This window comes from Ambystoma mexicanum, chromosome 5q, assembly GCF_040938575.1.
Source record: "Ambystoma mexicanum isolate Mex_15411 chromosome 5q, UKY_AmexF1_1, whole genome shotgun sequence".
In the NCBI taxonomy this organism is placed as follows: Eukaryota; Metazoa; Chordata; class Amphibia; order Caudata; family Ambystomatidae; genus Ambystoma; species Ambystoma mexicanum.
Genome location: NC_090933.1, coordinates 1039051022 through 1039195200, shown reverse-complemented (window position 1 = coordinate 1039195200; position 144179 = coordinate 1039051022). Strand labels below are relative to the sequence as shown.

The 144179-nt window shown below is 45.6% G+C and overlaps 1 long non-coding RNA gene across 1 annotated transcript; it reads right to left on the bottom strand.

Annotated features, from left to right (window-relative positions):
• Window positions 1-42758: 42758 nt before the first annotated feature.
• On the bottom strand, window positions 42759-113623 carry LOC138498673 (uncharacterized). Its single transcript, XR_011278824.1, has 3 exons — window positions 113333-113623; window positions 42982-43036; window positions 42759-42877 (listed from the first exon to the last, which is right to left on the bottom strand). It is a non-coding gene; the product is annotated as an uncharacterized lncRNA (long non-coding RNA).
• Between the last annotated feature and the right edge of the window lie 30556 nt (window positions 113624-144179).

Genomic DNA, 144179 nt, shown 5'->3' with positions numbered 1-144179 from the left:
TGAGAGAGGAAGATGTAGAGTGGGTTTCACTTGGGTAGTGAGCAGACTTTTTCTTGCTCTGAAACGATAGCCTCAAAAGCACTTGGAAGTCTCTCCCCCCTCCACAGTACTGCGTCGCAGTACATACACACAACTGTGACCCTCGAAAGGCAAGGGTCATCAGCATTGCATATGGCCTGTGAGGCAGCTTGAGGAATACGCTGTCCCACAGGAGTGTTCCTTGTGGTGACAGGATCAGAAACAGAGGATGAAGTAGAGGAAGTCAACCTGCTACGCTCCTCGCAAGGTACAACCTTGCAAATGGCCCCCAAGTGGAATGACCTTAGGTGTCGCTTCATGGTAGTTGTCCCAAAGCTGTAAGAACCAAGCCTCCCGCGACTGAGTACCATTTTGCACTCATTGCAAGTGACTTGGTTTGCACGCACCTTAGGACCATTACCACAAATGGAAAATAACCACCACACCCAAGACTCACGTCGAGTGCTGATAGTAGGGACTTCCACTACCTCATTCTCATCATCCTCTTCTTCCTCCTGTGCATCCTCACTCCTGTTCCCCTCTTCAGGCCCTTGGGGAGGTGGTGGTGTTGGAGGGGGTGGGGGTGGTGCTGAGGCAGATGCAGCACCAGTTGGCAGTAGTGGAACCAAGGATGCCATTAAGATTGTGATGGAAATCTGCAAATTTGCAGGAAAATTTGCTGTGCTCTGTAGGATAGCCAGAAACACAATGAGAATGAGCTCTAGGCTGTGGTCTTTTATAGGGGTGCTTGTTCGCAGCCCGCAGACAGCCGTGCTGTCCGCAGACAGATCGAACACCAAAAAAAGGTTCAAAAAGTCCCAAAAAGTATGTAGAAAGTCTGGATTATTGTCTGGGACTTGTGGTATGGTGATGTATTATTGAAAAATACTGTGGATTGCCTGAAAAGGTTGTTTAAAATTGTTCACGGACACAAACAGTGTCCCCAATCAGAACACATGCTCAGCGTGGGTGCGGTCACATGATGGCTTCGCAAACACGTCTGCGAAGGGAGCTGTTGTCCTCAGGACACCAAATGCACTGAAACTATTTTGCGCATGCGCGTTGGTGTTCTACGGACACTGTTCGGGTCCTGGAGTGATTAAAAGTGCATCACAAGTGAAACGAACAGTTACGAACAGGTGTTTGTTCTTAGAACAGTTTCAACTTGTCTGTGAACAATACGGACAGGCATAGCATTCTCAGGACACCCCCATTTTGTTTATTTACGAACATTCCAGAACACATAATATGTTCTTAGAACAGTTTCAACTTGCCTGCGAACATTACGAACAGGCTTAGCGTCCTCAGGACACTTCCATTTTGTTTCTTTACGAACATTTTAGGACACAGTTTGTGTTCTTAGAACAATTTCAACATGCTTACGAACAATACGGACAGCGTCCTCAGGACACCCCAATTTTGTCCATTGACAAACATTTCAGGAGACAGCTTGTGTTCTTATAACAGTTCAACTTGCTTGTGAACAATACGGACAGGCATATCGTCCTCAGGACACCCCCATTTTGTTTATTTACGAACATTTCAGGAAACCGCGTGTGTTCTTAGAACAGTTTCAACTTACATCAAAAACAAAAGAACCAGTCCACCAGCCCCTACACGCACCTCCATTGCCACTAATCCTGACCTCCTAGCCTCAGCGAAGGTAAATCGTCCTGAACCACAAGGTGACCCTTATCAGAAACAGAGGAGACCCAACCACCTTAGTCCAAGATTTGTCAAAGACACAACTACAACTCCTACTTTATCAGGATCCCGTATTAATGCTAGGTCCCTTATAGCACACAATACTGAAATAGCTGATTTATTGGCTATGGACAACTTAGATATCCTTGCTGTTTCTGAAACCTGGCTCCATGATGCATCTGGCCCTTCCCTCATGACTGCCATACCGGACAATTACAATATCCTAACAGTCGACCGGCCCAACACTAGAGGAGACGGCCTGGCCATCATAACAAAAACGCAGCTAGCTGCTAGACTTACCCCACACCCAGCAATCACATCATGCAAACTTCTCTCAGCTAAAATACCGATCTCCAACAATAGCACACTAACAATACTCCTAGTGTACAGACCTCCGGGCCCACTAGGCAACTTTGAGGAAGACCTATCCAGTCTCCTCACTAATAGCATTAAAGACTCCACCCAGCTCCTCTTACTAGGTGACTTTAACCTGGGCTTTAACGAAGTTGAGGACAAACAAGCCCAATCTATCCATTCCATTTTAGTCAATCATGACATTATCCAAAAAGTCCTAGCTCCTACACACATAAAAGGACGCACACTAGACTGGATAGCCAACCATAACTGTGACATCACCATCTCTAGTATTTTACCTCAAATATGGACGGACCACTATCTTATATGCTTTACAGCCAGCATAGAGCCTCCCAAACCCAACAAGAATAAAATAGTACCCCCCAAGCCAACCAGAAGCAAAAAAGAAATCACGGCTGAAAAACTTCTCCCACTACTCCTACCAGCTCTCACTGCCAGTTCCAGTGAATCCAACCCTAGCGAGTTAGTTGAGCCATTTAACAATTCTATGGCCAAAGCTCTGGACTTGATTGCCCCTATCAAATTCCATAAAAGTAAACGTGAAGCTCACCTTAACTCATGGTTCACCCCCCAACTCAAAGAAATGCGCATGCAAAAATGTAAACTCCAAGCTATCTGGAGGCACACCCCTTCTTCTGACAATAATACCACACTTGCCAACTTTGCCAAAAGCTACAAGAAGGAAATAATTCAAACTAAAGAAGATTCATTCAATGAAAGAATCAGTAAAGCCAACTCGAACTCCAAAGAACTCTTCACTATTCTCTGGAAATTGGAAACCCCATTTCCCCTACAGACAATGTCCCCAAGGACAAACTTTGGTGCACCAGCATCCAAAATGCCCTAGCAAATAAAATCACAACCCTTCAATCTAAAATTGCTAAGAAAAAAGCCTCCTTGGGCCCTAGTGGAACTCATACCACCCCACTGAAAGAGATACCCAGCACTTCAACCCAAAGCAATTGTAAACCCTTCAGGTTTACGAACATCTCTATACTGGAAACTGAAAAGGTTATTCTATCCCTTAAACCATCGAACTGCCAAGGCGACAGTTGCCCTGTGCAAATCATCAAGGATGCAGCCAGAGATTTAGCACCCTTCATCTCGAAACTAATCAACGCCTCCTTCAATATGATTACTGTACCCACAAACTTTAAAGAATCTTGGGTACTGCCCCTACTCAAAAAACAGACACTTGACCCAGCAATCCCCACCAACTACAGGCCCATTTCTACGGTCCCATTTCTCCTTAGATCCCATCGATAGAGTAGCCTACCTCCAGATCCAAAACTATCTGGAGTCACACCAGCTATTAGGTTCACGGCAATCTTGCTTCAGACCACTTCACGGTACTGAAACGGCCCTAAACGACCTCAAGACACAAATCGACGAGTTGAAGGATAAAGGTAGAACAGCTATGCTCCTCCTCCTTGACCTATCAGCGGCCTTCGACCTGGTGGATCATGCAGTATTACCACTTAGCGTCTGCCGCCCATTTCTCAAGTGAAGCTATTGCATGGGTACAATCCTTCCTAGCTAACCGTACGATGAGAGTGTTCTCCCCTGTGGCTGCAGTGGACCCAATCCATATCACTTGTGGTGTCCCACAAGGCTCATGTGTCTCCCCAACAATGTTTAATATCTTTACTAAGCCACTCTTCGACAAACTTGACAGATTAGGGGTAACCTATATTAATTATGCAGACGATACGCAGATTCTCATACCACTATCAGGCAACTTTGGCGAAGACACAGCTCTAGTAAATAAAATGTACCTCCTCATTCAGGCATGGATGGCCTCCCACGGCCTCTGCCTAAACGACGACAAAACTGAGATACTGATCTTGGGTTCCGACTCCACCCTAAAAAAACTTAGCGACAATTATCGCAATTTCAACATAGATGGTAACACAATCAAGGTGGCAACCGAGGTAAAAACATTAGGCGTTTACCTTGATTCCACTCTATCTCTCAAAAAACAAGTTAATACCTTGGCATCTTCTACAGCGTACACCTGTAAATTAATCAGGACCTGTAGACCTTACCTCTCCAAAACTAACTGCATCACGCTAGCTAACGAATTAGTAATGTCGAAGCTGGACTATTGTAATGCCCTCTATGCAGGAGCTAATAAAACTATCACAAATAAAATGCAAATCCTTCAAAATAACGCACTTAGAGCAGCCCTCAACATACCCCGTAGAGTACATATTTCCAACATCAGGAAAGACCACCACTGGCTAAAAATCAGCGACAGAGTCCTTCTCAAGACACTATCTCTCACACACAAAGGGCTCAACAACACAGCACCCCCCATACATCTCGGCCAGATTGACCAGAAAATCGTCCAGCCACCACACCACAGCTACTAACCACTTCCTGCTAGAAACCCCTAGATTTAGACGATCCAAAGCGGGCAGAGCAAGCTTCCTAGTTAGAGCTGCCCAGGCCTGGAATGCATTGCCCACTGCATCGAGAGCAAACTTATCCTATCCCAGCTTTAGAAGCAAGGTAAAAAACTGGCTCCGGTCTAACGACAACTAATTTTCGCAGTACCTAACTGTCGTGATACTCCCGAAATCCGGTTCTAAGACTTTTTTGCCTTTACCTTCTACCTCTCGGTATAGATGTACCCTTAACATTGTAACATGCTAGCTCTCATCTCAACTGCTTGTATTGACCTGTATGCACTGTACTCAGTATGTATGTAACCTAAGTTTAAGTAACATTGTACCTGCTGCGCCCGGCTACCCCTGGGTTTTTTGCGCATTATCAAATAATAAACATACATACATACATACATACATACATACATACATACATACATACTAGCGAACAATACGGACAGGTATAGTGTCCTCAGGACACTCCCATTTTGTTTATTTACGAACATCCCAGGACACATAATATGTTCTAAGAACACTTTCATCTTGCCAGCGAACAATATGGACAGCGTCGTCAGGACACCCACATTTCGTCCATTGACGAACATTTCAGGAGACAGCTTGAGTTCTTAGAACAGTTTCAACTTGCCTGCGAACAATACAGACAGGCATAGCGTCCTCAGGACACCCCCATTTTGTTTATTTACGAACATTTCAGGACACTGCATGTGTTCTTAGAGCAGTTTCAACTTGCTAGCGAACAGTACGGACAGGTATAGTGTTCTTCGGACACCTCCATTTTCGTTTCTTCACGGACATTCCGGGCACCCGCGCTGTCCGCGGACACCTAAATTGAATAAAAATGAATTAGAACACAATATAAAAATTTTACTTTATTTTACATGTTTGTTAAATTTATGACAGAGAAGGTGAGACAGAAACTGAAACAATAACAGGAGAATTAGGGGTTTCAACAGGATTTATATGAGGTGAAGAAGGGATGGAAATCTCATCAAAACGTTTTGGTTCATGCAGAGGGTTTGGGGATAATTGACTGGGATATGGTGAGGGGGGACAGGTACATGTGGGACAATGGTATGTAGTTTTTTGTTTGATACAATCCTCTACAAAGATTTTTAAATTATTAAAATTTGCCAACAGTAGGTCCATTTTTTCTTCTATGTTGTGAAGAGTCTTATCCACTACAGCTTTTTCTGCAGTACTTTCAATTTTGGTATGCTCTGTACAAAATATATATATATATATATATATATATATATATATATATATATATATATATATATATATGTGTTAAATGTATATAAAATAATATTAATTAATTGGTTTATATAATAAAGTGTTTACCATTAGATTCACTATCTTCTGACATTTCCTCACGTGGGAAATAGACATTTCTGTGAGAAAAAAAACATAATATCAATGTTTTTTGTATCTAATACAGAAAGTTTACAAATATATGAGTAAAATGTAGTAAACTTACTATTTCAGGTAAGGTTGTTCTGAGTGGTCTGTAGATCTGATGTTGTTTTTGGTTGTGGAGTTTCTGTGAGGTAATCATGTTGGAAGCTTATCTTTCTTCTTTTGGTATATTCCATTTTAGAAAATATTGTATTTAAATGAGTTAGTGTGTTACATATATGGGTTACACTTCTTATGTATTACTACATATAATGTGTATGTGTGCTGGTTTGTGAATTTGTAAAATGTTCATATGTTATGATATAACAATTAAACATACCCCCCCCAGAGTTTTTGGGTAGTGGTGCTGTTGTCCGAACATGTCCGCAGACATTAAAAGAGTTTGCGGACATCAAATTCAGTAGAGGGGGTTCAGTATGTTCCATATTACATGTACATAAAGTCAGAGTTATTATTGTTAAGTTGTGCTACTAAAAACCTATGAAATTCAGTGAAAAAACTTTGTTAAAGGGACGTTATGGTTAAGTTGCGCTACTAAAAACCTATGAAATTCAGTGAAAACCCTTTGTTAAAGGGACGTTATGGTTAGGGTCTGCTACTAAATGACATCACTGATGACATCACATGTGTTTACTTTTCATGAAATCTGTGTACAAGGGATTCTTATTATAATGTTGAGAAAAAACTGTCCAGGATCATTGGAATAAACATCATGTGCTAATTAGTGCATTAAGCAATGCATTGATGTAAATAGCATTCTATTATGAAGTTCTATCCAGTATACTAAGCTACTCATGCAGAAACATAGGCATTGTGTGCAGCATACATGATAAAGGTACAATATTCATAATGTTGATATGTTGCATAATGAAATGATAACTGTTTTCTTATTAGAGTTTTGCGTACTGTGAAATATGTAATAAGTAGTTAATAAAACCCTAGTATTACATAATTGCATTATTACAAACAAAACACAAAGACACAATAACACATACAAATATGGGTATGTACAGGGAAAGTGAATTAAGCAAAAAAGCAGAAGTAGTAGGAGAAACAATTCATAACCTAACTGATTATCTTTATGCAAATAAATGATTGCTCTGTTTAAAAAATGCAATTTACCCTATGTATATGTATCACATGATGTGAATGGACCATAAGGAAAGTAGTGTGAGTCCAATATATACAAATATGAGCATATACAGGGAAAGTACAGTAATAAAAAAACAACAGACTATCAGAAAGTGCTGATAGTTCTACTGATTATCTACATGCACAGAAAGGATTGCTGTCTTTCAAGCTTGTGTCTTCCCCTATGTATATGTTTCATATGATATGACTGGACTGTAAGATAATTACTGTAAGAACATACTTGAAGGATAAGTCTACAAATATAGTACTTTTACAATTTTTAGTTCCTGACTGTTACTGAAGAAAACCATGTGGCCTAGATGTGTCAGTGAAGGAAAAAAGAGGGAGACAGACATGTGATGTCATCAGTGATGTCATCAATGACATTTGTGATGTCATCTTTGATGTCGTGGGTGTTAGTCTTAGCAGTACACGGTGGCGGCACGAGTTATGGTTGCTTAGCTTACCATAACTGGCGAATTTCAGGGGGTTTTCGGTTTTACTTGGAACCATATTGTCATTTGTCATGTCATCTTTGATATCCTGGGTGTTAGTCTTAGCAGTGCACGGTGCCATAACGTCCCATAACGTCCCTTTAACAAAGTTTTTTCATTTAATTTCATAGGGTTTTTATTAGTGCAACTTAACCATAACGTCCCCTAAACAAAATGTTTTCATTGAATTTCATAGGTTTTTATTAGTGCAACTTAACCATAACATCTATGAACACCGGACTTCATTGCAGACCTTCTGGACAGTGCCACATGACCATATGCTGGCGCGTGGCATGATGACGTGTCCGAGAACCCGTCCACACTTCACGATAAGATCCGTGCTTCACGGACAGTTCGGAACTGCATTTTCTACTGATCTAGGAACTTTCAACTTCAGAATGTCCCTTGCACAGCTCCAACACCTATTCCTACTCATCCATTAACAATCTAGTACACAGTACATACTTTTAGCAAAACTGCTATTTATCCTAAAATGGAATCAGTTAATGCCATAACACAAACGCAACATTTTCCCCTGTCCACCTGACACTCCATATTAGTATTTGGTGCCTGTTCCGTCATTTCCCTCCCCACGTTTCGTTCTAAGCTCCCCTGCCAAAAAAAAAAATGCATCCAAAAACAATGGCCCTCATTACGACCCTGGCGGAATTCGGAAAACGATGGCGGAAATGCAATACCGCCATCGAATAGCGCTCGGTGCGACTATGACCCGTCACCGCAAAGTACGAAGCCATTAGCGACACCGTAGTGAACGCCAACGCTAACTGCACCAAGCACGCGCGCGCGCGCCATGCCAAACCGTAAACACCACCATGGCGCAAGGGTACGCCAATTCCGACCCTAGCGGACATGTACCTAACGCCATCAAGCATGGCGGAATGTACCATTCCGCCATGGTGAGAAGTACGGCATCGCGAATCAACCGTAAACGGCCCCACTGAGTGCCTGTACACCGCTCCCTGCCCACAAAGTACAACTCCCCGTAGGTGCAATGAAGTCACAATGCAACCAGTGAAATGTACAAGTCACCCATGCATGCCAACGAACAAAAGAAACACAAGAGGGGCCAATGGGAGCTGCAGGGCACAGATGGCACGAATACAGAAGCCAATCCAATGGACATGACCACAGTCCCCCCCCCCCGAAACGCACGCAAACACAGGCACCTGTGACCAGCAACATTCCGAAAATCACATCATTCCACCAGTCCACCTGGCTGACCGGCATCTGTTACACAAAACCCAATCCCCCGCCCCTGAGCATGACAACATTCAAACAGTCATATTGGCAGCCCCCATCCCTGACCTCACTGGGCTTCGTAGGCAAACGCGCCCAGTACAGTACCACGCAACTAAACTCCAAAGCTGGAACCCAATGCAGATCTCCTCACAATACATCGCTCCCCAAATAGGAATATGCCACATCACTTGCAAAGAAGAACGCTACACGGGCCAAATCAGAATAGAAATTTAATGCACAACAAAATCACCAAGCCCATACAGCCATTAGGCCATGAACTCCAAAACACATTTCACCATTGTGGGCTGCATCCGCAAGAAATGACCAGCCACTACTTGTGTGACGCCCTGTTCCATCATGGTACACAGAGCCACATTCACGTACGAAAAGGCAACATGGAAGCGCACAGAACCGCAGGGCCGTCCCAATGGGGAGGCACTAGTCCAGCTGAAAGGCCGAAATGTTGCTCCGAGCCACCAGTACTGCGTAAGGGCATGTGGCCCATTGGCGATCGTCCCATAAGATCGTAATGCTGCTCCACTGATTAACACGAAGCAGCAGGTGTCGGGAGTAAAAGCCATCTGCAGGAGTGGCATACAGATGGCAGTGGCAAAAGGGGAGGAGATACCTGTCAACCAAAAGAAAAGAAAAAGAATAGAATGGCCATCAGAACTACATTCGAACAACTCACTTCAATGATCACACTAAATCCACAGCCATATGCATGCTAGCCCACTCCAAAGGATCATCACCACCCAAAAACCACTTGCGACTCATAACTATCTATATCGAGGTGTAAACACCATCACAAACGAGTGTACCTGTGCATGCGTCTGTCAAAACAGAATCCATCAGATGGGATTGGTAACGTGCATGGACACAAGTGTCTGAGGGCGCGTCGAGACAGGGAGGGCTCAACAAGGCCAGATAGACGATGGTCCCACTATGGCAGCCCTGCATCACATAGCGCAGGGGAGGCGGATAGATTCCAAGAAGCCCTGTACATGGCAAACTCTGTATCAAATCACCTGCCCATGCATCCATTCATCATTCCCTCATCCCGGGATTAAAACGCCTGAATATTTACTCACATAACATTAGAAATATCCATTGAGTCTGTGCGTTATGCAGCCTGCAAAATCCACAGTGCCCCAGCCCGTAATTCCAGTGTAGTGAAGTAACATGTATTTGGGAACGTCCGGCCTCATCGCCCACGTCGCTATTGCGCATCCCAAACCATTCATATCAATCATTGCATCCTCGCCATGGCCCCTGTCTCAAGGACATTGAACAATAGAACGTTATATTTGCAGTCAGACCTGTGGGCATTTCCTCGCCGCTAGCTGAAAACTGAAAGCGCCGCCCTTCGAATTCCTCATTTGCAACATCACGTCGAAGAGGCATCTGTGGCCGTTTGAAATCACTAATTAATCCATCTAGTGCGGCTGTGTGTGAAAATGGCAACTGCCTTCACCCACAAATGGGACGCCCCGCCCGTCGTTGCAACTCGGTACAGTGATGCATGAGGGCCCACCGTTACTCGAGTACTACGTACCACTGACCCTTCACAAGTCTGTTCGCGACTGCACAGATAGTATGTGAAACAATGGGACCACAGCAGAATGAACATATCAACCAATGTTACACGGCCATCGGGTACAAATACATGATTGCAATAGCAAGATGCCATTCCTCGAATTGCAGCGTTGTGTGCGGGACGTGCTCGGCCAAAGGGGAGAGCAGTTTGCACAGGTGGAATGAATCACCACAGGTGGAGGCCATACAGCCTGAAAACACATAAATTGCACACCCAGTCTCCTCCCACAACCACACCGAAATGCTACCGGCAGGACTCGCGATGTTGGCCCTGGGGGACCTGATAGCACTGCAAGTACTCCAACTCCAAGAAGAAGACGAACACCAACTACAACCGGCCGCACGGAGGAGACGCAGGAGGAGGAGGAGGCCAAGGCAGGGCCAGCAAGGGCCGCCAGCACAGCCACTACCACCACGCAGGCAGCCCGCAATCCCACACCTCCGAGCACATCCGTTCAACCTCACTGATGAGCAGATCCACACCCTCTACCGTCTGGACCGGGACACCATAGCCGCCATTGTGGACATGACACAGGCTGACCTTGTCAGCATGATAGATAGCCCAACCGCCATCCCACCCCTACTGAAGGTGGTGTCTGTACTCCACTTCCTGGCCACAGGCACCTACCAGCACACAGTCGGACAGTTGCATGGCATTTCTCAGCCACTGTTCTCACGGACACTATTGCAAGTGCTCGATGCCCTCCTGCAGCACGCAGACGACTACATCTCTCTACCACGCTCGGAGCAGGAAATTACCAACACAAAAGTGGGATTCCATGCACTTGCCGGCATACCGGGTTGCATTGGTGCCATCGACTGCACCCATGTGGAATTGGTCGTCCCACATGCCATGGAGGCCCAGTACCGCAACCGAAAACAATTTCATTCCCTGAATGTACAAATGGTGTGTGACTCCAACAGGATCATTACACATTGTTGTGCCCGATTCCCTGGATCAACCCATGATTCTATGGTCTTGAGGAACTCTACAATACCACGCTACATGGAGCGACACGCAGGGAACAGATCCTGGCTACTCGGTGAGTCTCATTACATGCATGATAATGTGGGGTATGTGATTCGGCAATGACCTGGCAGGAAGGGGGGGGGGTGTGCGTACGTAGCAATGGCATTCCACATCATACGTTTATCGTCCACATACAGGTGATGCTGGATATCCACTGAAGAGATGGCTCCTCACACCAGTCCGGAACCCACGGGACCAGCATGAGGAGGACTACAACCATGCCCACTCACGTACCCGTGTAGTCATTGAACAGGCATTCGGCCTACTGAAGGGTCGTTTCCGCTGCCTCAGCAGGTCTGGCGGGGCACTCCTGTACCGCCATGAGAAGGTTGCAAAGATGGTGATGGCATGTGTCATGCTCCACAACATGTGCGTACGTAGAAATGTGCCCATGCCCCCTGACGCAGAACTGCAAGCACCTGATGATGGTCATGATGAGGGTGGGGATGTGGCAGCACCTCAAGGAGTCTGCGAGGCACCGGAGGGCCGTGACATTCGTCAGCATCTCATTGATGCATGCTTCTAGCACTCACGCCTGGTGGCTGATACATGGACACGGGACTCGTGGCACTGTGTGTGTCTGGGACATGCACAATATGGACTGTATGCCTATGATGGCCTAGTACACAAAGATCAATGTCCACACATCTCATTGGTTGATCGTGCACTGTTTATGGCATATGTGATATCATGTTGTACACCCTATCGACCCGCCACCCAAGTGAGCCCAACACACCCCCTCCACCCTCCTACCTCCCCCCCGAACACCAGTGTCCAAAGATGCTCATTGTCAGTGGGCAGTCGCTATTGCAAGCCCCCTCTGCGGGTATCAGGGGCACCCCTGCCTGTGGAGCGCAGGTTCCTCCCAGATCTACGTTGGGGGCTGCCCTGGACGGAACTTGCAACGGATGATGTCTCGGCCTGCTCACGTCCATGCATGTCCCTAAGGGTTTGCGAGAGCTCAGTGAGCACACGGCGCACTGCGGCAAGTTCGGCACATACGTCCTTGGACGTCGCATGCAGTTCCCCCCTCAGGCTCTCGGTGCTTCTCTCCATTTGTGCCCTTAGTGTCTCTGTACCTCTCTCCATTTCTGCCCTAAGTGTCTCAGTTGATGTTTCTATGTCTGCCTTAGTGCCCCCACATTCATCGGCATGGTCCTTGAGGAGCGTGGCCAGTTGCTGCTGTTGCACGATTAACTGGTCGAGGGACTGTTGCCTCTGCTGGGCCATGGCCATTTGCGGGGGTGTCACAGAGGGGCTGTTGACCTCATGTTGCCTTGCCACAGGGCTTGTGGGGGATGGCCAGTCGTCGTCTTGTGGGTGCCCCTGCGTGGTATCCTCATGTTGTACGGGATGGGACAGACAGGGGGATTGGGACAGGTCATGGATGGATCTGACTTCGACATCCCCGTCTTCTGTGTCGGAGCATGCTGCCATCAATGGGGTGTCACCTATGGTGCTGCTGCCACCAGAGGCAGTGCCTTCTGTGGCATCCGTTGGGGGGACCTGTGGTGGTGGTGGTGTGGGCATGCTGGCTGCTGGGGTGCCTGTTGATGTTCCCTCCTCTGTGCTGCCACCTGATTTGTGCTGCTGCCGTGTCTTGATGCGTGCAGCTGAGGTGGAGGGTCTTTGGCCGTTGGTCTTGGCCCACTTTGCAGGTGTGCTGGTAGGGGTGTCCTGATGCTCGTCGTTTGGATCGGACCCTGTGGTGGAGTAAAGGAGGGCGAGGGTTATTGATGGGTCTGTGGGAATTGGAATGGCATTGTATCACATGCATTGGGGTGGTACCTGAGGGTGATTTGGGTCGGGGCCTTGGAGGTGCTTTCATTTGTGTGTGGAGTGAGGGTGCAGTTGTTTGGCAGCCTGCAGTTAGGGTGTGCCTGCTGCACGTGTAGTGCGTGTTTTAGGGGTTTTTAATTAATTATGTATTTATTGTGGGTTTTAACGTGCGCTATCAGGCCGATGTGTGTGGACGTTCTCCTGGACATGTGTTTCTGTTGCACTATGTGGACACATGGTACTTCACATGGATGGACTTTGTGGATTTGGCATTGTTTTATCTGGCCCACCTACCTGAATCTTCGGATGTCTGCACTCCTTTCTCCATCCCTCCGACTCCCTCTATGCTCTCCATTCCGATGGTGGAGGCACAGATTTCTTCCCAGGGGGTCAACTTGATGGGTGATTCAGGACCTCCCCCGGTGGCTGTGGCAATGTTGCGGTTGGCAGAGAGTATGCTGCGGACGCGTATCCGCAGGTCGTCCCATCGCTTTCGGCATTGCTGTGGGTTGCGGGGTGCGGTCCCCACCGCACTTACCCGCTGTGCCACCAGAGCCCATATGGCCTTCTTGTTTGCAAGTGCCGTCCTGGTCATTTGCGTGGAGAAGACGACGGCAGCATTCTCCTGGAGGGTCTCTGTTAGCACGGTGAGTTCCTCACGGGAGAAGTGGACCTGCCGCTTGCGGTCGCACGCTTTCTTCGCTACTTTTCCCATTTTTCTTGGTTTCGCTAGGGTGGATGACGGGTTGGGGTGTGTCTCAGGGTAGTGTTTTTGGTGGTTGTGTGGTTTTAGTGGTTTTATAGGTGTACGGCGGGATGTTTCCCGTTCCGGGCCCATGTTTTTACTTCCGTTTCCGTATATTTACGGTCACCGTACTTTCCGGTAGGCGCACACTGCGGTGTCCGCTGTGATGGGTGGCGGTATTGCACCTAGGGCGCCGTACGGCGGCGGTGTGGGCCGTTTTGGGGTCATTTCCGCCATCGCGGACTTTGCACTTCCGCCATGCCGTGGTGCTCGTGCCCGATGGGTCGGAATGGGCCGCACTTTGCTCCTTCGTGCAATGGCGGAAACGCTATTTACGCTGTGGCGGTCCGGTCAGTCACTTTCCGCCAGGGTCGTAATGAGGGCCAATAAAAGAAATTTTCCTTTAGGAACCACCTTTCACAGTTAAAAAATAGAACTAAAAAAAAAAAACTTATGGACTCCAACTACTTTATATTTCTCTGTAAAGTGCATAGACTCAATATGATTTTCCAACATTTCCATTTGCATTTTGTGTTATGCTAATGGCAATATTGTGGCGTTTATCCCCCGTTCCAGCGATGGAACAGTGGACACCGGCCTGGCATCCCAAGTTGTCAGCCCAACCGAAGCGAGGGTGGATAACGAGGTCTCTGGACCATTATCCCCCCCATTCCAGCCCCTGTAATGGGGGATGAAGGCCATTAGCACCCTAGGTTCCCAAAGCAGGAACCCAGGGTTCTAAAAAAAGGATTTTTCATCCTAGACTGGGACGCCTCTGGCATCCCGGTGTAGGAAGTAAAATCCTTTTCCAAGATGGCCACCATGGAAAGGGAAGGCGGGGTTCCATACAGGGCCCCTCTTTGCTTTCCATGGCAGCCTGCAGAAGGCAAAAAGAGAACTCTACAACCATATTACCACAACCACATTTTTCTTCCTTTTAAAATCTATCCCAATTTCAAGTAACTTTACCACAAAGCCAGTCCTAGGTGGACATGGCCACTTTAACCCCATGTTTTGTCCGTTGTGGTCATGGCCAGTAGCCAGATTGTCCAGATCATGACCTTATTCCATGACCTGGACAATCTGGCCACTGCTCATGGCCACAGGCTACACCTCAGTCACCAAAGGCATATCACAATTTTATTTTGCCTACATTATGGCACTTGTCAAAAATAAAACATGGCACATTTGCAAAAGCATGCTTTCAGGTCGTACTCAATGCTCCTTACACAAGTTTGCTGGAAATCCACCCATGTTTTATGTTTTCAAAAGTGTCAAATGTTGCACATACAATCATCATATAACCTAGCCCCCACTTGACAAAATCCATTCAGACTTTACGAAAACATTTATATCTAGATCTATGATCCTATTGCAAACCTTTGTGTAGATTAGTCAAATGGCACCACATTTATAAGCCTTTACAATATTTTGGGGCCCCCCCTTTAATTCTGCCCCCTCTTGACAAAATCCCACCAAACTTTGCAAAAGCATTTATATCTAGATCTATTATCAGTTTGCCAAATTAAGTGTAGATTCGTCAAATGGCACCTCTTTCATAACCTTTACATTATTTTGGGACCCCCACCTCTAATTGTGCCCCCTTTTGACAAAATCCCACCAAACTTCGCAAACCCATTTATATCTATTTGTATTATCTGTTTGCCAAATTAAGTGTATATTTGTCAAATGGCACCTCATTTAAAAGCCTTCACATTATATTGGGACCCCCCTCTAATTTTGCCCCCTCTTGACAGAATCCCACCAAACTCTGCAGACTCATCCAGGATCAAGTCAAGAATATAATTGCAAAATTACCTGCAGTTCCATTAAGTGGCACCAAAGTTATAAGCCATCAAAGAACTGCTTTTCACCAAATCAGTAATGCAGAGGTGTCCGCGAACTTCCATAGGACTGATCAGGAACATCCGGACTGTTTGTGGCCTTTCACTGTGAAAAACACCCGTTTTTTTGCTTCTTGTAGCCATATTCCATCCCATTCTCATCACCCCTCACCTCCCCAGAGATATTTGATAAGTTTGACAAGTGCGATGTTGTGTTTTTTAATCGGTTTTTACTGTGATGTCCGCGGACACCGGCCAATGTCCGCGAATCCAAGATGGCGGGTGTTTCCAAAAATTTGACGCACCTCACGCTTCACGCCAACCAATCAGTGAACACGTTGGTTATCCGCGGACATGATGCAAGTCCTCGGTGTCCTGTCCGCGGAGCGAACAGGGAAGTGTGTCCGTGGAGTGGACATAGATATCACTCATTTTTTTACCTTACGTTCTGGTCATTTAAAAAAAACTACTGGATGGATTTACACCAAATTAACAAAAGCACACTTCTGGGACCAAGCTGCCACTCCTGATGCAAATTTGGTTAAAATCCATCCAGCGGTTTGGACTTTAGGCGTGAGCAAAGTTTTTTCCCATTATGTCAATGGGAAAAAAAAAAATTGGGACCCTCCTATAACTTTGCCCCTCCTGGACCAAACCTCACCAAACTTTGCAGAAACATTCTCTTTTAGCAAAGTTTGATGAGGATTCGTCCAGGGGGAGTGAAGTTATAAGCCACCCAAAAAGTACTTTTCCTATGGGATTAGCAACTTAACCATAACTACATGGCCGCTACCGCAATGTCATCAATGACATTTGTGATGTCATCTTTGATGTCCTGGGTGTTAGTTTTAGCAGCGCACGGAGGTGGCGCAAGTTATGATTGCTTAGCATACCATAACTGGTGAATTTCAGTTTTTTTTGGTTTTACTTGGAACCATAATGTCCCTTTAACAAAGTTTTTTACTGAATTTCATAGGTTTTCTAGAAGCACAACTTAACCATAACGTCCCTTTAACAACGTTTTTTTACTGAATTTCATAGGTTTTTAATAGCACAACTTAACCATAACCTCCCTTTACCAAAGTTTTTCTTACTGAATATAGATATACATAGTGTGAATTTGATAGATGTTTACTAGGATCCCCTTACTTTATATACATGTAACATAGAATATACTGAACCCCCTGCTAGTTATTTTGATGTCCCAGGACTGTGCGTATGTTCCTTGGATGGACGCGGACAACATCAACACTACCCAAAAACTCAGGGGGTATCTTAGATTGTTCTATCATGCCATATAAACACTGAACAAGTTCAAAAAGCAGCACATGAACACATTATATGTAATAATAAATATGAAGTGCAACCTATATATGTAACAAAAGAACCGTCCATTTAAATAGCATATGTACTAAAATGGAATATACCAAAACCAAAAAGATATGCCTCCAACATAATTACCTCACAGAAATTGCACAGCAAGAAGCAAAAGCAAACCTACACAACAGTAAGAACAAAACTTACCAGAAACTAGTAAATAAACTTATTTTTTCTTATATATTTCTAAACTTTCTGTACTAGGTACACTAAAAGTAATATATATATTTTTTTAAACAGAAATGTCCCGTACTTTGGAAAGGCTTGAAGAAAATTTCCCACGTGATGAAATGAGTGAATACAGTGATACTAATGGTAGACACTTCTCTATATAAGCCAATTACTAACCTTACTTTATGTATACTTAACACACTTTTTTAACAGACCATACAAACAGTGAAAATAATATAGCAAAAGAGACATTAGAAAATGCTCTGCAGCGAACGGAACATAAAATGGATATGCTAATGAAAAATGTCAATCTTTTAAAACATTTTGTGGAGGGCCACATAAAAGAAAAAATGAAATATCATTGTCCCACATGTACTTGTTCCATCGCTCAATGTCCCAATCAACTATCCCCAAACCCTCACCACAAAGAAAAATGTCATGATGAGACTTCCATCCCTTCATCCCCTCCCATTCATCCTCTCCAAATCCCCAACTCCCCTGTATTTGTGTCAGTTTCTGCTTCCCCCTTTCTTTCATAAATGTAATATTTGTATATGATAAAAAAATATTATGTGTTTTTTTATTCAGCACTCTGTGTCTTTTTTAAAAAAAAAGGCAGTTATGGTGTCCGCGGACAGCGCTTGTCCGGGATGTCCGTAATTGACCAAAATGGAGGTGTACTAAGGACACTTTGCCTGTCCGCAATCAAATGGAACTGTTCTTAGAACACAAATGATGTCCGGAATGTTCGCAATTAACCACAATGGAGGTGTCCTAAGAACACTATGCCTGTCCATACTGTCCACAATCAAAATGGAACTGTTCTCGGAACACACTTGCTGTTCGGCATGTCCGCAATTAACCAAAATGGAGGTGTCCTAAGAACACTATGTTTGTCCGTACTGTCCGCAATCAAAATGGAACGGTTCTTAGAACACAAACGATGTCCGGAATGTTTGTAATTAACCACAATGAAGGTGTCCTAAGAACACTATGCCTGTCCATACTGTCCACAATCAAAATGGAACTGTTCTCGGAACACACTCGCTGTTCGGCATGTCCGCAATTAACCAAAATGGAGGTGTCCTAAGAACACTATGTTTGTCCGTACTGTCCGCAATCAAAATGGAACGGTTCTTAGAACACAAACGATGTCCGGAATGTTTGCAATTAACCACAATGAAGGTGTCCTAAGAACACTATGCCTGTCCATACTGTCCACAATCAAAATGGAACTGTTCTCACAACACACTCGCTGTCCGGGATGTCCCAAAATGGGGGTGTTCTAAGGACACAATACCTGTTCGTACTATTCGTAATTAAAATGGGAGTGTCCACACTGTCCGTAGAACATCTACGCACATGCACACCACACCCATAGGTCCTACGAATATCGCGCCTGTCCGTAACTGTCTGTCACACGTGTGTCACACTTTTAATTAGTTTGAGGACCCGAACACTGTCTGTAGAACACCCGTGCGCATGCACACAACAGTCCCTGCACATTTGGTGTCCTGCAGACAGCTGTCCCATTTACTAACGTGTCTGCGACGTCATCATATGACCGCACCCACGCTGAGCGTGTGTCCTTATTTGCGGACACTGTCCGGGTCCCCGAACATTTTAAAAGTACTGTTTTGGACAATCCAAAGTATTTTACAGTAAACGTTCACCATTGCACCTGTCCCAGACAATGTCCCTAGCAATCTGCATACTTTTTGGATGTTTTTGAGCTTTTTTTTGTGTTCCAAGTGTCCGTGGCAGCGTGGGTGTTCGCGGAGTGCGCACCAGCACCCCTATAAAAGGCCACACCTTAGAATTGCTCCTCATTGTGCTTCTGGCTACCTGACAGAGCATTGCTTCAGACCTGCATTGACTGCATTGCTGGTGACTTTTGCCTGCTGTCCTTCAGATGGCAGCCATGGCTGCTTCAGCTGCATCAGCACCCCCACCCCCTCTACCACCACTACCTCCCCAAGGGCCTGCAGAGGGGAACAGGCGTGAGGATGCAGAGGAGACTAATGAAGAGGATGAAGAGGATGAGGTAGTGAAAGTCCCTACTACCAGCACACGCCGTGAGTCTTGGCTGTGGCGGTTGTTTACCACTCTTGATGGAGTGCCAAAAGCTTGCACGAATAAGGTCACCTGCAATCAGTGCCACATGGTGCTGAGTCGTGCAAGGCCTGGTTCGTACAGCTTTGATACGACATCATTGAAGTGAAACCTAAGGTCGTTCCACGGTGGGGCTATTCGCAAGGTTGCACCTTGTGATAAACCTACTAGGTTGAGTTCCTCTACAACATCCTTTTGGGGTGCTGCCCTATCAGAACCATTGCACTTTTCTATGGGAAGAAGTGGTGGCTCTGAAAAGAGCCTTTTGGTGGTGTTTTTTTGTGTTTCAAAAACTTCAAATGTTTAAGACCTACTGCAAAATGTATTAAGATAATTACAAAAAAGGTTGCAATGCATTTTGTATGTTTTGCAGAAAAATCTGATTGCCAGCATAAGTAAGATGTACTTCATCTCTACGAAAAATATATGTGCTACAAAACATAATATTTTCATTGTGAAAAGTGGACATGCCAACATCTTTCAGAAAGGCACAAACAGCCTTATTGACATTGTGCCTCGCTTTTTATCCGTTTGTGGACCAAATGAAGAGGAATGCAGCCACATTTGTCTCTGCGCAATACTAGAAAAAAATTAATTGGGAATTTGGAAACATGCCCATGACCTTCCCAAGTCCTTCTTTCATTGCAAATTGCAAAGAAATTACAGACACATGTCCTACACTGTTCCATCCACATTGAATAATAATTATATCTGGATGACGCTGTGTCACCAAAGTAGCACAGATATGTACCACATCCAGCCACTTCATTCCACGCACTCCCATGCCAGTGCACTTCCACATGAGGGAATCCAAGATGTGCAGCCACTTCACAGCGTTCGGCATGCACCTCCAAATAATGTATCCATGAGTCTCCCAAAATCCAGATAATCTGTTTTCTGAGTCACACAGCCATAGCTATCTGTTCTTCTCTCAAGGAAAAGACTTTCTGACAAACTCTCTCCTTACACAACACACCCAGTAAACCTTATTGACCAATCCCTCGCCCTGCTCATTCTCATTTGCATGCCTCTCAACCTCCAAATCCCTGTATGTAATATGCGCTGTCGGCGGACAACCGCCATGTCCGCAGACATATCGAAAAATCTGAGCGTGATGAATTTAAATTTAAATAATGTACCCCATTTCCCTTTGAGGTTGGCTCTGAAAACATTTTTGGGATTTTTTTTGCAGATGCTTGAGAGATACCTGTTATTTTGTATTTTTATTCTTATTTTACTCATAAAATCTTCACATAAGCTTCCCCAAAGCAACCCTTATGTTCCAAAACAGCATGTCATTTCCCATAAAAGATAAAGAAATGCCATCTTTAAAATAAACAGCATTACCAGAATCAATGTTCTCATTATTACAAAAGAACATACCAGCTCTAAGCGTGAAAGTAAACATGCCTCGATTGAATGCACACCCAGCAATATTTTGCTGAGGACAAAAAACAGAACTATTGTCCCATATTGCTCTAGGTACTAAACCAGAAAAAATAACTTTGGCATTTGGAAGCACTTTCATTACTGCTTGAACCAAGTGTTCCAAATATGCCAACAAAGTAGGGGCACTGACATAGCCCAAATGCAAAGCACCACAGTGCAAAACTACCACATGGGGAGTGTTCATCCTGCCCATATCTTCACAAACTTGTACAATTTCCTGAACATTGCAATCAGGCACAGTGCTCCACACCACCTCCACTCTTTTAGCATCAAAATTGTTTGCCACATTCCTCCATCCAAACCATGCACAAACATATCTCCAACCACCAACATCCTGACTTTCTCCACCTCTGCCATCTTCACTACACAGAGCCTCTTTCAACACAAATCCACAATCTCAACTCCTGATTGGCTAATGCCTAGAGTCCCCTTTCCATGCTGGATTTGCTGGAAAACCCCTGATGTGGGATGCCCTGCCTGCGGACAGCCGCAGTGTCCGTGGAGCGTGTAACTCTTAGACAGCCCTTCTACCTTTTACACTTCACTCTCTGTGCCATTCCCTCATTGGATACAGCTAAACAGTCAAACAACCATCCACCAATCACATCCAAGACCTCTACAACTAACTCCATCATCATAGTTCAGCACTTCAAATGTACTGTTGATCACTCTGTGTACAAGTCTCATGTCATTGGAAAGCACCTACTACAGAAACTAATTTACAAGTCTCCAAGATTTCTACTTGCAGCAGCATGCATATCCACATGCATGAATACAAACTACATGTATGCATATTTTCTGCACAGTACATGTACAACTCTTATAAATGCATATAAACAGGGTAACTGCCACTTAACCTGTATAACCTATAAAATTAACTTACTGTAATTTTTCCCATCTGCTATAATCAACTGTCACTTGCAAACCTGTCTGCTATCTAAATTCTTTTTTTACACACACAGCTATCTAAAAAAGTGTAATTTAATATTAAAAGATGGGAGAAATAACAGTATAATTGTAGAAAAACAGTAGTGTATTATAAAATTACAAACAGCCAGGATGAGATCATGCATCTTTATCCACTCACACAGAATGACACTATCATTAGAAAAGCTCCCAGCTGAAATAATACCACTGCCTCTACATCACATTCTTCTACTTTATTACCCACACCTTCAGAAATGCATGCATTGCATGCTTTTCTATACAGTTTCTGCCATTTACCATATAATAATAGCAAAATAAGTATATGATTATTTCTTCTATCTCCTAACATCCAATAACACAGCCTTAAGAAACCAAGTTTCATACGCTTAGTATTATACTCATTTGCAAAGCATGTTCAACTAACAGATTGTAAGTAAAATATAAAGGCTGAACATAGTCAAAGGAAACTGAATGCACACACTATGTTCAGTTATCAAACAATAATACTACTACAAAAACTTAAAAATCAATGTCTAAATTAACAACAGTGCTAAAAACACACAAAATTACTAACTTCTTTCTTTTACAATTGCAGTGAAGGCCACTCTCCTGAAAAGCAGCAGCATCTCAAGTAGAAACAAGTCAGAAGAAACCTGCTCATTCCATACAAAAAAGTCAGTACAATGCTACCATAATGTTCCAACTGTTACTCAAACACACTGTGAGGTTGATTCATGGAATTTGTGCACCGGAAAAACGGCGATTTGTCCGCCATTCTGCCCACAAATCCCCATTTGTTAAACAGGGATTTGCGGGCAGAATGGCACACAAATCCCCGTTTTTGGGTGCACAAATTCTATGAATCAGCCCCTAGAATGTTAATATTGGAGAACAAAGAACTGTTTTAATTCTATACCATTAGATTTAGTATTAGTGCTTCTCCTCACCACTAGCTTACTTTGTGTTGTCATCTGAACCCCAGTATAGTAACACACAAATACAAGAATAGCCTTCCCAACTAGTTGTAGCTGCCCATTGCACAATCATACACGTTCACATACAGCCTTGCCATTATACTCAGACACTCATGCACACAGCACACATACATTGCACAACAGCCCAACCCATACCTTCTTTTTTCCAACAGACCCCAAAGAATGTCTACCAAAAAGCAAGTCCATAGAAAGCAACGCAGAAGTAGAGCAAATCAAAATAAAAGTGTCAAAAATAAGCACCCATCTCTAGCAGAATTTGTACAAAAAATTCAAACAACATCTAATACAGTCATTAAGCGAAACAAAACAGTACAGAAAATATGCCTCCTCTTTCAAAATGTAAAATGAAACAGAAAGTGATTAACAAGAATTCAGCTATCACTACTGCTAACACTGCTCCTATAAATCTTGATGTAGTGGCAAATAACCATACCAAAAAAAAAGTATTTTACAAAAAATGTTCTGCCACAGAGTCATTTGGAATCTTATAAAAACAGGAGAGAAATCATGCACAACCCTCAAAACCTACCATAGAAAATTAATCTTAGAAGCTCTCATAGACAGTGTAATCCTTCTCAAAAGGAAGTTATTTATTTTAGTGTTAAACAGAATGAAAGCACTAACAAAATTAACTACTAAACTACAAAAAAGACTTCTCAATAAACGGAGGTTCAACAAAAATAACGTCCTAAATATCTGTGGAGGTGGATGGAGTCACACCATGAGCACAGAACCATATTTTATTGAAGAAGCATACAAACAAAAGCAAACAAACACAATTGCCATACATAGCAGTAGACTAGGGTATGAAAAACTTAATAATACCATAATGGAACAAGACATGCTGGTTACAAAAATATCCCCAGAAAACTCAGTATCAGCTCTCCATCCGACTGAACCAAAATGTCCAATGTACAAATGGGAGTGCACGTCAATGTGTAACATTGACAAACAATCTTCCAAATCTTTACACCAGTTCCTCAATCAGTATGTGAAAGGCAAAGACAAATTCAAAATGAAACTACTACAAAATATGGATACCTGACCAGTGCACAAATACACAGGACTTCAAGGACATTCATTAGCCTGCTTTTCAGGACCTATTTCCAAAAGCACCTTCCATCATATCAAAATGATATCAACACATCATTCAACTATAAGAAATCTATTCCATAAACTGTACTATGCTAAAAGTCCTGCTTTAGCACCAGGCAATTTAAATTACAATCTTTTACATGGTACAGCCAAAGACCTACTCAAAGAAATAGAGCATATAAAGAGAAAATATTTTGGAAGTGAAAGCCACTTACAAAATGCAATAGCTTTACAACAGACTAGGAAAAATTGTACAAATGGCAACCTTCTACTACACACATACAAAAAAGAAATACTAAAATTTAAAAGTACATCCGCTGAAGTACCAAACCATGTGTGTGTGTGTTGCTGCAGAACTTTTTATAAATGTAGCACAAAAACTGTAGACATAACATACAAAATAGAAGACAATGAAGATTGCAAATGGTTTGAATTAGCTCTCTACCTTATAGTAGAAAACAAATATGAAATAACTGATCCCTTAATACTTTGCAGTTACTGCACTGCAAAACTTGACCACAACCAAACACCTTCACGTGCTACCACAAATAACTTGGAATTATTCCCACTACCAAAACTCCTGCAACAACTCAATTTATATGAGAGCATCATAATTCAAACAGTGCACCCATTTCAAGCAATAATACGCCTTCAAACAAAAACAGCAAAATTACCTCCCTCTTAATTAGTGAAAGGCATCTGTGGCAAAGTAGTTTATTTACCATTAGATCTCAAAGAAAATGTACACACTCTGTGAGTGCAACGTCCAATAGATCAATCTTTAATTGTCTTAGTAAATGGTGTACCTACAAAAGACAAAAACATTTGGCAACAACTCGTGGACTTATATAAAGTTAGACAAGCCTTGCAATATCTAAAAGACAATAATGAATACTACAAAGAAATTAATATTGAAGAAAACCTGAGGGAAACCACTAAAATAATTTAAGTGTCACCAGAAACTGATCAATTTCAACTTCTAGATCCTGCTACAGTGTCCAATATTTTAGACCATTATACAATTCATCCATTACACTCTAAATACACCATAGATGATGCACGAGAAACGTACCAAATGCGACAAACCAAAGGATCACCAATCAGCATATGGGAAAAAAGTATAGAAGCACGTGCCTTTCCTTTACACTTTCCTACTGGAAAAGAGGACGGTATGATGAAAGACCCACTCAGGTAACAGCATCAAAATACTGCTTGTTACGAATGTATTCTGAAGATCCCAGATTTTGACAAAATGTGGAATACATATTCCAACTACTCTTTGAAATTGAACTAGCAACTCTATGCTATGGAGTTGCACACATATTGAAATCAGGTACCCATTTTCAAAATATGTCAGCTACGCAATTACTACAAAAAGTGCAAGAAAAAGATGAGGTTCTACAATCAAGCATTACAAATCTGTTAGCAAACATGCGTGGTACAAAAGAATACTAGTTCCGACGTCACAGAGATGTACTTTGTATGATAAGAAACCTTGGCCCACCCACTTGGTTTGTTACATTAAGTTCTACAGAATATGCATGGGGAGATTTACATAATTTCCTATGCATATCAAACAAAAACAAAACAAACATAGATATACTAACACCTGGAGAACTCTGCTCTCTAGATCCTGTTAATGTTTCAAGAAATTTCGATCATCGCTTCATTGCTATGCTACACTTTATTTGTAATAAAACTGTTCCTCCCCTCGGAGAAGTGCAACACTTCTTTTGGAGAAAAGAATACCAAGCCAGAGGAGCACCACATATACAAATGCTTTTATGGATTAAAGATGCTCCTAAATTTGGTCAAGACAGTGATGCCACTGTTTTACAGTTTATCAAAAAAATGTCACTTGTGAAATTCCTTCACAAACCACAAATAGTGACCTTCATGCACACATTTGCAATTTCAAAGACACCAATGTGGGAATTATTGTTGTTGCAAATACAAAAACAAAGTGAAATACTACACCAAATGCCACTTTGGTTTCCCTAGACCAGTTACAGTAACAGGTCAAGTAAACAACTTCATGTCTTCAGTTAGACATAGTTTTAAAGGTAAATCACCTAATAACACATATTACATAAAAAGAACAGAAGAAGCACAATATATCAAGTATTACAATGCAATCATTGCCCTCTTATGCAATGCAAACATAGATGTGCAGTACATTGCAGACAATTCCACTGCAGTTGCACAATATGTTACAGCCTACTTAACCAAAGCAGAAAAAACAGTGCTTCAAGACCTCTGGGATGACGTATCATCTGACAAAACACTGTCACAGAAATTGTACATCGTAGGCATAAAAATGCTCTCTCATAGAGAATGTGGATGCTATGAAGCTGGAGACAGTTTTACCAGTACTGCTTTGTATGGGAAATATGAAAATATAGTATGGCTAAGTCTTGGTCCTGCTAAATGTAGAAAAATAGTTCTCAAATCATACAAGGACATAGAAACAATAGCCATAAATGATCCCAACAGCAAAGACATTTTGAAAAACAATTTACTGGACACATACTATCCAAACAGGAGTACCACTTTGGAAACCATGTGTCTATACCACATAGCCCAAAACTTCACATACAAAAATAATATAAAACCAGATGAAAAGAAAGGTAGATACAGAGTGACAAATTGTGAAGGCAGCTTAGTGAAACTTACCAAACAAATCTTAATTAATCATATCAAATTGTCATTAAAAACTCCTCAACATAAAGAACTATATTACATGTCCTTTCTACAACTTTTTAAACCATGGAGAAAAGAAGAAGAGTTACTAGATATCTATGAATCATATGAAGACGCTTTCAAAGCAAATGAAAGCACTATAACAGATGTAAACTTTACACAGTACAAAACAATGTTGCACAATGAACAGCAACACAAATAAGAACTCCAGGCCCAACTAGATGAGTACCCTCCCAACAGTAGTCAACCTTCTGTAACAGGAAGCCAAGAACCACTGGGACAGCCACTAATAGCAAATGAGGCACAATTAGCTATGACAGAAGTAGAAAACACCATGTGTCACTATGAAGAAGATACAGAAGACCTCACTGTACTGAAATCAAAACTGAACAATGAGCAGAGTACCATTTTCCAAGAAGTAACAAACGAAATTGAACATGGTGTACAACATGAAAATACAAGGTGTACCTGCCAAAACTACAAACCTATACTGCTATACGTCAGTGGTCAAGCTGGTTCAGGAAAAACATTCTTAATCAAAATCATCAGCAAGGTCCTTCAATAATTGACAAACAACAAACTTCCAGCTGTTGTAACTGCCCCCACAGGTTTAGCGGCCTACAACATAGGCGGATTACTACTCCTTCCAGTAGAACACCAAAAGAAATTTGATTATTACAAACTTTCTATAGAAGCTGCAATGGAACAATGCAGAGTTTTGAAACAAATACAAATGCTACTAACAGATGAAGTGAGCATGGTCTCCAACCTAATGTTGGCTTTGTTTCACCTCAGATTACAAGAAGTACTCAAAACAGACTACGAAAAGATCTTTGGAGGGAAACACACTATTGTTTTTGGAGATCTTCAATTGACACCAGTGAAATGTGAACCTATTTTTAAAACCTGAGGGCACAAACTCTGCCATAAAACAGTTGGCAGCACAGGAAGTGCCAACCTTTGGCAACATTTCCAATACAGAGAATTAACAGAAAACATGCACCAGTCTGCAGACATCACATACGCCAACATTTTAAAAAGTATTAGATTTGGTGTCTCAAGAAGCACAATCAATTTTAAAAACCCAGCACATCCGTGCACTCTATGGCCGTAACTCATGTGCTACTGATGTCATGGAAAAATGAGCACACAAAAATGTCAATAGTATGTCCCTGATGCCAACTCTTGCAAGCTGTTCAAAATTCAATGAAACAATGTTGAAAAAAGAAATACGACCAATAATTGAAATTTGCTCCACAGACAAACTGGGCATACATGGTTTGACACTACCCATGTGTCAACAAGCCACAACAAGACTAACTACCTTAGAAAACTCTATCTCCAACACAGCTGGTTTGGAAAAAATATTAAAATTATCTTTAAACTGTAGAGTAATGCTTAAATGTAACCTTTATGTGGAACAAGGACTAGTTAATGGAGCACTTGGTACAGTTGTTGGCTTTCAAACATACCCACGTGACAACAACATTCAGTTTGTCAATATTCTCTTTGACAAACTATCAGAAGTTAAAAGGACAGGCCGCTCAACAGCCCACTTCCTTCTTTTCAAAGCATGCATGTACGCAGAGAACAATTTTCTCTAACTCTAGCATACGCAGTCACCATTCACAAATCACAAGGTCTTACCCTAGATGAAGCATTGATAGCTATTGGGAACACAGTCTTTAAAGAAGACATCAGCTATGTACCACTATCACGCTTACATACACTTGACGGTCTATTTCTAAACAACTTTGATGCAAGTAAGGTAAATGCTGATATTCATTCTAGAATACAATAGACTACGTTCACTGTACACCCCCATCTAAAAACCTATCCTGTTCCACAAAAAGCAAAACGTTGTAAAAGAAAACTACTTCAAACAGAAACAAAACAGGATCTCACTGCAAATTCTCCAAAGAGAGTAAAATAAGCTAATACTTCATCAATTAGTACAACCAAAGAAGAATTTACTGCTCAAAGTAACTCAAGTACTTCTTCAAAGAAGCAACACACACTCCGAAAAAATGACTTGGACACAAAACTATCAGGTCCATTCAAATTTTCAAATATAACTGGTGTAAATTGCTATGCAAATGTAGCAATACATATTCTATTCCAATTGCCATCAATTATTGACAACATTTACTTACACAATACAGACCAATTGTGTTTACAAATGTTAGTCTTTCATAGAAATGCAACCAACAATCCCGACAACACCTACAGTGTTCATGGAATAATACAAGAATTGGACTACTGTGCTGGAATGGTCAAATTCACTTTAAACTCACAAGAAGATCCACAAGAATTTCTAGTGTACTTACTACAAGTACTGAAAAACAAAAACATACCTTTAAATGAAATCGTTCAGATTTCATACATGTGGAAACATACATGCACACTCTGCAACCATGCGGCACAGCAACAAATCCCTAATGAACGCTTCGTGTATGTATCAATGCCTAACTGTGAATCCATTCAATTTCAGCAACTTGTGCAAAATACAAATCATGGCAGATTATGTACTACCTGCAATTCAGATAATCGATCCACATTGCAAATACAGACACATAGTAAATACGTAATACTAATGCTTTTACGTTACAATGCAGATGGTACCAAACACAACTGCAAGCTGACTGGATTCACACAATGTCCAGTATCACTTGGTAAAATAACCTTCACAACAATAGGTATAATCTACCACGCAGGAGCCACAACCAATGCAGGTCACTACACTGCACATATAAAAAAGAATTGGGGATGGTTTGAATGTAATGATAGTACCATTACTCTAAAGCAGAGATTACCAGCATATCTTATAAACGCTTATTTAATATTCTTAAAACCAAAGTTTAATAACTAATCTGTGCATAAACATTAACATCCGGAATGGCGACCCTAGTGGTAATCAACATTGCAAGGGAACACCTACTGCACAAATTGTTTGTCAGGGTGAATGGGTAGAGCAGGATGAGAAAGTCTGGCTGCAGGAAATCAAACAACAAGTCACTGCCACAGAATTAGATACAGGGCAGGACCAGGGTCCATTACAGCAGGCACTTAGTGAATTGTATATGGCCCCAAAAGTAAAAGAAGAGCAATGTAAAATTGCCAAAATAGCAGCTTACCTGTACCTCCACATTGGAGTAATACAGGAAAAATATGTCGAAAGCCTAGATCTGGCAAAGAGGCAATTACAATTCCTGGAGAAAACCCAAACTGATCTGGACTCTGCAGAGCAAAGGGTACAAAAGAGCCAAGAATCAGAGAGAGAGACCAGACAGTACCTGACAAAATTAAAGGAAGATCTGGATCTCCTGAAGCAAGAGAAGGCAGAGCAAGATACCAACATACTGACACTGCAAAAAGAGTGTCAAGAAAGGTTGGATTCTCTACAACAGAGCCAACAAAAGCTGGAGCAGCAAATAAATTATAATAGAGCCTACGCAGGGCAGATGGTTGCCCTAGAAAATCAGATTGATGAACTAAAGGAGGAAAATAATAAATTAATAGTGAATGATCTCCGCACTCAAACAGATTTTGATGAGGAGCGCCAGAAATGACATGCCATTAGGAAACAAAGGGACGACCTGGATGAGCAGAGGGGAACTCTATTTCAAGAGAGGGATGACCTAGGCCAGGAAGTCAGCCAATTAAATACCAAGCTAGAAGAAAATCACCTTGCCCTTCAGGGACTGGGTAAACACAAAATGGACTATGAAAAGCTGTTAGAGCATACCAGGAGGGTGGAAGAAGCTCTGGCAAACAATAATCAGGCCAGTAAGAACCAAACTCAGGAGGTGAGTCTTCTGCAGCAAAGATTGGCCCAATACTCCCAATGCAGGCAGGAAGCACAGAGAGACAATGAGGCTCTCTGTGAAAAGAATGACAGGCTCCATAGACAAATAGCCATGAAGGAACAACTCATAGAGACCAGTAAGGCCTTAATAGAGGAACAAAAGGGTCAGATTCTTGCAGGTTATCAGGCAGTAGGGGCTGAAAGAGATGAGGTCAGATGGGACAGGGTAACCCCTGAACATAACCTCAGGAACCTTGGCATCAGGGACTTTAATCCCTTCAATTCCATGGACTCTGCCACCCCCATGTCCACTGGCTTATATGAACCAAGGGCCACGGGATGGTAGACTTCAACACAATGGGAAATATGGGGCTAATAGGTCAGCGCCTCCCAAAAATGGATGGGCGGGAATCTATGTACTGGTTCCCAAATACTAGGGCCATCTTCTCTGATCAGGGAGACTCCAGTGAGGGGAGAATCAGAGAACTGGATCCTCAGAAATATCACATACCTAGGGATCAGTCAGTGAAATTCAGTGGGGACTTCCATGAGACTAGGCCCACTAAGAGCATACTAAGCTAGGACAGTGGAGGGGGGAGGGTACTCAACCAATCCTGGGAGCAATGAAGAGTTAGAAGACTCTTCTGAGCGCCACAGGTCCAAAGAGACTAGGCCCCCACATTCTGCCAGCCATTCCCAAGCTTGCAGAATCCGGGAGAGTCTCGAAGATCAGACAGCCACCTCTGGTAGCAGTGCCTCTGAGTCAGAGGATGAGTGGACCAGGCTGACCAGGACTAAAAAGGCTAACAAAGTTAAGAGAGCTTTACTCAAGGATCCCCTGAAGCAGATAAAAGCTATTAGGAGTGGCATCAAGCCCTTCCACAAAAATGCCAAATATTCGGTTTGGGAGTACCTTGAATTGTTTGAACAGACGATAGAGACTTTCCAACTGAAGGACAGCCAAAGCTGTATTCAGTATGTAAAGTGGACATTTTCACCTGAGTATTCCAGCTTCTTTGTGGGGCTGGAGGATCAAAACCATTCCAGGTGGTCCACCTATAGGGCGGCCATCCTGAAACATTTTTATATTCATAGAAACCCTCAAGAGGCCCGCAAGGCTGCCTACATCCTACAATGTGGGGAAGACCAGGCCCCACAACAATTTGTCCAGGAATTGTAATGCGCTTTTGTGCAGACCACTAGAAGGGTGCGCACTGACAGTAAGGAATTAATGAACACCTTATTTCATGCTCTCCTCAAATACATTATGACCCAGCTAGTGAGGGACTTTCAAAAGAAAAGATCACTAGACTGGATCATTGAACAAGCAACACGCATCTATGAAGTGCAGGAGCCACTAGAAAGTTAAGATATTAGCAAAAGCCCCAAACCAACACCCCTGCTGCTGCCAAGGTGGCAGAGGTGAAGGTTGCCCCCATTTTAGATCTGGAGATGGGGGGGGTCTAAAAACCTTCCCGCACAGAATCCGACCAACCCCAGACCCAGAAGGCCCTTGGGCCAATCCCAAACAGTGAGTCAGGGAGGTAACCCCACAAATGAGACCCCTAACTCCCCGGACTACATCAGCCCATGCTACAAGGGCAACAGACCAATCCTGGGCTATGTGTGGACTCCCCCAGGCCAAGGGGGGGGAATCCAACCAGACAGCTGGAAAACCAGGAAACTTATCTCCTCACTTTCCTCAGGAGGGTAGTAATCCCCAAATGCCAGACCAAATTTTTTTCCCCGGTACCTGCCAAACTTCAACCCCCAAAACAACCCATCCTTCTTTGCCCAATTGCCTGAGCCCAGACAGCCCAATCTGGGAGAGGGGAGGCCAAGGGTGGAGGGGTACCCAAACTATCCTAACCAGGGGTATTATGTATGTGAGAAGGGATAGTTACCCTTTCCGGGATCAACCCAGGGTAGACCAGAGGACCCCGTACCAGCCAGAGCGGGTGTCCCAACTGGAGCGCCAGGTCCAGAACATGGCACCGGATCTGGGTCGCATGCTGAGGGCTCAACAGAACCCTCAAATGAGCATGGCGGCCCAGAACTCCTCAAATCCAGGGTCTGGTGCTCCAGAACAATGATGGGGGAAGAACCCTGACAACCCACTGGTTTCCAGGGAGGAGGCACAAGGGGAAGGGGGGTGTAAAGCCTTAGAGGAAGTTTCCTTCCCCACTTGTGAAAAGCCCCTGGAAACCAAGGAACCAGAACCAAAATCTCCTGCCCCCGAAATTCTGCAACCCAAGGAACAGAGGTGGGTAGGAGAAATAAAGAGCCTAAAAAGGCCCATTTTGTGGAAGAAGTGCAAATCTTCCAGTTTGAAGGATAGGGGTCCTCAGAGGATTCTAGGAAAATGATCTTCTCCTTCAGGGATGGGAGAACCCCTTCCACAGAAAAATGGGTCCCAAAGGATCCCAATCCAGACTGAATAGATGTGGGGACCGAGTTAAAACCGCCCATCATCAAACCCCAGAATGGCCAGCACGAAAATCCCCTTGTTCAAACCCATTCTGGTGACTACGTCCAAAAGGGGGGGAGCAGCCAGAATCAGAAACAGGGGAGTCCAAAACTTCCCCCATATCTAGCTGTCACCTTTTTCTTACAGGTTCCCAAGATCCCAAACAGAATCCTGCCCAAATCACCTCTCTGTCAGTATCCAAAGCAAAGAAATTAACCCACCAATTAGCCAAAAATGTGCCTTATCTTTGCCCCCTTGAGGAAAAGGAGGGAAGATTTTATGCCCCGGTCCAAATACAGGGGCAGTGTACAATGTTGGCACTGGATCCCAAGCCACCCTTCTGTCAAAAATGGGCCTTTGATCAGCTGAATTCGGGAAGAGGAGAGAAATACCAAATTCCTCTGACCCCTCTTCCTGGACAACTTCAGAACTTCGATGAGAAGGAAATTCCTGTCGAGGGGACTGCGGATTTAGACATTAAAATTGGGCGACACAAGGTGAAGCACCCGGTCATAGTTGTGACTCCAGAGGGCACACCATGCTTACTAGGGAATGATATCCTGTGTAGATTGTCTCCCCTCATAGATTGTGTAAACAAGGTCCCCTCGACCCAGACTAACGACCAATAAATTGAAACAGAGTGTCAACCATGTTAGTTTAAATGGCACATGCCACATGGTTGAACAAAAACCTGACCAAATTGAATTTAATTTCTTGAATAACCAAATCCCAGACGTGACAGTAATTGCAGTAGGACAAAAAACTGGTGATGGGGAGTCCTCCCTATTTCTGAAAATCAACCTTCCTTCCAGTCTAAGGTGGCATTCCACACTGGAAGGAAACGCTCTGAAATTCTATACCAATTCACAATCAGAAAATCCCATTCCTATAGTCCAAAAAGATGAGAAATCAGCTCAAAGCTTGGCTGATATTCAGAACATTGGAGAGCAGTTGTTCATCCCTATTCAGTTAAATGAGGGGAAGGACTCTGTTCTCGCCTCAGTATGTGTGAACAATGGTAAGAGTTTCATCAGCGAGGCCATGTTCCGCAAACTCCCAAAAGATCCAGCCATTCCCACATTTAAACTGTTAGACAAATGGGAAATGGACCTGGAAACACGCAATTCCAAACATCTCCTGCCCAGCAGTTGTATGCTCAAAATCTCCATAGGCAACAAGAGCATAGTCCATAATTGTTGGGTCGTGCGAGATGTCCCTGCTGCATTTTATTTATTTATTTATATTTTATCTCAAACGCTTTGTCATTAGTTTGGACCTAACAAACTTCAAATCTTGGTTCCGATTAGCGGGCAATCCCATGGACTTTGATGACCCAGAGAAAGCATTTCCATCAGCTCAACTGCTGCCATATGCAGTTGAAATTCAGATTGGAGAGGAAGTCACCATCCCAGCACGGACCCGATAATTCTCACTGGAAGTAAAAATTAAGAGATGACAGAAACTGAAAAGTCCTGACGCCTATGTCGATCTCAATGCTCATTTCCAACAGCAAGGCTTGTGGGTAAACCCAACACCACTAATCAACATAGAACACAACACCATTCCAATAGAGGTGGATAACAGCGACCTAAAGAGTATCACTCTGGGCGCAGGCACCATTATTCGAATGGTGGTTGAGGACCAACATTTTTCCATAGATTTAGGTAACAAACTGTTAGGACCAATTCCAAAGAACTGTTTTGACAGTTATAGCGACGATGACACAACACAAGACAGGATTGTCACATGGCATGGGGGGAATTTCCTGGTGTACTCTTCCTGCCCTTATGGTAAGGAAGATGTGACCTGTAACTTCAGGAGGGATGAGGTGATCTATCAAGTCCACCAAGACGGCCTTCCCCACCTGAAACCATTAGTCCAAGTCAGTACTCTGACCAGGGACTTCTCCACCCAGCTGGAGGAGGCCGCTGAGATAGCCAAACCGGAAGTCTTTCCAGGCTTCAGGCAGATGGTTGAAGAGAGAATCAACCTAGCTGATGCCTGCGACACTCTGGAGCAAAAGCAAAAATTTAAACAAGTTTTCTTAGATTTTCAAGATCTTTTTGCAGTGGACTCATATGACTGGTCGCTCCGACATCCACACAACAACAATTCCCACGGACCCTGGAATGACTCCAGTGTTTGTGAAGCAATATCGCTTGTCTCTCGCATCAATGGCGTCCCTTACTGAAATAATTAAGAACCTTGAGTCCTGTGGGGTAATTCGTTCATTCCACAGCACCTTCAACCATGCGGTGCTGGGGATTTTGAAAAAAAACGGCCAGTGGAGACTCTGTGCTTACGTAAGGGAGCTCAAGAAACGGGTCTACATTTCCAGATGGCCTCTTCCCTACATTGACCAATGGCTGGCCCAGATCCAGGGGTCACAGGTATTCACTGCCATTGACCTGACCAATGGGTACTGGACTGTGCCTGTCAGTAGGGAGGCCCAATACAAGCTGGCCTTTACCTTCAGGGGAAAGCAGTACACTTAGACCCGGACTCCCTTCGGATACATCAACTCCGGCAATGAATTTAACATCTTTCTACATAAGGCCATGCCCGACTTGGGTGAAAGGGGTAACCTGGCCTATGTAGACGATATTCTAGCCAAAAGCTCAACTGTGGAGGAATACATAGCGGAGATCTGTTATTCTCCTGACACAGTTGAGGGCTGCCCGAGCAAAACTCTCTTTCCAAAAGGCACAGTGGTGCAGAACCCGTGTCAATTATTTGGGGCATGAGATTACTCCTGAGTAGAAGCCCTCCAGAAAATAAAAGACCCCACAACTATGCGGGAACTAAGGAGCCTCCTTGTACTAACTAATTATAGTAGAATGTTCATTGAGGATTATGCAGAGATCACAAGACCCCTGATCCATCTTTTGTAGGGGGGGTCAAGTGGGAGTGGGGCCCAGAACAAGCCAAGGCAGTAAGACAACTCAAAAGAAGCCTCTCACAAGTGCCTTGCCTAGCTTACCCTGTCAAAAACAAGGACAGGGTCAATAAAATCATCTCCTATGCGAGTAAGAAAGGTGAGTAATTCCTGAATTACTTCCTGGTTTCTGCCAATGCAAGGCTTTCCTGTGGAGGTCAGATATGGCCAAAACAAGAAGAGTCCCCTCGCGCAAGGTCTGGCTGACTTGCATGATTGTGCCAAAGAAAACTGTCTCGAAGACGAAAGTCTTAAAATCAAGGACAACATGGAGACATACCTTAATTCCCCACACAAAGTCTATGAAGAAGACAAGTGTGAGGGAATGCCCACTGTCTACATGGATGGGTGCTCTTACCATGTTGACAACAATGGGGAAAAGGAACTTGTGACCGGCGTCGGGAACGCATGGGTGAATGATGCCCTAGAACCCTCCGCTGGGTACAAGATTGGTCCCCGAAGTAGTCAAGTGGCAGAGTTGATGGCTGTGTATCAAGCCATCCTCACTGCTGTCCAACATCAACTCCACGAACTGGTCATAATCACTGATTCGGATTATGTATGAACGGGTTTGTGGAACACCTGGTTAACTGGAAAACCAGAGGCATGCTATGTTCTAATAATAAACCCTTAAAACATGGAAAATTAATACAAAATATTGATGATCTGGTCACCTCGAATGGGTTGACCATCTACTTGAAAAAGATCAATGGTCATTCTAAAGTAGAGGGACCAGACAAAACTGGAAATGACCTAGCTGATCAGCTGGCCAAAACTGGAGCCATCCAAGGGGATCTACTTGAGATCGAGTCCATGTTGGGGGAAATCCAGGTCACTACTATCACTAGGTCTGAGACAAATGCTCACAATGAACTCTCAACTGCATAATGGAGTAAGGAGACACCAGATGCTGATTTGATTACGGCTCAAAAAGGGGATCCAATAATTGATACGTTTTATCAACACATTGAGGACCCTGACAACTTTCCCCTGACGAATACCGATTTCATTGGGAAGGAGGACCCCAGAGTGTTGATGAAATGTCCAAATATGTTCCGAATCCTAGACGGTTTGTTGGTGAGGAAATCCATAGCTAGCCATGACCAGTGGATGCTCCCTACCTCATTCCGAAGCCTGATGCTATGTCACGCCCATGATGCAGCCACAGCCGGTCATCGGGGGTTTCATATAACACTAGAAATCTTGTGAGAGGTTGCAGACTGGCCACACATGGGGCAGGACCATGACCAATACTTGAATGGGTGTCTTGTGTGTGCACAATTTCAGCCAACATCACTCACACACCGTGCTCCCCTCTAAAAGAGGGGGTTGACACTGCCTTGGTCAGATTTACAAGTTGATTTTATCAGGCCCATGATTCGCTCCTCTAGGGGGAACAAGTACATGTTGACCATAACATGCTTGTTCACTAAATGTGTGGAATGTCTCCTGGCCCCAAATTGCAAGGCAGAAACAGCAGCTGCCCTGATGATCAATCACATCTTCTCGCTTTTTGAACTACCCCAAAGGATTGAGTCAGACCGAAGTAGTCACTTCACTAGCGAAGTGATGACAAAGATGTGGGAGATACTTGGGGTCAAAGGGAAACTACACATTGCCTACCGGCCATCCTCTAGTGGTGGATTTGAGAGATACAACAAAACTATTGTGAGCATATTAAAAAAGTTTGGGGCAGATTCTGGGCCAAGTTGGGACATTCGACTACCCCTTGTCCTGATGGCCATCAGATCTACCCCTTCTTCTCAACAAACATTTCTCCATTTGAGCTGATGACTGGACGAAGGATGGTGCTACCCCAGCATCTGCTCTACAGAACACAAGAGCAGAGCTTGATAAATGCCTCAACAACTCATGAGTATGTTGAGTATCTGAGAAAACACCTTCAACATACTTTTGCCTATGCTCAGTGGAATCTAGAAAGATCTGCAGACAGTATGAAGACCCACTATGATCTTAAGACAACTAGAAAAGAATATCAAGTAGGAGACCGGGTCTACTTGTGCAATTTCCAAAAGAACCAAGCCAAAGAGGGCAAATTCCTCCCAAGTTGGCGGGGTCCTTTTGAAATTGTGGACAGAATATCACCAGTTGCGTACAGAATCCTCATCCCCAAGGGCAGTTTGGCAGAAGGGGAAGATAAGTGGGTCCACATAAACCAGCTCAAGAGATGCCATCCCAGGCATAATTTGCTGCAAATAGAAGAGCCAACCGGAAACCCAGAGGGGGAAATTCTGGCAACCTAGAAGAATCCACTTGTTAAAACCATTAGTAAATACAGGCAGGGAATATTGTAAATTGTATTCAATGTATGCATCTGCCCCACTACACCCTAGGGGAGTAGTAGTGGGGAAATTTCCATAACCATGCTCTGTTCTGTCTCCTAGCATTGGAACTAAGAATTTCTAATTACCAAGGAGGACCACTCGGGGACCGGGAGGAAAGACCCAAGGAGCCCAGAGTACCGTTCCATACTCCCAACCAGAACCAGCAAGACTCTTGATCAGAACCGGCGAGGAGAGAGTGTCTATCCAGCACTGATGGAGAAGCAGCTGAATTTCTCCACTTGGACCAGAAAAAAGAACATCCCAATCTCCCAACTTCCACTTGACGGGCGGTCAAACTCAAGTCGGGAGGGGGGCTTTGTGGGATGTATTGACCCACTTTTGCACTGCTATGCTGCATCACTCTGTTATGATGGCGCCAGAAACAGCAAAACCCTTGTGCGCCTCAAAACCCTTGAAAATCGCGCTTTTCCACGCACAAAAAGATGGCTGCCCAATATGCCACGCATGTTGTCGGTGGTGGAACAGAGCTCTCACTACTGAAATGTGTCACTGGCCTCCGCAACAATTGACAGTGGAGTGCAGAAGGAAAAAGCAGTGCTTTGCTAAATGAAACTCCAAGATTGCTTTAAATCTCTTTTTCTTTGCTGCTGTAACTTCAGAATGCCGGTAAAAAACACCTTACAAGGTCCTGAAAAGCTGAGAGCATAAAGAGATTTCCACAGCAAAAGTGGCCTGTCTGTGGATCTATCAAACATCTCTGTGCAGCAGAGGGCTGCTGGGATGACAGCTGTCAGGGGCCTGCCTGATTAAACCTTAACATGTATAAACTGAAAATCAAATGTTTACAATCTAAAACGCCTGTTACTGATAGTAACCCATACTGTAATTGTTTTGATCCGATGGTTTAAAATCTTGAATGAGAATTCTAGCTGTTATTTGATGACAAGTTTGTTTTGTGCAGAATGTAACAATTAATTTAAACTTGGCTGAAGCTGCAGAACTTGAACAACAGGTTTTTCTCACAGAAGGAAGTTCTTTCCCCCCAGCAGGAAATTACAGAGAAGTGTTAATCATAGGGTAGGAAAGAACCTGGTCTAAACTCTACATCTTCCTTGCTCCAGACTCCAGAAACTTGGCAAAGCAAAAGGCCCACTGCATAGCTGAACCATTCTCAGCTAGGCCTCAAATTCCAGAACAGAACCCCACAAGCCTAAGGGCAAGCAACATAATACAGCCATGCTGTGCTGTTACTACTTGCCTACTGAAATTAAATATCCTCAGAACCAAGAAGGGCAGATACGATCCAGTGCTGTGCTGTGATCAGAGTGCATTGCTGACCCTGTCCAGTCCTGTGCAGTGCTGTGACCAGAGTGCCTTGCTGGCCCAGTCCAGTCCTGTGCTGTGACCAGAGCACCTTGCTGACCCTGTCCCGTCCGATGTGCCAAGCCGTCTGTCCTAAACCAGATCCAATTCCCTGACCAGAACTGATGAGAACTGATGGTTCCAGTTAAAAACTTATCCAGTGAGTATAAATAGGAAGAATTGTGTCACTAGCATATGTACTTTGCAGAGTCTTATCCCTATCTTAGACCCATCCTATTGTCGATCTAGAAAAATAGACACCCCTTAATCATAAGGCTATGTATTATGTTGGCCGAAGACCAACCGTCTCATGCATCTAGTATTAGAAATAGATAGCCATAAACTTGACTGAGGTGTGGCCATTTTGAAGCAACTGAAATCGCCATTTTGTTTTCTCTCTAACATTTGCTTTTTGCCTCATGTAAAACTGCTTTTCTGAAATGTTATTCTGCTTCACTGGTGCACAATGTTAGGCCGTGAGTGGCATGTTGAAACATAATGCAGTAACTCAAACACAAATGTCCGGTCCCCTCCCTCGCATATCCTTGGAGAGCGAGCAACAAGGCATTTTAATCAGTACAGCAGGTTCCAGCTAGTCTCAGTAAGCACAGTAGAAACGCCAGAGCAAACATTAAATTACTTGAATTATGCTCTTTTTTGTGGCCCCCCTTCTCTGAGCCCAGTACAGCCCTGGAGAGCAAGTTGACCCCCCGGCACATGAATAGAAACTAGGAGATAGCAAGGCCTGGAATGTGTCTCTCCCTACGCACAGCTTGCTTGCAGAAAACAGAAGCATTGTGTTCTTTAAAACACAGACTTAATGTCTGTGGGCTTATAAAATTGCAAACTGTTACACAATGAATGTTTGAAGGTGTCAAACTCGTCACCATTGTCAATCATCGTGCCTAGTTCAAAGGAAATGCAATAGGGGTGGTATTAGTTGTGACACTACTGATTACTAGATGCTTGTTTTGTATATATGTAAGTGTTGTATGAATTTGGCTCTCTTGCGTCCCCCGAGGTCTGATAGATACACGTCGCGGGGCGTGGGACCAGTTGGCCAACTGAGACTATTTGCTTTGCAATAAACCCTATATTTTGGGAATACAACCTCTTGTCTGGCGTATCAGTTCATGTGTGGTGATTGTGTCTTGTTTCCACAAACGAGGGTCCCTCAGGGGCCCCTTCAAGATGGCGCCCGAATAGGGACCCTCCCCCACTTGTTCCATCATGCATGTTGAGAGATAAGGAAGGTGGAAAGAACGGCAAGGACGGGATGATCGATCCGGGATCAAGAGGTGTTCAGGGCGCCCCTGTGTAAGCGATGAGACTCCTAAACAGATCTGCACACATCTGATCCCTGATCGACATGCCCGGCCAGAGAACAAGGAGACGAGGGTCCCGAAATGAGGCAGAGTGAGCCAAGATATGCAGACACAACGTTATTGGTTGCGTCAGTATACGGACAAATTGTGTCTTGAAAAGACAAATTGATTGATCAGGTGAGTCGTGCCCCGATTCGTAAGTAATCCTGATATTGGTTGAGAGTTGATTTTTCAAAATCAAACACCCAGAGTAAGTTTGATTAGCCAAGGGTAAGGTTAAAACATGCCTGGGTATTGTAGACCCTAGCAGGGTTTTTCCGCTGCGGCGGACAATCTTTGGAAACTGGCCAGGTCGCGCCACCGGTGGGAAAGCCGGCATATGAAATGTATGTGAAATATGCTGTGGGAGCGATAATGTTTTGTGAGATTTGGCATAGGCAATCCAGAAAGCAGGAAGATATTCAGTGGCCGACTCATGGGAGTTTTGAGATGACGAGGATAGATAATTTGGAGAAGGTTTTAATAAAAAAAGAAAACACACCATGCCGCATTTGATGTCCTTAGGGACTGGAGAAGGGAAGCTATGCTTCGTTTCAGAAGCAGAGAGAAACATGCGTGCAGGCATAAATCGAAGTCAGAAAGGGCGGAAGAAAAAGAGGAGGAGGAGTGGAGTAATAGTTTGAGATGATCAAATAGACGCGACTGATACGAAACAAGGCCCAAGACGAGAGACTCAAAAGACAGTGTTAATGGCTATTGCTCAACCCCCTCCTGTTGCTCAGCCCCTCCCATCTGTTCAGATCCTAGCACAGCCACAGACTGCACATGCAGTGCCTCCTGGTAGCGAATCAACATCGCAACAGATACGGCCCGTTCCCATGATCCAATCCACACCCCCCTCTCTAGAGATAATTTCTGTCCTATCTGCCTCTACCGTGATTGGACTTGAAGCTGTTGAAACAGAAGAAGGGGGCGGACAGAGTGGATGTGTGAGAGTGACTCGGAGAGCGATTAGCAAGGAGAAGAAGCGAGAGTTGCAAGAACAGGCCGAAATGTATATAGATGGGAATGATGAAACAGCAGCGATGGCTTCAATATTTGACTTCAGGAGGAGCAACGAAAGACAGGTAGAGTTGGAATGCATGGGTGAATATTTAGTGCTTAGATGGAAACAGTTGACTGGGAAGTTACCGCCACAACAATTGTTAGATTTGAATGCATTGGCACGTTGTAGAGGGAGAGATGAAGAGATGAGGGAACATGTAGATCGGCTTTTTGAACTAAAGAATTAACTTGATAATGAGTATGCTGAAATATTTGCCACACCTGGGTATAGGAGTAGAGATATTAGGAGAGATAGAACTGAACCGGTAGAGCCATATATATAGCAGCAATATTTATCGTCATCAAGACAGACAGGTGACCGACTAAGAGTGTGTACGAGAGACATTGAAATGGATTTCAGACTCTAGTATTCCCGCAATGGAGATAAATGAGATATGTAATGAATACCCCTTGTCAATGAGAATAGAAGCGTTACGAACAATGGTTGGGGTGCTACTCCACCAAGTAGCGGGACACAATAGAGGTAAAGGAAACGCCCAAGGTAGAGGTAATCCGAACATGCATGGAGGGCCCCTGGGATTGAATCAGTGTGCGTATTGCAGAGAGGAAGGTCAGTGGCGAGCACAATGTCCACATTTGCAAAATAGGAATGTCCAGAGAATACAGCATAGAGGGCATCCAGGAGCAAATGGGCATAACAGGAATAACATGCTGCAACACCAAAATAGTCAAGGCAATGGTCCCCAGAACCAGAATCAAACCTCTACTCAGAATCAAAGCCAGCAGAACATGCAAGATGGAAATGGAGGAAGGGGTGGGAACATTTTTGATACCCATGCAAATGCGTATTACGCTCACCTGGCTCCCACATGGGCGTCGGTCGGACACAGACAGCTGCGGTCTCCACCCACGTGATGCGTAGTGCAGCGATGACTGACTGGATCTGCCCTCCTAATCTTGTCTGCTTAACCCGTAGAAATATTCTCCTGCAAGTGGAGAGATGGATTTAGCCACTTGTGGATTCAAGTGATGGCACCCCCACAGTCCTCCCCAACTAATCACCTCCGAAATGCCCTCACAGCAATCTCACCTTATATTCTTGAAAGATGAGCTCTCCATCCTGCGTGGATTTGACTTGTTGATCGCTGCAGATACAGAAGAAATTTGTAAAGAGGGTACTGTTTTATTGTTAACACATTTGGCAGCACATGGCCACAAAGCAAGCTTGAAGAAGTTTCAGTATTGTCGAAAGGAGGTGGCTTATTTGGGTTACCTACTTTCGAGAGGAGGGAGAAGACTAACGCCAGAGAGAATCGAGAGTATTTCTGGTATGCCTATTCCAAAAACACAAAAAGGAGTCAGAGCTATATAGGCATGGCTTCTTATTGTCGGCAGTGGATAGTGAATTTCCCTCTAATTGTGAAGCCAATGTTGGAGTTGACAAAGAAGGATGTTGTGATGCCTTTGCAGTGGAGTGAAGAATGTCAGAGAGCATTTGGGTTGCTCAAAACTGCGTTGTGTTCCGCTCCAATGTTGGGCACACCAAATTATGAAATTTTTTAAAAATTATTCGTTCATGAGAATGACGGTTGCGTGCTGGCTGATCTAACACAGGAACAAGGTGGAAGAAATAGGCTGTGCGGCTATTTTTCTTCTGCGCTGCACCCTGTAGCGCGCGCATTACCACAATGTTTGCGAGCTGTTGCAGCGGCAGTTGTGTCAGTGAAACAAACGGAAGGGATGGTACTGGGGCACACTTTAATTTTGATGGTGCCACATGCCATAGACGTTCTATTAAATAGAACACAGACGCACCACCTCACCTCTGCTAGATTGACTAGATATGAAATTATCCTGTTCGCGCCACACATCCAAATTATGAGGTGTAGCACTTTGAATCCTGCTGAATTAATGCCACTGCCCATGGAAAAACTTGATGAGAATTAATCACCTCCCCATGATTGTTTAATGGTTACTGAGGAAGAAAGGAAGGGGAGAATTGATTTGACAGACACCCCACAAAAAGAGCCAGATGGAGAGTTGTTTTGTGATGGCTCCTGTTTTAAATTGCCAGATGGCACATCAACTGCCGCCTATGCTATCACCATATTAAAAAGGATTGTGGAAAGTAAAAGAATCCCCTGCAACTCCACACAAGCAGCAGAGATAATAGCCTTGACCAAAGCTTGTGAGATTTCTGAAAATTTGAGTGTAAACATAATACTGACAGTCAATACGCCTTCGGCGTGGTTCATAACTTTGTCCGACTTTGGGCTGAGAGAGTTTTTTTAAAATCACATGGGACTAGAATACAACATGGCCCTTGTTTGTACGATTGTTGTCTGCACTTACGTGTCCAAAGCGCCTGGCAATAATGAAATGCGAGGCGCATAAAAAAGTAACATGAAAAGTGTGAGAGGGAAACGCATTTGCAGACAGGATTGCGAAACAAACTGCCACTGACCTGAATGCCAGAATGTTCACAGTACAGTCAGAGGAAGTGCCCTGCATGATAGAGAATGGAATTGCCACAGTCAAAGAAATGCAGGCGGAAGCCACTGTAGATGAAATACAAGGGTGGGCTGAGGGCTCTGCTGAATTAGATCTGGAGGGTTGCTGGGTAGACAAGAAGAGTACGACTGGATGCTGCCCAATTCCTATGTAACTGCAATGGTCACAATGGCCCACAGCCCTACTCATATTTGTGCCAAAAAGATAGTCCAATATTTAGCCACAGTGTGGGAGAATGCGCACATAAAGAAAAATGTTGAGAGGTTGGTGCAAAATTGTTTCACGTGTCTACAACACTCTGTGGGGAAGGGAACAGTGACTCCAACAGGCAGTTTTGGTCCTCCCTCTATGCTGTTTGAGGTAATCCATTTTAATTTCATAGAAATGGAGAGATGCCAAAACTTAAAATATGTCCTAGTGGTCATATGTGCATTTAGCAAATGGGTGGAAGCATATCCATTGAAAGACTGTACTGTCATAAGCACGGCAAAAGTAATGTTAAAAGAATGCTTTTCCCGTTTTGGCTTGCCCCGTGTCATATGGTCAGATAACAGTCCACATTTTGTGGGCGCAGTAAAACTACAGATTTGTGCAGGTCTGCAGATTGAAAAGCGATTCCATTGTTCTAGGCACCCCATGTCTGCCGGTCTTATTGAACGCCATAACGGTATCTTAAAATCTAAGATTAGCAAGAGATGTGCAGGCAACAAGTTAAGCTGGGTAGATGCATTACCACTAGCGCTACTGGGCATGCGCACATCTGTGCAGCCGAGAACTGGGCTCTCCCCGTATGAAATCGTCATGGGGAGACCAGCGAATGTTTGGTGTGCACCTCAGTCAAAGAGGCTGAGGGAACTGGAATATCCTGTACTCAGTATCTATTGTAATCTGTTAATACAAAAACTGCATTTGATTCATCAGCAGGTGCAGGAGACATTGCCAATAAGATACACTGGCCCGGGACACGCACTGGAGCCAGGAAACTGGGTGCTAATCAAACATTTTGAGCGGAAGACATCATTAGCACCCAGATGGTGTGGGCCCTATCTGATCCTCCTAACTACGCAGACGGCAATTCGGGTGGATGGGAGAAAGGCGTGGATACACGCGCCACACACCAAGGAGGTCCCACCACTGCTTGAAAAACTGACTGATAGAGACGACCAGAAAGAGACAGCGGTCCCAGCAATGAAAGACACGATTGCCAGTTCTCTGTCACAAAAACTGCCTGATCCTGTAACAAAGCCTGAAGAGATTGCTGTGAAAGAGGAAGGACAAGGAGCAGCCCAGCATTGTCCAGCAGATCCTGCATCACTGCTGGCTGACACCAAGCGTGTACCGCTTTGGCGCCCACCATCTATTACCGTACCACAGCCTGAAACGAAATTTGCATCATCACATGGGCACCCGCCATCATCTGTCAGAGTGCCACAGGCAGACTCCGAGTTTGAGTCTGGAAGTGCATCTGCACTGTTCGTTGATCACACGATACCAGGAGCAAGGCGATACAATTTGCGGCCCAGGAAAAAGGAGTGATCAAACCTGCATTCCTGTTGATTTTCTTTTTGTTGCCTCTGTTTCCTATTCTCAGATGAAGTAGGAACCGGAGGCCTAGAGGAGAGCGTCGTGAGGGTTGTGCAAATCGGACAGCCCAATAATGGAGACTCCTCGGTGCTAACAAAAAAATCCATGTGTCCTGAACCCGTACAGACGAACGGGGTGCACATAGTACGAAGGCAATTGATAACTGCTCCAGAGTTCTTTTGAGCAAATGTGCAGATGCTTAGAGATCTTGCCCAACGTGTAGAAATCCAGGCTGCTAAGAACTGGCAGGAAAGACTGTTGACATTATCAAACTTATTGACATTCCAACGAGTGCAACAATGATAGACATTCACGCAGAAGAAGAAGGACCGCTATAGACAATGCCGGAACCAGCTTTTGCCTCCTCCTGCACCACTGCTGATAATGAATGAAACATAGAAACTGAAAGATTACACAAAAAGAGTTATTGAAAAAATTGTATGCTAATTCTAACAATAATAATGTGCGTAATGAGGATAATAGCCCCAGTAACGACAGCACTGGTATTATGGTACGTGGAAGAAATGCACCCCTTAGAAATTCTATTGCCCATAAGAAACAACTCCACCACTGAAAGCCCTGTTCATGTAATTACTTACACTCTGTCCCCAATAGAAGAAAGACAGAGAGAAGCTTATGGGAATAACACGTTACTGCAAATAATGAACATGACACATTCAATTTTGAAAAAGATTAACTGTTGGGTGTGTGCTCATTTGCCACAGCATGGTGGCAAAGGAATAGGTTGGTACGTACAGCCACTAACTTTAAGTTCTGCATGTAGTGCATCTCTGAGTACATTATATTTTGGAAAATGGAATAAAAGTGAAACGGGTCAATTAGATAGCACAAACATGAATGAATTTGAGAAGATAATTATGAGACCCATAGGTCGCTCCATATTTCATAGAGCACAAATGATAATGCAAAAAGCTACGCCCAAACCAATACCACAAGATAGATTGTTTGTGCCAGAGAAATCATCAGTAATCATATTTCGTATGAGATCAGAGGGAAATATGGATGCAGTGACTCCCTCCTATACAGTAAACTACAGCGCACGTTCTGGTCCTTTCTGTTTAAAGAAGAAGGGTTCTTATTCAGTAGGGATATTCACTAGATGTATGAAAATAGCGATTCTTACAAAGGAAGTAGAACCAGTATATGTAGGTGACCCTGTATATTTTATATGTGGAGAAAGAGGTACTTGTTATTTAGGACCTTTGTTCCCAGGAGTGTTTTTTTTTTAAAAACAACGGATATAGCCAAACTATCTAGGTCCAGGCCACAAAGGAGTAATGAGGATGGATTAATAGTAGAAGACGTAGCAAAATCATTTGTACCATTTCTGGCCCAAGCAATAAACTCCTATAATATACGGCAACTATCCAGAATCTTAGAAAAAAACAATAAATGGAACGACAGATATATTGTACAACATGACATTAGAGGAGAAAGGAATTAGATTAATGACACTTCAGAACCGGATGGCTCTTGATGTAGTCCTGGTTGATCGTGGCGGTGTTTGCAAAATCGTGGGATCAGCGTGCTGTGTATTTGTAAACTACTCCTCTCCTACGATTTTTGAAGCGATAAGGAAGCTACATGTCTTAAGCTCTGAACTCCATACCCAAGAAGGAGGTTGGGATATAGGCTCTTGGTTCTGGGAGTTATTATATTCATGGGGATGGAAACTATTCCTATTCTAGGAATATTCATGACATGTTGTTGTTGCATACACTGCTTACCTGTAATATGCACCGAAATTAGTGAGGAGTGTGTGCAGATGATAGAAAAAAAGAGCACTATTAGATCGAGTACCCATGGTAATGAGGAAAGAAAGACATCAAAAAATTCATGTCTATCAACGTAGATAACAATGAGGAGGAAACTAAAAATGTACAAGATTCAGAATCAGAATCTGAATCAGATACTTGGTCAGAAGAGGATGCAATGTACGGATGAGACGTGTGGCATAAGGCCAAAAGGAGGGTTTGTCGATCTAGAAAAATAGGCACCCCTCGATCATAAGGCTATGTATTATGTTGGCCGAAGACCAACCGTCTCATGCATCTAGTATTATAAATAGATAGCCATAAGCTTGACTGGGGTGCAGCCATTTTGAAGCGACTGAAATCGCCATTTTGTTTTCGCTCTAACATTTGCTTTTTGCCTCATGTAAAACTGCTTTGTTGAAATGTTATTCTGCTTCACTGGTGCACAATGCAAGGCCGCGAGTGGCATGTTGAAAAATAATGCAGTAACTCAGACAGAAATGTCCGGTCCCCTCCCTCGCATATCCTTGGAGAGCGAGCAACAAGGCATTTTAATCAGTACAGCAGGTGCCAGCTAGTCTTGGTAAGCACAGTAGAAATGCTGGAGGAAACATTAAATGACTTGAATTATGCTCTTCTTTGCGGCCCCCTTCTCTGAGCCCGGTACAGCCCTGGAGAGCAAGTTGACCCCCCGGCACATGAATAGCAACTAGGAGATAGCAAGGCCAGGAATGTGTCTCTCCCTACGCACAGCTTGCTTGCAGAAAACAGAAGCATTGTGTTCTTTAAAACACAGACTTAGGGGCCGATTCATGGAACAAACGTGCGCCGAAAATCTTCGCGCAAGCAGGCGCAAGCGGAAAAAAACAGGCGCACGCGTGCGATTCATGGACGTCCCTGCGCGTGTTCACCTCGGGATGTGCGCCAAACCCGTGCATGCCGCACAAGTCACTGCAACATCCCGAAAGGCGTGCGCGACGCGCACAGTGAAAGCGCACAACCTCGGCGCATACACCAGAAAGTGGGCGGGACACGGGGCGTAACGCGCGGAATGGGGAACAACGCGTGAAAATAAGGGCGTAACTGGAGATGTACTGCAGGGAAGCAGACGGAACGCCCACACGCACTCGAACCACACGTATTCATGGAATCGAATCAGGTAAAGCCACGCACAGCCAAAGACACGCACAAGCTGAAACACGTCCGCCACACGAAGGCAGGCGGTAGAGTCCCAGCGCATCACAAAAGTGGCAACATACAGCAATTGGGCCTGTGCGAGCGGGGCACGTGTATTGCGGGGGTGCGCGGGAAGCAACACATGCGATCGAGCGGGTTACGTGTATTTCGGGGGCGCGCGGGTAGTTACACACGGGATTGAGCAGGGTACGTGTATTTCGGGGGTGCGCGGGAAGTTACACACGCGATTGTGCGGGGTACGTGTATTTCGAGGGTGCGCGGGAAGTTAAATACGCGATTGAGCGGGGAACGTGTATTTCGGGGGTGCACGGGAAGTTACACACGCGATTGAGCGAGGTATGTGTATTTCGGGGGTGCGCGGGAAGTTACACACGCGATTGAGCGGGGTACGTGTATTTCGGGGGTGCGCGGGAAGTTACACACGCGATTGAGTGGGGTACGTGTATTTCGGGGGTGCGCGGGAAGTTACACACGCGATTGAGCGGGGTACGTGTATTTCGGGGGTGCGTGGAAAGTTAGATACGCGATTGAGCGGGGTACGTGTATTTCGGGGGTGCGCGGGAAGTTACACACGCGATTGAGCGAGGTACGTGTATTTCAGGGGTGCGCGGGAAGTTACACACGCGATTGAGCGGGGTACATGTATTTCGGGGATGCGCGGGAAGTCACACACGCAATCTCATCAGGGTACGTGTATTTCAGGGTGCGGGGGAAGTATCCCACGCAACATCAGCAGGGTACGTGTATTCCAGGGGTGCGCGGGAAGTTTCACACGCAATTCCATCAGGGTACGTGTATTACAGGGGTGCGCAGGAAGTTCCACACGCGATCTCATCAGGGTACGTGTATTACAGGGGTGTGCGGGGAGCAGCACACGTGAATTGCACGTGTGGGTCCTCCCAGGTTTTCCCTCTACACCCTCCACGGCCCCTGCAGGTGGCTCACACCACAGGGGCCTACCCAGCACATGTCCTGCAGGCACCCCATCCACCATGGCCATGCCCACCAGCCAACCCACATGTCAACGTGCACTACTGCCCACCAATGCATGTCCCCCTGCACCCCCAGCCACCAGGGGCACCCTCCACCAGGCCCCCACCCATGTCTCCCACCACCCCCACCCCCAGCAGTGCAGGGGCACCCACCACCAGGCCCCCACCCATGTCTCCCAGCACCCCCACCCCCCAGCACTGTGGGGCACCTGCCAGCAGGCCCCCACCCATGTCCAACTCATGTTCCCCACCACCCCTACCCCCCAGCACTGTGGGGCACCTGCCAGCAGGCCCCCACCCATGTCCAACTCATGTTCCCCACCACCCCCACCCCCAGCACTGTGGGGCACCTGCCAGCAGGCCTCCACCCATGTCCAACTCATGTTCCCCACCAGCCCCACCCCCCAGCCACCAGGGGCAGCCTCCACCAGGCTCCCACCCATGACTCCCACCACCCCCACCCCCCAGCACTGTGGGGCAGCCTCCACCATGCCCCAACCCATGTCTCCCACCATCCCCACCCCCCAGCACTGTGGGGCACCTGCCAGCAGGCCCCCACCCATGTCCAACTCATGTTCCCCACCACCCCCACCCCCCAGCCACCAGGGGCAGCCTCCACCAGGCCCCCACCCATGTCTCCCACCACCCCCACCCCCCAGCACTGTGGGCCACCTGCCAGCAGGCCCCCACCCATGTCCAACTCATGTTCAACACCACCCCCACCCCCCAGCCACCAGGGGCAGCTTCCACCAGGCCCCCACCCATGTCTCCCACCACCCCCACCCCCCAGCACTTTGGGGCACCTGCCAGCAGGCCCCCACCCATGTCCAACTCATGTTCCCCACCACCCCCACCCCCCAGCCACCAGGGGCAGCCTCCACCAGGCCCCCACCCATGTCTCCCACCACCCCCACCCCCCAGCCACCAGGGGCAGCCTCCACTAGGCCCCACCCATGTCTCCCACCACCCCCACCCCCCAGCACTGTGGGCCACCTGCCAGCAGGCCCCCACCCATGTCCAACTCATGTTCCCCACCACCCCCACCCCCCAGCCACCAGGGGCAGCCTCCACCAGGCCCCCACCCATGTCTCCCACCACCCCCACCCCCCAGCACTGTGGGGCACCTGCCAGCAGGCCCCCTCCCATGTCCAACTCATGTTCCCCACCACCCCCACCCCCAGCACTGTGGGGCAACTGCCAGCAGGCCCCCACCCATGTCCAACTCATGTTCCCCACCACCCCCAACCCCCAGCCACCATGGGCAGCCTCCACCAGGCCCCCACCCATGTCTGCCACCACCCCCACCCCCCAGCACTATGAGGCAGCCTCCACCAGGCCCCCACCCATGTCTCCCACCACCCCCCAACACTGTGGGGCACCTGCCAGCAGGCCCCCACCCATGTCCAACTCATGTTCCCCACCACCCCCACCCCCCAGCCACCAGGGGCAGCCTCCACCAGGCCCCCACCCATGTCTCCCACCACCCCCACCCCCCAGCACTGTGGGCCACCTGCCAGCAGGCCCCCACCCATGTCCAACTCATGTTCCCCACCACCCCCACCCCCCAGCCACCAGGGGCAGCCTCCACCAGGCCCCTACCCATGTCTCCCACCACCCCCACCCCCCAGCACTGTGGGGCACCTGCCAGCAGGGCAACACCCATGTCCAACTCATGTTCCCCGCCACCCCCACCCCCCAGCCACCAGGGGCAGCCTCCACCAGGCCCCCACCCATGTATCCCACCACCCCCACCCGCTGCACTGTGGGGCAGCCTCCACCAGGCCCCCACCCATGTCTCCCACCACCCCCACCCCCCAGCACTGTGGGGCACCTGCCAGCAGGCCCCCACCCATGTCCAACTCATGTTCCCCACCACCCCCACCCCCCAGCCACCAGGGGCAGCCTCCACCAGGCCCCCACCCATGTCTCCCAGCACCCCCACCCCCCAGCCACCAGGGGCAGCCTCCACCAGGCCCCCGCCCATGTCTCCCACCACCCCCACCCCCCAGCACTGTGGGGCACCTGCCAGCAGGCCCACACCCATGTCCAACTCATGTTCCCCACCACCCCCACCCCCCAGCCACCAGGGGCAGCCTCCACCAGGCCCCCACCCAGGTCTCCCACCACCCCCACCCCCCAGCACTGTGGGGCACCTGCCAGCAGGCCCCCACCCATGTCCAACTCATGTTCCCCACCACCCCCACCCCCCAGCCACCAGGGGCAGCCTCCACCAGGCCCCCACCCATGTCTCCCAGCACCCCCACCCCCAGCCACCAGGGGCAGCCTCCACCAGGCCCCCACCCATGTCTCCCAGCACCCCCACCCCCCAGCCACCAGGGGCAGCCTCCACCAGGCCCCCACCCATGTCTCCCAGCACCCCCACCCCCCAGTCACCAGGGGCAGCCTCCACCAGGCCCCCACCCATGTCTCCCACCATCCCCATCCCCCAGCACTGTGGGCCACCTGCCAGCAGGCCCCCACCCATGTCCAACTCATGTTCCCCACAACCCCCACCACCCAGCCACCAGGGGCAGCCTCCACCAGGCCCCCACCCATGTCTCCCACCACACCCACCCCCCAGCACTGTGGGGCAGCCTCCACCAGGCCCCCACCCATGTCTCCCACCACCCCCACCCCCCAGCACTGTGGGGCACCTGCCAGCAGGCCCCCTCCCATGTCCAACTCATGTTCCCCAGCACCCCCACCAACCAACACTGTGGGGCACCTGCCAGCAGGCCCCCATCCATGTCCAACTCATGTTCCCCACCACCCCCACCCCCCAGCCACAAGGGGCAGCCTCCACCAGGCCCCCACCCATGTCTCCAACCAGCCCCACCCCCCAGCACTGTGGGGTACCCGCCAGCATGCCCCCACCCATGTCCAACTCATGTTCCCCAGCACCCCCACCCAGCAGCACTGTGGGGCACCTGCCAGCAGGCCCCCACCCATGTCCAACTCATGTTCCTCACCACCCCCACCCCCAGCACTGTGGGGCACCTGCCAGCAGGCCCCCACCCATGTCCAACTCATGTTCACCACCACCCCCACCCCCCAGCACTGTGGGGCACCTGCCAGCAGGCCCCCACCCATGTGCAACTCATGTTCCCCAGCCAACATGTCATCACAATCTAGATCCCTGGTCCCTATGGTCAGCCTCCAAATGCAAAACACCCACCCGAGTATTGCATCCACCCACTCATAATTTGCAATTACATCACAGAACACCAATTGCAAGTTCCGAAACAAACACATTTCCCTCACATACACCCAATGGGTGTCAGTGAATCTCAAAACACATATCATGAAATGCATGAAACCAATGAGATACCACACATTGAAGTTCACCAAAAAAAATATGTATTAAAGGAAACATATATAGAATAAAAAATGAAGAAACAGAAATGTGAATGTACAAAAATTAAAAGAAGCATGTCCGTGAAAAAAAGCAAAACCAAAAATAAAAATCCAAAGTAATGTTGTCCAAAGTCAATGTCCACAAAACAAAATCCAATGGGAAATAAAAAAAAAACCACTGCTCCATGGTTAAAATGTGAAAATAAAATACAATCCAACAATGAACTATCTACATGGGAACAAGCCAGGGTCCATTATCCCAACAAAAGAAAGGAAACCTATCTAACTACACTAACTAATAAAATAAACTATATACAAAAATGTAGCCAATGTCCGAAAGGTCCAAATAAAATCAAAACAAAAGTGAAACCTAACACTACCTACATAACTATGTACAAGGGCAGCGGGCTAGTTTCACGGCTCACTTGTGGATGTCCCGGGCCAGGGCATCATCGAACTCCTCCTCAATGTCCCGGAGGCGGTCCTCCTCCATATCCCCGAGGGTCCGCAGGGCCGTCGACGTATCCACCACCAAACCCCTGCGGATTGCCTCGAGGCACTCGACCCGCCTCAGGGCCCTCCGCATGGAGTTCTCCGCCCTGACCATTGTGAGCCGTGCCTCTTCCGCCCGCTGCCGCTCCGCATCTATGGCGTGGCCCAACCGCTGCCACACGGAAGACACTCTCTGTCCTGGGTCCTCCTGCCCTCCGGCCGATGCCTGTCCCTCCGATGTTGAAGGCCCCGAGCCTTCATGGCTCCCATCACGTTGCTGCTGCTGCTGTGCCTCTGCCCGTGCACTGCCTCCTACTGCCTGCATATCCTCCGCCGGCTGGGGTGCAGTCGTAGATGTGGCCACCCCTGCTGGACGTCCGACTCCCGACTGTGGCAGGGATGCCTCCTCCACCAGCCTGGCCGCACCGTCAGAGGCAGCTCCACAGGGCACCCAGGTGACTGATGGGTGGGAAGATGGCACGGAGGACGACTGGCGCGTAGGGGGTCCAGTTGAGGAGGGGGTCGTAGCAAGCCCCATCAGACGGAGGAATCCGGACTGGGTGACCTGTCCCAGCAGGCTGACGTGGTCAACGAGCCATTCGAGATGACGTGCAGTCTCCTCATGAAAATACTGCAGGTCACCTCGCATGGCCCGTTGACGCAACGCCACACCAGACAGGACAGGCTCAACCCGGACCCGGATAGCCATGTCCGCAGGCAGAGGAAGGCCAGTTGACGTGAGCTCATCCCCTGCCTGAAAACGGGTCTGGACGTAGGCATCCCTGCTGGTGCAAGATGATGCAGGGACAGGATCAGGGACAGGATTGCACACAGGCACCTCCGCTGCGGCCTGTGCTGCCTCCTGTCCCTGGTCCTGCACTGCACCACTAGCACCAGTGTGATCCCCACCTCCAGACCCCGTCTCTGGTGCTTGCACGGCCACCTCCTCCACCAAACCCCCCACCAACCTGGATGACTCCGTGCCATCTTCCCCTGTTGGGCCCTGTGGGGTCCCAGCTGCCCCTTCTGCTGCCGAGGAGTCCAACTCCAACCTCCGCCTCTTGGACCTCCCCCCGGCAGCTGCGGCCTGGGACGCGGCACCGGACTCCTCACTCCCCGACGAGATCACAACATGGGAGGGGAGCCGGGCCTTGCGTCTCCGGCTGGCGGTGGGATCCCCGCCGCTGTGCTCCACAGCACCTTCTCCGCCCTCTTCATCCGTTGACGCTGCAGACAGGGAGAAACAAAACACAGGCATCAGGGCACTGTACAATGGACACATACACAGATGACAGTTGTACATGAGTGGCATTGGCAAACCTCAGACATGTCATCACAATCCCCAACACACATGTCATTACAACTCGCACACATGAGCCATACCACAGCCATATCGAAACTGCCACCACCATCCATACACATACAACAGCATGAGCAGCCAAAGGTGAGCCAGACATCACATGCAACACAGGAAGTGCACCACACATGTACACACACCACCACACTTGCATGCATGTGTACACCTCTGCCAAGTGTCGCAGTGTTCAGATGGGCATCCATGTCACATCTGCCAATCAGGCTTCCACATACTGCTGTCACATGCATCCATGTTGCATCACTGTTGCACCCTTGTCAAATACACACACATGCACATGTACACAGTGCCGATACATGCAGCCGAAAACAACATACATGCGTGACATCACGGACATGTCTACTTACATACACATTCATCCAAACATGTGTGCCCACACAACTGCATTTGGCATGCAGGCCTACACACACAAGCACCATCCATGTCTCACACATTCCAGCCCCCGCATGTGTCAGCCCCACGGCCCTGTACACCCCCACCCATACTCGACCCCATACAAACAGATGTGCAACCTGCACACTACTGAATAATCACCACATGCACTGCTCACAATAAGGATGCATGTACACTCACCGCTCGACTCCAGACGGGTCTGCCTCTCAAGGACCTGGACGTGGAGCGCTGGGGATATGCGTTCCAGGACCCTCATATGTTCTTCCGACAAGTGGCCCCGGCACCCCTTGGCATCCGCTGCCTTCAAGAGGCGCCGGGCCTTGTTCAGGGTCCTGGACCTGAAGTCCTCCCAGCGCTTCTTGACATGTTGTAAGTCGCGGACTGCCACCCCCTCTGCGTTGATGGCAGTCACGATGTCAGTCCAGATCTGAGCCCATCCTTCCTTGTCGGCACGGGAACTTCCGAAGAGGGCATCATACTGCCCCAGGACTTGCTCCACCAGGACACCAAATTCGGTGGCACCGAAGCTGGTGCCCCTCTGCCTCTCTGGCCTGCGGTTGTCAGTGGTCTCAGATCGTGTTTGCCCCGACATGACAACCCCAGAGGCAGGAGTGGGTGGGCAACTGGGTCCTGGGGCTGGGCTGTGGAGCGATGGAATCCCAGTCGGGAGTCTTCGGTTCCAGCAGGGGTGGTCACAGCAACAGCACCCCTGGCTGATGTGCAGGCAGCAAATGGCAGGGCACGTGGGCAGCAGGCAGTCAGGCAGCAGCAGATGGCAGGTGGGAGCGTGCTCGGGGTTCTGGGGGGCAGTAGTTCGGCCTTCTTGGCAGGAGAGTGGTCTTCCGTGTGTGTGATTTGGCACGTGAAAAATCTGCACGTCAGCGTGTGATTCGAGGAAAGGCCCTTAGCGCGTAAGCGCGTCTGCACGCATACGCATTTTCATTGGACAGAAGGCCCCTCAAGCGCAAGCGCCCCTGTGAAGTGACGCGTACAGACATGCATGGGCATTTCAGCGCGCGAAAAAATGCACGTCCGCGTGTAATACGAGGAAAGGGCCCATGCGCGTAAGCGCGCGTGGTAAACTGCACGTCCGCGTGTAATACGAGGAAAGGCCCTTAGCGCGTATGCACGGCAGCACGCATATGCAATTTCATTGCACCAAAGGCCCTTCGCGCGTGAGCGCGTCTGTGACGTGACGCGCGCGGGTGTTTCCCTCATTGCACGTGATGACAGAACACACGTGGATTTCCACCAATCGCGTGTGAAAGTTCCCGGCACCCCGGAACACACGTACTCAGGCTAATTGCGTGTGGAACTTCCCACGCACCCCGAAACACACGTACCTAGGCCAATCGCGTGTACGCTCACTCCCCTCCGATCACACGCAATGAAACTCGGACCTACAGTCTTACCACGTATCCGAATACAGGAAACCCGCGCACGGCAAAAGACGTGCACAGGCGTCAACGCGTCCGCCCACACGAAGGCAGGCGGAGGCGTCCCCGCGCACAGCATAAAAGTGGGCTCAAACAACAAACGCGTTTGCCCCATTTGTCGCTGCACTGATCGTCGGACACTGCAGGAGGAGGAGAATAGCCAGGGCACGCATTTTCACACCACGGACAAGCCTTTTTGGGATGCCTGATGACCAGGTCTACGGCAGGTATAGGTTTCCACCCCATATCATCCTAGACCTGGTCAGGGAGTGGGAAGATGACCTCACATCCCCCACACTTTGCTCCCAAGCATTGAGCCCCTTGGAGAAGCTGCTCAATGTCCTGCATTTTTTGGCCACTGGGTCATTTCAGCGGACCACTGCCATGGTGGGGGGGGTCTCACAGGCCACGCAGTCACGCTGCCTACACCAGGTACTGGCAATCATGACAGCGCGCCCCTCAGTCCGCAGGCACATATACATGCCCAGAACACCCGCAGAAAGGCAGGCCGTTGTCCTGGATTTTTTCAGGGTGGCACACTTCCCCAAAGGGCTCGGTGCCATAGATTGCACCCATGTGGCCCTACGTCCACCTAGGGCCATTGAGCACATCTACCGAAACCGCAAGCACTGGCATTCCATCAATGTACAGGTGGTATGTGATGCAAAGGGAATCATCACCTCTGTCGATGCAAACTACCCTGGCTCCACCCATGACAGTTTCATATACAGAATGTCCGCCCTGAGCCGGGCCCTGGAAGCTGGGCAGCATGGCGACACATGGCTCCTAGGTCAGTACAAATGCCCTTGCACATGCATGCAAGTCACACACAGACAAATATCCAAACCCTAATAATATCAACTATTATCACCTCCCCAGGGGACAGTGTCTACCCTCTGAGCAACCACATGATGACGCCAATCCGGAACCCCACCACACCACCCCAGGTAAGATACAACGCCGCCCATATTGCAACCAGGGGCATAGTGGAGCGCACATTCGGAGTGCTCAAGTCACGTTTCCGCTCCCTTGACTGCTCTGGTGGGCAACTACTCTATGCACCACCAGTAGTGTGCAGGATCATTGTGGCAGCATGTGTCCTGCACAATGTTGCAACATGGCAGGGCGTCCCGGTGGACATGGTGGTGCCCCCACATCCCCAACCACAGGCACAGGCGCTGCCCATGGGAGGGGACAGGGCACGTGGCGAGGAAGCCCGCACCCAGCTGGTGGCCACATTTTTCACCTAAACTCCCACCCCTGCGGAGTGCACACAGGCCTGGCACATACCAGGTGACAATCAATGATGACAAAGAGACAGTCAACTGTCACAACCCTACCCCCCTGAGATAGTTGCCATGGAAGTGCCACATCGTCTGGATCCCTAGCTACTTAAACACAAGCTATCCTGTGTGACCAAAATGCACACATATGACATATGACATGATATGGGCCATACACAAGTATTCCAAGGCGCAATGAGGCAGGGAGGGGGGAACAAGGGAACACAGAGAACGGTACTACTAGGCCAGGTGTCATTGAGATTGTGCAAGTGCAGGGGTAGGGGGAAGGGAAAAGTGCAAGGGGAAGGGTGGGGGGAGTCCAGTACAGGGGAAGTAGCCCAAACAAATAATACATAGGTCGCCTGGTGGCAACTGCAAAGGTAAGTGCAGACAAGTGCTGGGAAGGGAGGGCTGTAGGGATAGAGAGACAGTACTGCAGTGCAGGGGTTGCCAGGGAGGCAGTGCAAGTGGAGAGTGGCTGGGCCAGGGACCGAGGTCAGTGAGAGTGGCCCAGTTGCAGCTCCTGTGCAGTTCCAGTGAAGAATTCTGCAAGGGAGAGGCAGAGAGTAAGCAGAAGCAAAGAGGAAGGTCTTGAGGTGCTTCCAGAACTGGAGATGGTTCCCCTCAAGTTCAAGTCAGGCAGGAAGTCTGTTCCAGGGGGAGGGCCCTGCTGTGGAGAGAAATCTACCCCCAGCTAGTTGCTCTGAGAAGCGGATGACCCGGACATGCAAGGTGTGCATCACACACACCTGCAAAACAGGCCATGGCCATCACTGTCATGTCACTCAAACCCTCCCAAACATCAACATGACATGGCAAGCAATACCCATACACCAACGCAGTAACGATAAGGTACACATTGCCATGTCCTAAATGTACAGTGGCATCGGACAATGATGCCTGACCCGGAATCAGATGAAATGACAGACCAACAAAATCTCCCACCCAAAATAAGTCATTTAAAATGCATTACAACAGTCGTAGACGTAACATCACAATGAATGCCTGTCTACATGCACATTATGCATTGCAAAATCAACACTGCAGCTCATGTGTGCAGTGTCCTACTCCTGCATCACACTGCTCAGCGCACAGCACAGTGAACAACCATTGTGTGTGATGCACACCCTGAGCATCACATCTAAGTGACAGACCACATCAAACATCAAATTAGGCATGTACTGGATCCATAATCGGTCACAGAACATGTGCTACCGGGACACAGTGGGCACCAGAAGGCAAACAGTGTACACGTGGATATGCAAGGGTGGGAGTACATGTAGTGCATCTGAGTGCAAGTGTGTGGTTCTGCAAGGACATGCACTCCACATATGCATGTGCACTCAAGTGACCATCAGTGTTCCCTACACATCACATGTGAACATCCACCATGTGTACACCCCAGCATGTCAAACCACAACTATCCCCTCGCACCTGAAAGGAAAACACAACACATGAACAGGCATTGATCAGCAGAACACAACATGTACATAGGATACCACCATTACTATGTCAGAGTTCCCATCACACTGCAGGGCAAGGCAACTATCAACAACAACCCCCCCCTCCCTCACAAATGACCATGACCCGCTGAACAACTGCAACTGGGTCATGGAGCCTCCAAACCTCAATTCCACCTGGCCACAGGATCACCTTTACCCTTCGTCACCATCTCCCACCTTGTGTGTAAAAAGATGCCTGAACCCTCAGAATCCACACTCATTTCCAAAATCACAAAATTCAAGGCATAAAAACGAACCCGAACACCCTCCAGTAGATGACTTGACGTAGCAGTACCTCACAAAGGCCAAGTACTACCACAATGATGCAACAACCAAGGTAGCACAGCAAAACAATGTCACAACAGGATGTGAGACATGTGTGGTACATGACATAGGATGATGCACCATGATTGGATGTGTACTGTCACAGGTCCCCTGTACAGGCGCGGGAGTGTCACGAAACAACCACCCCCACCATGTGCCGGGTGCCTGCAAGGTCAAACTCACACAGGCCCCTGAGACCCTGGTGGGGAATGAGGTTCAGGGATATGCAGTCGGGACAGGTGTTGACACACTGGATGACTGGAATGAGTGGCAGGAGAGGGGAGGAGGAATGACACATGAAACTAGGGAATGCACGAAAATGTACAACCTGCATGAACACATCCAAACAAACTTGGACATCATTGTCATGGCCTTCTGTAGTCCAGGCTCAGGAGTGGTACGAACCAACCACCCCCACTAGGGTTTTGGCGCCTGCAAGTTCGGGGCTTACACAGGCATCCGCAACCCCAGTGGAGAAAGAGGGTCAGGGAACGTTGCTTGGATAGGCACGGGAAGCAGGAACACCGGGTAGAGGGTACAGGTTTCAAAATTGCATAGGATCACGGGTGATTAGGGAGAAAAAACATACCAAATTGAACCACACATACATCCATGCATCAGTACACTCCCCAGCAAGCCTATGCAGAGCAGTTCGAAAGAAAAACAACAAGACACTTAGCTCTGGTTTTGAGTGCTGGCCTGCTGCCTGCGCACTCTCAGGTCCGGTTACAGGAGCACTGCAATGCTGCAAAGAGAGCCACAGTCAACAACCTGTACGTGCCAATTACACAAAAACACAACACCAAACATGCCCCATAGCAACAAACTACTCTACAAACAGACAATCTGTGCTTGATGCTTTGTACCCATATATAACATCACCCCTGTGAGGGTCATACACAGTCAATGCAGTAAGTCAGCCGCTGGTGGGTGCGTGGCAAATGGAACACCAATGTGTCACAATTCACACAACATGCAATGTTCCCTGGGTAAGCCGACAGACCCATATAGCAAGCCATGACTACAGAGCAAGTTGCGTACCACCATGACCGAAACAAAATTTGGCAGTGCATTTATCATGAAGTACGTGGAAAAGACATGCACTGCACCCGAGTATGTCCCTTGCTGTATGTCCCTGTGAGCTGCCCCTTTCCATGTCTCGGAAGGCTACATGGTTGATACAAGTGCCTCAATGGACCTTGGTGTACCGGAGGGTATGTGCCACTGCCCCTGCATGTGTCCCAGACAACCCTACTATCAACAGCCATCAGTCCACAAACACATCTGAGCTGCATTGTGTGCTTCAACACCAATATTCGTCTAAGCTCACCCTCAGTGCTGTGACTAAGCCTGCATGTGCAACTCGCCTGGTGCAAGCTTTGCTGTGTCGTGGCCCCCCTGTGATGCTCACCTTGCCTGGAGTTCCTTGGAACATGTCAGCAGTTCTAGGATGTGGGTCTGCAATCACTGTGCCTCTGCTTGTGCACACATGTGCATGTGGGCACCAACAAACGGGTCAGGAATTCCGTCGTCCAATGGGCCATGTCTGCTGGCAAAGGTGCTCTGGAGGCTCATCCCCCTGCAGAAAGGGCATGACACACATGATTAATGCTTCAAAGTCATCTGTGTGTGTCTCATCAGGCATCTCATTACTTGACCATGTCAGAGACTCACATCACAAATCACACCATCAGTCCGTCTTTCACCTCCAAAGTGTGGAACACTATCTACAGCATGAATTGCAACAAGCACGTGTACAGGAAAGATATGAAACATAGTACACAATGCATAGCAATCAATGTCCACATTAATCATGACACACCCCATCTAGCAAAAGCTGAACAGTGGACAATGACACCTAAATCATCCCCACTAGGGGTGTCAACACAAGTCACACAGCACCAGACATGCCACAGATATGACAGTCCAAAGCCCTTGTGTAATATTCTGTAACACCGAACCATCCTTGCGAGCCCATGGATAAGGGAGGCAGGAGTGGCATATGTGAGTCAAGGACCCCAAGCAGCAAACACATACACAAGACAACCATGAAGGGCCCAGCTGGAACAGACAGTGGATGCCTTCAAAAGCCACAAAGCACTGCACCGTCACATGAAAGCACAATAGACTAGCAATTTTAAACTAACTCAAGTATTAACTAATTACACTAACTATGGAAAACCTACATTACCTATTTAAACTAACTATCAAACAGAAACTTAACTAACTAAACTAAAAGAAAAATCAAAAATGGCCACATACGATCCGGGGGGAGGGGAGGCACCCAGGAGGGGGGAGGTACAGGGTGCTGCTCAACATCCACATGCGATGATGCTGAGCCAAAAAAAAAATCCTCCATGGGCTCAATGCCTGAACAGCACGACCTATGTGGGAGATAGATGGTCGTCCAAGTCTGGCTCATCCTGTAAAGGAGGACGTGGCACAGTAGCCTGGCCACGCCTAGCCGCAGCTTGCCCCTCGTCGGCAGCAAGTCTGCCGGAAGGGTGAGCCTGGTTCTGTGTGGCGATGTTACATAGGTCTGCATGCAGAACCTCACGTGATACACGTGCTTCCTCTTGCAAGGTTGCACGTGTAACACAGAGTTCCTCCTGCAAGGCCTGGCTGGACAACCGCTGCACCTCCCGGCAAGCCTGTAGCTCAGCCAAGATGGTACGCTCAAGCTGTGCAAACCTCTCCTCTGCCTGCTGCCTCTGGGACATCATAAGGACACCCAGAGTGGATTTGAGGGAAGCATACTCCTCCCTCAGGGCATCCATGTGTGCCTCTGCGTGAGCAGCAATTGCTTGACGCAGAGACGACATTTCAGCCTGGCATGCCCTGTCTGAGGCGGCCATGCCCAGCCTGAGCGAGCGGGCCGTGGACCGTGCCACCTGCTGCTGGAGAAGCACCTGCCCAGCAGGCGGGAGCACAGATCGGGCCACACGCTCCATGCTCTCAGCGATGTTCTCCATTGCTGCCCCCTGCAGTTCGGAATTGGCAGTCATGTCTTGCTCCCACTCAGTATACAACGGTTGCGCGCGGCGACCGCGTTGCCAGGCTTGACCCCTGCGGGACCCAAGGACCGGGGGTCCTCGCTGTGTTGGCACCGCCTGCGGCTGCACGACTACATGCCCCCTTCGATGTGATGTCCCAGGCACATCAGTGACTGGTGTGGAGGGTGACCCTGCGTCCCGATCCACCACGGGCGGAGGAACCAAGACTGTCTGATCCCTCAGTGCAGGTGTCGCAGACAGAGGAGTGTCCACATCAGAATCACTCACCCCTGACACATGGACTTGATGCTCATCCAACTCAACATGGACATCAGAGTCGTCATCAAGGCTGGACTCATAGGCAGCCAGAGACAAGATGGACTGCAGCACTTGGGGGTTTTCGTGGCCTACCACCCCACGACCCCCACTAGTGCCGGGTTGATGTGGTGTTACCAACCCTGTGTCTGGCATGACAACACCATCCTCCGCCTCCATTGCGTCATCACCTGAAAAATAGAGAGAAAAAGGTCACTACACGTGTCAGAAGCACACGACACACACACACACCGACAGCAAAGGCATCCGGCAGACATGTGACACACAACATATGACCTGGCATGCATGCTGGGTCAACTTTGAATTGCTTCTGTGATCAGACCTGTTGAAAGGTGGCAGTTCCCATGGAAATGGGTCTATGCAGTGCAGAAAATGTGTACGCCACTCACTACCTACATGTACAAGCACTCCATGGTGTGTGCCAGGAAATGTGAAGGCAGTGCAATGTCAAATTCAGACATCACGTGCATTGTGCATTCAATGTGTACCATGTCTAGAAGCCAAGCACCCCTCCACCCCAGTACCAAAGCAGGGATGCCTAGCATGGTATCGAAAGGCTGACCATACACCTGTGTATTGACAGGCAGTGTTGACTGGCATCAACAGCTTAATGTGATACAAATTACAACACTGCAAATGATGCTGGGACAGTGGGCAGGACACATGATGAAAACTCCGGAGGACACCCACGTGTGAAGAAGACACAAGAGTTGGACAGAGTCATTGGCCATTGAACAGGCTGAGGCCTGTGAGCCACACAGATTGTCAGGGCCTAAACATGTGTGCAACACAGGACTGAGCCACAGTTGACATGGGGAGGCCGATGAGATGGCAGGCAATGTATCTGACCAAGGACTCATATTACAGTGATCATCCAGTCAAGGACACATAGGGGCATGCGTGCAATTCACATGGAGCATGAATGGGCACTCATGTCCTTGCGGGACATCTGACCCATGCACAGTACAAGTGAGATACCCTGCGTCAAGTACTAAGGCTGTACCACACAGCATATGTCTGGCAGTTTATACGCTGGAAGTTAGCATCTACACAGGACACATGAACAAGAAACTACACATTGGCAAGATTGAAGCAGACCAGTGCAAAGGTGGAACTGGAGTGCAGAGTGGTGGAGGAGGGGCAAGGGAGCATGCCCACATGGAGTCCCGCATGCAGGCAGAGGAGACATGCATGACGGTAGCATTGCATTACTTACACATCAGAACCATGTACACGTCACATGTAGCAGCAATCATGCACAACACATCCCACAAGTGAAACACAAACGTCCTCAACAAACACGCATCAACACTCACTGGACTGGGCATCAAAGTCCAGCATCTCTCCCACTCCTTCGACCAATTCAGGTTGTATGAACTCCGCAACGAGAGCCTCATGCGGAGTGAGTTCTTCCTCCTCTGGTGCAGGCCCTCCGCCAGTCACCAGAGTCAAGTTGTAATTTGAGGCACGCTTGGCCTTAGTGCTGCGCTTGATGTCATTCCAACGCTTTTTGCACTCCTGCGCCGTGCGCACCTCATGGCCGAATGAACTGACATGTTCCACAACATGCTTCCAGTGGGTGTCACGTTGGGCAGCCGTGGTCTGACTATTGGCACCCACTAGCATGTCACGGCTGTGGCCCCGCACGTAGTCCACGGGGAAGTCCAGTTCCTGCTTACAGAAAGGCTTCTTCCTCGACGTGCAGGAGGTTGTGGCTGTGTGTGGGGTCCCAGCCTGTGCTGCAGGTGCAACCTTCCTCCTCTTGGACTGTGGCGCAGACCCTGGCTGGCTAATGGCGCCCTGACCAGTATGGCCAGTGGGTTCAGTGGATTGAGCCAAGGGAGTGGCAGGTGGAGGGATGACCAAAGGCTTGACTTGTGTCAGTGGCAGCTGGGTGCCCACTAATGGACCCTGCACAGCAACATCAGCTGTGGCAGGGTCATTGACTGCAACGGTCCTGGTTGCAAGACTCACAACCGGGGTGCTGTTGGGTGCATCTGCCCCTGCACTTGCCAACACCCGGCTGTTCGGGGCAGCAGATGACATGACTGCCCCAGGGACATGTGTCTTGGTCTGAGCAGCCCGGCGTGCCCCTATGGTTTCCCCCCTGGCCTGTTGGAGATCTACCAAGGGCTCTTCAAGTGCCAACGCAGCCTGCGCTGGCAGACCCTAAGCCTGGGTGGTGGTGTCCACAGCTGCACCTGCAGCTACCACTACCCTTGGGCCCATGGCAGTCGATGGAACGGACTGCCGGGTCATACGGGTGCCAGTGCCAGATGCAGGAGCTGCATCCCCCGGAACCACAGGGGGTGGTGGCATGGCTGCACCGACACATGGCACAACATTGTGCTCAAGTGGTGCACCCCTGCCTCTTCCCCCTCTGTGGCTGCCCTGGACACCCTGGAGTCCCCCTACTCCCTGGTCACCACGGCCACGTCCCCGACCATGCCCGCCACGAGGAGTACGCCCAGCTGAGGCGCCCCTCACCTTTGGTGGCCTCCCAACCATGGCACAGATGTAGTAGTGCTGGCACAGATGGAGTGGTGCCAATGGGAGGTGTACACCACAATTGACCTGGGCAATTGGGGTGAAGGGGGTGGGAAGCAAGATGCTAACAGCCCCCCTGCACATGCAAGGCTGTATGTGACCCCGGTGATGTGGTGACGGGTCACGCAATGCTCAGGCACCCCAAAACTGCAGTAAAACCGTGCATGCAACCCTGCAGCCTACGTGCGTGGATTCAACATCCCGCAGTACACGGTGGCACCCAGTAACACGAATAACGCGTACGCGTGGGACACGCAGGCTACTATGACATCGAAAATGGGTGCGATACACAGGGGCACCCGCAGTGGGAAAAAGAGTGTGTGCGACTCACCGTCTGACTAGCGCGATGCAGAAAAACACGCGTAGCCAATACCCCCGCCAAAAGAAGAGATACGTCCTTGATAGCTGTGAAGTTGTGATGGTGCGAAACAACAGGAAGCAGCAACACACGTCGGTCTCCACGAAAGGCACGTACAGCGAACTGCTGGGCCCGCTCACCTTTAACCCATGCTGAGGGAAACGCACGCGCGCGTCAGTTCACTTACGCGCATGGGCCCTTTCCTCGTATTACACGCGGACGTGCAGTTTTTCATGCGCGCTTACGTGCATGGGCCCTTTCCTCGTATTGCACGCGGACGTGCAGTTTTTCACGCGCGCTTACGCGCATGGGCCCTTTCCTTGCATTGCACGCGAACTTGCAGTTTTCCACGCGCGGTGAAATGCCCATGCACGTCTGTACGCGTCACGTCACAGGGGTGCTTGCGCTTGAGGGGCCTTCTGTCCAATGAAAATGCGTATGCGTGCAGACGCGCTTACGCGCTAAGAGCCTTTCCTCGAATTACACGCTGATGTGCAGATTTTTCACGTGCCAAATCACTCCGTATCAAGCTGGCCATGCATAAGCACACGGAAGACCACGCTCCTGCCCAGAAGGCCGAACTACTGCCCCCCAGAGCCCCGAGCACGCTCCCACCTGCCATCTGCTGCTGCCTGACTGCCTGCTGCCCACATGCCCTGCCATTTGCTACCTGCACATCAGCCAGGGGTGCTGTTGCTGTGACCACCCCTGCTGGAACCGAAGACTCCTGACTGGGATTCCATCGCTCCACAGCCCAGCCCCAGGACCCAGTTGCCCACCCACTCCTGCCTCTGGGGTTTTCATGTCGGGGCAAACACCATCTGAGACCACTGACAACCCCCGGCCAGAGAGGCAGAGGGGCACCAGCTTCAGTGCCACCGAAGTTGGTGTCCTGGTGGAGCAAGTCCTGGGGCAGTATGATGCCCTCTTCGGAAGTTCCCGCGCCGACAAGGAAGGACGGACTTGGATCTGGACTGACATCGTGACTGCCATCAACGCGGAGGGGGTGGCAGTCCGCGACTTACAACATGTCAAGAAGTGCTGGGAGGACTTCAGGTCCAGGACCCTGAACAAGGCCCGGCGCCTCTTGAAGGCAGCGGATGCCAAGGGGTGTCGGGGCCACTTGTCGGAAGAACAGATGAGGGTCCTGGAACGCATATCCCTAGCGCTCCACGTCCATGTCCTTGAGAGGCAGACCCGTCTGGAGTCGAGCGGTGAGTGGACATGCATCCTGATTGTGAGCAGTGCGTGTGGTGATTATTCAGTAGTGTGCAGGTTGCACATCTGTTTGTATGGGGTTGAGTATGGGTGGGGGTGTACAGGGCCGTGGGGCTGACACATGCGAGGGCTGGAATGTGTGAGACATGGATGGTGCTTGTGTGTGTAGGCTTGCACGCCAAATGCAGTTGTGTGGGCAAACATGTTTGGGTGAATGTGTATGTAAGTAGACATGTCCGTGATGTCACGCATGTATGTTGTTTTCGGCTGCATGTATCGGCACTGTGTACATGTGCATGTGTGTGTATTTGACAAGGGTGCAACAGTGATGCAACATGGATGCATGTGACAGCGGTATGTGGAAGCCTGATTGGCAGATGTGACATGGATGCCCGTCTGAACACTGCCACACTTGGCAGAGGTGTACACATGCATGCAAGTGTGGTGGTGTGTGTACATGTGTGGTGCACTTCCTGTGTTGCATGTGATGTCTGGCTGGCTCACCTTTGGCTGCTCATGCTGTTGTATGTGTATTAATGGTGGTGGCAGTTGCGATATGGCTGTGGTATGGATCATGTGTGCGAGTTGTAATGACATGTGGGTTGGGGATTGTGATGACATGTCTGAGGTTTGCCAATGCCACTCATGTACAACTGTCATGTGTGTATGTGTCCATTGTACAGTGCCCTGATGCCTGTGTTTTGTTTCTCCCTGTCTGCAGCGTCAACTGATGAAGAGGGCGGAGAAGGTGCTGTGGAGCACAGCAGCGGGGATCCCACCGTCAGCCGGAGACGCAAGGCCCGGCTCCCCTCCCATGTTGTGATCTCATCGGGGAGTGAGGAGTCCGGTGCCACGTCCCAGGCCGCAGCTGCCGGGGGGAGGTCCAAGAGGCGGAGGTTGGAGTTGGACTCCTCGGCAGCAGAAGGGGCAGCTGGGACCCCACAGGGCCCAACAGGGGAAGATGGCACGGAGTCATCCAGGTTGGTGGGGGGTTTGGTGGAGGAGGAGGCCGTGCAAGCACCAGAGACGGGGTCTGGAGGTGGGGATCCCACTGGTGCTAGTGGTGCAGTTCAGGACCAGGGACAGGAGACAGCACAGACCGCTGCGGAGGTGCCTGTGTGCAATCCTGTCCCTGATCCTGTCCCTGAATCATCTTGCACCAGCAGGGATACCTACGTCCAGACCCGTTTTCAGGCAGGGGATGAGCTCACGTCAACTGGTCTTCCTCTGCCTGCGGACGTGGCTATCCAGGTCCGGGTTGAGCCTGTCCTGGCTGGTGTGGCGTTGCGTCAACGGGCCATGCGAGGTGATCTGCAGTCTTTTCATGAAGAGGATGCACGTCATCTCGAATGGCTCGTTGACCACGTCAGCCTGCTCGGACAGGTCACCCAGGCCGGATTCCTCCGTCTGATGGGGCTTGCTACGACCCCCTCCTCAACTGGAACCCCTACGCGCCAGTCGTCCTCCGTGCCATCTTCCCACCCATCAGTCACCTGGGTGCCCTGTGGAGCTGCCTCTGACGGTGCGGCCAGGCTGGTGGAGGAGGCATCACTGCCACAGTCGGGAGTCGGACGTCCAGCAGGGGTGGCCACATCTACGACTGCACCCCAGCCGGCGGAGGATGTGCAGGCAGCAGGAGGCAGTGCACGGGCAGAGGCACAGCAGCAGCAGCAACGTGGTGGGAGCCATGAAGGCTCGGGGCCTTCAACATCGGAGGGGCAGGCATCGGTCGGAGGGCAGGAGGACCCAGGACAGAGAGTGTCTTCCGTGTGGCAGCGGTTGGGCCACGCCATAGATGCGGAGCGGCAGCGGGCGGAAGAGGCACGGCTCACAATGGTCAGGGCGGAGAACTCCATGCGGAGGGACCTGAAGCGGGCCGAGTGCCTCGAGGCAATCCGCAGGGGTTTGGAGGTGGAGACGTCGACGGCCCTGCGGACCCTCGGGGATATGGAGGAGGACCGCCTCCGGGACATTGAGGAGGAGTTCGATGATGCCCTGGCCCGGGACATCCACAAGTGAGCCGTGAAACTAGCCCGCTGCCCTTGTACATAGTTATGTAGGTAGTGTTAGGTTTCATTTTTGTTTTGATTTTATTTGGACCTTTCGGATATTGGCCACATTTTTGTATATAGTTTATTTTATTAGTTAGTGTAGTTAGATAGGTTTCCTTTCTTTTGTTGGGATAATGTAATGGACCCTGGCTTGTTGCCATGTACATAGTTCACTGTTGGATTGTATTTTTTTTCACTTTTTAACCATGGAGCAATGGCTTTATTTTTTATTTCCCATTGGATTTTGTTTTGTGGACATTGACTTTGGACAACATTACTTTGGAATTTTATTTTTGGTTTTGCTTTTTTTCACGGACATGCTTCTTTTAATTTTTGTACATTCACATTTCTGTTTCTTCATTTTTTATTCTATTTATGTTTCCTTTAATACATATTTTTTTTTGTGAACTTCAATGTGTGGTATCTCATTGGTGTCATGCATTTTATGATATGTGTTTTGAGATTCACTGACACCCATTGGGTGTATGTGAGGGAGATGTGTTTGTTTCGGAACTTGCAATTGGTGTTCTGTGATGTAATTGCAAATTATGAGTGGGTGGATGCAATACTCGGGTGGGTGTTTTGCTTTTGGAGGCTGACCATAGGGACCAGGGATCTAGATTGTGATGACATGTTGGCTGGGGAACATGAGTTGCACATGGGTGGGGTCCTGCTGGCAGGTGCCCCACAGTGCTGGGGGGTCGGGGTGCTGGGGAACATGAGTTGGACATGGGTGGGGGCCTGCTGGCAGGTGCCCCACAGTGCTGGGGGGTGGGGGTGGTCGGGAACATGAGTTGGACATGGGTGGGAGCCTGCTGGCAGGTGCCCCACAGTGCTGGGGGGTGGGGGTGGTGGGGAACATGGGTGGGGGCCTGCTGGAGGCTGCCCCTGGTGACTGGGGAGGTGGGGGTGCTGGGAGACACGGGTGGGGGCCTGGTGGTGGGTGACCCTGGTGGCTGGTGGGTGGGGGTATTGGGAGACATGGGTGGGGGCCTGGTGGTGGGTGCCCCTGCACTGCCGGGGGGTGGGGGTGGTGGGAGACATGAGTTGGGCATGGGTGGGGGCCTGCTGGCAGGTGCCCCACAGTGCTGGGGGGTGGGGGTGGTGGGGAACATGAGTTGGACATGGGTGGGGCCTGCTGGCAGGTGCCCCACAGTGCTGGGGGGTGTGGGTGGTGGGGAACATGAGTTGGACATGGGTGGGGGCCTGCTGGCAGGTGCCCCACAGTGCTGGGGGGTGGGGGTGGTGGGGAACATGGGTGGGGGCCTGCTGGAGGCTGCCCCTGGTGACTGGGGGGTGGGGGTGCTGGGAGACATGGGTGGGGGCCTGGTGGTGGGTGCCCCTGGTGGCTGGGGGGTGGGGGTGGTGGGAGACATGGGTGGGGGCCTGGTGGTGGGTGCCCCTGCACTGCTGGGGGGTGGGGGTGCTGGGGAACATGAGTTGGACATGGGTGGGGGCCTGCTGGCAGGTGCCCCACAGTGCTGGGGGGTGGGGGTGCTGGGAGACATGAGTTGGACATGGGTGGGGGCCTGCTGGCAGGTGCCCCACAGTGTTGGGGGGTGGGGGGGTGGGAGACATGGGTGGGGGCCTGGTGGAGGGTGCCCCTGCACTGCTGGGGGGTGGTGGGAGACATGGGTGGGGGCCTGGTGGAGGGTGCCCCTGGTGGCTGGGGGTGCAGGGGGACATGCGTTGGTGGGCAGTAGTGCAAGTTGACATGTGGGTTGGCTGGGGGGCATGGTGGATGGGGTGCCTGCAGGACATGTGCAGGGTAGGCCCCTGTGGTGTGAGCCACCTGCAGGGGCCGTGGAGGGTGTAGAGGGAACACCTGGGAGGACCCACACGTGCAATTCACGTGTGGTGCTCCCCGCGCACCCCTGTAATACACGTACCCTGATGGAATCGCGTGTGGAACTTCCCGCGCACCCCTGAAATGCGCGTACCCTGCTTGCACGGGCCCAATCGCGTGTGTAACTTCCTGCGCACCCCTCGAATACACGTACCCTGCTGATGTCGCGTGTGAAACTTCCCCCGCACCACGAAATACACGTACCCTGATGGGATCGCGTGTGGAACTTCCCGCGCACCCCTGAAATACACATGCCCTGCTGATGTCGCGTGTGAAACTTACCCCGCACCCCAAAATACACGTACCATGATGAAATCGCGTGTGGAATTTCCCGCGCACCCCTGAGATACGCGTACCCCCAATCGCGTGTGGAAATTCAAGCGCACCCCTGAAATACACGTGCCCTGCTGATGTCGCGTGTGAAACTTCCCCAGCACCCCTGAGATACGCGTGCCCTGCTCACACGGGCCCAATCGCGTGTGGAAATTCACACGCACCCCTGAAATACACGTACCCTGCTGAAATCGCGTGTGGCACTTCCCGCACACCCCTGAGATACGCGTACCCTGCGGAAATCGCGTGTGGTACTTCCCGCGCACCCCTGAAATACATGTACCCTGCTCGCACGGGGCCAGTCGCGTGAGGTACTTCCCGCGCACCCCAGTGATACACGTAGTCCGCTTGCCGTGCTGGTACAGGGTTAGCGCAGCCCTTTGCGCTGGATTGGGTATATTGATGGCTTTTCCCTGCGCGAGAGGCGTTCTTGGGGGCGTAACTGGCGCTGCTGCAGGGTCGCTGCGCCACTGTGCACCAAGGCTGGTTTTGGTGGCTGGAATCCATGAATACGCTGTGCGCAGAAATGTATTTTAGCGCACGCGGCTGGCGCAGGGATTCGCACGCGCACATTGTGCGCCAGCCGCGTGCGCCACTTGTGCGCTGAATTCTATGAATTACCCCCATAATGTCTGTGGACTTATAAAATTGCAAACTGTTACACAATGAATGTTTGAGGGTGTCAAACTCCTCACCATTGTCAATCATCGTGCCTAGTTCAAAGGAAATGCAATAGGGGCGGTATAAATTGTGACACTACTGATTACTAGATGCTTGTTTTGTTTCTATGTAACTGTTGTATGAATTTCGCTCTCTTGCGTCCCCCGAGGTCTGAAAGACACATGTCGCAGGGCGTGGGACCAGTTGGCCAACTGAGACTATTTGCTTTGCAATAAACCCTAGATTTTGGGAATACAACCTTGTGTCTGGCGTATCAGTTTGTGTGTGGTGATTGTGCCTTGTTTCCACAAACGCGGGTCCCTCAGGAGCCCCTTGACTATCTTGCATTTAGAACATGTAGTGTTCTTTGCCTTGTCTGAAATCTCTCTCCAAGCCATCCTATCTTTCCTCCATAACCAGTATTGTTAAAACTATCTTTGCACTGATCCTTTCTCTTCTGAAGAAGGCGAGTTTCCCTAGCAGGTAGTCACCCTGATCAAGTGACTGTGTTCCTGTGCGGTATTCGTTTTGTTCCTAGTCATCCTCTAGTGTTAATACCTATTTGTCATTTTTAAAAGTGAAGTCCTGCTTTCCATTCTTGTGCCTCGAAAAACGACCTCTACTAAAACATCTGTAATTCCCTCAGTATTTCGCACCTAAAACCGCATTCCAAATCCATGCGATTCTCCCGTTATTGCGAATATTACTCAGTGAAAAGTTTGCCACAAATTTTCATTTTGGGAAATTTTTACACGTGTAAAACAGCTTTTAATTGCTTCCGAATTGAATTTTAAGATTTCAAATGTTTTCTTGCCATTAAATCATTGCTTGTGTTTGTGTGCAATTATCCAAAGCGGCTCCCATAAGTATTTATAGCAATTTCAGCAATTTTGTCCATATTTGGTGTTTTTGCGCAGTCCATTCTAAAGGTAACTTTAAAAGCCATTTGACAGCTTGGCAGTCACTTCCGTTTTCTCTTGTGTTTGAAAAGGGGAAAGTGGGATTGATATTCTGTCTGACTTCTGCCATTCCGGAACACCTGCTCTCTCCTCCTATCTCTTTACATTACCTATTGGGGGTTGAGGGGTGTGCAGGGGGAACCTCTAACCACAGTGCTATCTGATCTGAACCCACACAAATGTAATATTTTCTGTGCTGATTTGTTTTGCTCACTACTTACTCCTTGTGTATTAAAGAGATTATTCAGTGTTACATCACCCTATTGGTGATTGTTGTGTACCTCTTAAGACATATTGTGATTAATTTTTAAATACATAAATAAATATTTACCTTTGCAAACCAGCCTGATTCCTGGTTCAGTGTGACCAGGGGGGTTCCAGGAGAAGGCCGTGATATGAGTGGTATATCGTTAAGAATAAAGAACTTTTAGACAAAAATAAATAAGGATTTCAGTTGTGCACTACATGCTAGGCGTTGACTTGGCTATGTGCCAGATTGAAATCACTTACAATGTCAGTGATAAGGAATTCCAAGACTTGGAAGCTATGCCTGGGAAACTAGACTCCCCACTCTCCTGCTTCTGAACAGAGGGATTTTGAGATGGTGAGAGTAATGTGGGTCTTGAAGATTGACTTTTGGATAGTCTTTTTGATAGGTAGTTTGGTGCTGGGTTAGTGAGGCATTTGTGCTTGATTGCTAAAGTTTTGAAAATAATGCGCCGATGTATTGGTAACCAGTGTGCGTTTCTTCTTGCCACTGAAATATGATCACGCTCATGTTCAGTGCCACCCTAGGGCTCTGGCAATAGTAATGCAGTTATCAGGGTTAGAAAAGGTCTGCCAGTGTTAATTCGTTTGGAGGTGTAAACTGCAGAGGACACAATCACATTGACCTACTTAGAGAGGGACAAGGTGGCATCAAGGTATTCGCCCAGCGTCTTGACATTGCTGGACACCTGTATGGAGTTGCCTGCTATTGTGAATGATTTGTGGGATTGGTCAAGCTTGTTAAGTGAGGTTTGGGAGCCATCCAGTAGGAGCTCTGTCTTATTATAGTTCAGGCAAAGAAGGTGGGACGCCATCATGCCTGGAGGGTGTGGTAAACTGAGTGCAAGTTGTTTGCATCAGTAGTGTAGTCTTCAGTGAGAGCGAGGAGGCTATGCGTGTCGTCGGTGTAGTTGGTGTAGGAAATTCCTTTATCGTCAAGCTGCTAAAATTGGGGTTTTTGAAAATGTTGTAAAGGGTCAGGAAGACACAAGAGCCTTGTGGAACACCACAAGTGACAGGGGCTGGTGGGGCAGTCGCCTCAGCTGAAAACACTCTCATGGACCTGTCAGAAAGGAAGGACTCGATCCATAAAATGGCTTGAGGTGAGAAGTGTGCAGCTGATGTCAGGTGTCAGCACAAGCTTTGGTGATCCACAAGACAAAGACAGCGAACAAATCTAGTATCATGAGTAGCGCTGTTTTGCCAGGATCGGGGTTCTGCATTTGTAACACGCTGGTAAAACAGAATCCAGCTTACAGATCCTATGTAGGGCATTCCACGTTATAAGGAGAATCCCCATTTTTCTTCAACACTGTCTTTTCATCAAGAACTCCTGTGGATGAAATTAAGCAATGTAATTTCACAAGCACTATCATTTAATTAGCCAATATAATTCCTCCTGATGAGCCACTCAATGGCAGCAGTGAAACACGTGTAGAGGACATTAAGAGGAATTAGTGTACCAACACTCGAGGACAACCAATTAGCATTGAGGAAAAAACATGTGAGGACATCCTTAAAAGGAGGATAGAAGATAAATATATGAGGACAATTACCTACTGGTATTTTGGATGGTAAAAGACAATGTTATCAATCATGAAGAAAAATAATTCATACAGCACTAAGAACTAATTTGGAGGACAATTGTATCAATTCAGAATAGAGCCAATTTCAGACAGCATCACAAATTAATTTGGAAGACAGATGTATACATTCTGAATGATCACAATTCAGGCAGCACTAAGAACTCATTTGGAAAATCACATGTTCCATCTAAAAACATTCCAATAAAACCTAGAGTGGCATAACACTACAGTCTGAAGCCCTTTTTTCTTTTTTGGTTCAATATCAAAACCAAACTCCCCCGTGGATAATTGTGTTAGCTGGCACAGAGATTTAGCCCTGTTACTCCTTAAGAATCTCTTCATGATACTGGCAGACACAATTTATGGGGCCAACTAGCGACAGCTTGTTTGACCATATCAATCTCTTATTGAGTCAATGAATGTTTCGCCATCGCTTTGTATTATGTCTGCAATTCTTTGATTAACCTGTTTTGCTGGTGTCTTCGATTTAACCCAGTTGGTTGTTAAAATTCAGCAGTGTAGATTATGTGCCAAAGTTCTGCCACGTTCTGCGCAGACCAAGGAGGTTGTGAGATTCCACATGGAGCTGGATCTGTAGGTATGCTGCACGATCCTGGATTATAAGTAGAAAGGGAACAGCGGGTGTGGGTCAGTAATTCATGGGGAAAGAAGGGTCAAGACTATTTTTTTTGAAGTGGGAGGACCCATGCATCCTTGAAACTATTTGGCACAGTGCATGAGCATGAGGAAAAAGAGCATTGTATCAAGAAATAACTCAGTGACTCTGTGCCAATTTCTTTTCCAAAAGTTATCTGATTTTTATTGACTCAAAAAATGTTTTAGTTTTATCAAAACGCCCTCTGTAGGGTCAAAAAACATAAAGTCAAAAGTGCCCTGTATGACACGTGTTTCGGCTCAATGGAGCCTTTCTCAAATCTGGGCTACTCAGGTGTATTCTAAGAATATTCATCACATGATATATCATTGGATAATTGATTAAAAAATAAACAGATTCATGTATAATCACAACATTCCACCAATAATAGTTCCCCCTCAAATTACTTTAATGATACCAATTTCAAGACAGAGATTAAGGATTGGTAACAGGGAGGATTGTATGTGTCATAAGACAAAACAGGCATTTATGCAAATAGATTATACATAGAACAAGGGAGAGAAAAAGTCCGTAAACAGGGAACCAAACAAAAAGAAACAAGATTGATTTGATTCCATCAATTGTACAATGTAGAAAACAAATAAATAAATAAATGAATTGGAGAAAAAGAGAAAAATAGAGAAAAAAATACACAATAACATTTGTATTAATGTCAAAGAAAAAGAAAAAGATAATGGTAGGGAAAAGAAAAAAGAACAAAACAAGACGAAAAAAGAACAAATGTTAGTAACATTCATATCTACAGCTTTGTAGAGCATCATTGACTGGTAATGTAACAGTAGGTCAATTAGTAATCTCTGACCTTAATGGTTAGCACCGAAGCATGGTTGTATTGATTTCCCTTTTTATGCTTGGGTCCTGTTGTGTTTGTCTATCAACATCCATACATTGTAAGTCTCTTGATACAATATATATAAAACAACCACAAAAAAGAGGAATGAAGGTAAAGTAAAGCCCAAATATTGTTTATTATTTCAATCTGGGTTGTTTTTATATAGCCATATTTGGCTGGCTTTGGCACGAGAGAACAGAATGAAATGAACAACATACATAGTTTCCAAAAACAATGGTTGTGTAAAACATAGAGTGCACCGAAAGTGCAGAACATGCGACCCCTAGCATGGTGGAAAGATACCAAGAAGAATTTATAGAATACATGTGAAAAACGTAAACCCTGCTTAGGGAGGATAAAAGAAAGATTCCCAATTGAATCACAATCTAACAAAATGGGTAGATGCAATCCAGTGTGGCAACAGTTTTCATTGCATATCAGTCAACAAGCATTATATCTTCATTATGCTAAATTATATTGATAATTGCAGGAAACCAGCCATTTGTTGGTGTCCTCTGCTCTACAGCATCCCCGGTCAGTTGACATGATTTGAAACTTCTGCTCTGGATAATTTGGTTTCCACTCTTGCTGCCTCTCCAGGCTGGACTTGACCAAATCTTCTGTCCTTCTTTTCTTCTTATACATTGTTGCCAGTACCGCCCTGTCAGATTTTCAATGTCTTCATTGTTCTTGATAGGTTAATATTCATGCATCCTTTGGGCCACTTCGTACAAGTAGTAGCACAGTCAGCAATCGTCATGTCTTCTGTGCTTTTGTTCGTCCTGGGACTTTTGGTTTTGGCTCTTTCTCCTACACTACGGAAATACATGGGTCTACCCTCAAAATAATATTAAAGCTAAAAGGGTGCTTTTGCTCTACAAAAAAGCTATTTTCGAGGTGAAACGAATGTTTCAAAAACAAAAAAATAAGTGATGCAGGTAATCACTCTAGAGAAATTTTCTCAGTTATCTCTAAATTTCATAATCCAAGCTGTAGTGACCTTTCCATTTCCTCATCTTTGGCACAAGCTAATGCTTTTAATATATTTTTTCTGGAGAAAATTGCTACGATTAAGAATAACATTGCAGCGCTAGATACTATTCGTTTTTTTTCAGAATTATTAAATTCTGTGGATGATATGAAGGAATGTGATCAAGCTATTGCTCCACAAAATCAATTTAACTTTCACCATGTAACAGTGGAGGAGGTCTGTGCACTGATGAAGAATCTGAAGCCAACTACTGATTGCCTATTTCCCTTACCAGCGGTAGTAGCCAAACGTATGGTGGTGGAAATTGTGCCCTTTGTTACATTATCTATTAACAAATCATTAGATCAAGGAGTAGTACCATCAATGCTCATATACACCACACTGACACCTATTCTGAACAAATCGAGTCTGGACCCTTTAGTCCTTCAAAAGTATCATGCCATTGCAGGTGTCCCCTGGCCAGGGAAAATACTAGAAAAGGTGGTGACTTCTCAACTAGAGGCATTTGTTGAAGAGGAATCACTCATGGATCCTTTGCAGACAGGGTTCCATACCAAATTTGGTACAGAGAGAGCATTGCTGTTAGTTTATGTTGAGTTGTTGAGGGTAGCTGACCAGGGCAAGCTTTCACTTCTAGTGATGCTTGACCTGTCCGCTGCCTTCGACACGGTCAATCATGAGATCCTCTTGGAAAGACTGAGGACGATTGGAAAAGTTTCAGAGCAGGCCATCCAGTGGTTTAGGTCCTTCTTGGAGGGACATCAACAGTGTGTTAAACTGGGTGCCTTTACCTCAGCTCCTACTAGTGTGGACTGTGGGGTCCCACAGGATTCCTCACTGTCGCCCCTTTTTTGTTTCACCTGTACCTTCAATTAGTTATGGAAATCTTGAGACGTCATGGAATCAGCTTCTAGTGTTACGCTGATGACACTCAGATTTTCATCACAATCGATAAGGTTAAAGAAACCATTATTAAAATCGGTGAATGCCTTCACGAAATCAGTCAGGGGATGGCTTCTAATCAACTGCAACTGAATGCTTCCAAGACAGAATTCATCTTGTTTGGTCTGGAACACCTCATGACTTCAATAAAAACTCAACCCCTTCCCAAACTATTAGGAGTGGAACTTACATTCTCCACAAAGGTGAAAAACCTCGGCTGTATTTGGCAAGACAATTTGGGTAGCGAAAGCCAGGTTGGAGCCAAAGTAAAAGCCATTTTTTATTCCCTGCGGCTCCTACGACAAACACTTCCCTATATTCCACAGGAAGATTATCCTCAAGTAGTGGGTGCACTTACGAATGCACACCTGGACTACTGCAATAGTCAACTGGTGGGCATTCCGAAAAAACAAATCAGCAGACTGCAAAGAGCGCAGAATGCAGCGGTCAGGTTGATCTATGGGCTGAAAAAAACAGCCCATGTTTCATCTTTCTGCCGTAAACTCCATTGGCTATCAGTTGAAGACTGCATAAAATTCAAAATAGCCTGCCTGATTTTTAAATGTTTGAATAATATGGCACCTCTTAAGGATATGTTTAGATACTATCAACCACCAAGACTCCTTCGCTCAAGTGACCAAGAACTGTTAACCATCCCCCATCCACATTTGTTTCTAGAGGGGACAGAAGATTCTCAGTGTATGGTCCCAAACTATGGAACAGTCTACCCAGGGAAATATGGAACTTAGACACTCTGCTTAATTTTTGGAAGGCCCCAAAGACCTTCTTGTTCAAATACTTGTCATTGGATAACAATTAGAGTTCCATCTTGCCTTCAAATATACTTATGAATACACTTTGTGCTAACTTTCTCGAGTAAGAAATACCATCTGCGCCTTTATATGGTTAGGTCCATTCAGAGCGCATTACAAATTCTTAAAAATCAAAATCAAAATCAAATCTAGGAAGTGGTTTGGAATGGAGTGGGGTTAGGGAAGGTTGGTGTGTGATGTTCGCCAACGGGCTGTACCCTAGGTGATTGTCCTTATCCCAAGAGAGGGAGTCCCTCCTCATGAGGTCCATCTGCATTAAACCACCCCTAGGGGGACTATTGGGTAGCATCCGCACCTCCCTAGCCTCATGGAAAAGGGCTCCCCTGTGGGGACAAGTGACGATGCCTGGCAAATTGTCACATACCCTTCCCCTAACGCTGATGGCTTCCCCACCATCTTCTAAGGGAAATCGGGCAAGGAAATCGACATTTCCCTGTTCTTTGCCTTTTCTGTGTTGTGCACTAAAACAGACAGGCTGGATATCAATAAATCAGTGCATTATTTGTGGGTATGTATCTTTCCTTAAATTGAGCCAGGTGAGTAGAGATTGGTCAGTTACTAACTTAAATGTCCTACCTGTTAGATGTTAGGGACTATTGGGTAGCGGCTGCACCACCCTATCCTCATGGGAAAGTGTACCACCTTGGGGAGAAGTGACGATACCAGGTGAATCATCACAATACTCACTCACTCCTAGCAACTGCCAACTTCGATGGTATATGCTACTTTCTGTGAACTGCAGTTAATTACTCGAGATCTGGACACTAGGAATTCTCAAGAGATATCACTGAAAGTGCCTCAAAATGCCACAATAGCTCACAGCATGACGGTACTTTGCAGTACTTTCTGGTACTTTGCACCATAACTGTGCTTTTGAGGACTGTCTGATTCACATGCCGCCCAGACTCCACTCCAATAGCACAACGATGGTTAAAGCTGCTCAGGTGAGTAAAAGAGAATGCCAGCAAAGCAGGCTCACCAGCAGTATATCATACGTGTATGCCGACGCCAATATCCAAGATCATTTACTCTGTATCTGTCTCATAGATGTGACTATAATGCTGTACTTTGCAGTACTTCACGGTGCTTTGTGCGGTAATGGCACTTTTGAGGACTTTCTGATTCACAGGCCACCCCAGGCTCAAATCCAATATCACAACAATGATGAAAGTGGTTCAGGTGAGTAAAAGAGAATGCCAGCAAAGCAGGCTCACCAGCACTGCAGCTGTATGCCGACGACAATAACGAAGATCAAGTACTCCGTCTCTGTCTCATCGAAATGACTGCGAGACTGTACTTTGCAGTACTTTGCAGCATTTCTCGCCATAAGGGCACTTTTGAGCACTGTCTGATTCACACGCCACCCAGACTCAATCCAATAGTCCAACGATGATGAAGCTGTTCTGGTTAGTAAAAGAGAAGGCCAGGAAAGCAGGCTCACCAGCAGTATATCATAGCAGTATGCCGACGCCAGTAACCAAGATCAAGTACTCCATCTCCATCTCATAGAAATGACTGCAAGACTGTACTTTGCAGTGCTTCCCAAGTACTGTACTTTGCAGTAATGTTCTTGGTAATTCTTATGTCAGTCCTGAGTTCCCATTTTGAAATGTTCTGGTTTCTCCAACTCCAGGACCTCTACGGCATTTTCCAACAATCCTGAGTGTAGTATAATCGCCGGAATAATGCACAGGAGGCTGTGAGGCTTCAGATAATGTTGCTTTATTTGTCATGAACAGCAACCTACAAACTACAGCTAAACTGAAGTAATGCCAGGTGGGCAACAGGCCCTTTAACTCAGGTGCAATGAAAGTGAGTCTCTTGTCCAAAGGCCTGCAGGCCAGTCCTGTGGAGGAGGTAGCAGGAGCCGATGCAGCTCCGTGCCTTCACTCCAGGCATCTGCCCCGCAGGAAACTCGGGAGCAGCGTTTCCGCTTTGGCGATATCTCTACACTGTGGCAGGTGTTTTCAAAGTAGTACATTTTTCAAAAGTGAAACAAAACACTAAGGGCCTCATTACACGGTAGGCGGTGAACCATTGCGCAGTTAGCGCCATGGTTCATGCCGGTAAAATACCGGCACCGCCTTGGTGGAAAGGGGAATTACCGCCCCATTCCAAGATTGGAGGGGCGGTAATTCCCCCTTCCACCATTGCCCTTCCCCATTCCCATTTTTGCCCCATAGGGCATAATGGGAATGGCGAAGGCGCTAATTACGGCACCACAAATTGCGGTACCGTAATTAGCTCCCTGGGTCCCTTTGTGGGTTGTTTTTTAACGCCTGCAAAAAGCAGGCGTTAAAATCCCCTACCTGCAAAGGGACCTCGCAGTAAGGTGGTAAGGATTTACCGGTACCGGTAAAATACCGGTACCGGTAAACCCTTACCGCCTACCGTGTAATGAGGCCCTAAGTTTGTAGTGGGTCTGACTGATGAGATGTATATTCATGTTACCCTTCTGCTTTGAGATGTTGCTGGTATTCCCTCTCGCTTGATGATGGTGGCTAATTTCTTTCTCTCTGATCATATGAGTTCTAGTTTCACCTGAAATCCTTGCATCGTTGCGCTGTCGTTCTTCAAATGTATGGTGCTCCTGCGCTGATGTCCTCACCCTTCCCTGGATGACAGTAGATGCTGCCTTCATGTATTTCTCACTCTACACTGCTGATCTTTTTCAGACGTTTCTTCTTAGTAGATGGTACCAGGCTTAACATGGCCCTTTTCCATCCCCTTCCGCTAGGATTTTCTTTAGGAGGTGTCTGTTTGGCTTTTTAGTGTCTGCTTATTTTCGTTTGTGTGCTAAATGGACAAGTTGTTCTATGTGTGTAAGGTAGAGAGTCACTCACCTTCCTCTAGTAGCAATGCACTTTAATATTAGTTCAGCCCCAGCTGCAACACTGCCCAAAAAAATGTTCAGAGCATCCGTCACTTCTTTAGCTAATGGAGCAGGGCGAGCATTTTTTTATGCTGATCCATTTACAGCATCCATCATTCTCTGCCTTTTCTCATAATCATGAAGAACAAGATGAGGTTTGACCAAATGTCAGGAACTATGGTCATATGCTACTGTAATCACAAATGTGTCTTCTGAACTATTTTACAGAAATGTTTTATTTTATTTTATAGATACACCAGAACATGCAGTCTTTCTGCAAGAAATGTAAGTAAATGCAAAACTAGCTTTGAATTAATTAAAATCATAAACATAATTAATATATTGGAAGAAATATGGACATGTCATCGGATCTCAGATCAAAAGAGAAAACTCGTATAGACAAGAAAATAAATAATATCATTATGCTAATATCATACAAGCTAACTTACATCAAATAAAATACAAACATTCAATGGTCCAGTGAAACATTAAACTAACAAGAACAGATCAAATCAATATTAACAGTGGTTATGAAAATACTACCCTCTTTGGCTCCTGCATACAATTATAGAACAAATTAATTACATAATATATTATGTTTTAACAATGTTTAATGTTTAATGAATTCTTATGTACTAGTGTATATTGTTTTATTATTGAAATAAAGCTTTATTACTACTAATTACATAATTGGCCAACATGTGTGACGATATGTGCCTAAACTATGTACAGGGCATAGGTTTTGTAAAATTATCATTTAAAACATATCAGTATTAATAAGTCCCAGATAATTATTTCCGTCACTTTCCAACACTAAGGGCCTCATCACGAGTTGGGCAGTAACGCCGGCGGTATTACTGCTGGCGCTAATAGCCCTACCGCCAAACCCCCTATATGATATGATATGATAGTTTATTTATATGGCGCCTATACACAATGTGTTTCAAAGCGCTTCAAGGCAAGGAAGGGAACAAGGGAAAATACAACGACATTCTTACAGGCCATGAACAGTAAGGATGTGAAATTAACTATCGTACTCGGCCTGACGACATTTCAGATAGTGCAAGTGCTAAGACATAGATAAGGAAGGGAGGGGGAGAGTGGGAAGGAAATGGAAACAGACAGGCAACTCCTGTACTAGGCCTGACGACATTTCTGGTAGAGCCGGAGGAAAACAAAAGGTGAGGGAGAGGGGTGCAGAAAGGGAGGGAGGAACAAAACAAGTGACTATCATACTAGACGTGACAACGTTTCAGATAGTGCTGGAGGGAGGGGGCAACAGTAAGAGGATAGGGGAGCGACAGACGAGGTTGCTATCATAGTAGGTCCAGGGACAATTGTGATAGAGTAAGTGCATAGAAGCAAAAGAAGCAACCAAAACCGTGATCCGGCGCTATTATCGCCGGATCACAGGTTTGGTGGAACGGTTAATGCCCATTCCTCATTGGGCCCATTTGGGAATTCCTCATTCCCCATTGGGCCCAATGGGGAAATGTCATGCTATTACCGCCTGCGGATTTCCCGTCGGCGGTAATAGTGCCGAAAATTGGCAATTTTGCTGCAGATTTCCCCCCAGCTCAGAGCTAGCGGACCTTTAAATGCAGCGTTAATAGCGCTATCACCACATTTAAGGGTTACTGCCAGACTCGTGATGAGCCCCTAAATCTTTTACTTGAAAACAGAAATACTGTTTCTTTGTTCTGTATTTATTCCATAGATCCTATATTGAATAATGATTTAATGGGTCCTCTATTGAAAGCTGCACTTTACAACTACACTTTGACTATTTGTGGATTGGACTCCGAAACAGAGATGTTATAATAGTCTTCATCTGTGCATTGCCTGTGGACTGACAATGAAGACTCCATTAACAGTGTGTCTCTTTTTAGGATTTATGTACCTAGTTATGCTGAATATTTTTTAAAGTACCAATAAAGATATAGGTGACATATTGTTTAGTACCTGTGGGCGCGAAGTTGCAATTAATCAAATTTTAAGGGTCTACCACAAATAATGTATGCACAGTTAATATATTTTTGGGGCAGTGTTTGAGCCTAACCTGGCCTAATCTATATAACCGGGAGGAGGAGATTAGCCCTCCCCTTTCTGTTTGGGAATGGGTGCCTCCTAAGATTAGCTGGGTGTGTATTTCTCCCCTCCAGTGAGTTTTTCCACTGTCCAACAAACAGCTGTTCTGGCACTGAGTAGGGCTGGTGGTAGGATTGCTGCAGCCCCTCGTGATGGAAACAATTCTGACTTTTCATTTCTAGAAAGTTTTAGTATTGCAATACACCAATGCAGATATATAAAAGTATTGTGGGCCAGGGGCCACCACGTTCTCCATCAGTTGTTTTAAAAATTACTGCACGGTTTTACCCCCAACTGAACAAAGGCACATCTACAGCACTTAGTCCTGAAGTTGTTTCTTATTTGGTGCAAATTCGTTTAATGGTTTTTTCACAATGGGTGTTCAAAGGAAGCACCTTTTTCTCAATGGGAAAATAATGTAGGATGAAAACGGATTATTATTGTTTTCTTAATAACTTTGAACCATTTAGTGAATTTGGCACAACATTTCCTCCAAATCCATCCAGCGTGTCAAAAGTTATTAGCAATTGAATTTTGGGAAAAGCCTATGGAAATTGGTTGCATCTTTATTATAGGTAGGCGTCCAGCACCTATAATAAGTTTATATTGATATATTCAGTGAAAAAACGTTGCAACGTTATGGATACGTTGCACTAATAAAAAGAGACGTTTTGGTTACAAGTAAAATCCAGAAACCCAAGAAATTTGCCAGTTATGGTAAGCTATTCAACCATAACCCGCATCACCACCATGCACAGCTAACAGTAACACCCAGGACATCAAATGTGGAATCACAATGACTTAATTGTTAAGGTGTGTAACATGAGTCATAGGAAATCCAAAGATTCCATTGCTAATACATTTTGATTTGCAGGACACATTTGGCTAACATTTATCAAACCAAAAGTATGTCACAGCCCCCCACCCCCCGACTGGAAATTAGGGGAAAGATTAATAAAGAAATGAAAAAGTTATTAAGAAAAAATAAAAACTATTTTTGGACTTCTCTCCCATAGAGAAAATGTCCAAATTGTTTTAAGCCAAAGTGCACAAATCTTTGGAGGGAGTTGGAGCAAATGAGAAACAATTTGGGCATGAAGCATTGACTTTATTTCCGGGACGGGTTTGGGGTTAGTCCATCCAGTAGTTTGTAAAGTACTTGACGGGGAAGAGGGTGCCCCCTTCTCCCAAAAATATAGATATATCTCATGATGCTTTGCAGCAGAGAGACTTTTCAGAAATGAAATCTGCCACTTATGTTGGCTCGATGCAAGAGATTCCTGCGGTAATAACAGGGGAAACTGAAAACAAAACATGTTGAAAAACTATTTAAAGATGGATAAAGGATACAAAGGCATTTGGCTATGGACGGGGAGGGGAGGAGAGGACACCATGTGAAGTTGGGGAGTTGGGGGTGGTTTGGGTAAAGTTACAGAACAAAGATTGACAGTTTATCAGGGAAACTTTCTGGGGAATCACTTGAGAATACCATAGTAATAACAGAAGATGCAAGAAAGGGTGTAATAGGATGGGGCCAGGGAGGCAAAAATAAACTGGGGTGGGTGGGGGACCTAGGGACAAGGGGGTAGGCACATGGAGAGTGCATGTGATGAGTCTTTAATTTTCAAGCATTATTGATATTGATATTGATATTTTATTTCTATCGCGCTCGTACACAAGTGTTTCAGAGCGCGGCAAGGGAGGGGAACACGGGACAACAAAACAGCGATCTGACTAGGCCTAGTGACATTGAGAATGTGCAAGTGCATGGGAGAGGGGGAGGGGGAAAAGTGCATGGAAGGGCGAGTAGTGGAAAGTGCGAAGCAGAGAAGAACAGATAAATAATAATAAATAAATAAATAAATAATAAAGGCAACAAAAGTGGTAGTGCAGCCAGCAATTTGCAAGTGCTAGGTTTAAGGCAGCAGACAGGGCAGTTCTGATAAGTGCAGGAAGAAAAATGGGGGGCTGTATGGGTACAGATACAGACCCCAGTGCAAGGGGGTGCCAGAGGCAGTGCGGGAGGGTAGTGGGGTGAGCAGGAACCTGGGACCGGAGGACAGAGCGTGGCCAGGTGCATGGTGCCAAGAGAGAACAGATCAGCAGGGGAGAGGGAGAGCGAAGGCAGAAGAAAAGAGGAATGTCACACATCATCACATAATCACAGGATTATCACAGGATTACTGCAGGAATGGAAACTGAGGGGGAAAAATAAATGGGGGGACATCTTTTGTGATCACATCTACTAGGCAGGGGTAAATGGGTATTTGTGCCAGTGTGTCCCGAAAGAAACCTATTGATGCAACATGTGCAGCAGCAATGGCCTTGAAAGAAAGCTAGTGTTATAAAATATACAGTGGGCATGGTCAAAGGCTCTGCTCACAGGCCATGGTCAAAGGCCACCGCTAGTAGGCCTCAAGGAAACCTATAGGTGGAACATGTAGAGGCCACAGCCAAAGGCTGTGGTCACTGGCTAATGAGCTCTCAACAAACCTGTTGGTGCAACATGTACTACATGTCATGGCCAAAGGCCATGGTTAGTGGCCCTTCAATGAACTATGGCATAAAAGAACCTCTGAAATTCTCTGGCGATCAGATTTAACGCAAGAAAAATCCTGGAAATTCAGCAGATGTGGAAAGTGATGATCATCTTAACTCGGCACTCCCCCTGTTTCAAAGCTAATGAGCACAGGCTTAACAGATGGGATTCACAATGACATAAAGAATTAGAGGCTGGCAAAATATCTCAGTGGGTTGAGTGCTTGATGCTGCAATCTGTGTGTGAACTGCAGGTCACAGGTTCAAATCCAGGCATGGTTAGGTGATATTGCATGTATATGTGTTCTTTGTAAAGCACTTAGGTGTAACCACTATATAAATAACACAACATTAAATCCTAGGGGTCATCAACGGGGGGCACTGAGTTAAGATGATCATTGTTTCCCACATCTGCTGGATTTCAAGGGTTTTCTTGTGTTAAATTTGATCAACTTAACTAGCATTTCGTCAGTGAATATATATATATTTATATATATATATATATATATATATATATCATTAAGACATGGAGGAAGGAAAAAACCGCACTCCAAGCATGAGGTCTGCAGGTCCCAGTAAACAAAGTAGCAAACTCGAATCCAAGTGCCAGAAAAACGAGTTTAATAGATGGTTAAAAATAGTAGGCAAAAGACACACAGCAAACAAAACAGAACGCCAGGGCAGTGTCCTTAACGACGCGTTTCGCGCTTCTCCGAGCGCTTGATCACGTTAGGGAGACATGAAAACAATGAGAGTAGATATTAACAATGGGTCCTTCTTCCATGTTGCCTACCAACACAAGCTAACAGTTTGGCGCAATAACATGGCGGCCATTTTAGAGTGTAGCAGAAAACTGCATTAACCATAAAAAGAACAGGTTAAAAATAGAAGTAGAATCAATAGCACATTAAAATTCAGCACCAAACATGTAGATATATAGTAAAAGGACATGCAGTGAGATGGATGTAAACAAATTTCACTCAAAGCAAACATTAGCACAGATTAGCAAAAATTAGCAAAAATTAGCAGTCCACAGCTGTGACATAGAGTGCAAATGCATTCCTATGTAAGCTTATGAAAAAATATGTATGTAATAGCTAAAAAAATATATATAAAAATATATATATTTAAAATGCGAGTGCATGTCTAGCTCACCAAGGCAATATGATAATAATACATAGAGAAGACACAGCTGGGACAAAAAATGCTGTCTAATATGAACACTCTGTTGACAGTTTGGGGACAGTCAATATGTGCGACCTTTAAGATAAAAACATGTTGCAGGCTGCAATGTAAAGTGCAAGTGCATTAGATTGTAAACTTATGACTCTAGCAGCATTAGATAGGCAGAAAAGTTGGTAATCATAAAATGTTGGTGCAAAATGCAATATTGAAGCTTGTGGGAAAAGTAAAGGCAATTTACAATGAAAAAAGCAATGTCAAAAACACCCAGAATTACAGAGTACAGATACAATCGTGTACTCCCAACATTCAAACCCCCTAAACATCAGAAAAGGGCAAGACAGCCAACATAGACCAACTGAACAATTAAAAAAGTTGGAAAACTTGAAAAAATGCAAATTAAATAAATCAACCAATTCCAGGCCAGGGCCAAAATCCAAATAAACAAATGGGAAAAGCAGTATATGGCGGCAAGGGACCAGGATCACATAACACAGAGCAAGAGAAAAGGAGAGGTGTGTGTAGGCGCATAAAGAAACAGAATAATTACGTTCCCACAAAAGTATGTAACTCCTCATCCACATTATGCCCATTGGGATACTTAGTGTCAAAGTCCAGGATAAACCTAGTTTCCAGTTGTCTCAATTTCAGAGTGCGATCACCTCCCCTCGGATCAATTGGTACATGAGCCACAGCAAAAAATGCAAGCAAATGAACATCACTGTCGTGTTCCTGCCTGAAATGTTTGGCCATAGGATACGTAGGATCAAAGTTCTTAATCGCTCTGAGATGCTGTAAAATACGGAGCTTAAGTACACATGTTGTGGATCCCATGTACCATTTCCGGCAGGGGCATGTTAAAACATACACTACAAACGGAGTCTCACAATTGATAAAATATTTTAACCTGAATTCCATACCCGTGATTGGATGTACAAAAGATTTACAATTAGTGGCATGAGGGCAGGCTTTACACTTTTGACACTTGGTAAAACCCTTGGGTAAGGTGGGTAGCCAATTGGTCCTAGTGGAATTGTTCTGGACAGGAGACAAATAACTGGAAACCAGTCTATCCTTCAACGAAGGTGCCTGTTTGTAGGTTACTGTGGGACACTTGGAGAGTAATGGGCCAAGATCTTTGTCCAGCCTGAGAATATGCCAATGTTTTGCAACAATTTTACGAACATCATAAGAGGCTTTGTTAAATGTAACAATAAGGCGAGGTTCATCCTGACCCTTATCTTTCCTCCTACTGGCAGAACCATGTAGTAACACTTCCCTTGAAAGTGACCGTGCTTTGGAGAAAGCCATTTCAATAATCTTTTTTCAGTACCCCTGCCGTAGAAAGTCAGTGGCAGCCAACCTGCAACAGCAATCAAACTCTTGAATGTCTGTGCAGTTGCGCCGAAAGCGAATAAATTCGCCATAAGGGATACTGTTCTTGCAGGAGAGCGGATGGCTACTCGTTGCATGCAGGGGAAGGCCAGTGTTGGTGGGTTTTTTGTGTAGGGAAGTATGAATGCCTAGGTTGTCCAATCTTACATTAACATCCAAATAAACAATTTGAGTATAGCTGTGGCATTCAGTGAATCTCAAATTCACAACATTGTTATTAATGTTGTCCACAAAAGATCCCCACTCATTCTCATTTCCCTTCCAGATGATAAAAATATCATCGATATACCGCCACCAACCAATAACTTGTGTAGAAAAACTAACTGAAAGTAACTCAGACAAGAAAGTAGCTTCCCACCACCCCATGGTGAGGTTAGCGTAGGATGGCGCAAATGTACTACCCATAGCAGTACCTCTGACCTGGTGATAAAAGGTACCCTCAAAAATAAATACATTGTTAGTTAAACAGAACAGAAGCATATCCAAAATCATACCACTGTGCCCCAAATAGTTCAAAGAACGAGTGTCCAAAAAATGTTTGCAGGCTACCAATCCAGTCGTGTGATCTATAGATGTGTAAAGGGAAACAACATCTAAGGTAGCTAACATTAAGCCCTCCTCCCAAGGTATATCTGAAATGTGACTCAAGAAGTCCTTGGTATCGCGTAAATATGAAGGCAGGACTGACACCAACGGGGACAGGGTCTCATCTATGAATTGGGCCATATGTTCAAGGAGAGAACCACACAAAGTTACAATAGGCCTGCCTGGTGGATGGATCAAGGATTTATGAGTCTTGGGCAGAAAATATATGGTGGGTATAGTATGACTCACAGGCACAAGAAACTTAGCAAGCTCATCCTCAATAAGGCCTTTCTCGGCCCATTTGGTACATAAGGCGGTGAGCTCCAACTGTATTTCGACAAAAGGATTCTTTGGAAGCCTGGAATAACAGCACCGATCACGTAACTGACGATTAGCCTCAGCCACATAACACTCCCTGTCCTGAATAACGATATTAGAACCCTTATCGGCAGGTTTTATCACAATGTTAGGCAAATTCTGCAATTCATTAAGGGCCGATCGTTGTGGGATGGTAAGATTCTGTTTGTTGTTAAAAGGTTTTTTACGAAGTTTACGAAAATCATTAACACATAAATCATGAAATGCCTCAATACATCCCCCCACCGAAAATTGAGGGTTGAACCTGGACTTATTTTTCAATTTAGTACGTATATCCCAGTTGGGATCAATGTCAAAGTCAACTGGATCAAAAGTAGAGGGATCAAACAATTCATTCTGGAGACAGGCCAAGTCAGTCAAGGTAGAGATGTCAGAAATACGAATGTCAGTTCGGCCAGCCCGTGGCACAGGTGGTTTAACTTGCGGGGGATTGATGGAAAAGAATTTCTTTAGTCTGATTTTCCGTAGAAATTTGTCAAAGTCCAGACGTGACTGGACATAGTCAAACTGAGTGGTAGGACAAAAATTCAAGCCCAATGAAAGCAATGATGCTTGTGAGCCCGTGAGGGTGTGGGAAGACATATTGACAATTTGATGAGAATTCATATTGTCTGTTGTTACTACTTCGCTCCAGAGCGCGTCAGCCTGCCTTGTTGATGTACATCTGAGCCGCTTCCCACGACGGCCTCGGCAGGTTTTTTTCCTTTTGACAATTTCTGTTCCTTTCCTCTCCCTCTTCCTCCTCCTCTGTTCTTTCCACGGCCTCTGCCCCTCTTTTGGTTTTTTCCATCTTGACATAAAAGTCTCATTTCCTCTAAAAAATTTAGTTTGATAGGCATTTCATCATTTTCTGAAACAGAGACATCAGATTCTGAAGAAACGGTTTCTGCCTCCCCCAATTGTTTAGGAAATGATTGTGTAGTAGAGCTTTTACGCAAAGAGTCAAACCGCTTGGCAAAGGTGAAAATACGACCTGATTCATAGTCAATTTTATCTCTAATAAATTTTCTATGTTTACGCTGTTTGATCTCCTCTTCGTAGGCAATAAGATCTTCTTCAATTTTACTTCGTAGTTTCTTACCCTCCTCTGTGCTGGGAATATCACGTAATTCAGACTCTAATTTGTCAAGATGTAAAAGTACAGCATTGCGGTCGGAATTGGCATACTTGACTAAAATTTTCATATATATTTTACAGGGCCTGCGGTAGCAGCCCTGTATTTATGGTTAAGTTGCTCAACTCATAGAAAGAGCACTTTTTGGGCGGCTTATAACTTTGCACTCCCTGGACGAATCCTCACCAATCTTTGCAAACCTAAGTATATGGCCCCTCTGAATGATTCTGCGAATCTTGGTTCAGTTTTGTCCACAGGGGGGCAAAGTTATAGTGGGGGTTCCAAAATGTGTGGAAATCCTTGTAGATGCAGTGCAAAAACATTTCTGCTCACGCCTACAGCCCAAACCGCTGGATGGATTTTCACCAAATTTACGGCAGGAGCGACAGCTTGGTCACAAAAGCATGCTGCTGTGAATTTGGTGTAAATCTGTCCAATATTTTTAAACAGTCACAGTATTGGATCAGTGTACAGCCGCTAGTGTCTGCGGATATGGCGGGTGGGGAAAACGTCTGGAAAACACATTTGGGGTTATTTGGTGGCTGAAGGAGGGCCTGGAAAGGGCAGGAGGGGGTTTATAAAGTTGACAATGTGCTGTTTTTATAGGTGAAAAAAGGGCATGCAGGTGCCGCCAATTCCGTGGACACTGCGGTAGTCCGCGGACAATGCTGTGAAAAAACTGTTTGGAAAACACGTTTAGGGTTATTTGGTGGCCAAAAGAGCACATGGAAAGGGTGGCATAGTGGAATAAAGTTGATATGGAGCTGTTTTTCTAGGTGAAAAAAGGATATGCCGATGCCGCTGAGTCTGGAGTTAATATTGGTGTCCGCAGACATCGTTTGGATGGCAGGGGGTAATGGATGAGTTTTGTTATTTGAAGGTGTATTGTATGTACTTGTTATGGCCACAAAAAATATTGTAATATGTGTATAGTAATTATCGATACTGTAGGGGAAGTATACAGTATTTGTAATATGGCGGGATTATATATTTGAAGTGTATATGGTATTTATGATATTAGAACAGTGGAGGATAGTGCTCCTTCATGTTTCCTCAACCTTTCTCATGGTCAACCATGTTATCCTCATTAAACAGTTACATGATACCTTTAGCATCATGGACCATGCACTGGAATGGCTGACCTGTTTTCCTCACTAACTTCCCTTCCCAGGTGCAACTGGGCTGTTTCTACTGCACCACCTCACTGTCTACCTACAGAGTACCCCAGGGTTCAATCCTATTATTGTGGCTCTATGTATTTCGTCCCTCTAGCTCACCTGGTGTTCTTTTTCTTTTCTCATTTCAGTGTTATGTTAATGACACACAGTTTTCCTTAAACTTCGCTCGACTAATTTCTTCTCCTCATTTTCTATCCCTGATTGTCTGACGCCATTGAGGCATTGTGTGCAGCTAACAATCCCTCTCTCAATGCCACAGAGATCTTTCTTATTGTGACACCTGTGCCCTGTTTTTCTTCTACCCTGTAACCATCCTCTTTGGGCCCTCTACTCTCACCGTCTTGTGAGGCCAAAAACCTTGGTGTCATCTTTAAGTTCTCCATCCCGTTTACTCCTCATATTTTAGGACTTGTAAAGAAAGCCCATGTTCACTTTCACCTCCTTACATTCATTATACCGTTTTGTCTTTAGAGCCCTAGCCCTATGTCGGCTGGACTACTGCAATAGGCTCTAATTTAATCCCCTCCCCTTTGTTGTCTATGCCACCTTTGGCTAATCTTGAACAGGGCTGCAAGACTTATTGTTGGCCTCAAGTCCAGCGATCATATCGCTGCTGCCCTAAAATGTGTACTTTGGCTCCTGGTGTTTGTCAGTATGAATCATTGACAAGGCTTTCTGGGGCCTGAGACTAAAAATCTCCAACTTAGTCTGCTTAAATACTGACGTGCTAGAGCCCTCTGCTTCTCTAACTCCAATTCTCTGCTTGTCAAACACTTTTTGAAACAGAGAGCGGGCGGCATGTCTCTCTTCGGCCGATGCCACTCTTTGGAAAAGTTTTTCTGCTCCTTTTATACTTGAGCTGGACTTCCTTAAGTTCCGGAAACTTCTGAAATCTCTGCTTATCTCTTCCTGTTTTACTTAATCTCTTCCCAGCTAATTTATACCACTGCCACTAAGAGTGGTGGCCTGGTCCCTAATGAACCTCACAGGGTCCAGGCCTTATATGTAGTTGACACCAGTATACCCCCCCTCTTCAGCACTGCCCTTGTGTGTCTACCGCCTGGTGGCTGTGTAGCCCGCCCTTGGGACTCATCTGCCCCAGCAGTTAGCCAGTGGCGTTCCACCTTGGCATCTCTTCGCACTTTCCGTCTGGGCTCCTATCAGCACTTGCCAATCCCATTCACTTATCTTACTGCACAATGCATATGTGCATTTATAGCAGCAGTGTGTACAATATGTTTGGATAAGCAAGGGAAATGTAGAACATTCTTAAATGGCAGTTGGTGTTTGGAAGTTTAATATGTTGATAGGGTTATATATAGAGTTGTTTAACTGATTGGTGGATAAATGGGTGACTGTTTGAATGCTGTCTTGTGTGATGGTGTGTACGTGCAATCCAGGTTTTTTAATGATGCATGGTCTGGAGAAGGGACTGCGATGACCACGGATAGTCATGAAGGTCTTTGGATTATGGTCCTTATTGTATGCTTGAGAAAAGTATCTGGGACAGAACATTGTTTCTGTGCTTTTTTCTTTTTCTCTAGTGTACAATTGTCCATTATTTCCATTAGCATAGTAGACAATGCTAATGGGAATGTTGGAGAATTGTATTGAGTCTAACTATTTTACTGAAAAATGTATAGTAGATGGAGTCTATAAGCTTATTTTTCTACTTTTTAACTGTGAAAGGTGGTTTCAAAAGGAAACCTTGTTTTTTGGTGTTATTTTGATATTTTTGTTGTTGCAGTAGAGGCCAGGAAGCAAGGTGCGGAGGGAAATGAGGGAAGGCGAACCAACCACAGATATGGAGGGGCAGGTAGACAGGGGAAGATGTTAGGCGTGCATCACATGTAAGGTAGGGGGCAGTGTTTCTCATTCTCATTGATTACAGCCTTGAAAGCACTTCAGAAATGTTCCCCCTTACAGAGTGTTGTGTTGCAGTATATACAGAGTACTGTTGTCTTAGAAAGATATGGTTCAGAGGTGTGCAAATCGCACATAAGCGATTTATGGAAGTCTGTGCATGTGTTTTTCCAGTGAGCTGTGCCAAAACCGTGTGTGGCGCACACGGGTGCACATGTCACTGCAACATCCCGAACGCCGTGTGCGACGCGCACAGCGAAAGTGCACAATGTGTAGCGCACACACCAAAAAGCGGGCGGAACACACGGAATGGGGAACAACGCGTGAAAATGAGGGCGTAACTGGGGAAGTACTGTTGGGAAATACATGGAAGGCCCACACGTGCGTGAGCAACATGTATTCATGGAATCGAATAGGGGAAACCCGCGTACACTAAAAGGCACGCACAGGCGTAAACACGTCCGCCACACGAAGGCAGATGGAAGCATCCCCGCGTAGTATAAAAGTGCACGCAAACAACAAACACGTATATACAGCTATGATGAATGTCTCATTTCTCGCAGCACTGATGGTGGGACACTGCAGGAGGAGGAGAATAGCCAGTCCCGGACCAGCCTTTTTGGGATGCCTGATGATGAGGTCTATGGCAGGTATAGCTTTCCACCTCATATCATCCTAGACCTGGTCACTGAGTGGGAGGATGAGCTCACATCACCCCTTGGAAAAGGTTCTCAATGTCCTGCATTTATGGCCACTGGGTCATTTCAGCGGACAACAGCCATAGTTGGGGGGTCTCACATCCCACGCAGTCACGCTGCCTACACCAGGTGTTGGCAATCATGACTGCGTGCCCCTCAGTCCGCAGGCACATATACATGCCCAGAACACCCAGAGAAAGGCAGGCCGTCATCCAGGACTTTTACAGGGTGGCACACTTCCCCAAAGTGCTTGGTGTCATAGATTGCACCCATGTGGCCCTACATTCACCGAGAACATCTACCAGAACCGCAAGCACTGGCATTCCATCAACATACAGGTTGTATGCGATGCCCATGGAAATCATCACCTCTGTCTATGCAAACTATCCTGGGTCTACCCTTGACAGTTTCATACACAGAATGTCTGCCCTGAGCCGAGACCTGGAAGCTGGGAAGCATGGCGACACATGGCTCATTGGTGAGTACAAATGTCTGTGCACATTCATGCATGTCACACACAGACAAATACACAAACCCAACTAATTGAAGTGGGAGAATGGAAAACCAGGCTCCCGTCCTTCACCTCTCGCGCTTGGCCTAGAGGGTCACGACCCAAACACCCGCCACGAGAAGAGTTTGCCCATTTACCAGACGACCAGGTACCCTGGTACAGGAACATACGGATGTGTCCATCTGCTTGCCCAGCAGCCCGCACTGGCCATGCCGACACCTGCGGCACGGATCAACTAGACTAAAATCTACACGTCGTTAGAGATGCCATGACGACCTAGACAACGGGAAGCACATCTGTACAAATATACACACTGGACATTCCCACACCAACCTACACGAAGAATATACTCAGTGCTATGACGTAGGCGACAGGCATATTCACGGACGTGCATCTTTATTATTTTCATATAGGCTTTCAGAATGCAGAAACGCAAGACGCGTCATGAACTTTTATTAGCTTGCTCACGCTTCTCTTTGAAACCAGGTACAACGATGAGAAATATAATAAAGACAATACCGATTATGGAATTATATGCTCCTATAACCTAAAGCACCTGTGCACCAAACGAACAACTTATGCACCGGGCCAAAGTAGGCCTCAAACAAGAGCTCCCGTGGACATCAACAAGACAAAAGTCAGTTGCTGATCCTACAGAATGAGCTTGGCAAAGCAACCAGCCAAGGTCGCAATGTTGCAAACCCACGTTCCAAGAGCAAATCATCAAAGGCACGATGTTGCAATCTCGCACTCCGCGCACCAACGTTAAAGTCACACCGACAAATTAAACCAGGCGCACAGTAGAAAAACAATATTAATTGTGCAGAATTATGCCTCTTTCACGGTCCCTCCCCACATGATCAAGCCGAACCTGACGAGATGCCAAACCCTGGAGAACAGAGGCGTCTGGATCCCTCGCTACGAGACACTGGCAGATACACTTGAAAGGCTCAATGGACATTTGCAACAGTGGGAACGGTACCCCGTCTAGCTATGAATAAGTCCTCACATTGTCTGCATGTACCCATAGTGAAACATTGTTGCAACTTACAGGTACACCGAGAGCTGGGAACGACGGTGGTCCCAGGCTGGGAAGCTCACGGGTGCACCAATCAGAACTTGGGGCTCTTATCACTGACCCCAGCACATTTAGCCAATCCTCAGGAGCCTTCATGTAACAATTTTCATGTATCTTATTGTAGGGACAACCCAGATATACCACCTGACTACACCTTATCCACTAATATCTTTCTCTATATGTGTGCTATACTAATCCTACCACTCGAACATCCAATTAAGAGTGGCGATAGGTTTTTTGTTAACTTTCTGAAGTGACGCAAGTAGCGCGTCATAATACAGTAAAAAGGGCCTGCGAGCCCCACAATTGTGTGTGTGTCAGGACGAACGCGTGCGCTCCTTGACCCATCCCTGCCGTTTTGTCTAATAAACAGCAGAGTCACCTTGCTCCTTGTGTGCGTCTCATACTCTATCTCATCTTATCTGGGATACACACGGGAGGAGTTGGGGCCTCCCTGCCTGGAGGTCTGCGGACGGCCCGGCCGACCCCGGCAGAATTTCCCCCCGACAAGTTGGAGGCACTGCTGAGATCTGTTTAAGATCGACTTTTATTTTTACTTTTTCCAGGCACTCCCGTTGCGAGGAGGCCCGGCGGCGCGGCCCCCTCTGCCGTTGCCCCCTTCTGAGGACTACAGGACCATCGCGGAGCTGCGAGAAGACCGGACAGCGCAATCCGGATATTGGCCCTCGGGAGCCGGTTGAGAAGTATCCCGCCCGCGGTTGGCGAGTGTCCAGACGTGGTCCAGACGAGGGGAGGTGGCGAGCCGCTTGGAGGGGTGCACGCAGTCGAGCGGCCCTGCATCGAGAGAACTTGGTGAGCATGGCACACACAACGAGCAATGCGAAATTGTGAGGGAGGGGGGAGGAATTAAATAAGGGAGGAGGGAGGTGTTGCACAGGTGCGCGGCGAAGGTTTGACAATATAGTGTTGGTAATGGAATGAAAGGGAGTGAAAAGAGTGCGAGAGCAGTGACGTGAAAGAGGGGGGCGGAGCACGAAAACATCACGTGTGGTCGCTCGTAGACACTGATTGGCCTAAATCGCGACTAACGTGTAGGGGTGGGCGTGTGTGGTTTCCTACGATTTGGCATTTATTGATCAATGAGTAGATGAGGTTCCCTATTGTTCGAGCAAGAAACTCGATAGGTAGATGAGGTTTCCTATTGATCGAGCAAGAACTCGATAGGTAGATGAGGTTTCCTATTGTTCGAGCAAGAAACTCGATAGGTAGATGACGTTTCCCTGTAGGGGGTAGCTAGTTGCATAGTTGCCAAATACGGAAGATAGTTGGCTGGTTAAGCCCTCCTGTTGAGGGGCGTATCACACGCGAGGCGACGCAGCGTGTGCAGTCCAGTTATATTATTGATGAGATTACCTTGTTCCAGGAGAGACAGGAAGACAGCTGTAGGGTTAGTGGGGATAAATTGCAAGTGTATTTTGAAACTAATAATGAGACTGTACTAGTAGCGTAGAGACATCGGTGACGTCACCAGTAGGGATTTTATAGGATATCACGAGCACAAGGAACATTGAGTTTTGAAGGTGGTGGGGAAGAGAAAAATGATGAGGGAGCGGATAAGAAAATAAACAATAAACGAGTGGATTGGAAGAGGAGAAGGGGAGAGGGGCGTGGCTGAGCACGGAGAACGCCAGCCACGGCAAATGTAAAAGGGGGAGGAGAAAGAGGAATAAGGACGACTGTATAAGATCGTCGTAAGGGGTACGCAGCCACAGGGGGCTGCGTGCGCTTCGGCCGCAGGGGGCCGTAGGGGAAGGAATATACAATACAAAATTACACATATATATATATATTTGTGTTTTATTATTTCTTGTTTTTTTTTTTTTTTTTTTTTTATTATTATTGCATACTTTGTAAAGGATTGTCGTAAGTCCCCACACTTACGGGGCCAGGTAAACAATATAAGGTTGTAAATTGTAAACTGATAACGAAGGGAGGAGTAACAAGTAGGGCACAAATATGTCATCTGGGAAAGGGTCAGGAGGGTGGGGGAACACCCTCACTACCCCACTACAACACATATGCACAACACTGCCACCCCATAGGGAGAAATTAATTAAGTACAGCATAGAGTGGACCCAGGGGACGGATAACAAAATGTTAACACCATGGCCGCCTAATGGTAGTTTCGATCCATATGCCCAACATTCATTGCTAAACCATCTGCATAATACATACAAGGGGAAGAAGTTGGCGAGCCATATGGAGGTGTTTAACTTATGGAGGATGTTCCAGGGATCCCGACCAGGACCAAATGGAATGTTCTCTGTGGGAGAAACACCGGAAGTAAAGGAGATTATAAAGGAGGGAACGGATGGGGGAAAGGGGTGTGAAAGGAAAAAGAATGAGGAAAATGAAGGAGAGGGAAGAGAAAAGATTGACACTTTAAAAGACATAAAAAAGGAACCGAGCAACGAGATACCAATAACACCGGGAGTGAAAACTGAGAGAGAAGGGTTGTACCCTTTAAGAGAACTAGGAGAAATGGAAGGACAGTTAAGGGCGGCTGAAGGATACTCGAACCCGGCTTACAGCCCTCCACCATATGTGGCTCACAGGAAGATAGTGGGGGAGGGGAGGATTGGAGAAGAACAGATTGTAGAGATAGGACATGATGAGTGGGTAGCTGCACAGATATTATTAAAATTACGGGGTTCACTAACGGGAGAAGAAAGGGAGGCTGTAAAGAGAACAGGCGAGGATAGTAGAAGGGAGAGTGAGATGAAGGGGGAGGAGCTACTAACACAAAGAGAAGAGATTTTGGAGGAAAAATTGGCAAAACTAAGGGATGAGCAGAATGAATTACTAACACAGCTTGAGAGGGGGGAAAAAGAGAGAGTGAGGAAAAGGAAAGAGGGTAAAAACGAATTGGACAAATTAAGGGAACAAAATGAGGAGCAAAGGATAGAAGATGGAAGGGTAAGAGCAGCAGCAGAAAGGGTGTCAAGAGTAGTATTGAGAGAAAAAAAGAAGGAAGAAGAGGAAAAGGAAAGGGAATTGGAAATATGGAGGAGGAGGGTAGTATCAGAGGCAGCTAAGAAATATGAAGAAGAGAAAGCAATAGAAAGAGAAAGGGTGAAATGGGAAAGAAAGAAAGAAGATGAAAGAATATTGGAACAGATGAGCAACGAAATGATGGAGGAATTAAAAAGGAAAAGGGAGGAAAATAGTAGGGAAATGGAGGAGAGGAGTGATGGGGAAAGAGGAGGGAGAAATAAGGAGAGTGAAAAATGGGGGGATGTATATAGAAGTAGAGAAGTAGCGACAACATCAACACCCGGGGGAACAGTTGATAACAAAGGAAGAGGAGAAATGGAGCGAATAGACTTAGAAACAGTAACAGTAAAAGGGAAAAGAACAGAGTGGGGGATAACATCTATGAATGATTTTTGCAGTGAGGAGGAAGAAGGAGTAGAAAGGGTAGGAAGATAGAGTGAAAGGGAAAGCTTAGATAAGCTATACCTCACTAGAACCAATATAGACTCGCCATGGATCCGTAAGAGAAGGGAGGAGCTGGAACAAGGTGAGGAGAGGGTGCAACAACTAGTGGAAAAACAAACCCATGAAACCACACCATCGCCATCTCCATCACGCCCTCCCCCATCGCACCCTACATGTTCAACAACCACACGCACGCTGCGCAAAATAAAGCTTGCGCCATTCATGGACGAAGTGACTCCCTATGCGTGCCGGCTTAGAGACCTCCCTAGCCGCAGGCAAGACAGACAGATAAGCATACCCATATTAAGCACAGAGGATGACGAAAAAAGGGGAAGGGAAGGAGAGGTAGGTAGGAGGAGGGGTAGCAAGGAAGAATTTGATGTGGTAAGGGAAATAGGGGAGGAGGAGGGGTGTGAGGACTCAATATTATGGAACATAAAGGGTGATATAGGACACAACTTAATGCCACTGTTGGAGAGAGGAGGGGTTAGACCGCAGTATGTACCATGGAAGCATACGGATAAAGAAAATATAAAATGTAGGCTCCCATCACTAAGTGGAGGTGCGGGTAAGTGGATATATGAAATGGAAAAACACACCGCAGGGCAGAAACTAGCAGTAGGAGATGTGAAAGGCCTGTTAATATCAATATTAGGAGATAGAGCGGACGACATTTGGAAGAGAGCGGGATTCCATGGGATAACAATAACAAACACATCGCATGATGGGGCGCCATTTGCAAACTGCAGACATGCGCTATGGCAGGCACTGAGAGTACAGTACCCGGACACATCAGATATAGGAGCAATCACTTCCCGTAAGATGCGTGAGAATGAAGACCCCGTTGATTATATACAGGATATTCAAGAAAAGTGGCGCATGGAAACGAGAGAACAATGGGATAAAACACCAGCCATATTTTATCATATACTAGTACAGGGGCTCCCAGAAGGAGTACAGAAACAACTAAAGAAAGTAGTGGGAATGGAAGTAAAACCATGGCCTGAAATACAGCTGACAATAGTACATCACTGCAGGATATGGCAAGGAAAAATGAAACAAAAGGAAGAGGACAGGAAAACAGAAGAGGCCAAACTAGTACAGAAAAAATTAACTAAATATACAATGGAGGGGGCACTAATAACTGCGCCCACAACAGTGGCCCAAAGCCCCACGCAAATAGTGGCTGCACAAGACCCAGCTCTAATGGCACCTCGACAAAGTATAATACAGCAAATGCCGCCACTACAATTACAAGCACAAAACGTGGGAGGAGGGTACCAGATGCAAGGAGCTGGGTATTATGGGTATAACAGAGGGAGAGGTGGATTTATGAGAGGGAGAGGATACGGATATAATACCCAACAGCAGGTGGGGGGAGTTGGAAGTTCATACCCCACAGGGCAACAGGTATACCAGGACAACACAGGGAGCTTTCCATGGCAAAACAGAGAACCACCCGTGTGTTGGAGTTGTGGACTACTAGGACATATGTCACGCACGTGTAGGGTCAGGCCAGGGACACCAGCATGGAATGAGCAGGCCCAACCTAGGCCATCGCAAGAACAGCAGGGCATGCAGCAACAGCAATTAACACAACAACAGCCACTGCAGCAACAGCAATTAACACAACAACAGCCACTGCCACAACAACAAACAGTGACAACACAACAACCCCAAAATGAACAAACACAATTGGGTAGGGTGACGGTATTGGGACACAACCCTTACACAGGAAATGGCCAATCATTGTACCCCCAATAGGACAGCCCACAGACGGCCTTGGTGTGTCCCATCCTGTCAGTAACACCTAATAGTGCGGAGGAGCCACGCATAGAGGTAACGATAGGTGACAAAAAATTATCTTTCCTTGTTGACACCGGGGCAACCCGGTCTTGCATAAGGGAAGGTAAATTTAAGATGTCAGGCGAAGCCATGAACACCCAAGGATTTTCTGGGGCTAAAGGATTGGTTCCTTTTACTGATAACGTTCCCTTATCTATCGGAGATTACGATCTGTCAGTTCCACTATTGTATTATAGTGCCTCACCAGTAAATATACTGGGGAGGGACATAATGAATAGGTTAAATATGACAATCTCCTTTACAGAGGATGGTATAATTTGCTCTACTCCAGGGATTAACATGCTAGCAGCACGACAGATTATGCAAGCATACTGTGGGCAGACAGCGATTAGGGCGGAACCAATAGATGGCGCGATATTCCAGTATGGGACAGACATGGCAATTGCATGGATGCCAGGGATAGAAGGTAAAATATGGAGGAGGCCAGCAGCTTACCTGTTCCGACCAGAAACACCTGTTAATGAACAGGAAGGAAAAGTGTTTGCAATAGACATTGAAAGCATTATTACAACAGCTGAGTATATTGCTGTGCACGCCCAAGACAAAGAAGGAAGAGCATGGAGGGCAGTGATTGCACTAGCAGAAGGATGTAGGTTGACCCAGGTGTCAGATGAGGAACTGTTTTCAGAAGAAAAAGAGGAGGGGGAAATGGTGATGAGTGTAGAAATATGGTTACGAGTGGCTCACAAACATATAGCGCAGAAAATTGCTATGGCACTTGAGGCGCCTGCATGCACCCCAGTCCCCTTCTTTAAGGAGGATATGGCAAAGGTGCCCAAATCATTATGGACCATTAGCCCTTATGACGTAGGATGCATTAAAAGCATAGGGGGTGTACGGATAAAATTGAAAAAAGGTGCAATACTACCAAGAGTAAAACAGTACCCATTGTCAAAAGAAGCAGATGAGGGCATATATGAAACTATAACGGCCCTTATAAACAATGGCATATTGGTCCCCTCAGAATCACCATGTAACACGGCTGTGTACCCAGTGCGCAAGGCTAAAGGGGGGTCTTGGCGCTTCATACAGGACCTAAGGCCCTTGAACAACATAGTGGAAGCAGAATATCCAGTAACAGCAAACCCGGCCACAATATTGTGTGGCATTCCAGCAGAGGCATCACGATTTACAGTAATAGATCTTAAGAATGCTTTTTTCTCAATACCACTACACCCCGACTCACAAGATCTAACAAGTTTCACTTACCGAAATACTAAATGGAAACATACCAGGTTACCACAAGGGTATTGTGAATCACCCTCAATTTTCAATAGAGTTATACAGATGGATTTGGGTAACGTTGAGGTGGAAAGCACAGTGTTACAATATGTGGATGACATAATAATTTGCAGTACAAATGAAAGTAAATGCAGAGAGGATTCTCTAAAAATGTTGACTATATTGGCTGAAAAAGGGTATAAAGTAGACATGGAAAAAATACAATACTGTCAGGAACAGGTACTGTACATTGGCCAACTGATATCCCAATATGGAAGAAATATTGCACCACAAAGAGCACAGGCCATATCAAGCACTCCCATGCCACAGACTGTGAGAGAACTGCAGCAATTTTTGGGGCTATGCAATTACTGTAGAGCATGGGTGTTTGATTACAGCTCATACATAGGACCCCTGCTTGAGGGGTTGAAGGAAGCAAATAAAGGGGAGAAAAGGTTGGGGTGGACTATGGAAATGAGGGAGGCATTTGACGAATTAAAGGACGCGATATCAACAGCTCCAGTACTGGCAACCCCAGACTATGAGCGATGATTTTTTATATTTTCACATTGCGACTCAGCAGTAATGAAAGCAGTATTGGCCCAAACAACAAGCATGGGCTATAAACCAGTAGCGTTTTATAGCGGTCACTTAGATCCCGTGATGTTAGGCCACTTCCCTTGCGAACAAGGCCTCGCTGCAGCTGCTTTTGCAGTAGAAAAGGCATCAGCAATAACCATGGGGTGTCCAACTACACTGTTTGTGGAACATGCATTATTTGCAATATTGAATAAACCCAAGTCCACACTAACGACACAAAGGGCATCAGGTTATGAGATCATTTTGTCTAGGGCTGAACTAGCGATTGTTAGATGTAGCACTGTTAACCCTGCAAGATTTCTAGCAGAAATAATTGAGGAGGGAGATTACGCCCACGACTGCACCCAACTAAATGAAATGTATTCATGTACTAGAAAAGTTGAAGAGAATGCACTAGAGGGAGGTGAGCTTTTGTTTATTGATGGGTCATCAACTATTGATCAAGGAGATGGGATAAGGAGAACTGGGGCAGCAGTGGTAAAAATGATGGAGGCTCCGGTGTGTGTGGCTATGAAATGTGTACAGTTACCACAGCATTACTCTGCTCAAGCCGCTGAACTAGTTGCACTAATATTGGCATTGAAAGAAAGTTTTAACAAACGTGTAACAATATATTCCGACAGTGCATATGTTACATCCACTGTCCACTCAGGGTTAACAAAATGGAGGAGAAGAGGGTTTAGGAGAGCTGACGGCACTCCAGTGCAACATGCCCTCTTGTTGGCTGAATTAATTGAAGTAATAAACGACCCCCAAGAGCTAGCCCTAGTAAAATGCACCGCACACACCAATGGTGAAGACGATGTCTCAAAAGGGAATGCAGCAGCAGACGCACATGCGAAATATGCTGCATACTTTGGTGAGATATGGGACCCCACAGACTCACAGAGAGGGAGAGGGAGGGGAATGGCTAGGGAGATGTTAATAAGAGAAGGGTATACCCATCTCCCAGCCGACCCCGGCAGAATTTCCCCCCGACATAATGACAACCATCATCACCTCCCCAGGGGACAGTGCCTACCCTGTGAGCACTCACATGATGACGCTAATTACGGAACCCTACCACACCACACCAGGTAAGATACAATGCAGCCCATATTGCAACCAGGGGCATAGTGAAGCACACATTCGGAGTGCTCAAGTCACGCTTCCGCTCCCTTGACCGCTCTGGCGGGCAGCTACTATATGCACCCCCAGTAGTGTACAGGATCATTGTGGCAGCATGTGTCCTGCACAATTTTGCAATATTCAAAATTTGAACAGTACTTGGAGTTACTGGAGAAAGAGCTACATCAAGAAGAACTTTTGGCAGCTGAATTGGCAAAAGAGACTCCTGATGGAAGCCAAGATTCTGCAGTAGGAAGTTGAAATGTGCTTGCTTAGCCAATTATTCAAACTGATGTTGAACTTGCCATGGAGGAAGTAGAAAGTGCAATGCAACAAAGTAAAATTGCAGATGCGAATTGTGAGGAAATTGTTAATAAACTTAACATAGAGCAAAAAGAAGTATATTGTAAAATTAAAGATAGGTTCTTACATTGTTTACTGCATGACAAGCGTGAATGTTCTTGTGTTCAATACAAACCTGCATTGTAGTATGTTAGTGGACAAGCAGGAACAGGTCAATCTTTTTTAATTCATGCAATACGAGCTATGATCCAACATGCAACGGATTCATATTTGCCATGTATTGTAACTGCTCCAACAGGTTTAGCAGCATTTAATGTAGGAGGTGATGTTACCAGTGGAGCATGACAACAAACTAGAGTATCAAAAACATATATCAAGTGCAGCACAAGAAGTAGGACAAATTCTTAGAAAATTAAATACTTTGTTGATGAAGTAAGTATGGTGTCTAACTTGGTGCTAGATTTCATTCACTTGAGAATGCAAGAGCTGTTGAAGACTCACTACAATGTTTTGTTTGGAGGTAACATGTACTGGTTTTTGAAGACTTGTTTCAATTAACTCTTGTGATAGGTCAACCATTTTTCAAAATGCTGCAATCTAAGGATACTCAAAAAGGTGTAGGAAGTATTAGTCACTTTAACCTTTGAAATTGTTTTGAATTCCAGGAACTTACCATTAATATAAGGCAATCTGCAGATTTAGAGTATGCAGACATGCCTACTAAGATTCATATAGATGCTCTTGAGGAAAATGTGAAAGCAGTCTTAAAAGGATGACTGATTTCTCACATGTTTCATGCAGATAGCAGTCCATCTGATGTAATTTTGACTCTTAAGGAAAGAAACAGTTCTTGTGTTGCTTTGATGTGCACACTTGCAGAGTGTAACAAGTTTAACTTTAAAAGGGTCTCCCTGTCTGGACCCACTCACCATTGGATTTGTGAGGAGCGTGCAGCAAACATCATCCAGCTGCTTCAAGGCCCACGAGGTATGTGCACATTGTAAAGCGCACAGAGCCCCCATCTGACTTTGATGCCATAGACCAAAAATCTTCTTCTAAAATAATTTGCTTATTGAGCACTTGTGCCACAGATGCACATGACTGCCCATGATTGCATCTACAATGTTTCCTAATCGTATGCCCAAACTGCAGCATTGCTCAACCCCTTATGTCCATACAACTCGACAAAAATGTCAGCCGCCTTTTCTTTCTTAATTTTTTCTTCATTGTGGGCAGTCTGAGCCCAACCGACGCACCTGATTTCTTAGACTTCTACCATTCCACCAACTAGAGGAACTTGCAGGTGATTAGCCGGCCCTTTCACAAGGCCCTCCTTCCTAAGACACAGGATCTACCCTGTCTGGCCCTGTCTGGGCCAGGGAGGGATGCGGGGGCTGGCCATGTAGCAAACCGGATCATGGAGTTAACATACCACCACTCTTCAGGGTAAGCACCCTCATTCTGCTGTGTATATACTCTCACTTTAAAGGGGACACCCGGCCCTTTTTACACCAAGCGCCGTTGTCTCAATGCACCTTGCACACATCACTTGACTTTTCCAGCACTTTTGGCACAGTGCTGCTATTAACCTTCAATTTCACCTTCCATACTGACCCACAAACATTTGGTTTACGCCCATGACTTGATTGACTTCCTTTCACCTCCCCTTCTCTCCTGGGCCATGCTCCTCCCTTGGTGCTACCACCCACTCAGCACTGCAGCAGTCATCTAACTTTTTCTGCTTTGTATTGCTGTTGCCTCTGCCTATGTGCCCCTGCATTTGCATCTTCTGTCTGCCTATTCTATCCATTTTAAACTGAAATCAAGAACCTGTAAGCATAGCACTGCTTCCACATTGCAGTCTACATTATCAGCTCCACCTGCTGCATACGATCTACCATTGCATGCCCAGCTCAATGCAGACTCTCTACATGTGACGGCTATTCATGTCTCCTGAACCGCACAGTATATGTCTGCAGTGCTCTTTAGTGCTCTGCATTCAAAATCGAATCTAGATGTGCCATATTGCCCTAATATAGACTGCATGCCACATTCTGCTGTTCTGCTTCCGTGATGTAGCCCTCTCATACCATGAGGCACGGCTTCTCCAGATTGTGCATCTACCTAAGTTTGTCCCTCATGCTTATGTATTCCTAACATAGCCCCCATATCATGAGACGTGGCTTTTCCAGATTGTGCTCATACCTAATTCTGTCCCTCATGCTTATGTATACCTGACGTAGCCCCCGTACCATGAGGCACAGCTTTTCCAGATTGTGCATACCTAATTTTGTCCCTAATGTATATGTATACCGGATGCTTTAAGAACCACCTGTATGCTGAATATGCTTGTGTGGCTGGGAATGTTCACTTTGCACTTTACTGCAACTAGCGCCCTGATGCCCGAGGATTTGGTGCGCTGCTATAAATGCAACAACAAAAATGCTATTGTCAGAGAAGCTAAATATTGTGCAGCTAAAATCATGTGATGTTTTTGATGGTCATGGTATGCCTTTGGAGTTGGATAAGAGAGCAAAAGCTTGATTAGGTCAACAAGAGAATTCAAATTCTAAAACAGCTGGTCTGGAATGAGTTTTAAAACTGTGCATTAAGGCATGAGTAATGTTAAAGAGCAACTTGAATGTAAGAATTGGTCTAGTCAATGGGGCGATAGGAAGAGTGATTGCATTTCACCCTTTTCCTCACAGTACAAATATTTAACATGTTGAAGTTAAGTTTGAAATTAGTCCAAATAGGACTAAAAAACAACAGAATGTAACGAAGATGGAGAGTTGTTCAACTATAACATACTCTCATTGCAGATTTAGTAACGAAACTGGAGTTGAATGCTACTGTAATGCAGCTTTGTGTATGTTGTTTCAAATGACTCCACTGATGCAAGAAATAGCTTCCACAGCAGATAAGCAGCTATGTGTGGAATTTTCATTTCTTAAAATATCTGTAGATGAAAAATCACACAGTTTACATTCGGCAATGTCAATCTGAAATCTAGTAGCTGTTGTGGGTGGACAACAACAATTTTCTCAAAATACACAGGAAGATAGTGAAGAATGTTTTAATGTTAGTGTGGAAACTGTTAGTGCAGATAGGTATGTTGGAATTAGTTACGTGTGGTATCATATGTGTCCACAATGTAAGAAAGGTTATTCTACTCCAGAACTTAGATCGTTGTGAATGATTTGCAAAACCAAGTTCGTACTTACCTAAATTGTTAGTATAGTTGAAGTGATAATACTGCATTTTCTTTTCTAAAGTGCAGTGTTGCAGCCTTTAGTTTTTAAAAGTGTTTTGTGATAGGTGTTTCTTGATACAATGTTTATTTTTATAAAATTGTTTACATTTTTATTTTACATGTTATTATATACATATACTTTTAGAAGGTCAGATAGTGTATTATTTGTATATCTATATATAATTATTATTAAATAGTTAAAATAACTGAATAGAGGTTTTTTTCTCCAACAAGAATAGTTTTTCCTATATAGTATGATTAATTAATACAACCTGTTAATGGTTTTATACTAGGAATACAATCAGCATTCACTTAGTAGCATTCTGAAAAAAAAACAAATCATTTCGTTTTTTTTTTGTTATGAACTACATTTTATTTTGTTCAGAGTTGATAAGATGGAGAAAAAAAAGAAAACATGTATCAAAGTATTTGGTAAGTCATTTGATTAATAAGATTTATATGTGTAAAGCATATATGTACAGACACAGAGTTGCATATATTTTTTATATTTATTTTTTGCATCTACGGCTACAGCCTCAGCCAACGATTTGCAAGATTTTGCTTGCATGGCTAAAAGCGAGCAACAACTGGGGTGCTTTTATTTGCAACTAAACTGCTTTCTCTATTAAAAGTAGACCTGCGCTTATATATAAACAATTGGGGGATTTTCATTACTGAAACTGCATAAAATAAATTACAATAAATATTGTCTTCAATTTTATCTATATTTATAACTTAAAAGATGGCCCTTAAAAAGGCTGTTTTGTGGGATGGAAAGAGGAGGGTGGAAAAGGGGAGGAAACACATAAGGATGAAACATATAACAAAGGGAATTAAAATAAAAAAAGCAACATATATTTGTTTCTGCTATTCATCCGTGGACTGTGGCAGCGATGAGACACCCGGAGAAAGGGAACTAAAGAAGCTGGGTTTCATCTGCGTGTAAGCACCATCGCTCACGTCCAGTAGATGCTACGTTTGCCAGCGCGGTTTCAAGTGGAATTGATTTGTGGTTGTTCTGATGGATATTTAAGAATCTCTCCAGATAGGAAATGGCGGGCACCGTACGCGCAGGCGCACGCAAAAGGGGAAAAATTGCCACTTAAAAAACAAAATAAGCATGTCAGGTAATCTGAAGTTCAGCGATTAACTTCTGCCATTGCTCAATTGTGGCATCTCCCGTGACTACCCATTTGAGTCATAATTTACACATGACATGCATCATGGAAAGATCGTGAGTCGGTAAAGCAAATGTCTGTGCAGTTAACACTGCTGTTGAAGTTGAGACTTTAGTTCCAGTTGGTGATGTCGTTGCACTGGTGGATAAAGGTGATTCCGGTGGTGTTGATTTCCATCGACGTAAGGAATGGGACCCATGCATTTTTCTTTTATGATGTTTGTGTGCTTTTCGATAGTCATCATTATCTTTGTACTAGATGACTAATCATAATAGATGTTCCCATGCTTTGATAAGGAACACTGGAAGGCCCAAAGTGTAGAGTTTTGTTGCAGATTGTGAAAATTACCTCCTATGCCTCTTTTTTGGAACAGTGTTTTTTTCCTAAAAAGAAGCACCAACTGTCTGCAGTGGTTTTCCTTCCAGTTGCCTTCTTCCTCGGTGGCGATGGATTGGAACCCAAATGATAACGTCATCATTACCGCTGCTACTCTCGTGGTTGGACATGCTCTCCAACCGGGGAGAAATATATAAAATAATAAAAATGATTACACACAAAGACAATGCCTCTAAAAACGAAAATGTTTCTCAAAAAAAGAAACAAAAAGTAAAACATAATAGACAAACTGAACAAATCAAAAGACAAAGGAAAATAGGATTAAGGGACAACTGGGTGAAAAGGATGAACATTTTAAGGAGTAAAGTGCTTAAAGTTACTCAGAAACCCTTTTCTCTAGCAAGTATAGAAAGCAATGATACATGTACATGTATTTTTTGTGGGTGTGTTGATTATTAATAGCTACAGGCTACCACGCCTGCTGATTGGACAGTATTGTACACGTGGATGTCGTGATACGACATGGGCATAGCCGCATCAATCCATCTGAGTGTGCGATTGGATGGTCTTTGGGCGCAGCTAACAAAGACGTGTAGGCGTGAAGCTGCAGCATGTTATATGATTGGCTGTAGGGTGACTGACGTGGATATGCTATTGGGTGATTTTGCACGCATGCATGTTGTCGTGGCTAAAAAACATTTTTTTGTTTTAACAAAACATATGTACATATGTTTGTGGGCAGTTGTGCATTTACAATTTGTTTTAAGATATATTGAGTGTACTCTTTGTACACAGCTCATGTAACACTTTAATAAGTGTCTATTCATAAACAGTACATTTAATTGCAAACACTTTTAAAAGTTAAATTAATATGTACAAAACATTTTTTATGATAGGGTTATTTGGGGGGGAAAATGGGTGCACAATTGCTTTTTTATTTTACTTTGTACAAATTATACATTGTTTTGATTAGCCAAATAGTCTGTATTATTAATGAGAATTATGTATGGCATACCAAAACTCTTGAAATTCAAGGAAAAATCTTCTTGTTGCAGTGATGTTAAGGTGAACAATACACTGTAACAAAACCCTTGAAATTCTAGAAACAAACTGAGAACCTAACGCAACAAAAGCCCTGAAATTCAGCTAAAGCCACCTTACCTTCGTGGCCCATGTTGCACAGCCTATGACCACAATGATGACATCAGAGATCACATCACCGATGACATCACTAATTCCATTACAACAGTAATTGGCTTAAGGAATGCCCATGGTCAGTGTGCATGGCCAAATATATTTTAACACATGAATGGGAACTAGTCATGGCCTTCAGTTATGGCTAGTGGTCACAACCTTCACCCATGTGCACTGAATATTTTAAAACACTAACAGGCTAACAATCATAGATTTTGGCCTTTAACAGTGGGTGCAGCTTTCAACCATGCCCACTGTATATTATATTACATACACTGATCAGGCACTAGCCATGGACTTTAGCACAAGACTGGCTAGTGGCCACAATCATTGGCTGGACCCACTATACATTCTAACATATAAATGGCCACTAGCCATGGCCTTTGGCCTTGAGCAGTTTGTAGATCTTTTGGCCCTGTCCACTGTATATTTTAAAATAATAAAATGCAATAATCGATGGCCTTTGGCTATGCCCACTGTATATTATATACACTAACCAGCCACTAGCCATGGTCTTCAACACAATACTTGCCAGTTGCCACGGCCTTTGGGTGTGCTGACTGCATATTCTAACATATTGATGGACACTAGCTATGGCCTTTAGCCATGGCCACTGACTATAGGTTTCAACTTTGTCCCCTGTATATTTTATAACAGTGATGGGCTACTAGTCATGGCTTTTAACCATGCACATTGATATTTTTTAACACTAGCCAACCACTAGGTATGGCCTAGGTGCTGTCCAGTGACCCCTGCCTAAATTATTACAAAGGTAACCAACGTTTTCATGAGCTAACTTATAAATGATGTTATGTCTAATTCCATTATTGATATGATCAGTTATATATGATGTAATTAGTGTTGTCACCAGTGATGCTATCAGTGATGTGATCTGTGATGTCATCATCGTGGTCATAGGCTGTGCAACAGGATGCAGGAAATTAAGGTGGCTCTAGCTGACTTTCAGGGGTTTTGTTGTGTTAAGTTCCCACCTTAACATCCCGGCAACTACAGTTTGTTGCTTGAATAATATAAATAGAGAGCGAGCGAGCGAATGGACAGTTACAATCATGCAATAACTTGGTCATTAAATAAAAGTACATTGTTTCCGAAAGCAAATGTCTGGAGCACTTACAACAAAGCAGAGTTTGCCCTTACATTGTTTTACAAATGCCGAGTACTTGGCAAGTCACGCGTATTTCCTGTTATAACTATTATTACCTGTCAAGGTAAAGGCAGCCCCTCTCTTGCTTCGCATCCACTTTTATAAATCTCTCCTGGCATTATTCAATACATCTACATGCGACAAGTGGATTTTTTTTAATCGAAGGAAAGTGTTTGAACAATGTATCAATGCAAATATATACATTGCATCTGATTAAAAAGGACCAGCTTGCTGCTTTGCATCAAAAATCAACAACAGCACTACCTATGTCGGGGGATTATTAAAATGGAACTGGACGCCTAAAGACTGCGGGTAGCTGCTAGCATTTGCTATGTAAGTGTAGAAACTGACTGGCCTTGCTCCTACCTAGAAATAATACATGTTTCTCTGATAAAACCCTACAATTGATAAAGCAAAGAGGTTTTATAGTTCAGGAAAAAAAATGTAATTGTATTTGATTTCCAGAGACAATATTGTATTATTGATTTCTAACATTGTAATGAAACCTATTGCGTTCCCTGAAATGTTGTCTGCTATTTCACCCTTAAGTGCTACGGCCGAGTTCCCATAAGGACTCCTTGCCCACCCCAGCACTTAATTAAGGATACAAAGCTACATGAATGGCTTAATTACCTTGTGTACGATGGTAGTCTTCTACCAAGCGAGCAAACTCTAGATTCCACCCCCGGCAGCATCTTTTCTTCTTAGCTGTTGTTCCCTAGCATCACCTGTGTTTCTTTATCGCGGGGTTCCATGTCTCTTCGTTAGGTTATATTTCTCGGATCGTGGGTGTAATGAAGGGTAAGATGGTTTGGCGAGGAATCGATAATAAAAACGATCTGTTCCAGTTGCGGGTGTAGCCCGGAGATTCAGTTTTGATAAACCTCCATCTCCCCCGAGCCTCTGCAGAGCGCCAGCAGGCACCGAATTATGAGCCAGAATGAGCAATAGGTGAGCACGCTGCGTGCGCATGCGCGCACGGCGCCCGACATTTCCTATCTGGAGTGATTCTTAAATATCCATCAGAACAACCACAAATCAATTCCACTTGAAACCGCGCTGGCAAACGTAGCATCTAATGGGCGTGAGCGATGGTGCTTACACGCAGATCAAACCCAGCTTCTTTAGTTCCCTTTCTCCGGGTGTCTCATCGCTGCCACGATCCACGGATGAATAGCAGCCAATGAATACAGTGTGATGAGCAGACATGCTATCGCAATTCAAAATAAACACGTTCCCCTCCTCCCCCAAAAAGAAAACATGAATTTAAAAACACAATTCATTCCCAATACTATTATTGCGATTGGATTTGTTATTGCAAAAAGAAACTCCTGTTGGGCGATGTTGCACAGCTCTTTCTTTGTACTAAAGCAGAGTGTGACATTAGCACATCACCTTTAGCAGTGTTAGAGGTCACTGCAACACAGTGAGTGGGAGTCTGAGCGACTGGCCCACGTGGAACCCGAGAGGGCAGGAGGGCGCCTGCCGAGAGAGATGTACATGTGGTTGGACAGGAGAAGGTGGAGTGGGGAGGAACACTCAAGGCAATGGCAATGAAGCAGAGTGCAGCATTTCACATCTAACAGCGTCTATTGAAAGGGTGATGAGTAGAATGCCCAGTGGCCCCGGCCACGCGTCCACCTATGGGACACGATACTTGCTTGTTGTAAGAATACAGTTCAGGGGCCACAGGGTGAGTGCACTTACCAGACTATAGAATTCCAAGGTGACTTACAATAACCTTTCTACCTACAGTTGGGGGAATTATTTTCTTTGGACTACATGGGGGGCACACAATCGAAATGTTAATGCTTGGTGTCTTGCTTCCTCTGATACTGAACATCGTATCTTTTTAGAAGTGCAACAAAGCTACCAAGTGCAATAAAGCAATTATGTGCATAATCAGAGCAGAGCAAGACATCAGTGTATGGAGTAAGTTTCCATTGCTGGATATAAGGGTAATGGGGTTGATCCCGGGCATTTAGGAATCTGTCACTTTGTGTTTGCATCTCGGCAGAACACAGGCATTTGGGCAGTAGATGCTGCTGGAAGACCTACTTGATAATGTTGTTTTTTAATGAGCACCTGCCTATCACATTACATGACTATCTGCCACCTGACATAGATGGTAAGCCCTCACATATTGCCCTATCAGGCTGCGAGTTACCATTTTGTCATAACAATGGCACAACAATGGCATAACAATGGCACCTAGGCCGTGGACCAACATGCCTGCCCCTTCTTATTCCTTTCAAATGCATGTACATGGATTTGACAACAAATGAATCAAGACTGGTTTAGCCCAAGCACCATGAAAAGGGAAGAGTGATCCTCTCACATGTGGCTTTGTGTGCTTGGGTTGATGGATGCAGCATGGAGGGCATTATGTTTAACTTGAGGAAACAGGCCCAAGTCTTCCACCAGTAATATATTACACAAATTAAGGTAATGATTGGTATTATTGATTGGATGTCAGAACTGCATTTCCTACTATATAGGAATCCTTTAAAATTCATTCATCCAAAACAACACTCATCTTCTCTTCTCTTCCAAATCATCTTCTTTCTCGAGCTCTCCGCTCATCTATCTGAGGGTCAGATGCTTCAGCAGAACCACCTCTGGTTCTGGAAGCAATTCAAGACCTTCCTTTTCGCTACTGCTTTCTCTCTTCCTCTGCCATGCTGAGGCACCTGACTGCTAAGCACACTGGTCACCTGGCCACCCTCTGAACTCGGGCCAAGGCTCCTGCATGTCCAGTTGCCTTTACACTGCCTCCAGGCTCTGCAGCACTTAAGGATCTGTATCTGCAACCGTACACTCCCTTCTCTCTGCACGTATGAGTCACACCGCTGGCTGCACTTGTGAGTTTTCTGACCTTCCCCCTTTCCCTCCCCCCTGGCACTTATCCCCTTCCCCCTTCCCACACTTACATGATCCAAATGACACAAGGCCTAGTAATATTGTTACTTTGTCTTCCCTTTGTTTACCCCTCCTTGTCTTGTCATGCCTACAAACACTTGTGTACAGGTGCGTTATATACATATAATGTCATATCATATCTGTCACTTTTCTCAACATAAACATTAATGCTCTTTAAAGTGACTAAATGTTATGGTAAACAAGGTCTGTTGTTCTATTGAATATCTCAATCTCTGATTGCCCACACATGGAATCCAGTTAAGGATTCTTACTGCCAAACTTATACAAAGTGCTTCTATAAATATGCATGTGCATTGTGCATTGAGAGAACGCATAAATAAAAGGGGCAGTACGGATGGACAAGTGCTCATGGGAGCCCAGGAGAAAAGTACCAAGGGATGCCAAGGTGGGACCCTTGAAACACCCTAGATTGGCTGAAAATGCTGCATGCCCCAATAAGTAAATCAAAGTAGGCGTTTGTTCTTGCCGAGGGCTAAGCCCATTGTCCATGCACCAAACTTATATCACAATTTTTTGTGCTTACATTTGCATACTTTGGAAAAATAAAACACAAAACAGATTTGCAAAGGCATGGTTGCAGGTCCTTACTGATGCTGCTCGCGCAGGTTTGTTGTAATTCAGTACAGCACTTCAGGCTGTAGCCGCAAGCAAAATATGTTTTCCCATTCAGGCCTAGGGCTTTGGCCATGCTGCATGCCCCAATAATCAGAGTACACAATTATCAAGTAATTGCAGGGTGGTAGAATGGGTATAACACTGCGCTTCATTTAGTACTTTAAACTGATTACCCAGCTGTTAGTGATGGGGATCTTTTGTGAAGGTGCCCTTCCTACTTCAATCGTTAGGTTTCAAATGGGGGGGTAAGCCCTGTTCACCTTAGCGCTGGGTTATTCAATATGTAATTATTTTCATAATAAAGCAGTCTTCAAACCATTGTTGGTGCTATATTTATTGTTAGAAGTCAGCCGACACGCGTTTCAATTCTCTAGGGTCTTTCTCAATGTGTGTGGATTCTGGGCCAGTCATTGCTGCAAGGTTGTGAAATGAGTCCAGGATGAAATCCCAATATCTTGTCGCGGTATGGTTGCAAGTAAAGATGGTTAAGGATTTGAAGTGGTGGCCTGGTGGCCATGTAGGCTCCTGGTTCAGCGTCCTCTGTAATTATCTGCTGGCTAGCATTGTCTCGGAGTGTATGCAGCAGTTGTCACAGCAATCTGTTGATGCAGTCCTGTGCAGCACCTTGAGCTGTAGCCACGGCCAGAACTTTAGCCACAGTTAAAACGTTTTTTCGCATTCAAACATATCCCAATTTTGAAAAACTTCACCACATAGCCATTTCCTGGTGGCCATGCCCACTTTAACCCCGTTGCCAGTCCCTTCCGGTCATGGCCAGTAGGACTCGGACAATCGGGCCACTGCCATGGCCACAGGCTATACCTCAGTTATCAAAGGTATATCACTATCTTTTGTATCTACATTATGACACTTTTCAAAAAATAAAACACAGACACATTTGCAAAACCATGCTTGTGGGTCTTTGCCAATGCTCCGTGCATGACTTTGCTGCAAATATGTCCATGTTTTATTTTTTGAAAAGTGTCAAAATATACATACATAAAATGTTCATATAACTAAGCTCCCACTTGACAAACTCCATTCAGACTTTGCACAAACATTCACGGTTGGGTCTATAATCTTTCTAAACTCTTTTGTACACATTCGTCAAACGGCATCAAAGTTATAATCTATCTAAAAAATGTCTAACACTGCCTCTAATTTGGCCCCCTCTTCACTTCACCAAACTATGAAAAAACATTCCAATCTGGGTCTTAAATCCTTTTTTAAACCTTTGTGCAGATTTGTGAAACGGCACCACATGTATAAACCTTTCAGATATTTTGGCAAAACAGCACCGAACTTTGTAGAACCATTCAGGGTTGGATTCATTCAGTGGTGCCAAAGTTATAAGCCATCCAAAAAGTGCTTTTCACCAGCCCTGTAATGCAAAACTATATATGTATGCCCCCCAACATCACAGGACTGTCCCAAACTGTTTACAAACTTCAAAAGTAGAAAACCACCAGTTTATTGTCTTTTTAAGGCCATATCCCATCCCATCCTCACACCCCTGAGCTCCCCAGCGTTTGTTTCATTAGTTTGACAAGTGCAATGTTGTGTTTTTAATATGTTTTTACTGTGATGTCCGTGAACAACGGCAGCTGTTTGCAAATCCAACATGGCGACTGTTTCAAAATATCTGATGCAGCTCACGTTTTTCACCATACAATTAACAGGAGCGTCCGATGTCCACAAACATCACACAGGGCCCTGATAGGTACAGGAGGGTAAATTTGTTTACCTACCTTTTGGCTGTTTGGGGCAAAGACCTATACGAAGCAGAAACCATTAAACAACTGAGCGATGTACGTTTCTATAAGAAATTGGATACCAACCCAACTACCCGCATCATTGACGAAATAAAAAGTCTCATGCTTTTTGCCACCACACAAGGTTGGATCGACGAAGATGAGAAGGCCTTTCTAATTAAAGAACACCCAGTGATACCGGCATTTTACTGCATCCCCAAAATGCACAAAAACGTTAACAACCCGCCAGGAAGACCTATTGTATCTGCAATAGGATCACTTCTGGAGCCCCTATCTATCTACACAGATGTCTATCTCCGTCCTTTTGTTAGAAAGATGAAATCATATATCCAGGATACTACAGCCATGATACACCATCTCAATAACATATAGACATCTCAACAGGACATCCTTGTTACCTTTGATGTTGAGGCTCTTTATACGAGCATTCCCCAAATTGATTGCATCAACACATTGAAAACATACCTAGATGAAAGAATAGACTTATCAACACCTACCTCCTTCATCCAAGAGTGCATCCGACTGGCACTCACTGAGAATTATTTCATATACCAGGAGCAATTCTACCAACAGATAAGAGGAACCAGTATGGGATTGACATTTGCACCGGATATTGCCAATTTATATATGGACAACTTGGAAAATAAGTTTGTCTACAATGACAACAACATATACAAAGACCACCTGATTGGTTGGGTCAGATATATAGACAATATTTTTACCATCTGGAGAGGCACAATGATACAACTACAAGACTTCCATACTTGGCTCAACAGTGTCGATACCTGTATTAACTTTACCATGCATCATGACACGACCAGCATAGCTTTCTTGGACCTCAACATCATCCGGGCGGAAGATGGCACCATTACCACTACTCTATACCGCAAACCGACGAACAAGAACACGCTTCTGAAATTCACCAGTTTCCATCCACAGGCTTTGAAAGAAAACCTGCCGTATGGGAAGTTCCTGAGAATCAGAAGGAACTGCACCACACTACCAGAGTATGACCACCACGGCAAAGAACTAGAGGATGGCCTCAAAGCAAGAGGATACCCGTCAGCTATCATTAGGAAGGCACGCAAGACAACCACAAACACCAACAGGACGGATTACTTGACGAAACGTCCCTGAGAGTACACAAAGATAAAATCACATGCGTGACAACATTTACTCCAGTCAGTAATGCTATCAGAAAGACTATTCTGCAGAACTGGAATCTACTACAAACAGAGACCTTCGCCCCAGAAACACCAAGGTTCGCATTCAAAAGAAGTAAGAACTTAAAAGACCGTCTAGTACATACCTACCCTACAGAGAAAACCGAGAAGACAGACCAAACTACACTATGGCATCTCCCCCCCCGTTGTTGGAGACTTCAGATGCGGAAAGTGTTCAGTTTTCCATCTAACGCAAGACCAAAAAGAAATCTCACTCAAGGACATTACTTGGAAGTACAAAACCTTTTCAAACTGCCGGACCAAATGGAGTATCTATATGATAAAATGCCCGTGCAATTTGATGTACATTGGGAAAAGTAAACGAGAAGTGCGGCAAAGAATCTGTGAACACAGATCTTGCCTAAAAAACAATGTTGAAGACAAACCCATGATGGCCCACTTTCTCATAGAGAAACACACACACACAGAGCTAAGGTGGTGCATCCTTCAAACAGTCAACGCCAAAGCAAGAGGAGGAGATAGAGATCTGGAACTCAGAAAACTGGAGCAGAAATGGATACACCGTTTAGATATGGTGAAAAACGGACTAAATGTTTCAATTGAGTGGAACCTATTTTTCTAAAAGACACATTTTTTTGGGTACATGCTATAGTAAGAGCATAGGCACAACTACAGTTTCGTAGTAGGGGGTTTATCTCTGTGTAACATAGCCAACCAAGTCCTATAGCCCCATAATGCAGTACTCACGCTTGCAATTGTGATAAATGTCATGCACACATATGTAACCATCCATAAGCTGCAATATCACAAGAGACATTGGCTCCACAAGACTTATATTTAAATATATGACAAGCCCCGGGTTCTTTGATCTCTCAATGTATTGCACCTGGCTGTAATAATGAAAAACCAATATGACAAGTTGAATCATGCTGATATAAGTTTGATGTATAATATTTATGATCCGTGATATAGCAATATGAAGTATGCTGACGGAAATGTGAAGTACAATATCGGGATCCGGGCTCTCCTATACAATCAATTAGTCTTTACAGCAACGATTTTTAGCAGTTCACCCATAACAGTGACAAAACACTACAGAATAGACATATCCCACCAAGGCAAGTTCGCTGTAGCATGGTAGTGTCCACACAAGGAATGGATTCCCAGCGTATCCCCTTGTGTACACCGTAGCATAGACTTTCCAACAGGACGGGAACACTACCGATACACGCATGCGCGACGTGCATATTGGTTACCTAGCAACGCGTGACGCGTCTATTTGTAGGAAGACACATGCGCGGGTGAGCACCACCAACCTCGGACATAGCTGCACAAAGGACCAACACGCAGGTAAGACTGCTTCTCCTCTGAGAGCGGTGCTGCTCCCATACCCGACGTTAGAGTCGCAGATGAGGTATTAGGCGAATCCCAGCTAGTGGAGGCCAACGGGTGATATATTTTACATCACGCGAAGATGCCCACATGGGGCAATCGTACAAACCACGGCCATACAGCCATTTTGAGTCTAGAGACCTCGTAATTCTCACACAGATGTGTAGTTAACCACAAGTCGGCAGTCCTCGAGTAGGGCTGCCCACACCAGCTAGAAAATCATTCCAAGGCCTTCATTTATTAATATAGCATTAAAATAGCTGAACAAAATAGTTGTTTACATAGCTACAGATAACTGCAACACACTAATAGCCTCCATTAATCTTGCAGTTGATCCACGTGGGCATTGACCAGACCACCCTTGATTAGGATCAAGACCCAGAAGGCGCACAGCGGGCACCTTTATAGAAGAACGGTGCAATTCTTCACCATACCTGTGATACCATAATAACGGGCTCAGGTAGGACGATGTCACAACACAACGCATAGGCAATCATTATCCCTACAAAGAGACACCAATATCTGATTTTAGTTTTTCTATTTAATTTTTAGAAGTCCCACCTAAGGGGTTCACAAGAAATACTACCAAGCTCTCTTGCTTAGTCCTGAAGACGGCACTAGCACAGCCAACCATCAAGCTCGTGCCAGAAACACCAGAAGTGTCGACTTGATAGATGTGTTGTGTATATTAACCACATCATGTCACAACTTGTACTAACCCTCACAAAGATATCAGTACTACAAATTGCTAGTCATAAGAAGATATAATATGATGACTTTTGTATGTAATTCTCCATGCAAAGTGAGTTGGAAAATGGTGACATACACACAGTAGCCTATACAGGCTTTAAAAAAAATATTAACTGCAAAATAAATTGTCACATATGAAAATGAATATTGGTGCACTCTTGTTTATGTAAAGACCAAATGCCATAGTCTTTAGTGCGATTGCGATATCACACTACCAGCAAGGGTCATACAGGTGGGGTAGCCTATGTCCCTGTGTCAAAAAACATTGTTTTTAAAAAACTACTGGATGGATTTCAGCGCTTTGGAGTAAAGCGCTGTATAAACCTAATAAATACAATACAATACAATACACCAACTTCACAAAAGCACACATTCGGGACCAAGCCGCTGCTCCTGCCGCAAATTTTGTGAAAATCTGTCCACAGGTTTGAGCTGTAGGCGTGAGCAAAATCTTTTTTCCATTGCATCTATGAGGAAAACCACACATTTTGGGACCCCCCCATGTCTTTGCCGCCTGGACGAAACCTCACCAAACTTCACAAAATCAATTCAAGGGGGCCATGTATTTTTTTGAAAGGTTTGATGAGGATTCTTCCAGGGGGGACAAGGTTATAAGCCACCCAAAATGTGTTCTTCCTATGGGTTGAGCAACTTAACCATAACTACACTGCTGCTACTGCAGGCTGTGTAATATATAAGTCAAAACGAAAATGACTTAATTTACAGCATATGATGAATTAGTACAATAAGCAAACATGATTTGTCTCTAACATGCATTGGAAGTTCTGAAAAGTCTTTTTCAGAGGAAGGAGACACTTTTAAGAGGTAAGTACATCTTTTTCTATCTTTTTAGAAAGAAAGGAACATGCAGTTCAAAAGAAGCCTTTGGGAAAAAGTCTGGTAGAAAAGTGTTTTCTTTTTGCAGAGAAAGGTCTCACCTTTCCAAAACGTAGAACAGCCACAGGCCGAATATTCAGATGAGATCTGAAGGATGGTAAACCCTATGATCGAAAGAGAGGATCCCCAAATTAGGATCAAGATGAAGAAGGTGCTTCTAGCAGTGCCAGTGTTAGTGCAGGTGCAGTGCATGGTTTCAGGGGTGGCACGGATGTAAGGTCCACCAGTGACCATCAAGGGATCCAGTGAGTGTGCACTAGTGTATAGGGGACCACTAAACACTGCTCAGAGCCACCTGGGCAGGAAGTAGGTGTCGGGTCTTTAGAATTGTGGTTAATGCTAACCAGAGGTTCTCGGCTCATATGCCATCCATATGATCAGGATCAAGATTCTAGTGATGGGTCCGGCATAAGAAGACGTTACAGAAAGAAAAGTATAAGTGATTCATACTTGGGATTTCAGGTCTATGAATTGCTGGTTCTGCAATGCAGTTGGGCAACAGTTGACAGCATATGAAGAAACGTGGGTCCAGAAGTCACCGAGGTTCGCCAGGTTCTCTGCAGACAAGGCGCTATAGCACCTAGGACATGCAATGAAGGAACCGCCAGGAGCTTCAGGAGGATGGGCCTTTGTGCAGATGAAGTGATCCAGCTGATCCCACTAAATCAACGGGAAGTACTGCCTAAGCCAGTTCCTTCTTGGTCACTGGAAAGGCAGAACTTTACTGTGGGAATCCTTGGAGTGTTTAACGCAATGCAGCAGAACGCCAATCCCCTCTTTCCTGAGCATCAGGCTCACAGGTGTGAAAGTTTGTATTCTATCAGCAAAACAGGTGAGTGAGTAAGGGGTCTGCTTGTGTCACCACTTGGGAGGTGGGGGCAACTTCAGTCTCCTATCACATACCAAGCTACATTAAAATATTTGTTGGTCAGCAAATGTTTGGACACAAACTCACGCAACCCAAGCATTCGGAACAGGGCTTCACACACAAAGGCCCAAATCCACATTCTCCCCAGACAGGCATCTACATATGTCAATCCAATATGGTTTAGGCTGCTATAGCCTCCAACTCAGAGTAAAAGGCATCCTATGGCCTTTTATGGCCAATTCACCAAAAACAGATGCACAGACACAGGGATACAGTATACTCATGTAACCCCTCAGAATTCGGAGCTAAACAAACACAGCTCCCATATTGGGTACCTGGAGGAGTGGGCTAAAAGGGACCTGGTGAAGACCATTTTGGTGAAAGAACATTTGCTACAAGCCAAGCTACATGACTAATGGGGAACATAAATCCACCCTAGGACACTATGGAACCCTTTTTGGTGTCCCTGCCTTAAGGCGGATCACAAAACATACAGAGCTACTATCAGAGAGACCTCATTTTAAGCCTGGCTGGGAAGAGAGGACAAAGTGAGTCATAACCCGAAAAGTCCAGCAGAAAGTATAAGGTCTACTCCATCAGGGAAGACTATAGACAAGAGAGCTAATCCGCCATTGTGCTCAGTGGTAAGGTTCAAGCACTGTAGGCAGGTAGACCATCTGACTGAGGTGCATATGCATAACTACTTGAGTGGCTTGTGATCTTTTGGGATTCTGAAGGTTGACCCACTCAGGTAGGGTATGAACCTTCACGTGGCCCAACCAAGTTCAAGGCAGTCTTTCACAACTGGAGCCCATCTCAGCTATCTACCCATAAGCTTCTTGCTAATGAAAATAACATGGCAATTAATGCATCTTCTCATCCAGTTGGGAACGTTGTGCCACTAATAGTTCTTCCTGAGTATGTGTCTGCACTAAAAAGAGCTCACTATAGGCAGAAGCTTTCAGAACTGATAGTAGATATCCTTCAAGTAGTGGGGGGCCCTCTGATAGAATTTTTTCCAAACTACACTTTGAGGGTATTTGTTGGAGGTCAGGGCAGTAAGATGGGCTCCTATGGACCAATAGTCAGCCATGTCATTCTTGTAATACCCTGTAAAGCACAAGAAGGACACCACTTGGGTTTAAGTGGTAGGGGCTGGACACATTGGACCTTATTGGGTAGAAGCTACATTTTGTCCAACCTAACCCATGACCAAGGTAGACCAAGGTAGGTCACATAAATCTACCATATCTGTCACTTGGTAGCCTTGATAATAGGCTGGGCCATTTATTAGGGCCTGCAACACCTGGCATTGGTGGCTCATATGCTCTTCCCAAGTGTTACTGAAGACAACTAAGTCATCCAGGTAGGGGTTACAGAGAATCAGCAGCCCACCAAGGGAATAAGTCACCATCCACTGAAAGTGTCTGGTGCATTCCTGAGGCCAAAAGACATGATTATAAAATGGTAGAAGTCTTCTGGGGTGGAGAATGCTTTCTTTGTCATGAATCAACGATTTTGCCCTTCTGGACAACATGGTCCCTCAAACACCGTAGTATTGCAACCATTGTACTCCCAACATGGCCGACGCCGCGGGGAAACACACGGTCTAGTCTCCCAGTAATGCCTGTTGCTTCCTTGAAAACAGACACGCCCGGTGGATTGGCGCTTCTCAATGCTAAGCTTGTTCATGCTGTTTGTACCGGCAAGTTTGCTACTCTGAATCCATCCATTGTCCGCTTCCCTAATCCTTTGGCTTCCTTGTGGTTAGCCTTCCTTTCCTTCCCGGTGTATGGATCTGTCCCACTCCCCGCTATCTCTGCTTCTCGGAGTCATGCGGGTATCTTTCACAACTTCCTGGATTGTTGCCTTCCCTCCGAGATTGTTACCTGGTCTTTCCTGGAATCCTTCCTGGAACTCTGAATGCTTCGGACCTTCATATCCTTCCTCGGCAGGTGCCCAAACCTTCATCAACACATTACCTGCCTGCATACAGGCAATGGAGGAGACACGCCCCTTCTTGTACAAATCCCAAACTTCTAGAAAGAAGGAGAAATCTGCGAACCCAAGAAAGAAAACGTCAAGAAACAAACAGGTGAGCCAAGAGTCCGAGGACTCAGAGTGTGACAGTTTGAGACGTCAACAACCTAACATTGAATCCAACATGGAGACTGCTATACAGGACCTCATGAGGGGAATGCAGGATTTATCAGCGAGGTCCAGAACCTCAAGGCTGAGAATGCAGCATTAAAACAACTTGTTCTGTCCAGAGACTCGGCATATCTGTCATGACTTGATGGGTTCGCCCCCTCTGGAGATCGTGGTCATAACAGCATTGCTGTGTGGCATCCATTTTTCCTTCCAACATGGCGCCGGAATCTTTTCAGCCGCATTAGCGGTCTAGTTTTCCCGGATCCTGTTTTCATCACAGCAGATAGGCGCTGGACTCGAATTCAGCTGCGCGTCTCAACGCTCGAACTGTGAGCTCGGCGCATCGTTGCTTGTATTCCTTACCTGTTGGGCAGCCTCTCTCCTTCCTGCCCCTTACCTGTTTGCTGCCACTTATCCCTCTCTCTTCCTGGCTTCTTGCATGTTGTTAGTCTGCTTTTTCCTGGTTATCCGTCCGTGGTCTTTCCAGGATCCCTTCCCGGACTGATACTGTCAAACTCCTAAACAAACGGTACCTCCGGTGCCTGTCAATCCAGCCCTGGCTGACAGGGCGGCGTCTGAAGATGCGCGTCCTTATCTCAGAGACACTTGCACAAAGAAAAAGGACATGCCTCCTGCGACAAAGAAAAAGAACTCCAAGTGTAAACAGGTGAGCCCGGGGAGAACTCGTGACAGTTTGAGACGCCCACTGACTGATAGTGAACCTGGAATGGAAGCTACTATACAGGATCTCCTGCGTGGAATGCAGAAATTATCCACTGAGGTTCAGAACCTCAAGGCAGAGAACGCCACCCTAAAACATTTAGTCTTGTCCAGAGATTGAGCCCTACAGTAAAGCGCAGCCACAGGCAGCATGGTTGTCAAATATGATGGAAACCCCAAGACTCTGCGCCCTTCCTTGATTCCTGTTTGGTCCACTTTACCTTCAAGCCCTATTATTTTTCCACCCCTCGAGCTAAAGTAGGGTTTGTCATAGCTCACCTCTCAGGAAATGCCTTGGCTTGGGCCACACCCTTGGTGTCTGCCGAAGATCCACTCCTGAATGATTATAATGGATTCATCACTACCTTTAAAACAATGTTTGACCGCCCAGATCAGTTTTTTCAGCTCAGGAAAAACTCCTAGAATTTCACCAAGGAAGTGAGGACATGCTAACCTATGTTACTTGATTTAAGCAATTGGCCAAGGAAGCTGATTGGAGTACAGAAGCTTGTCTCACCCTGTTTCACTGAGGCTTAAACAAAGAAGTCAAAGATGAGCTGGCTAGGGTAGCCCGCCCAAGTTCCTTCCACGCTCTATTGGACCTCACACTGCAGATAGACTTCAGAATCCAAGAAAGAAAGGCAGAGAAGATGAAAACACACAGCCCTTGCCCAAAACTCACTCCGGTGTATCCGAGCTCCTGAGAATCCATTTCATCATCTTCATCAGAACCGGAACCTATGCAATTAGGAGCATTACGTGGGCCTATCACCTCAGAGGAACAGATGCGCAGGATTAACAGCAGTCTCTGTATGTACTGTTCTTCAGACAAGCATCTGGTAAGATACTGCCCTATAGCCCCTCCAAGACGGTCGGGAAAAGCCAGCTCCCGATCCTAAACAGAGCACAGTATTGGGAGAAAGAAAACCGCTCTGCCTTCTCAGCCTCAATGGAAGCACCATTCAGATCCTCCCTGGTGATCCTTCAAATCACGCTCACTACTCAGACAGACAAAGTTATTCCAGCCTTGGCTGATTGTGGGGCCATGTGCATCTTCATTGATGACGAATGGGCCAGACAACACAGTTTACCTAGGGAATCCAAGGATGTGGTCCAAGCAATCGAAAGGATTGATGGACGTGCCTTATTCTCTGGACCAATAACTGAATGCTCCACAGCACTCCTGCTAACTGTAAAAAAACATCAAGAGGTTCAGCAATTTGACATTATAAGGGCCACTCATTATCCCGTGGTTTTAGGTATGCCCTGGCTACAACAACACAATCCCTACATAAACTGGAAAGCAGGGTCCTTGTTCCTGGGATCAGAATACTGTTTAGCGCATTGTGTGTCTCCTAAGTCTTGTCCCAAAACAGTCCCTGCCAATGAACCTCACAAACACAAGAACATCACCGTATCCAACATAACCCAAGTACCTGAGGCCTACCATCAGTTCTCTGATGTTTTTTCTATGGCTATAGTACAAAGACTACCACCGTATAGACCAGAGGACTGTGCCATCAACACTGTTGCGGATGCAGTTATTCCTTTTGGATGGATGTTCATCCTATCTGAGCCAGAAAAGAAAGCCCTAGGAGAATATCTCGATACCAACCTGACAAACGGAAAAATCCGTCCTTCCAAATCTCCGGCAGATGCTTCCTTGTTTTTTGTTCCCAAGAAAGACTCTAAGAACTCCATCTTTGCCTGGATTACAGGTGGTTAAACCAACATACCATAAAGGATTGGTATCCACTACCACTTATCTCAAATATCCTCGAAGTCCTTTGTGGATCAGCTATATACACCAAACTAGATTTGAGGGGAGCCTACCATTTGATCAGAATCAAAGAGGGCGACGAGTGGAAGACCACATTCAGGACTCCCTTTGATCGTTTTGAATACCTTGCAATGCCCTTTGGACTCTCCAATGCTCCCGCTGTTTTTCAGCACTTCATGGACTGGGTCTTTTCTGACATGTTATTCCTATTTTTGATAGTCTACCTAGATGACATCCTGGTATATTCCAAAGACCAAGCCGCACATCAGAAACATGTCAAGCAGGTTCTGCAACGCCTGCGGAAACATCACCTGTTCGCAAAACCAGAGAAATGTATCTTTCATGTGTCCTCTGTGCTGTATGTGTGATTTATCATAAGTCCCCAAGGAATAGCAATGGGCCCATCCAAAGTCGCTGCTATCAACTCCTGGCCTGTTCCTTCCACGGTTAAACAGATCCAATCCTTCCTGGGCCTAGCTAATTTCTATAGGAAATTTATACCGACCTTCTCCTCTGTTGCTCAACCCATTGTGTCACTACTAAAAAAAACACCCCCTTTCATTGGGGCGACAAACAGGATAGGGCCTTTTGGATTCTAAAAGACAAGTTCATTCAGGAACCCATTCTGATTCAACCAGATGTTACCATTCCCTTCCTGGTAGAAACCGATGCTTCCAAATATGCTATAGGGGCTGTGTTGAAACAGGAGCTCAAGGAAGGGCAGGAGAATCCCATAGCTTACCTTTCCAGGACATTGAACTCCAGCGAAACACATTACTCCGTCCTAGAAAAAGAACTTCTTGCTATCCGTCAGGCCTTTAAGGAGTGGCGTCATCTACTTCTAGTAGCCCAACATCGTGTAAAAGTAAGGACTGATCACAGGAACCTCCAGGGGCTGCAATCCATGGACTGCAGAAATAGCAGACAAGCACAATGGGCCTATTTCTTTGCTCATAACCAGTTCGAAATACAACACATACCGGGCAAGGGGAACGTCCAAGCAGATGTGCTCTCTAAGGGACCAGACTATGTACCATGTGAAGCACCACTCTTTCCCAGATTGCTGCCGGAGTCTGTAATCGTGGTTCAAGCCAAGACATTGCTAGATAATATAAGAAGCAATACTCCCCATTTTATCCTGTGTAAGAATTACGTGGACGTCAACCGATGGTCTCTTAAGTCTGCAGATGGACTCCTCTTTAAAGGCACCGATCTGGCCATTCCTACACATTCCCTAAGAAAAAAGATTATGCACCTCTGCCAAGACACCTTATTCTCTGCACATCGTGGAATTAAGGCAACTCTTTTGACCATCAAAAAGAATTTCTGGTGGCCAAACATGTACAAAGATGTCAAGACCTACATCCAGACATGTTCCATGTGCAATCAGAACACGATTGATACCAGGAAGCCAGCCGGACTTCTTCTTCAACCTGACTTATCATCAAGACCCTGGGAAGCCATAGCCACAGATTTTATTGTAGATCTCCCTCCTTCCAAGGGGTGTACGTCCATAATGGTGACTATTGATCTATTCTCCCACAGGGCACACTTCACTCCCTTGCCAAAATTACCATCAGCCCATGAAATGGCACAGATCTTTGTGAGCCATATATTTAGACTCCACGGACTGCCCACTAAGATAATATCAGACTGGGGACTGCAATATACCTCCAGGTTCTGGTAATATCTCTGTCAATTGTTGGGAATTAAATGTGCCTTGTCATCTGGATATCACCCGCAGACTAATGGAATCACCAAAAGGGTAAATCAAACCCTTGAACAATACATCAGATGTTTCTCCACCCAGGTCCAAGATGACTGGTCAGTTCTAATTCCAGTGGCAGAAATCGCCTACAACAACTCTGAACATTCTACATTTGGGACCAATCGGTACTTTTTGCAAGCAAGGGTTCCATCCTTCTACCATATGCTTGGTTGCCCCACGCTCCTGTCCGGCCCCTTCTGTGGACACTTGTATAACCCATTTTGACGACAGTACACAAGGACGTTAAAGGTCATCTGGAAAAAGCCTGAGCAGACATAAAGAAATATGCTGATGCCAAACGATGACCCTCCCCTTCCTATAATGTTGGGGATAAAGTATGGCTCTCTTCCTGTTATTTACCCAGACACCTACGACCCAATTAACTAGCACCTTGATTTTAAAGCCCATTTATAATAATCAAAGTGGTCAACCCAGTTGCTCTACAACTCCGCCTTCCTGCAACATGGAAGAGAATCCACCCGGTTTTTCACTCTTCCCTTGTGAAACCATACCATCAGTCCACCAGGTCAATTTCTCATCCCCCTCCTGTTTATGTCAACAATCAGATTGAGTATGAAGTATCCAGGATATGTGACTCCAGGTATAGGAGGGGTCGGCTGCAGAATTTGGTGGAATGGAAAGGCTACCCGCCAAGTGACCACACATGGGAACCTGTTGGCAACATTAATGCCCCCCTTGTTTGCTACTTAGATTTCATCGGATTCACCCGGGCAGACCGGGTGGAACGGGTTTTCGGAGGGGGCATGCTGTCATGACTCGATGGGCTCGCCCCCTCTGGAGATCGTGGTCACAACAGCACTGCTTTGCAGCGTCCATTTTTCATTCCAACATGGCGCCAGAATCTTTCCAGCAGCATTAGCGGTCTAGTTTTCCCAGATCCTGTTTTCGTCACAGCAGATAGGCGCCAGACTCGAATTCAGCTGTGCTTCTCAACGTTCGAACTCCTAGCTTAGCACATTGTTGCTCGTATTCCTTACCTGTTAGGCAGCCTCTCACCTTCCTACCCCTTACCTGTTTGCTGCCGCTTATCCCTCTCTCTTCCTGGCTTCTCGCGCGTTGTTAGTATGCTTTTTCCTGGTTATTCGTCCCTGGTCCTTCCAGGATTCCTTCCCGGACTGATACTGTCAAACTCCTAAACGAACGGTACCTCTGGTGCTTGTCAATCCAGCCCTGGCTGACAGGGCGGCATCTGAAGACGCGCCCTTATCTCAGAGACACTTGCATCAAGAAAAAGGACAAGCCTCCTGCGACAAAGAAAAAGAACTCCAAGTGTAAACAGGTGAGCCCCGGGAGAACTTGTGACAATATCAGGAGAGCGCTTCAGTAGGAGGTATTGTGGATAAATATGATGGAACCTCTAAGATATTGCGCCATTTCCTTGATTCATGCCCAGTACACTTTACATTTAAACCTTACTATTTTTTCACGCCCAGGGCTAAAGTGGGCTTCAAAATCTCCCACCTTTCCCGGAATGCATTAGCCTGGGCAACACCCTTTGTATCCCCAGGGGACCCATTACTTGACAACTATGACGGTTTCATAGATGCCTTTAAGGCCATGTTTGACCGTCCTGAACAGGTGTATTGTGCCGAAGAGAAACTATTGTAATTCTAGCAAGGAAATCAAGATATGCTGTCCTATGTAACTCATTTTAAACAATAGGCTAAGGAAGCTGATTGGACCCCCGAAGCATGGTTTACCTTGTTTCGGTGTGGGTTAAATGAGGCGATCAAAGATGAATTGGCAAGAGTGGCCCATCCAGGATCCTTCCAGGCCCTTTTAGACTTGTCCTTGCAAATCAATTTTAGGATACAAGAAAGAAAAGCAGAGAAAAAGAAAGACACAGAGTTCTCTACAGAAACCCTCTACAGAATATCCTAGTCCCAAAGAGCCAACTACATCTAACTCTTTGGAACCTGAACCCATGCAGCTGGGTTCCTTATGGGTACCTATCACTTCTCAGGAAAGGACTTGGTGGACCAACAGTGGACTCTGTATGTATTGTGCCTCTGACAAACACCTAGTAAAAACTGCCCAATAGCCGCTCCAAGGCATTCGGGTAATGCCAGCTCCCAATCCCGATTGGAGCCCAGCTTCAGGAGACTGGTCCTTTCTCCGACTCTTCTCTTTCCTTGGACTCACTTCTGAAGAACTCCCTGGTGATACTCCAGGTATTCCTGTCAACAGCCGACACGGAAAACCATCACGTCCTGGCTCTGGTGGATTGTGGTGCCATGGGCATCGTCCTGGATCACGGATGGGCCTTGAAACATGAAATACAGAGAGAATCCAAAGGCGTCATCAGGGCAGTAGAAGGAGTAGATGGGAAACCACTATCATCAGGACCCATAACTCAACAAACCACAGAACATTTGCTTTCTATACACAATCACCAGGAGTTGCTGCAATTTGATATAATAAAAGCAACTCATTACCCGATGGTTCTGGGCATGCCCTGACTTCAGAGACATAACCTGTACATCAATTGGACTGCTGGATCTTTATTCCTAGGATGTGAATTTTGCCTTTTACATTGGCTTTCCCGGAAAAGTCTGCATACCATATCCACAGAAAACAAGACCCTGGAACAGCAACTAAACACTGTTTCTAACATCACTCAGGTACCTGAAAATGACCATCAATTCCCTGATGTGTTTTCAACAGCCATTGTTCAGTCCCTACTTCCTCATCGACCTGAGGATTGTGCTATGGACAACAAAGAGGATGCAGTCATTCCCTTTGGAAGAATGTTCATTCTTTCTGAACCTGAGAAAATAGCCTTACGAGAATACTTGGATACCAATCTAACCAACGGAACCATTCGTCCTTCCAAGTCCCCTGCTGGGGCCTCTCTATTTTTCATGCCCAAAAAGGACACTAAGGCGCTCCGAGCATGCTTGGATTACCGAGGTCTCAATCAGTGTACCCTCAAGGACCGTTATCCTCCACCACTCATTTCAGACATTCTACTAGCCGTAGGTGGTGCTGTGATTCTCACCAAGCTGGACTTGCGGGGTGCTTACCATTTGATCCGTATAAAAGAGTCATGCCATTTGGTCTCGCTAATGCCCCAGCGGTTTTCCAGCACTTTATGGATGAGTCTTCTTGGACATGTTATTCCTTTTTGTAATCGTCTATTTGGATGATATATTGATTTATTCAAACAACCCTCTTGCATCAGGAACATGTTACCTTGTTTTTACAACATATACGGGAACATAATCTCCTTAAAAAACCCGAAAAATGCATATTTCATGTGTCTACAGTCCGTTATCTGAGTTTTGAGCTAAGTCCCCACGGAGTAGCTATGGATCCAGCCAAGGATGAATCTGGGACTTGCTAACTTCTATAGGAAGTTCATTCCCACATTCTCATCCATTGTACAACCTATTGTTTCCTTGTTAAAGAAAGACACTCCCTTTCATTGGTCAACAGATCAAGAAGCTGTCTTCCAGGAGTTAAAACGCAAGTTCACTCAAGGACCCATCCTGGCTCAACCAGACAAAACCAAACCCTTCCTCGTAGAAACAGATGCCTCAGAGTATGCAGTTGGGGCAGTGTTAAAACAAGAATCCAGGGATAATCAAGAACACCCCATTGCTTATTTGTCTCGGACATTAAACCCTAGTGAGACACACTATTCGGTCCTGGAAAAAGAATTACTTGCCATTCGACAAGCCTTTATGGAATGGTGCCACCTCCTCTTGGGTGCCAAGTACCCAGTACTGGTACGAACTGATAATCGGAACTTACAGGTCCTACAATCAATGGAGTGTAGAAACAGTCTTCAAACCCGGTGGGTCTTTTTCTTCACCCAATATCAGTTTCGCATTCAGCACGTACTTGGAACATCCAATATAATTGCTGATGCACTATCCAGATGACCAGATTATATACCAGAAGAAGCATACTCTTTTCCCAGGATGTTTCTAGACACAGTGTTCATAGCCCAGGCCAACACGCCATTGGACAACATACAGGCTGAGACCCCGACCTCGGACCTCTGGAAGGAATACTCCAAAACCAATCAATGGCCCCTGTTTGCCAAGGGTGGCTACCTCTTTAAGGACACAAAATTGGTTGTTCCCACTCAGATCACAATAATCAAGATAATGAATCTTTACCATGACACATTCCATTCCGGGCATCGTGGTATTAAGGCTACCCTCCAAACCATCCAGAGAAACTTTTGGTGGCCTAGGATGATGAATGATGTAAGATCATAAATACAGGCATGTGCAGTTTGCAATCAGAACAAGTCTGATAACAGGAAACCAGCAGTGTTACTTCATCAACCTACTCTGCCAGACTGACCCTAGGAGGTGATAGCCACTGATTTTATCATGGGTCTTACCCCTTCCAAGGGTTATACCACCATTATGGTTAAAATCAACCTGTTTTCTCACATGGCCCATTTCACTCCTCTGATCGAACTACCTTGGGCACATGAAATGGCGGGAATTTTCATGAACCACATCTTTTGGCTACATGGTCTTCCATCCAAAATCATCTCAGATCGTGGACCCCAATATATCTCCAGGTTCTGGAAGCACCTATGCCAGCTGTTGGGTATTCAATGTGCCTTATCATCGGGATACCATCCTCAGACCAATGGCATTACGGAAAGGGTAAACCAAACCCTTGAACAATATTTGCAATGTTTTGCATCAAATGTCCAGGACAATTGGTCAGTATTAAATCCAGTAGCCGAATTTGCCTACAACAACTCCGACCACTCTGCAATAAAGACGAGTCCCTTCTTTTGCAATTAAGGATTCCATTAATCTGTTCTAACCAGACTATTGCCTCAACCCACCATGGTTCCTTCACTCGATTCCTGGATAGCTTGATTAGTCACAATACACAAGGATGTAAAGGGACATCTAGAAAAGACCAGGATGGATGTTAAGAAGCATGCAGATGCCAAACTGCAACCTGGCCCTATCTATGCCATTGGTGACACGGTCTGGCTTTCTTCACAACTTTTACCAGACACCTGAGACCCAACAAATGAGCCCCTCGCTTCTACGGACCATTCACAGTAAATCAGCCCTGTGGCCTTTCAACTTCAATTACCAGAATCCTGAAAGAGAATTCATCCTGTTTTCCACACTTCCTTACATAAACCATACCACCAGTCAACCAGGACAGATATTCAACCTTCCCCTGTTCTCGTCAACGATCTGATCGAATTCGAGGTCTCCAGTATATGTGACTCAAGATATAGGAGAGGTCATCTTCAATATCTGGTGGAGTGGACGGGTTATCCACCCAGTGAATGGACATGGGAACCTGTGTCCAACCTGAACGCCCCTCGTCTGGTGCGAAGATTCCATCTAACCCATCCAGGCAAACTTGGGGGATCGGAGTTTAGAAGGGAGCATGCTGTCATGAATCACCAATTCCGCCCCTTCTGGATAACATGGTCCCTCAAACACAGTAGTAATGCAACCAGTGTACTCCCAACATGGTCGACACAGCGGGGAAACACACTGTCTAGTCTCCCAGTAATGCCTGTTGCATCCTTGAAAACAGACATGCCCCCGTGGCTCGGCGCTTCTCAAAGCTAAGCTTGTTCGTGCTGTTTGTACCGGCAAGTTTGCTACTCTGATTCCATCAATTGTCCGCTTCCCTAATACTTTGGCTTCCTTGCGGTTAGACTTCCCTTCCTTCCCGGGGTATTGATCTGTCCCGCTGCTCGCTATCTCTGCTTCTCGGAGTCGTGCGAGTATCTTTCACAACTTCCTGGATTGTTGCCTTCCCTCCGGGATTGTTACCTGGTCTTTCCTGGAATCCTTCCTGGAATTGTGAACGCTACGGACCATTGTATCCTTCCTCGGCAGGAGCTCAAACCTTCATCAACACATTACCTGTCTGCATACTGGCGACAGAGGAGACACGCCCCTTCTTGTACAAATCCCAAACTTCTAAAAAGAAGGAGAAATCTGCAAACCCAAGAAAGAAAACATCAAGAAAAAACAGGTGTGCCAAGAGTCAGAGGACTCAGAGTGTGACACTCTTCTCCATGGCACATTATTTCAAGGCTGTTTGCCAGAAGTGAGGGCAAAGGTGCTTAAGAACTTGGAAGTAACTAGTTTGTCTATGAATTTGTCAGCTCTGGATAGATGGAGTACATCAGTCTTGTTTACTTCATTCAGTGCCCAGTAGCCCACACATTATATTAGATTCTTAGTTCAGTCTTCAGGTACTGGTAGCAAAGGACTGGACCAGGGACTGTAAGAGTGCTCTATCACATGTAAGTCCAGCATCTTGAAGACTTCAGTCTTGATGTGGTCTCCAGGAATCCTCTTCTTTACAGACACACTGTCCCCATTGTCTATATTTTGTTGACATAATGATGAAGGATATAATGAGAAAAGGGAGGGTAACTCTTGTAGTTGCTGAGCAGTAAACTGTGGTGAGAAATTCAGACCCTCCATTTAATCATCTTTGGGTTTGTCCTGTTGAAGGCCTGGGAGAGGCTTGCGTTGTCCCTTTTCTTGGCCTGAGGCCAGAAGCAAAGCAGCCTCTTCTTCTCTTCTGAAGTAGGACTTTAACCTATTGATGTGTAAGACTCTCTAAGCCTCACAGTGAACCTGCAAATCATTACTGTAATTACTGTCATCAATATGATAGACAATTCTTTGAGGACCAGTCGCTTGACATTCAAAGCTCAAATCTTAATAGGCTCCATGATGAGAACTTCCGGCCCGTCAGGCAGATCAAACCATAGAGGCCCTCTGGTTAGACCAATGTTTAACAAAGGCTTGGGTTCAGGAACTCAATTTATTTTCAAAATGTTGGGACAGTAACCTCCAAAACCTTAGTTCAACATGTTCATAAAGGAATAGATTGGAATTACTTTATTGACTAAAGCCTTGTCATTCCAATTTTCAATTCATGATGACTAAGGCCTTAAGAGATGCCAAATTACAGGGAAAAAGCTCTATGCATGCAAAACTACCCACGGTTTTAGTTTTAACCATCCATTACAAAGCATATACACATTGTACAATATTCCCTCATTCTCTGAATGTGCTTGTAAACTGAGTTCCCATAAAATACTTTTAATTGCTACTGGGTGTAGAACATTTTCTTTTATTCTGTGGGATTGCTGTGCTCACTTTAGGTTTGTCGTTCAAAGGTGCAGGACAAGCATGAACATTAACCGGCACCTGCATCACCGCCAGGTGTGCTGCTCCTTTGAGTCTTTCTACCTGCTCTGAAAAATCTCTCTCAGGTAACCTGGTACCATCTTGGGAAAAGCCTTCTTAAATAGATTTTCTATCAGCTACAACCAAGTGAGACCTAAATCCGTATTTTCCTGTCCTACAGATTCTCTTTGCTTTTCTCCTTCTCAAAAACTCTTGTATCTTTCTGCATCTGTGAGTTTAAACACCCAACAAACTCTACCTATACAGCATCATTTGGCATGGTCATAGGATGGGACAGATACTGTAATAGGTTCCCTTAACTTACTTATACACACAACAATCCTCCTATTTCCTTTGATTATCCCATTGAATTATGCATATCATAATTGGACGTTATAGCCAAGAGGATGCCCTCCACAGAAATGCAATTCTAAAATTGGCCTTAAACATTTTCCCTTATATCCTCTAGAGGTGTCAAAGTATTGATTTTATGACGGTATGATAACCTTCTAATAAAAGGATGGTATACCATGTTTATCGTGGTATAGCACACACCTGTTTAACTATTGTCTTAAATATTTTTCTAGGAAAAGTTGTGATTTTTCTATGCTCTGAAACTGAAATGTGTGTCAGTAAAGTACTAATGGCTCTTTTCCTACTACATTTCCCCACATGGCTCTTAGACTCTATTGGTATGTGTACACCATGCTGTATAAATCTACACAAATAATATCAACAAACTGACTAACCTGACATATTTTGCTAAGGATGCTGGACTTGTTAATGCACACTAATTGCTTTATTTGATTGTGCACAATAAACTACGCAGCACCCACACGCCTGACTCAAACTCTTCTCAGCATCACCAGGGTAAATGGAAACCTGGGCTGTCCGGCACCCTTGCTGCAACAAAAGAAGGTACTCTCTCTGAGATTAAGTGTTCAATTTCGCAATTAAGCATTTAATTCAGGCATGGTAAGACAGCTCCAGAAACCATAGCAGCCAATGTTGTGGGAAGTTGTAAGTCATTATACAAGGAAACAGCCATGACAAGGGAAGAGATTACATATCCCATTATCATTAATAGGATCCTGCTTACCCTGTCCCCTAGGGGCTGCTAAGCTAAGAGAGCTCACCTTACAATTCCCAAAGTGGGGGGGCTTCCTCTTTGGATGAGGGGAAAAATTCCTTGGATTCATCACTCGGGCGACCAGCACCACCGGCACCCCTCCTGCTTACTGTCTCAGTGTGGCTTGTACTGTGCATTCCCTGTACCATACAATTCAACTGAATAGGTATGGGAGGGATTCTTAGTGGTGGATGTGGAAGCTCTACTTATTTGCCTGGACGGGGCTTGTACTTACAGTTGATGTTGTGTGCCTGATTTGCTTGCTGACCACCTTGGAGCTGGGCTTGCATTGCAATAGCTGGCAGGTGCATTGCATTTTAATTGCAGTTCAAATTCACAGTACCTAACACCTCAAAAATACCACCCATTCTTCCTCCTTATCTTCTTCGTCATCTTACCCCTCCTTTGTCTGCTGCAGATTGATGATGTAATCAGGCTTCCTGGGGCAGGTGAACTTGACCGCACCCTTTCTTCTTGTCCTCTCTATGTTAGCCCTGCCCATTTTTTTTGCCTATTTATTTTCTGCAATTCGCTTCTAAATTTCTCATTCATATCCTTTTGCACCCTTATTCTTGACTGTTCAACTCACTTCAAATTCTCCCCAAACCAATTTTAAAACATGTTCCACTCTTCTGGTTTTATCTTCCCTTTCTTCTTCTGTAAGGTGTATGGTAAGTGCAAAAGCATTATTACATTGAAGGTACCATCAACAGGGAATTGCTTATGTTTATCTCACTGTGCAATGGAGTTCCATTTGTCGAATGATCTTCAAGTTACTTGTTGATAATTAATGTACAAAAAGTATGAGGCAATACCCCTATTCAGTTTCCTGGGCACTGTCTAAGTGTCTCTTTCTTATTTTGTTGAGTTTATTCTCTTCACATATTTTGCACTTGTTGTGAACACAGTCCCAGGTACTAATTTAAATAATAAAAGTGGTCTCGGTTCAGAGGTACTGGGAGACTACTAACCATCTAGGTGTTTGAGCACTGAGAGCTCGCTCTAGGTAGATTTTCTCAAGAGGCTCTGAATCACCGGATCCTGACAGGGTGAAGCTGCATCGAGATATATTAAATGTAGCAAATACCTTCAGGTAGGTCGGCAGTCTACCCTCTACCAGACCGAGAGGCAGATCAGACAAGTAAAGTTGGTGGGTCAAAGATTCTTCTGAACCAGATCTAAGAAATTCTCCTAGGCCATATAAGGAGGCAGCTTTGTGCAGCAGCAGCAAAGGTGGGTGATCAGCATGGAGAAGATCCTGCACCTGTTTCCTGGCATTAGTTTAAAGTAGTAGTGGTGGCATTGGTGTTTACAGGACATTCAACCAGTATCACATGTGGTGTCATCAAAACATCCAGACTTCTATCCCCCTGAAAAATTCAAGAGAGTTTGCAGATTAATGGCAAGTATAGGTTGTGCTTAGTTTGAAACGATTATAGATTGAAGTTTGTTTTGTGTAACTTTTATAACACTCCACTTAAGAGGTTGATAGACACTGTACAAACATAGAAAATAAAATATGAATAAATACATACAATTAATGTAGACTGACAACCCAGAAAGAAGACATTGATTTTTCAATATGCCTGGAATAGAGACAGTGTCAGTGTGAATTTTTGCATGGTGGGTAGAACACTTGAGACATCCAAGTATAAGATGAAGCACATCTGGCACAGTGAAACACATTTTAACTGAGAACCTTCGTTTGAGAATATTTTCCCTTTGAGACATGGTACACAGGTACACACCTTTAGTTAAAGTTGCCCATTTCTCTATAGGACTCTGAAGGCCATAATAGCCAAGTTGCATTGCAAACAGAAAATAAATGGTATGCAGTGCTTATTGCACAGAGTGGGAGTGACATACTTGATGCATGAAACACGCTGCAGCATTCAAGCAACAGCATTCTTCACTAGCAGAAATATTCTGTGTTAGGCATGTAGGGAGCTTGGCATGTAGTGTATTTCCATTGTTAAGATGTTGTGTCTTGGCACTCTCAGGTTTAACCCTGATTCAACACCACTGATGCATCATGCCTCACGCTGTCAGATATATTTATGGGGCTACCGATAATATGGAGAGTACTTCCCCCCAATCAAATGTGCCACACAAATAGACCTTAGCTATAATTCAATACGCCCCTCTCTCTGACTCATTTCACACAACTATCAGGCCTTGCCCCTGTGCTTATTTTTATCTATTGTATTCATTTTATTTTAATTGTTTTTTTTGGTTTTGGTGAGTTTGGTTTCTAAGCGCAGGTCCGGGATTCCACCCTCTGTTGCTCTGCGTTGTCTTGTTTCCAAGACCAGCACTTTGCCCCTGTCCCATCCTCCATTATTTAAGCCAAGAACCAGGCCAGTGTTTAAAACTAATATATATTTATTTATTAATATGGAAAAGTTAATAGTTAGGCAACATCACACAACACGCCACATTAGCCATAGCACCAATAAAGCTTCATTACAAATAATTCACCTTTTTGGGGATAGACATTAACCAATCCAAGATTACACCACAGGAGCATTTTTTCTTGTGAGTCCCCAGTAAATAGAATACAGGTCAAGTGAACATTTATTTCTTTATTGTATTTATTGGACATTCGTATGACACCTATACACAAGGGTTTCCAGGCACCACAAGACAAGAAGGGGGTGGGGGGACATGGGAAACAAAAAGTAGAACAACAAAAATTGTAATATTGGCCTTGTGACAATCCTACAGTGCACGTGCATGACAAATAGGTAAGTGCAATGGGGAGCGGGTAGAGGGAGAAGTACAGAAGTGGGGTACGTGGGAGGGGGCAGGTAAGTGCTGGGCAGGCCAAGGTGGCAAGTGCAAGTGGAAAAGGGGGAAGGGAGGGTGAGTGCGGTGGACAGGGAGGACCAAGTAGGACTAGTCTGGGAAAGGGAGCCTGAGACCAAGTGCTGCAAAAGGTTGCTGGGGGACTCGTAGGGGGTGCTCTGGCCCCAGTAAGATTTTAAAGGGACCAGGCCCCAGTCGCAGCAGCAGATGGAGAGTTAGCATGGGAGTGGGAGAGGGAAGGAAGAGGAGAAAAGGAAAGTCTTGAGAGGTTTCCGGAACTTGAGAAGATCTGTCTCAAGTCTGAGGTGGGGAGGGAGGTCATTCCAGAGGGAGAAGCCAGCCAGCATACTTTATCACAAAAAAAAAAATCCCTTAATGCCAAAATGATACATCACCTTAAAGCATGACAAAGCCCTTTAACTACCCTCTATGCTTTGCATGAGGTTCACCTTAAAACATGACCGGAACATCAGCTCATCACTATACTTTACATGAAATGTAATTTAAGTAACATTCCACACTGTTTTCAAAAGAACTTTAACACACACAACGCTGTTAATTCTGTTCTCCCCCTGCGTGCTTTCCAATTCTAGCCATGTTGAAGCACAAAACACTTTAACAACAAAATACCTTTTTTTATATTTTTGACACACTTTTTCATCTCCCTTTTCGTAGGAATCACTTTCTCACTTTCTGCAGGGATGCACTTTTAACTTTACGTTTACGTTTCGGAAGACACCTTTTCTGCCCCAGTTTTTCAGTTGATCATTTGGGACCCCTCTGCCTTAATGCAGGGTTCATTGAAATGGAAAACAGAAGGGAATGAAATGTTAATACATTCCTCCCTGTCGGGAATTTTGGGATTTGCAATAAGAAATAAGAGTACCCAATTACTTTTATAGGATATCTTTATTTTATTCACTCTGGAAGTGATGTTGTTAAGTTCAAATTTCAACAAAATCCTCCAATGTAATTTGGCTATGTGGGACTTCGTTAAATTACTGTTTACTAACAATGCAAAGTATCTATTTTTAATCTGCCCACCCAATCAATAAAGGGAACAATAACATCACACAGATCCATACAAGACTTATGTTGGCTGGACAAGTTAACTTATGTAATAATTTCTGGGTTTGCACTGAGGAAAGGACAGCTAGGTCATCATTCAGGAACAGGACAGGAATCTGTTCAAAATCCAGCATCAATCATAGACTTCTTAGATTTATTGCATGAGATTGTTAAGAACTCTACGGTGGAAAATGTTTAGTAAAATTGACCTTTTGGAATGTTTTACTGTGGCTGCTTTAACATTGGTAGATATAGTGTTAGATTCCTTTTTATGTCTAGTTTGATTGGTACTTCTTTTTTTACTTCTATTTTTTGAGGCGTCTTACGATGTGTACTGCTGGTTGGTTTCGTTTCATTGAGTGAGGTGGCTGGCTGTTCTGTTTGAATGTTTTCTATACATTGTTTTAGTGGTGGATGACGGATGACAATATGGCTTGTTCTTATTTTTATCTTCTCTATATTTTCTTTGTTTTCTTTGGAATTGGATTTTAGTAGGCATTCTGTTGTGTCTGTTGGAAAAAAAGAAAGTGTGTGTGTGAAAGTTGCGAAATGTTTGTGCATGTGTTATTGTATAGAAATGATGAGTGTGTGGGTGTGATTGTAAAAGGATGAAAAAGAGGTTTGTGCAACTGTGTAGTGGGATTATGGGTGTGGTTGGGAAGAGTAAAAGGTTGCTTAGGTGTAATGGGGTTGCGCATTGAAATCAGGTGTTGTATAAATGAAGTATATTCATGTAATGGGGAATGGGTAATAAACTATTGATGAATGTGTACTGGTGTTAGTGAGTAAGTGAGTGGTGGTGCGATTCAAGTAGCAATATTATGCTGTACAGTGGTTGCTGTAATGGTGCGATTTAGAGTACATGTATGAGGGTTGTGTGGATGCAATTGTAAAGGGGTGAGGAAGAGTGTGTATGAGTGGTAATGTGTGTTGATAATTTGCAATGCAATGAGTGTGAAAGTTGTGGGGTTGGAATTGAGGACTTGAAGTGGATAGGGGTATGGAAGAAAAAAGATATTAAATTGTGGCATAGAGGGACAGTTGTGTTGCTAGGCAATACGGAAGCTGCAATTGCATGAGTAAGAGTGAAATACAATAGTGTTGAGTAGAAAAGAATACTTTAGGCTAATATATAGTGAAAGTATGTTATTTCAATTAGAGCTACATTAATATTCTTATGATGAAGGACGTGAAGAGTTTTCTTTGTTCAGTAGCTGTCTTTGTCAATCTTCTTTTTTCCTGTAATTGTAAAAGAAATGTTGTTGGCATATGTGGTAAATGGTGAAGTAGTTTAGTAGCAAAGGTTGTTATTTATTGAGGTAGAAGCAGTTAGTTAATGGAAAAAAGAGTGAATATAGTTGTGCTATGTGTGGAGTGCTAAAGTATGTTAAATTTGTTGTTACAATCTGGGGTGAGATTATATAAACTTTGCACTGGTTGAAGTGAAAGGTTGCACTGTATTAGCAGTAGGAAAATGTGGCCTTATTTTTTAAAAACAGTGGGATGCATTTTAAAACAATTGAACTATGACAAGTGCAGTTTGGCATATTATAAGCAACAGAGTAAAAATTGGCATAGCGTAAAAAGGATGCATTTTTAGTGCATTTTGCAGCAGAGAAAAGTTTGCACTACGGCTAATATTCAAGGGTATTAGCTGTATAGCTAAGTTTGCCTTGATGCAAACATAAATGAAATATGTATATTTTTGCAGTAGAGCATTTTTTGTTCTGTTGATTTTAATATTGAAACTACACTTGTTGTAGTACAATGGATTTGTAATGTGTAGGAGAGTTTTTAAAAAGTAGGGCAAACTGTGGCCTAGTGATAATACAGTGGCACTTTGCAGTTGCGGCAGTGTATGTTGTAAGTATATGGTGTGTACTAATAGTGGGTGGAAAAGAGTAGTCTTGTTTATGTATAGAAAAGTGTTGTGTTTAGGTTTTCAAGTTTTTTGTTGTAGGAATTTGTTGAAAGGAAAAAATGTGTACACGTGTACCATATTTGTGTGATTTTAAAGTAAGGAGCATGTATCTGTAAAATATTATAGCCCCTGTGTTAAGTGGCACTTGTAATGGCATGTAATATTGTGCAACCACATGAAGGGCCTGATTCACAGAACCATTTTATAATGGGACACTCCCATAGGAAAACACTCGGGCCTGAAATGTGGTAGTATTGGGTGTAACACACTGTACATTTAGATGTAAGGAAAGCTGATGTGTTTAGTAATGCCTATGTTAATTTGTATTTTAATAAGGAATGTACAGTGTGTAGGAATAGTAGTAGTATGAAAATATTAATGTTTTTGTAAAGAAAATGAAATGTAGTTAGTAAACACTAGTATGGTACTGCTGAGTGGTAGTTCATATGAACAGGTGGAGAATGGTGGCACTATAAGGGATGTGAAAGAAAAGGTTGGAAAGTATGACTTGTATACATAAGGAGAACTGACGTTGTTTTATAAAT